Source organism: Cricetulus griseus, assembly GCF_003668045.3.
Source record: "Cricetulus griseus strain 17A/GY chromosome 1 unlocalized genomic scaffold, alternate assembly CriGri-PICRH-1.0 chr1_1, whole genome shotgun sequence".
Taxonomy (NCBI): domain Eukaryota; kingdom Metazoa; phylum Chordata; class Mammalia; order Rodentia; family Cricetidae; genus Cricetulus; species Cricetulus griseus.
In genome coordinates, this window is record NW_023276807.1 from 57779844 (window position 1) to 57923653 (window position 143810).

A 143810-nucleotide genomic window follows, 5' to 3' on the forward strand; every position below is an offset into this window, starting at 1 on the left:
TTATGTAATGGGTAGCAAAAGTCAAATATGCTTAATAATTTGCCTTATTTAGATTAAGAAATTCAAAATACCAAAAATATAAGAATAGGAAGACCTCTGGGTGTTTGTGGCACACACCTTTAATCCCGGCACTCAGGAGGCAGAGGCTGTTGGATCTCTGTGAGTTCGAGGCCAGCCTGATCTACAGAGCAAGTGCCAGGATAGGCTCCAAAGCTACACAGAGAAACCCTGTCTTGAAGAAAAAAAAAAAAAAAGGGTAGAAAGACATTTGTTTCCCTAAGGTTTTTTTGTTTGGTTTGTTGGGCTTTTTTTTTTACTTTTTCAGATAAGCTGGAAAACACCTAAGTATATTGAAGTTGGAGTTGTACTGACTATAGTCCCATGTATAAATCCTTGTTCTCAAGTCTTAAGTATTACTGACTGCCCTTTATGTTGTTGCCAGTTTCATATTTAACATAGTAGGCTAAAACCCACCTTGCATTCTAGCCATTCTAAAAGTATTATTGGTTATTTTCCCACTCTGGATGACTATTGAATTTTTATAGTAGCTTTATTCTTTGTCACTGTTATCCAGAAATGATGTCCACTGTAGGCGCTACATTTTCTCACCTCAACTCATTTTAACAAACTTACACACAATGGTGTTCTTCCTGTTTACCAAGTTTGGCAGTTATGTTGTCTTAAAACTGGCAAATTTTCCCACTGTTTTGCTGAGGTAAATGAAATATAGTTAGAGATGTCTCCTTCAGTTAAAATTTTTAACTCACATCACAACAACAAAGTTCTAAAAAAACATCAGAATGTAGGGGTTTTTGTTTATTTGTTTGATTTTTTAATCTTAATTTCCTCTTGGTTTATTTTGATTTATGACTGCCAACTTGTGGTATATATGAGTGTTTATATATGCATATAATATATGTATATGAAAAAAGTTAAGATTTGGTCAAACTATATTTTCCCATTCAAGTACAAAAAATGTTTTCAAGGCTGCAAAAAGTGTACAGTTGTTAAACAAGTTGTAAATAAAGACTTGTATAAAAATCCAGCTTAGATCTTGTTTTTCCTGCTCTTTTCTGTGACAGACTTTTATACTTGATTTTGCATTTGGTGTTGTTAGGTAGATTAGACAGACATTAATAGTCTTGGGAGGCATTGAGGATGGGCCTCCCTCAAAATCAGCCTTAGCCCACTCCCATTTCCAGGCAACACTGAAGAAAAGAGAAGCATCACAAGTAACACCTTTCTTAAGATTTTAAAAATGATAGGGGATAGAAGAGGTATCAGGGCTTAAGGAAAAACTATTTCCTCTTACTCAAAAGAATGAGCTCTGAGTTCTGCCCCTGCCCCTGGGTAGGGCATTCTGATTTGCCCCTAAAGTTGTGATTTTTCCCCTCCCTAAGGGTTAATTCAAGCCTAGAGTGGTGGTGCATGCCTTTAATTCCAGAACTTTGGAGGCAGAGGCAGGCAGATCTCTATGAGTTTAAGACCAGCCTGGTCTACAGAGTAATTCCAGGACAACCGGAGCTACATAGTGAGTCCCTGTCTCAAAAAACAAACAGAAAGTTAATCCAACAATCGTGTGTCCATGAGACCACTCAGCTTAGGTAAACTGATACACCTGAAAACATTAAAGCAATGGAAAGAGTAACATATCCTTAATTAAATAGTATACTTTAATTTCACCCCAGAGCACTGTCCTCACAACAGTTTCTTGCAGAGCTTCACTGCTAGGCCTGCCACCTGTTCTGTGTAAACTCAGAAGTTTTCCTTTTCCCAGTACACTTCCCCTGACACTAAACACTGTCACTTTCTCTGAAGACTTCCCACCCCTGTGTCTGCTTGCAACTGTCCACTGCTGAGCCCGCTTGCCTTCTGGACCCAGCCCAGAAGGCATGACTTCCTTCCTCTTAACCATTGCCTTCCTCCCAGTAACTGCTAAGATTTACAACTTGCCTGCCCCGTTGTTTTTCTGTCAGACTTTAAAAAATGCTCATCAACCTTCTGAGTCTCAAAATTATTTTATCAACAAAACTAAGAACTGGCAAAAGAGAACACATGTTCCCTGGTAAAACTTAACTTGTGCTGTCTGTCGAAAGAATGCAGATGAGGGAGCTGGAGAAGTGGCCCAGTGGTGAAGAGCATGGAATGCTTTTGCAGAGGACCTGAGTTCAGTTCCCATCACCCATGTCAGGCAGGTAATTACCACTTATAACTCCAGCTGCATGGAAATCCCATGCCTGTCACCTCTGCTGGCACCTGCACTCACATGCCTTAACCCATACACATACACAAATAATTAAATCTTTTTAATGCAGATGAGACATATAGAGCACAGTGTAGAAGACAGAGGGGTAGATAGGAGCAATGGCCAAAGGCGATATTGCAGAGAAAAACGGAGAGTAGTTAATGGCAGAGAACATAGACAATTGTGTAAACCAACATATTTAGGTGTATAGTAGTTTCTGAAGTCTGTAACAGCTTCTCATGTACATTAACCCTTAAGGGAAGGGATATGTCTAATCATCTAGGTAGTTTAGATTGTTGATTCTCAACCCAGGACCAGAGACAGAACTCAGATTTCATTCATTTGGCCGAAAATAATATATAACAGTTCTAGGGTGAGACCTCAGTCAATAAAGTGCTTGCCATACAGGCCTGAAGTTCTGAATTTAAAAAGCCCAGTGTGGTGACATACTTATAATGCCAGTAATGGGGTGGTAGAGACAGCCTACTCCAGCCTATCAGTGGGTTCCAAGCCAAACAGAGACCTTTTCAAAACAAAATGAGTGGCTCCTGAGGAACAGCCACCAAAGTTGTCCTTGGTCCTACACATGAGCTCACACATGTGAGAAGAAAGTCATGTAACAGAGTGGATTAAATGTTAAAAGTCTATAAAAGCGGGGATACCTTACCAGGAGAACATCCTTCCAACAGGCCTTGGGCAGGCAGGCAGCCTCTTTCCCTTCCATATGACATCTTAAATCATGGAGGGGCATCTGTGCCATGTGGTACTTCCAGCCCTGAGTGGGGGTGGAATTGCAGTATTTTACCCCTCCTTGAAATTTATGTGGTATGGAACACTGGAGGGAACCTGATTTTGGGGGGTCCATCTTCAATAAACATCAAACCTATTAATGTCTGAGTAGCTATATAATTCTGTCAGTTGTTTACTGTGACTCAATATCGTTTAGTTTTCCCACTGTGGTAGTTTGTGACTTAAGCTGTTACTATGTGTATGAGAGCCTCTCCCTTACTTTGAAGCAATATCACATTGTCTGCAGTTCATAACCCCTTAATAAACCACTCACCAGAAGGATGGCCTGTCTTAGTGTCTCACTCTTGAGTCCTGTATTCTCTTGATCCTTGTTCATTATTTAAGTGATATTTTTAAAACAAGTTGTGTGTTTTAAATCTACAGAATCCAGAAAGCATGGGATCCCATGAAACTGGAGCTGCCCTGCCCCTGTAGGAACCAAACTCGGGTCCTCTGGAAAGGCCAGTACATGATTTTAACCACTGAGGTATATATCCAGCCCCTGGCCAAAGTTCTTAAAAGTAAAGATTAAACATGACTTCTTCCTTCTTCGAGTTATGTTAGCATTGAAGCAGAATTGAAAGACAGGAAAAAAAAATATGGGGACATAGGAAGGGAAAAGGGCCACTCATGCCGAAGTCTTGTTTAAATGTTGACAGCTGTGAATCTAGAGTTCCAACGTGGGCTGAAGAGATGGCTCCAAAGTTAAGTGCACTAGCTGCTCTTGCAGAGAGCCTAAGTTTGATTTCCAGCATCCACTTGACAGCTCAAACCATCTGTAACTCAAATTCCAGGGTATACATGTTATGCACAGACATATGCAGGCAAAATATCCATATACATAATAAAGAATTCCAACACAAACAGCACTTGTGGTAAAGGTTGCCAACCAAAAGAAAACATTTTATATAGAGAGATTCCCAATAAGAATGTTAGAATGGGAAGAGTGCCTAGGGAAATGCTGGGAGAGGAGCAGGGCAGATTTTCCTGGAGCATCAGGAGGTAGCATTGGCAAGACCCCCGAGGTCCAGAATGCAGTAACCTATGATGATGAGCATATCATTTTCACCTGGGAAGAGTGGGCTTTGCTGGAACTTTCCCAGAAGAGTCTCTACAAAGATGTGATGCCAGAGACCTACAGGAACCTCATGCTACAGGGTACAATTGGGAAGAGCATAATATTAGAGAACATTGTCAAAGTTCTAGAAGACATAAAATATATATGTCACTCTGGATACAAGCCATGTGAGCATAGGGATATTGAAAGAAGCAACATGCCTTTCTTCAAAAGCAATTAGAAAATATGGAGTAGTCTCCACTTTGAGTAGACTTGGTGATTGTGATACAAGTTTACAATTAATTGACTTTCTCACTTCATTTGGATTACATCAATAAACTCACTTCAGGAAAAAAAAGGAATGTTAAAATAGTAACAAGATATGCTTCAAACCTAAATGTACATGGTTTTTCTCCTTTCCCAGCTATAAACCTGTGATTTTCACAACACCTAACCTGAAAACCCATGTACTATATAAAGACATGTCTTAACTCCCTTGTGCAAATTTAGTTTTTCCTGATTTTAACATATTATAGTCCCTTCAAAGGCACCTTCAGAGCCACCCTCTAATCTCACTTACCAAAGATGAGAAATTTGTGCTTGGCAACTCTTTGAAATGTCCCTGGAGAGCCACCAAAATGATAAATATGTTGTCTTACAGTGCTGTGATGAAACACCAGGGCCAAGGCAACTTATAAAAGGAAGTGTTTAACTGGAGCTTGCTTACAGTTTCAGAGCGTGAGTCCATGACCCTTATGGCAGGAAGCACAGTGGCTGGCAGGCATGGTGCTGTACTGGTAATTGAAAGTTCACATCTGATCATCTGATCCTTACATTGCTGTCTTAGTTAATGTCCTATTGCTATGAAGAGACAACATGACAAGCCCTGTAAAGGAAAGCATTTAATTGGGGCTGGCTTACCACTCAGAGGCACAGTCCATTATCATCATGGAGGAAGCATGGCAGCACAGCAGGCAGACATGGTGCTGGAGAGATAGCTGAGAGTTGTACATCTGGATCAGCAGGTGGCAGGAAGAGAGAGATACTGGGCCTGGCTTGAACACTTGAGGTCTCAAAGCCCACCCTCAATGACAGTACATGATTTTAACCACTGAGGTTCCTAATAGTGCCACTCTATGGGGACCATTTTCATTCAAACCACCACACTGGGCCTGGTGTGGGTTTTTTTGGTTTTTTTTTTTGAAACCTCAAAGCCCATCCCCAGTGACACAAGCCAACAAGCCACACCAACTTCAACAAGGCCAGACCTTCCTAATCTTTCCCAAACAGCTCCACTCACTAACTGGGGATCAAGCATTCAAACATTTGATCCTATGGGGGCCAGTCTCATCCACACCATAATGATCTGTGCAAGATAGTTATTGACAACTATGCTGATTAAGCCAATTTAAACTTTTAAGTACTTTTTATTGAAGGTCAGACCAAGAGCAGGCTTGTGCCTCTGCAGAGTCTCTTGATGCATAGTCTCAGGGATACAGAATTTTCTAAAGGCAAAACCACAAAGAACATAATTCACATCAATGTTAGATGAGAATCAGAGTCCCCTTGAAACAATTATTCCTCACAGAGCATAGTAATTATTTTAGATACAACATCAGTGTTTTTGACATAGGCTTTTCTAGTTGTTTTTGTTTACTAATTATTTTGGTTAATACATATAGACCATAGTAAGTAAAGGCCATGGAAATCTCAAACGTGTTGCCAAGGCAAACATGACCATTGGAGGGAGGAGGGTAGATGCCTGAGAACTGCCTAAGCAAACACAAAATGGAGTCAGAACAAGATAGTGTTACCTTAGTGATTTCAAAATCAACACATGTAACCATCAGAACAGAATAGCATTGTCTTAGTCATTTTGAAATCACCACTGCTGAGATACTTAAGTGCAACACTGTGAACCCAGAGATTGCATTATTGGAAAAACCTGTAGTGTGGCCCAGCCCTAGTACACTTCCTTAATCCAAGAGCTTTCTTTTTATTGTAAACAGGATTAAATAAAATTAATCATAGATCAAGAGGCAGAGCAACTAGTTGACAGGAAGTAGTCATAGAGAGTAAGAGGCAGTCAGGAAGATAGATGGAGAGACACACAGGAAGTAGTAAGAAGGGATTTGAATTGGGAGGTCCTTTTTGGTTTGGGACAATGAAAGAGCTCTTTTTCTGGGATGTCAGCGAAGGAGGAAGGTCAGCTGACTGCTTTCTCTGCCTCCCTGAGCTAGCAGGTTTTTCACCCCAGCATCTGGCTCCTGAGAATTTACTGGTAAAATAAGATAGAGACTTAGTTAAAACAACATTTGTCTCCCTACATAGAGGCAGCTGAGGTGGTAGCTATGGGATTCGAGCTTCAGTGAGGCAGCAGCTAAGGCAGCAATGGGGCCAGGTATAACAGAGTTAAGTCAACACAGCTCTCCTTGGAATCCTGTATGCTTCCTGGGTACTGTTAGATAAGGGATGAGAGGTGAGCTCCATTGATATAGACATGTGCTGAATTACATTTCAGATAAACAGAACTTCTATTTACCCTGGAAAACATGATGGGAACTCAATCCTAGATCCTAAACTATGGAAGGTCTTGAGGGAGAATCCAAAGAACTAAGGGAATCTCTTACAAGTTTCCCCAAGGGTGGGTGTGTGCTCTCGTCTGGCTTCGGAGGGCTCCTGCACAAAAGTGGTACACATAACTCAAATAATCACATGCACATAAAATAAGGAGTAAATAATGAATTATTTTTAATGTTAAGAATTGTATAGTGTAGATTTTTCCACTTTTTTGTTTGGTTATCTTGACAAAGTTGGGTGTGTAGATTAGTAATAGAATGGCAATGGTAGATACTAGCATTTCTAAGTCCTGTATTTGATCATTAGCACAGAAAAGAAAAAAGGAAGTTCTTTTTTTATAACTCAGTCCTTTGTCATATAGACAAAGGAGATGTGTCATAGAAATAGCACATCCAGTTTCTTCTCTCATGTGTATGTGTGTGTGTGGTGTGTGTTAATGTCCATATGTATGTGCATATGTTGAGGTCATATGAACAAGTGTGTAAAAGGACCAAGGTTGACTTTGGGAATCTTCCTTTATGGTAAATATTGGATCCCACTTATTGTGTATCCTCTGCCGATGCAATAAGCCAAGTCAAACTGAATTAATAAATCCAGATTTAATAAACAGAGCAAAGCAACACTTGGGTGACTCTTGAAAAGGCAGAAGAGAAATCACATGGCAGATCTATGGGCTAGGTCTTAAATACCCTTTAGGTGTGCATGGTCTTGAGCATCTGGGAGCGGGAGGAGCCACCCCTTGGTGGGCTTTCTCAGGAGTGAGGTCTGGAATGGAAGGAGTGGGGCCAGGTGGAGCTTCCACCTAAACACTTTATATTTCTCTGTGAGGTAGGTCTCTCTGTGGAGCCCAGAGCCCACTGATTTGACTGGTCTGATTATCCAGCTTGCTCTGGGGATTGCCCATCTCCCCCTTCCACACACAGGAATCATAGGCAGGCCACTGTGCCTACCCATAAATGGACAGTATCCAGGGATAAGCACTCTGATGCTCACACTTGCTGAGAGCATGGCAGGATCTTTAATCACAGAGCCTTCTTGGCCCATCAATTTTTTTAAACAATAAACTCTGCTGGGATTCTGGTTGGGGTTGACTGAATCTATAAATCTTTTATGGAGAATTTATGTTTTAGTATTGTGTGCTTTATTTACTCTTTCATTTCTGTGGCACTTTCTAGTTTTCAGTGTATGACAGAGTACAAGATGGAAATATTGGCTATCTATTGTTGCATAATGTTACCACCAAACTGGGCCACACATAACACAAAACACATTTCTTAGCTCACAGTTCTCTGGTTGGGGCATTTCTCAAGGCGGCCTTTCTGAGCTGGCCTGGAGATCTATTTCCAGGGTTACTCACATGGCTTCAGGCCCTTAGCACTGGATACATGAAGGCCTTGAGGATGTCTACTGCAGCTTGGAGAGCAAACCTGCTGACACCTGTCTGTCTGTCCTGGGCCATACATGTCATTCTATTCTCATTGATACAGAGTTCTTCTTTGTCATTGGTTTGTAGCTGTAGATTTCCACTTAACACCTTTTCTTCACATTTCTTTGAGTTCATTGAGATTCAAAGTTATAATTTTCTTCCATTTTAGAACAATGAAGCCATTATTGCTTCAAATTTTTTCCATACCTCTGTTTCTCTCTTCTTAAAGACTAGCTCTAATCAGATCACAGATGCTCTGTTCATCCCTTTTCAATCTTTTCTGTTTTATCCTGCATAGTCCTACTGTGTCCTGTTTGTTTGTTTGTTTGTTTGTTTGTTTGTTTTGGTTGTTGTTTCAAGACAGAGGTTCTCTGTGTAGTCCTGACTATCTTAGAACTTGCTCTGTAGACCAGGCTGGACTAGAACTCACAGAGATCCACCTGCCTCTGCCTCCCAAGTGCTGGGATTAAAGACATTCGCCACCACAACCCTACTGTGTTCTTTAAAGTCACTTTTCACTTAAGAATTTCTGCACTGTCAATAATAGAAATGAACATCAAGAGGTAACTCTTATATTGACATCTAGTTGCTTTTTTGACAAAAGTAGTAACCCCATGTGGAATATTCCTTTCTGTGTGACTATGTGTCACTGTGGTTGGTTTAATAAAGAAGCTGACTGGACAATAGCTGGACAGGTAGAGGTTAGGTGGGACTGGCAGACAAAAAGAGAGCATGAAGAAGGGGAGGAGTCTTGGGAGTCTTGAGGAGATGCAGAGGAAGCAGGAGATGCACTGAGAAGCAGGATGCTGTACTGAGAAAAGGCATCCAGCCATGGGGCAGAGCATAGATAAGAAATGTGGATTAATTTAAAATGTAAGAGTTTGACAAGCTTGCTATTGGCCAAGCATTTATAATTAATAATAAGTCTCTGTGTGGTTATTTGGGAACAGCTGGTGGGAAAACTTTTCTTAAAGTTAAGAAAGTTACTTAAGGTTAAAGTATGCCTATAACCCCATTCAGTGAGAAAGATTTTTTAATGGTGTTGGAAAGAATTAATACCAATATATAAACAAATAAAGTTGGACTCCAATCTTGTACCATATATAAAAATTAACTCCAAATAGACAACAGAACTGAATATAAGGAAGTCTATAAAAGTCTGGGGTAAACCTTCTCGGGTCCCCCAAAGATGGTCAACGCCCTGCACATCAGCAGGAAGCAGTCTTGAGAATTCGACGCCCTTATTCCTTAACCTGCCATGTCTAACACCCCACCTTTTTTTTTTTTTTTTTTTTTTTTTAATAATAAGCAGAGGTGGGAATGAAACGTGACTGGCTCTACCTCTTTAAGAGACAGACCCTGCCCCCTGACAAGTCAGGGCATGCGTAAGAAACCGTGCTACGCCATCACCACGTCACCCATGAGGACTCTGCTCTGAGCATGCATGGAACCTCAGTGCACATGCGCAGTCTTCCCTTTAAAGCTCTAACTCTGCTTTCATTCTCTTCTCCTGCTTCTTTTCTTTCCCCACTCTCTGTTTCTTTTCTTCTCTGTATGGCAACCGACCATGGCGGTCAGCCATTTACCCTGTTCCTTTCCTCTTCTTAGTCTCCCTACTATGCCGAGCCTTATAATAAACTTATAGTCAACATGTCTCATGTCTCAGCATTTCTCTTTTCTTCTTTTTAAACAAAAAAATAACAGTGGATGGATGAAAGACCTGAGCTAACATGGGGTTAGCTCGTTAAACAGCTATAATAAAGCCTCGTGCAGTTTGCATCAAAAAAAAAAAAAAAGTCTGGGGTAGGGAAATAGGTCAGCCTTTAAAATGTTTCCTAGTGTATTTAGTCAGAATTCACTAGAGGAACAGGGCTGGAACATGCACACAGACACACCATAAGAATCTTAGAAGAAATCAGACAGAAGTCTTTTTCATGGTTTGCTTTCAATTGCCGTAATTAAGACCATGACCAAAGAAACTCGGAGAGAAAAGGTTTTATTTCAGCTTGCAGATTTCAGTCCATTGTGAAGGGAAGACAGGGCAGGAACATAAGGCAGACACTTGGAAGCAGGAACCAAAGCAGAAGCCATGGAGGAGTGCTGCTTACTGGTTTACTCTCTAGATGCACAGTCAACTACCCTTTTTCATACAGGAACACTGCCCAGCGATGGCAACACCCACAGAGGGCTAGGCTCTTCCCTGTCAATCATTAATCAAGAAAATGCCTCATAGGAGCAAGAGAGATGGCTCAGCAATTTAGAACATGTGTTATTCTTGTAGAGTAGTCACATGGTGGCTCACAACTGGTTGTGACTCCAGTTCTAAGGGATCCAATGTCCTCTTCTGACCACTGTAGACATCAGGCACATACATGTAGGCAAAACACACACACACACACACACACACACACACACACACACACACACACATATATATATATATAATTACTTAAAAATTTTTTGCAAACTCTATGAGTTCTAGGCCTGTCTGGTCTACAGAGAGAGTTCCAGGACAGCCAGAGCTACACAAAGAAACCCCGTCTCGAAAACAAAACAAAATTTCTAAAAGAAAATGCCTCATAGACTTGGGTACAGGCAAATCTAATGGAGGCATTTAGGCATTTTTCTCAGTTCTCTCTCTCTCTCTCTCTCTCTCTCTCTCTCTCTCTCTCTCTCTCTCTCTGTGTGTGTGTGTGTGTGTGTGTGTGTGTGTGTGTGTGTGTGTCTCACACACACACACACATCAAATCTTAAATCCTCACCATGATACCTGCCGCTTCTTTTCCTACATTCACAGGATCCAATCATATTGCCACTCTCTGTGAATCAAGAATATCCTAAATCTCACTCTCTATGTTATAGATACTACCTTCCTTGTATAGTACACTCCAATATTACAATGTTATCACCAAATGGATGTCTTAAGACCTGGATCTTTGCATCTCTTAAGCTTCAGTATGGTTCCTTAGAAGGACCCTCCTCTGAGGCACCCTTACAGCTGCCCTTTCTACATCACATCCTTTGCCAGTAATGAAACAGTTAAAGTTGTCTGCAACCCCAAATCCCTAACAGCAGTCGGGTGACCTCTGAAAACACCCACCCAACTCATTTTTCTTTCTACTCGGGGCATTTCTTTTTTCAGGACTCAGAACCTACCCATCTAGACTGAGGGCCTTTTTGCATCGGTTAACCTGTCTCACTAGCTCTCAGAAAACCTTAAAGAATTTCAGATCAACTTAACATCCTTCAGGATCAACCCTGTTGTTTGGCTGCAACAGTGCTCCAAAATTAAAGAGGCCTAGATCTCCTGACTACTGCTAAGGGTGAGAAGTGTGCTCTCCTCTGGGAACAGTGATGCTTCCGTACTAACAAATCATCAAAAAATCCAAACTGATTCACAATGGAGAATAGTGGAGATGGAGACCAGATTTAAAAAAAAAAATCAATGAGAACCCTCCTCCTGTGGACAGAATTTTGGTTCCCTCCCGCTTGGGCTCCTCCCCCAATCACTCCTTTTATATTATCCTCACACTTACGTTTTTTACCCTGTCTTTTAAACATCTTACAGAAGAAATTCCTCCTGGATCAGGTTCACTGTCACCATTGGTCTACTTTAGGACAATGGTTGTCCTGGCTAGGTCCCCTACTGGGTCCCCTAATCTTCAGTATGGCCCCTTCCAGTCAACTGTTTTCAAAGGTTCCTCTAGGAGTGCATGACAGCAATTGATCCACCACAGTAGTAAAGGGACCAGCTCCCCATTTCGGCAGCCATAACAGCCGAACGTGTGCACTTGTCTGACCTTGTCTTAGTCACTAAGGTCAGATGCCCGCCTCGTGGCAAGGAACCAATCAGAAGTTAGCTGGTGGTGCTATGCTTTATGGCTCTGGGTGTGCTTTACAGACAAGCGCACAGCAATGATGCGCAGAGCATAACAACCACCCTGGGAGGGCCTATGGTCCATAACAACCAGTTGACCAATCAACAAAGGGCAAGCCCTCCAAGCCTGGAGGCACACCAATCCTGAGCCTGTGTGTACCCCTAGACCCTCCCCTTACACTGCCGTATAAGATCTCTATGCAGACAGTTCAAGCTGTCTTTTCTAGCCATCCGCCATGGCGGGTGGGTGAAAGACCCGAGCTAACATGGGGTTAGCTCGTTAAACAACTATAATAAAGCCTCGTGCAGTTTGCATCTAGCTTTTGAATCTGCCTGGTGATTGGGGTGACCTCGGTCCTGGGCTGAGATCCTGGAGACCTGAGCTTTCAGGGGGGGTATTACAGTAGAAGAGGCTAAAACTCTCCTGCTACATAAAATAACCGAATTTATGACCTCTTAGATCCTGGGGACACACAGGAAGCAGCCCATGAGAGAGTAACTCCCTCCCCCTTTAAAAAAAATCTATCCTTGATGTCTAGAGTGAAGGCCTAATAATACTGAGGCTGAGACCCTCAGGACAAGGAAGTTGATTGACTTTTAACACCTGAGAGCTGATGGGATCCAGAAACCCTCTGTTGGAATCCCATACCAACCTCTGTTGGGATCTACCACTCTGAGACGGGGGGGGGGGGGGGGGGGGGAGAGAACAGGCCTGCAGATGGAATCTTCAATCCCCATAGCTCCCTTTTCTGCTCTATAAAACCTCCCTTTTCTGCTCTGTAAAAACCCCCAAGGATCTACTGCCACCCTTCATTTTTCTAATTAAAGGACAATCTGCTTCTAAAGACGTCAGTCTCTTTTATTTCCATTTTGCCTCGATCAATCCTGATTAAAGAATCCTACCCAGAACATACTGTGACCAGGAACTTTGATTTTTGCACTGCTGCGAGTGAACATGATGTCTAGTTGGTAGTACTTATTTGTTAACTGAATGTGGCTATTCTCTGACATTTACAAAGGTGCTTCCCTTCCCTATAACATACTAACGTACATGAGTATTACTTGCACAGAACCCAAACTTAATTTCTAAAGACAACACTGCTGGGTTAGTAAAATTGTGCTTTATATAAACTTCTAGCATAGAAAAAAAAATAAGTGTAATGTGTGAAAGAATTTAAAGGCCTTTCAAGGTTAAAGTGGAACCCTAAAGGGAGGGGAGATGCCGGTTGTGGGCCTTACAAAGTTCCTAACACTCCTCAGATAGTCCAAAGGAAGGGGGCAGCTGGCGCTGGAAATGTAACTCGGTGGTAGAGCACATGCCTAGCATGTGCAAGTCTTGGGTTCCATCCCGAGTGTTGAAAAAGAAACAAAAGCTAATCAATAAAGAAAAGTTACCCGAAGAAGGAAATAGCAGCTAACTCTTAAGAGGCACACGAATGCCACTCTAAAGACCCACAGGGTCGGGAAAGAACCCTGGAGCCCGGGCAGCGAGTACAGTAGATAGACTGGCCAGGCCAGGCCTCCCGGCCGGGCCCTCTACCCCACGCCTCTATGGTAGGCCCCGAGGAAACGGAAGTAGGCCACGCCGGGGGCGGGGCGGGGCGGGCCGCGGAGGGGGCGGGGCCTCCACCACCACCTCGGCTGCGGACGGAGGCGAGATGGCGGCCACTGAGGGGGTCGGGGAATCTGCGCCAGGCGGCGAGGCCGGACAGGCAGAGCAGCCGCCGCCCCCGCCTCCCCCGCCGCCAGTGCAGCAGCCGCAGGAAGAAGAGATGGCGGCCGAGGTCGGGGAAGCGGCGGCGTCCCCTATGGACGACGGGTTTCTGAGCCTGGACTCTCCCACCTATGTCTTGTACAGGTAACGCCCTCCGGCGGGCCGCGGCGCTGGAGGCCCGGGCTGAGGTGCGCTCGACGCCGCAGCCGGGCGGACGGACGGGGGCGCCCTCCGGTCCCGCTCAGCCCCGGGTGCCGGCAGGCTGCGGCGGCTCTCTTCTGAAGCTAGGGTGCGGTGGGTGACACTGCCGTGCTCCCGCAGTGCTGTCCTGAGACGACAGCCGCCCATCTTCAGAAGCGTGCGCTCTTGATAGCTTGCTGCGGGATGATTTGAGTTAAAGGGCTCGATGGGCTCTTTAGAGACGCTGTCAAGGGCTTCCCATGGCTTCTGCTGAGAGAAGAGAGAACTTTCTTGCCTTTTCCTCATCTTTGCCACAGCCTGTGCTCATCGCCTGTTCTTTCCTGTCTGTGTTCCCTAGCTCCTTGTCAAAAAGTCCTTACTCCCCAGACCCCTCCAGATGACTCATCTGCCATGCTTTTATGAATGAGTTCAAGGCATTATGCAGAGGTTTCTGCAGTTTAGTTGTGGGGTTCCATAACTCTCAGAACTTTTCTGTGGTTTGTGACTTTAGGCAACTAGGTCTGGTTTCCGAAGGACTAAATGGTGTTTTCCATGCCCTCGGCAGGTTATAGGTTTCATATAGGAAATCATTCTTTCTCCTGTATTCTTACATAAGGAACACAACTTCAAGGTTAACTGTATGCCACAAATCTCTGCTGTCAGTAGCTATTTAGTATAAAGAAGAGAAAAAGATTATAAGTAAAGGATGGTCACACCGGGCAGTTCATGGAAACCTGCAAAGTGTTGGTTGTTACCATCATACTGTTGCTTTGAGACTATTCCTTGGATTGTCTAAAACAGTATCTATACGTGTTTTAAGTACTCGTTATCTGTTATTCATCCTCAAAATAGCCTTCTAAAGTTGACCAGTGATAGTACCTTCATTTTATTTACGAAGAAATGGACATCCGGGAAGATTAAATAAGTTTCTAATGCCACACAGGAAGTTGTAAAGCTATTATTGCAACTTAGGCAGTTGTCAGATTCCAGAGCCTTCACACACTTCGTGCGTGTTAGGCAGGCGTCTTCTCACATCTCAGGCCCTCACAACGATCACTGGAGTCACCCCTCTGGTATACAATAAATGGTGTGTGTGTGTGTGTGTGTGTGTGTGTGTGTGTGTGTGTGTGTGTGCAAAATTCAGGTTTTTAAAAATATTAACTCCAGAATCTTACTAAATGAATGAGTGAGACTGGTTTTTAAGTTAAAACTGGGATACTTTACCACATTTTACCACACCATACATTTGAAATTGTTGATTTATTAACTTTTTAAAAAATATGTATTTTATTTTATGTGTATGTCTGTGTGCCTGGGTCTGTGCTCATGTGCCTTCAAGAGCCCTTGGAGGTCAAAAAAGGGCATCAGATTTCCTGGAACTAGAATTATAATTTCAAGTCTTAATGTGGGTGCTTCGAGCTGAACTCTGGCACCCTCTGCAAAAGCAACCAGCGCTTTTTTTTTTTTTCCTGCCCACACACACACACACACACACACACACACACACACACACACACACAACCAGCGCTTTTTTTTTTTCCTGCACACACACACACACACACACACACACACACACACACACACACAGGGTTTCCCTGTGGCTTTGGAGACTGTCCTGGAACTAGCTCCTGTAGACCAGGCTGGCCTCAAACTCACAGAGATCCGCCTGCCTGTGTCTCCCAGTTGCTGGGATTAAATGTGTGCACCACCACTGCCCAGCCCATTTTACTTTTAAAAGTTTGATATGTAAAACAAAATGGCAGAGGTTGGCCTGGAAGAACACAATAATTACATGAAGATCTCAGTAAGTTACTAGTGTGAATGAGGGATTGTTGCCATTTAAAACAACAATATTAGAATTGTTTTTCTTTTAACATGTTTGAGTGTAATTATGGGGAACATGTCTGTTTTCAGGGACAGGGCAGAATGGGCTGATATAGACCCGGTACCACAGAATGATGGCCCTAATCCAGTGGTGCAGATCATCTACAGTGAAAAGTGTAAGTTCATGTTTACTAGGAAACTCTGTAAGTTAAACTTCTAACAAAGTTGAAACTTACAACCATGCAGCAAGAAAAGTTGGAGATTTTTCTTAAATGAGAATCTGAGTTACTTTTGGTGAGTCAATGTTATTTTCTTTGTTATTTGTCTTAATATTTTGTTCAAGGAATGGAGATATCCTAAGTAATGAATGTTACATTATAATACATAACAGCTATTTATGGTTGTGCTCTTAATTTGCATTTAGAGTATAACAAACGAGTTACTGTTTTATTTAGGATAAGCTTTAGTTGCTCAAGTACCAGCATTTTAAAATGTATTTGAGCTCTGTAGTGTTAGCCTCAGTTGAAATGTATGTACTGATATTTTCTTTGACAAAGTAGCCCTTTCTTACCATGAATCTGAACTGTTTTGTAAATGGGAGGTCATACAAATGCTGATTGTTCTTCTAGGAAAGAGTACATAGATGAAATGAAATGCTGTTTTTGGAATTTTGCATGTTTTTATGTTCACATATGTATATATATTTTTTTCTCTCAATTTATACTATTGTTTTCTAAGATCATTCCTTTTTGCAAAAGCATTTATTCATTTAGATCACTAAATTATGGTAAGAAATTTTGAAAAGGAAAAACAATGGTATGGGGGTTGCCTTACATCAAGTATGAAAATGTAGTACCAAACAATTAATGTGTCATACTGGTATAGAAATAAGGGATAAGGGCCTGGAGAGATGGCTCAGTAGCTGCTCTTCCAGAGGTCCTGAGTTCAATTCCCAGCAACTACATGGTAGCTCACAACCATCTGTAATGAGATCTAGTGTCCTCTTCTGGCCTGCAGGGATACATGCAGACAGAATACTGTATACATAATAAATAAATAAGTCTAAAAAAAAGAAGGAAAGAAAGAAAGGATGAGCACTGAAGGCAAGTCACAGTATATATGAGGTAGGCCTTACTGTATGATTAAAAACCATGTTTCATGCTTTTATCAATGGCTTGATTCTGTTGGTTATGTATTTAGACAAAAGCATAATTATATCACTATCTCATATCTTAATGAACATGAAAATGAATTAAAGACGAATTAATGGTCTGAAATAAAAATAAGCTGTATGCAAATCTAAGAGAGTAATCTTTGGGTAAAAATGTAGCTCTGGTAGAGCACTCACCTGGTATGTGCTGGATTTGATCCCCAGCAAAATAAGCAGATTACCTCTGAGACATTGTCAACCATCTGTAAACAGGATAAGAAAATAATATTTAGTTTATTGTGATGAAGGCATTAATGAGGTTAGATATAAAATACTCTTAAGGAAAATTTCAGAATATAACTATATGAGAATGTTTTCTGAAATATCTTCATATATTTTATTTTTAAAAGAAGTAGAAATATTTACATGGAAATCTTTACCTCACTAATGATAAAAAAAATGTAAACCACAACTTTTTCAGATTTGTAACGTTTCTTGGGGGCAGGAGGGAGACAGTCTCACTTTAGCTCTGGCTGACCTAGAACTCACTATGGCCTTGAATTCACAGAGATCCACCTGCCTCTGCCTCCTACGTGCTGGGTAGAGGTATTTTCTCAGTTGAAAATAAGAACTTTATGTAGACTTATAAATAAAGTGATGTCTAAAGTTGAAACTGTCTTAAGCTCCATCCATAATAATGACACAAGTTTTTTTTGTTTATTTGTTGTTTTTTTAGTTTTTGAGACAGGGCTTCTCCGTAGCTTTGGAGCCTGCCTTGGAACACACTCTGTAGACGAGGGCTGGTCTCAAACTCACAGAGATACACCTGTCTCTGCCTTCTGAGTGCTGGGATTAAAGGCTAGCTCCACTACCACCTGGCAGTGGCACATAGTTTTCAAATGGCTAGCTAGCATTTTTGGAAAGCAGCATGATACAGCTCGGGTCTTATAACTGAATGCTAAAGATTTTTTTTTTAAGACTTACTTTTATATAGATGACTGTTTTTATTGCATGTGTGTCTGTGTACCACAGGCGTGCATTGTCCAAGGAGGCCAGAAGATGGCATAGAAACCTCTGGAACTAGAGTTACAGAGGGTTGTGAGCTGTCGTGTGGATGCTGGGAGTGCCCTTAACTGCTGAGCCATGTCTAATACACGCTGTGATATGGTATAAGGGAGGTGCCAAAGAGATGGTGTGTAGACAAGAGCAAAGGCAGGACTTGAGTTCATTTTTCAGCAGCCACATGAGGCAGCTCATAACCACCTGTAACTCCAGCTCTAGGGGCTCTGGCACCCTCTTCTGGCCTCCATGGATACTTGAGTACACACAATTGCACTAAATGAAAATAAAAATAATTCTGTTCTTAAAAAGCTGGTGGCACACACCAACGCCTGGTGGCACACACATTAAATCCCAGCACTCAGGCAGCAGAGGCAGGTGGATCTCTGTGAGTTCAAGGCCAGCCTGGTCTACAGAGCGAGTTCCAGGACAGACTCCAAAACAATACAGAGAAACCTTGTCTCAAAAAACCAAAAAAAAGAATGCTGTGTGCTGAGGGTTAAGAGTCTGACCACCTGGCTTAAATTCTGGCATGTTCTTACTGGATTTCTATCCAAGACACATTACTTAACCTCTTTGTAGTCAGCACCCATGGAAAATGTAAATGAGGACAGGGAAAGCAACTGTTTTAGAGAGTGAGTGAATTTCTTGCATACACGCTAGTACAGTGTTTGGCTCATAGTCAGCACCAGGAATATCAGTTGTTAAAATATGCAGCCATTTTTGAAACAGCAAGATCAAGGAAACCACCTGTATATCTCAGAAGTAGATTAAAAATAAAATTTAGGAACTATATAACCATTAAGAAAATTTAGATCTGTTATAACATGAATTTTACATAAGGTACTTTGGGAGATTTAGTTTGGCATTAACCTATAATTCATGTGGTGAGCATGATTAGACTTATATAACTCATGGGTCTGTGACATCGAGTATTGTCTGAGTGGCACTCACAGTCATTTGCCTCTGCTGACATGGTACATTGCCATAACCTCAGCTCTTGGGAAGCAGGAAGATCAGAGTTCAAAGCCAGCCCCAGGCTGAATCCAGCCTGGAATATATGAGACACTATCTCAAAAAATTAATAATATAATAATAAAACGGCCCAACCAACCATTTGACTGCATTTACTTCCTACAGCTAATACATACATGTGAGTGTAATGGGGTTTTGAGCTGTGGTGCTAGTGTTAAACAGAGTGACCCTGATGTATTGTGTGTTCTGCCTCCAGTTAGAGATGTTTATGATTACTTCCGAGCTGTTCTGCAGCGTGATGAGAGAAGCGAACGAGCCTTTAAGCTCACCCGGGATGCTATTGAGTTAAACGCAGCCAACTATACAGTGTGGTAAGTAATAGAATCCATTAATAGTTACTGCTAGCAGGGCTCATGTTTGAGTCCAAGTGACGCCTTTTTTAACTGAATTTTAATTTTCATCAAAACAATTCACATATTTGTTTTAAAGTCTGTTGAATGAAAAATAACAGTGTCTGCCCCGTTCTTTTGTGCCACCAGAGTTCCATTTTCTTCAATTAACTTCTCTGTACCAGATAACACTGTGTTACTGTTTGTTTTGTTTTTTGTTTTTTGTTATTTTTTTTGCATTGTCGACATAATTCTTTCTGTGAAAGCTGCAGAGTTCACTGCGCTTTTTTTATAGAACAGATGAGTTATGCTTCGTGCTATCCATGTTTTGTAGTATAGTCCTTTAGTGGATTGCTGAAGTAGTGTTTTGTTTTAGTGTTTTTAGCATATTTATTTGTGTTTGTGTGTGCCCAATGCACATACACATCACAGTACCCTTTGAGAGTCAGTTCTTCCCACTGTGTGTGTCTTGGGGATTGAACTCAGGTCTTCAGTCTTGGTTACACCAGCCCTGTTTTTGTTTTTCAAGATAAGATCCATAATATAGACCAGGTTGGCCTTGAACTCAGTAGGTCGCTGAGGATGACTTGTGATGCTACTGTATCCATCTCTTGGGTGCTGAAATTCCAGCTGTTTGCCCCCATGCCCAGTTCCATATATGCTAGGCAAACATTCTACCTATTGAGGTGCATATCCAACTGAGATTTCTGTTTTTGTTTGGTTTAGTTTCCTATGTGCCAATAAGTAATTCCTCTCTTAGACTCTATGACATGTAAATATTTCTTCACTATTGAATATGTCATACTCCAGTATCTATTCAGACTGTATAAATCTTATGTCTTTTACTATTTTTTGTTTTTTAGTAAGAAAAGACAAAAAAAAAAAAATCTCAAGGTGTCATAATGTAGACCAAGCAGGTCATAAACACAGTAATCTGCCTGTCTCTGCACACATGTTAGGATTAAATGTTTAAACCACCACACCCAACTGTTTTTCTTGATTTAGTTTCTTATTTCATAGAGTACATCCTTGAGAAGAAGAAAACTTAGAAAAGATCTTGTGGATAAAAATGTTTGGCATGGGGCTGGAAAGATGGCTCCGTGGTTCAGAGCACTTTTTTGTTTGGTTTTGGTTTGGGGGTTTTGAAAACAGGGTTTCTCTATGTAGCCTGGCTGTCCTGGAACTCTATGGACCAGGCTGGCGGAAACTTGGAACTCTACCTGCCTGTGCTTTCCAGGTGCTAGCATTAAAGGCATGTGCCAGCATGCCCAGTAGAAAACTTACTTTATTTCTAAGTAGTGTTTTGGTGGTGGTTCTATAACTGCAATATCTTGATAATGTTTGTAATATAATTAGTATAGTGCAAACTATTCCTTAGAATTATAGAATTGTAGAATGCCAGAACCAGAGTATTACCTGAAAATAACATTTTAGTTACTTGTCTTCTCATCCCTTAAAGCTCATATCTCCTTTTTCTTTATTTTGTATTTGTTGTGTGCTTCTCTGTTTACACGTGAAATGCTTGATTCTTTCAGTTCTAGATGTATGAATTTGGACAATTGTAAGCTCTTAGATTGCTAAATTATTGGCTGTGTAAAATAAGTACCAAACTGTTGTCTGTGTATTGTATTATTGTCTTGTAACTTTATTTGATACTTTTGCTAGGCAGCTTGTGTGGAATAACAGTCTGAATGCTGTGTTTTGCTGTAGGCATTTTCGGAGGGTTCTCTTAAGGTCACTTCAAAAGGATCTGCAAGAGGAAATGAACTACATCACTGCAATAATTGAGGAACAGCCCAAAAACTATCAAGTTTGGTAAGAGGAAAACAGGGAAGGATATATGTCACTCTGAATAGATTTGATACTGGGAGCTGAGATTTCTTCATCATCTTAGTACTTTACGTTCAAACTGTTACCTGCCTTGTAGTATTGTAAAGTGTTTTAAGGTTTTTGTTTTGTTTTGTTTTTTTCGAGGCAGGGTTTTCTGTATAGCTTTGGAGTTTGTCCTGGCAGCATTGTAAGTTAACCTCAGGAGCAGCCAGCACTGCTAGAGTGGGAGAAATCTGAAAATTGTTGTCTAGTCAGTATAAAATGACTTTTTATATTTGATACTGTATTCTTTTAACTAAAAATGCTTATTATTAGTCTTGAGGATACAGAGAAACTAGAAATAGTCTAAAGGTGAGAGTGAATAACAAAACCAGTTAATTTTAGGAGGATTGTGATAAACAGGATGGTAGGGATTTTCATAGGATGCTTTTGTAGCAGTTCATCCCATGAGACATCATGGTTTGTAATGTAGGAATTTTTATGGTGGGGAGAGCAGAGAACAGAGGCAGAAAGGGAAAAGGGAACTCATGTCCAGACATCCCCTGCAAGGGCACTTTCCCAGTGACCTAACTTCTTTCACCAGGGAGCAGGGGCACTGACAACAAAGAGAAAGGACTGGCGTTTGGATAATACTCATCATAGAGACTGTACCTGAGTAGCAGACACCACTGCCACTCTTACTGTGTGCTGTGGTGGTGAGTGACGGGTAGGGGTAGTGAAAAAAAAGAGCCATGTGGATTTTTTTAAAGATCAGTTTTCAGTACATTTCACGCACATGCATATATACATAGTGTGTAAATCAGAGACCTTTCTAGACTATTCACAGGTGTGTGTTACCACAGTGATTCTGTTTTTTTCCTAATCATGTGGGGATGGAACCCAGAGTGTCACGCATACTAGGTAAATGCTCTAGCATTGAGCTAACATTGAGCCTCATGGTGCATTTTAGAATCTTAGGTGTGTTAAACTTTTTAGAGTAAGGAAAACTGAAAATGGAACCCAATATAAAACGTAAGTCTTTTTCTAACACAGAAATTGGTCTAGTGACAAAGTGTAACTTATCCTAGTTATATATTTTCTAGGTCAGAAGTAAGTTCTGCTACATACTAGTAGAATGAAAAGTCACTTATATGTGACATTTTGAACATAGTGATAACTGACTAGTTTTAAGTAGAGAATCATTAGACCGGGTGGACTGGTATTGCATCTCTCATTTATATGCAGTGCTTCAGAATTCCTGAACAAAAGTCCTAGTCTGTGAAAAGATTGGTGTACTTGCAAGTCTGACTTGAGAGAAGTCATCCTTGTGCCCTAGATAACCTGCTTATATACATGTGTCACTGTCTGAACCTCTCAACTCCCAGTGTGCTGGACTTCTCTGTCACTGTTAAACTCTTCCAGCAGTTTTGAGAATCTGTATGTGTTTAATGTCCTCTTGTATCACGTAGTACAGCACCTGTAGCCGATGTGTCAGTTCTGAGTTAACCCAAGCTTTCTCTCCCCTTTTTTCTTTGAACAGGCACCATAGGAGAGTATTAGTGGAATGGCTTAAAGATCCCTCTCAAGAGCTTGAGTTCATTGCTGATATTCTTAATCAGGATGCAAAGAATTATCATGCCTGGCAGCATCGACAGTGGGTCATTCAGGTATTACCTTTCTTAGAGTCTAAGTATGCGTCTGAACAGAGCCCATGTGGGTATTATGCACATATAATTAGACACCTGTTAAGATGCCTGAAACATGACATCCTTCATGTCAGTTACCTTTTATAATCCTTATGGATATGGTGGATAGTTTCATATTAAAGAAGAGTAATAGTAAATTTTAAAGAGATTTGAGATTAAATTTACATTGTATCTTTTTTGAGACAGGTCTCATTATGTAGCTCTGGCTATCCTGGAACTCACTAGACCAGGCTAGCCTCAAACTTAGCAGTCCACCTGCCTCTGTCTCCTAAGTGATGGAATTAAAGGCATATGTCCCCATGCCATCACAGTTTTTAAAAAATTTATTTAAATTTCTTCATATTCAATTGGAGGGGATACAACTTTCAGTATTTGCATTTTTTTTAAAAGTCATTTTTAGATAAAGAGTCTCATGTTGACCAGGCTATCTCATGTAGTATGATTTTTACTGATTTGTCAGAGGTTCCAAATGACAGGAGCCCAAGAGACACCGGTTATATTGTAGCTTTTAAATTCCTGTAACTAAGGTTTCTTCTATTTTTGCATCCCATATGTATAGTTTTATGTTTCTCCTATTTCTACATTCAATATGTATGGTTTCATGTTTCCAACCCAATTTTTAGAAGGCAAGATTATTTTCAACTATAATAAGAGACAAATGAATTCTGAAAACTGAAGAAAATCTTACATTTTTCATGCAAAATAAAATGGAAAGAGATACTGTGTCCTCTCAGGTGTGGTGGCACATGCCTGACACAGCACATGGGAAACAGGAGCAGGAGATTAAGAACTCAGGCCCAGCCTGGGCTACATAAGACCCTGTCTCAAGAAAAAAAGAAAGAAGATCGTGTCTTCAGTTTGAAAGTGAGACAATCACATCCTTAAAATCATGTGAGACTAAGCTGCAGAAAGACTAAATTTGGTTCCCAGCCCCCACATAGCAGCTTACAACTGTCTGTAACTCTAGTCCCAGGGGATCTGATGCCCTCTAGTGGCCTCCATGCACATGGTACACAGACATGCATGCAGGCAAAGCATTCGTGCACATAAGATTAAAAATGAAAGAAAAATTAAAAATAAATTATGTAAGCCAAGCTCAAGCAGTGGTGCTTGAGCATAGTTGGCAATATTTGGGAGTGCCTGCTGTTCTGGCCCATACAAATAGCACTTACCTTCATTCATAAGCACAGAATTTTTCACCAAAATGTTCTCTTAGTTTCTTATTTTCAATGTGACTTTTAAAATCGGAAAACTAGCTTACTGAAATTCTTACTCTTGCTAGTGTCAAGTAAGAGATAAAAATATATTAGCTTTGGGCTGGAGAGATGGCTCAGAGGTTAAGAGCACTGACTGCTCTTCCAGAGGTCTTGAGTTCAATTCCCAGCAACCACATGGTGGCTCACAACCATCTATAATGAGATCTGGTGCCCTCTTCTGGTGTGCAGAGATATATGGAAGCAGAATGTTGTATACATAATAAATAAATAAAATCTTTAAAAAAAAATTAGCTTTTATGAAATGCCCAAACCATAAAGTAAAACTTCAATACAATACAATTGTGTGGGCTTTTTTTTTGGGGGGGGGTTCCTCTATGCAGGGTTTCTCTGTATAGCTTTGGAGCCCATCCTGGCACTCAAACTCACAGAGATCCGCTTGTCATTGCCTCCCAAGTGCTGGGATTAAAGGCATGCGCCACCAACGCCCAGCTCAATTGTGTGTATTTTAAGGTAATTTTATTATGCATTTGCTTTTAAACTTCCGTATATTGTTTGGTTTTTTTTTTAATTTTTTTTTATTAGTTCAAGTTAAGGAACAAGCTTGTTTCACATGTAAGTCCCTTCTTCCTCTCCCTCCCCTCACCCCCATCCCTCCTCCCCCACCCCCATATTGTTTGTTTTGTTTCAATCTGTAGCCCAAGGTAGCCCTGAACTTCTGATCTTCCTGCCTCAGCCTCTTGAATGCTGGGATAATGGGCATTTGCTCCCCACTTCTGCCTACATACACATTTTGTAATGCTGTTGTTTATTTACTATTATGTATTCATTACATTAATTTGTGTGCTCGTAAAGTTATTTAGTCTTTTTTGGTTTTTCGAGTCAGGGTTTCTCTGTGGCTTTGGAGCCTGCCATGGAACTAGCTCTTGTAGACCAGGCTGGTCTTGAACTCACAGAGATCCGCCTGCCTCTGCCTCCCGAGGTGCTGGGATTAAAGGCTTGCACCACCACTGCCAGCAGTTATTTAGTCTTTTGCTAGTGAGTGTGGTTATTGTTGGTTTTTGTTTGTTTTCCCATGTAAATTTTCTTTGATGACTTCTGATTGTTTAGTTTGTGGGATCTATACTCAATTTTTTGTTTTGTTTTGTTTTGTTTTCGAGACAATGTCTTATATAGCCCAAGTTGGCCTTGAATTTACATAGCTGAGAATCAGCTGGAATTTCTAATCCTTCTGTCTCCACTCCCTGAATGCTAGGATCATAGACTGCTCTTCAAATATAACTCCCTTGTCATCAGTCCTGCTTTGTTAGCTTTGTTGACATTTGCTTATTTTTTGTTTGTTTTTGTTGTTGTTAAAAATAATAGAACATTTCTAACAGTTTTTTTTTAACCTTATAGGAATTTCGACTATGGGATAATGAGCTACAGTATGTAGACCAGCTTCTCAAAGAGGATGTGAGAAATAACTCTGTCTGGAACCAAAGACACTTTGTCATTTCCAATACCACTGGCTACAGTGATCGTGCCGTGCTGGAGAGAGAAGTCCAGTTAGTATCGTGCTTCACTCGGGCCTTCATTGCTAAAAATGCACATGCCTGTCACATCTCAGGCACTTAGATACTGCAAAGTCAAGACTTCCCCAGGCCCAGATACCGGGAAGCAACACATCAAGGATGAATTTGTGTGTAATACAGTACATTTCTGTGTTGCAGTCTCTTAATTTCTTGACTTGTTGTTTCTAGAGATTATGAAGGAATCCAGTTTCATGATGCTAGAAAGTTTCGTTCTAGATCTGTTTTCACTAAATTCTGTGAATTTTAAATAGTTGTTCCCAAAAAGCTGTGTTAGTCTCATGTCAGGTTTTTGGCTGGACAATTGTGAAGTAGCACTATTCATTGACTGACTATAGGTGTTGAGTGACACTCCTAGCTGTAAGCAAGGATGACTCCAGATATTTCCAAATGAATCTTTTGCAGCAAAATTACACATGCATGGGAGCAGATACTAAGAGATGCTGTACGTAAAGCTGTAGGAAGTAGAAGATCTTAAATTGGAAAGGATTTTATGTGGATAAACATTAATAGTCCCTCCCCTTATAACCTTATTTGTTGATTTTGTTTCAGTGTCTATTTCATACTTTCAGCGTGCATAGTTGGCTTTGTTTTCAAAATTTCCTGCCTCAGTTTCTTGAGTGATTCCAGGCAAGCAGTGCCACACTCAAGAGTCTGTTCTTTTTTCTTTTTTTTTTTTAAATTTATGTATTAGTTCTAGTTAGGGAACAAGCTTGTTTCACATGTAAGTCCCTTCTCCCTCTCCCTCCCCTCATCCCCATCCCTCCTCCCCCACCCCAGCCTACCCCCCACCCCATCCACCCACCACTCCCCAAGCAGGGTAGGGCCCTTAACGGGCTCTGCAAAGTCCACCAAATCTTCCTGTGCTGGTCCTGGGCCCTTTCCCATGTGTCCAGGGCCAGAGTGTATCCCTTCATGTGGGATGGGCTCTCAAAGTCCCCTCTTGCACCAGGGAAAAAATACTAATCCACCACCAGAGGCTCCCTGGAGTGCAGAGGCCTCCTTATTGACATCCATGTTCAGGGGTCTGGATCAGTCTTGTACTGGCCTCCCCGACAGCATCTGGGGTCCATGTGCTCTCCCTTGTTCAGGCCAACTGTTCCTGTGGGTTTCTCCAACCTGGTACAGATCCCTTCGCTCTTCATTCCTCCCTCTCTTCAACTAAATTGCCGATTTCAGCTCAGTGTATATCTGTGGATGTCTGTCTCTGCTTCCATCAGCCACTGGGTGAGGACTCTAGTTCCTGGGTCGGTCATCGGAAAAAGAAGAGTCTGTTCTTGACCCAAATAAATAGTGGACTTAGGAAGAGAAAATGTCTGTCTATTCATTAGGTTAGTTTTTAAAAGAACTAAAATGCTGAATATAAAGCATATGGAAAATACACACTTAGATCTCCTTGCCCTTCTGCTGTTACAGAGAAATTAGCAAGAATCTGAGTTTTTCCTAATTGAGGCAAATTCCGTAAATATGCAAAAAATTGTTTTTAAAATGTTAGTAATCAAGAATTTATAATGTATTAATTAAAATTAAAACTCTAAAGAATATAGGTAGATAAGTAGATCTGATAGTCTGTTTACTCTTTTCCCCCTTTTATTATAAAAGTAGTATAGCATATTTATGGGAGAAAATTGTACTGAGAGTTAGGTAAGTTTAAAGGGAATGTAGGTTAGTTGGTAAAGTGCTTGCCTAGCATTACAGAGCCGAGGATTTGATCTCCAGCCCTTCCCAAAACCAAATGTGGTGGGTGGTACACACCTGTAGCCTCTAAACTTAGGGGATGTAGGCAGAAGTTGAAGGTCATCTTTTGCTGTCTAACAAGTTCAAGGCCAACCTGGGCTAATTGAAACCCTTAAAAAAAATGTAAAAAGATTTTAATTCTCTCTAGAATGAGCTACAATTATGCATATCCTTTCAAGATTTGTAAATCCATTTGCAAACATTTATGCACAGTATTTTTCTATAGGTATTGTTTTTTGTATGTATGTAGGGGCTTGTTTGTGTTTTTAGTTCATGAAAAAAAGTTTCATTATCACACACTGACTTAGAACTCAATACATGGACTGGTAAGAGTTTTGAACTTCTAGTACTCCTTTCTCTACCTCTGTGTACTAGAATAGGCCTGTACCACCATGTTGATTTTCTTTTTTATTTACTATATCATAGCCATATTTCTGTGCAAGCAAAGTCTACTATTGTAGGTTAAGTATACTTTTACCTAAATTACTTGGGACCAGTCTTGCTTGAGATTTTGGAATAGTTGCATTGTGTTGTAAGTTACTATTAATCTTGTTTTAGACTATAGTATATACTTGTGACCATTTTTATCTGTAATTTCTATAGCTTTTGTTTTGTTTTCCTTTTTTGAGATAGGGTCTCTGTACCAGGCTTTTCCTTTTGGGCCACCAATCAGCTCCCAAATGATGACACAGAGACTTGATACTAGTTTTAAATGCTTATTAGCCTTATCTTTTTTTTTTTTTAATTGGATCTGTTTCTTGTTTGTTTTTCATTTTTTTTGTTTTTTTGTTTTTAAGATTTATTTATTACATATACAGTGTTCTGTCTGCATGTGTCCCTCCCTGCAGGCCAGAAGAGGGCACCCGATCTCATTACAGATGGTTGTGAGCCATCATGTGGTTGCTGGGAATTGAACTCAGGACCTCTGGTAAAGCAGCCAGTGCTCTTAACCTCTGAACCATCTCTCCAGCCCCTCGGCCTTATCTTATGCTTGTTTCTTGCTAGCTCTTGTCACTTAACCTGTTTCTGTTTCTGTTTCTTTTTTTCTTTTTCTTTTTTTTCTTTTTTTGTTTTTTTGTTTTTCGAGACAGGGTTTCTCTGTATAGCTTTGGAGCCTATCCTGGCACTCAGTCTGGAGACCAGGCTGGCCTCAAACTCACAGAGATCTGCCTGCCTCTGCTTCCCCAGTGCTGGAACTAAATGAATGTGCCACCACGCCCAGCTCCAGGCCATTTCTTTTAGCTCTTAAGATGTTTTTTCTTAGGTATAAGTTAACCTGTGATTCGCCATCCCAGGTTGCTGTGCCAATAAAAGACAAGTCTTCTTTTTAGCTAACATATACTTCAGAAGGAAAATCTTCAATTTTTTTTTCAAAAATTTATTTAGTGGTACTGAGGATCCAATCCAAAGTAAAATCTTTTAGGACTTATGTTTTTATTTGTGTGTTTGTGTGCCAATGTCTGCAGAGACCAAAGACTTCAGATCCCCTGAGGCTGGGATAACAGGTGTTTGTGAGCTGCCCAACATGGATGCTGGGAACCAAACTCAGGTTTTTAGGCAGAGTAGGAAGCATTCTGAACTACCAGGCCATCTCTCCAGCCCTCCCATAATTAAAAATTTTAAAAACAAACCCTTTTATTCTATGTATACACATGTTTTGTCTGCCTGTGTTTCATATACACGCAGTGCTTGGAGCAGACAAAGGACGGTCTTGGATCCCTAGGACTGAAGTTACAGATGGTTGTGATCTGTCTGCCATGTGGGTTCTGGGAATTTGGAAGAGCAGTTACTTTTAATTGCCAAGCTGTTTCTCCAACCCCATTCCTTTTTTGTAGGGAAGGGACAGTGTTGAGACAGGTTGACAACTGTATACTCCAGTTCTCTTAGCTAGTTGGAGCTCTAGTGGTACCAGTATCCATTGGCAGGATCCAAATGATTGCCTGACAGGAAGGAAACGGGAATGCACATGTTAGATTCCATCCCAGTGTTGCTAAAACTGTATCTACTTCTTGATCTGTTCTTTTATAATAATTTTTTTTTTCCATTCAGGTATACTCTGGAAATGATCAAATTAGTACCACATAATGAAAGTGCATGGAACTACTTGAAAGGGTAAGAGGCTATTTTTACTGGGTTTTTTTTGTTTGTTTGTTTGTTTTCATAAGAGAATCACCAGGCTGCTGCCATCAACATCATGGAATGTGCTCCATAACCTGGTTCTAAAAGAATGCTAAGGGATTCCCTGTGTTGGTATGTCTAATAGTAGAATCAAAGGATTGCCATGGTAATCCCCAGGCACAGTTGTGCCCTTTGTCTTTCCCTTCTCACCTCTAGGCACACATCACCAGTTTTTAGAAGAGTATACAGGAAATGACGGTGCATTTTAATAGTGTTTATAACTCCCCTAGTGATTTGCTTTCTAAGTGCTGAAGGCTCTAGAGTTTGTGTCAAAGAATGGAATACACGCTCATGTATACTCCTGTGGGCTCAGCACAGCAGGGCAGAGTAAACTTGACAAGTTACTCAGATGTGTGGCCAACCTTTCTACTGCCAATGTCCAGTGACAAGTCTTACTCTTAAAAAGGTTTCTAGGCCTGGCCCTTGACATGCCCAGAAAGCTTGACATGCCCAGAAAGCGTGACATGGAGCCCAGTCACACTTGGAGGTACACAAGTACCTATGATCCCCTAAGTAGCTGAAGGTTTGAAGAACCATCTCAAAAAGAAGCAGGGACATCACTCCTGTTCTTTCTTTCTTTTTAACTTTAAGAAAGGTTCTTGGGGCTGGAGAGATGGCTCAGTGGTTAAGAGCACTGACTGCTCTTCCAGGGGACCCGGGTTCCCTTCCCAGCACCCACATGGCAGCTCACAACTGTCTTTAACTCCAGGATCCTACACCCTCACACAGACATACATACAGACAAAACACCCACCAATAAAATAAAAATAAATTTAAAAAATTCTTTTAATTGTGTGTCAAGCAGTTTAAGTTATAAATGATTGTTTAAAAACTTTTTAAGGTGGCTGGGTGTCAGGTGGCACACGCTTTTAGTCCCAGCACTCAGGAGGCAGAGAGAGGCAGGAGGATCTCTGTGAGTACCAGACCAGCCTAGTCTACAAGAGCTAGTTCCAGGACAGCCTCCAAAGCCACAGAGAAACCCTGTCTTGGAAAAAACGAAAAAAAAAAAAAAAAACCTTTTTAAGGTGATCACATTTCTAGCAGACTGTTTTCAGACCATGAAGCTGAAGGTGACCTTGAACTTCTTATTCTCTACCCCACTTTCCAAATGCAGAGATTATAGGCATGCATCACCATGCCTTGTTTATGTGGTGATGGGGACTGAGCTCAGAGTTTGTGCATGCTAGGCAAGCACTCTGCCAACTGAGCTACATCCTCAGTCCAGCTTATTGTATTTTAAAGTAATTTCACTCCACTTTAAATCACCATTAATAAGACCCACATAACTTAAAATTCTTTCTTTTTTTCAACCTCATTTGTTCCTAACAAATCTTCCCTGCCTTTTGTCTGGGGGCTTTCTTTCTCCTTCCGTTTGCATGTGCTCTCTTAGAATGGAGTTTTGTTTTGTTTTAGGATTTTGCAGGATCGTGGTCTTTCCAGATACCCTAACCTATTAAATCAACTGCTCGATTTACAACCAAGTCACAGTTCCCCCTACCTAATTGCCTTTCTTGTGGATATCTATGAAGACATGCTAGAAAACCAATGTGACAACAAGGAGGACATTCTTAATAAAGCATTAGAGGTGAGTCCTGCGGAACAGTGTCTGAGAGTTGGCTCTGCCCATGGCCACTGCTATTGATGCATGCCACTTTTCACATAGTTTCTCAGGCTGTTTCTAGTTCATTTCGTTACTGTGTCCCTGATGTAACTGTTGTAAGATGTCTCATTTTCGTGCTACCTACGTTAAATTCCCATATGCCCTTGAAGTTGAACTAAACATTTACTTGAATACATTTTTATTTTTCCTTTTCAGTTATGTGAGATCCTAGCTAAAGAAAAGGACACTATAAGAAAGGAATATTGGAGATATATTGGAAGATCCCTTCAAAGTAAACACAGCAGAGAAAGTGACATACCAACGAGTGTATAGCAGTGAGAGCGTCTGGACGAAGTGGATGCCGCTTTCTTTCTAAGGGCCTCTAACGCAGGAGTATAAAACTAGAGTGACCATCCCTTGCCTGTGCGCTAAAGTTGTTGCCCAGGTGCTGTTTTTAACAAGAACTAAGTACGATACTCCTGTGTGCTGATGCTGTTCAGACTAGCTCTAAGAAATGAGTTCTTCTAAAGCAAGGTCATTGGAGGGGAGGGTGAAGGACTTCCCATAAAGGAACTGCTGCTTTTGTAGTCTTACCAACATTTAATCCAGTCCCGTAGAATCTACTCTTCTGGAAAGGTGTATGTGCAAGGCTTTGTGCTGGTAGTGACTGAAAGTAACTATGTTATTGATTTGCAGTAACTTAAATCTTGGTGCATTAAACAGGGACTGCAACTGTTGAATAGAGCTGCTGTGCCACACTCACGGTATCTTGCTATCACTGTAACCAACTAATGCCAAAAGAAAGGTTTTATAATAAAATCACATGTATCTATAAAAAACATCGTAGTCATTTGGTTTTTAATTCTAAACAAGGGGCCTAGTGCTTGGGAGACTGAGACAGGAGGATTGCTGCAAGTTTGAGGCTAGCCTGGACTACATAGAGAGGTCCAGGCCAGTTCAGAGTGTGACCTTCTTTTTAAAAAATGGGGGGAGGGGAGGCTGAGCAAGAAAATATCGCTCTAAAACTTGTGATTGTGGTGAGGGAAATGTGAACTTGTTAAAATGGAACTTGGGCCGGGCGTTGGTGGCGTACGCCTTTAATCCCAGCACTCGGGAGGCAGAGGCAGGCAGATCTCTGTGAGTTTGAGACCAGCCTGGTCTACAAGAGCTAGTTCCAGGACAGCCTCCAAAGCCACAGAGAAACCTTGTCTCGAAAAAAAAAAAAAAAAAAAAAAAAAAAACAATAAAAATAAAAAAATAAAATGGAACTTGGGTCAATTTTTACTATAAGCAACAAAGTCGACTCAAGATAATTTAAATAGTGAATTTATTCAACATGGATAGCTCACAGAGTCATCGCCTCATCTTCTAGAAGTATATCCCAAACTCATGCTATACCAGCAGTTGCTGCTGCCTGACCTGGAACTGGGAGACTGCTGTGGGAGGAACTGTAGTGCTGCTGCCATCTCCAGATCTATGCCACCATCTACAGAATCACACCTGCTATGTGGCAGCAAATCAGCGACTCTGTTCACTCTGTGAACTTGCATTATAGGTAGAAATGAACTTCCTCGACTTCTGTCGCTGCTGACTGCACCTGCTGGAAAGGTGAGAGTGGCTCAGACTAGGTTTGTAGCTCCAGCAGCAGTCCATAAATAAGGGACTTTAGGGTCAGCACACCAAACCACAGCTAATGAGATTACTGTGAAGCATTTTGTCCACGTACACTTGGGAAATAACTTTAAATACGGAAAATATATCACGGTGTTACAGTAATTTTTTCTTTATCAGTGTTTGTCACCTGTAGATCTCCCAAATCTCTAGTTTTGTATTTGAAATTCACTTAAAATACCTTCTCTGTATTTTTTCAGCAGCATCATAGTAAAAACAACAAAACAGACGGCAGCACTACAACATTAAATACGTATTTCTAAAGCATGGGATTGTTTCCCCACCCTTAGCCATTGTCTTAGTCACTTTCCTATCACTGTGATAAACACTGACAAAAGAAACTTAAGGGAAAACGGGTTTATTACTTTGGCTTACTCTCCCAGTGGGATACAGGTCATCATTTCAAGGAAGATCTAGAGGGATGATTGATACCCTGGACAGAAGTTTGGAGAGTGGAAGCTAGAACCAGATGCTAGGTGAAAGCGCCTGCGCGGCCGCGGACGTCGAGTACGCAGCGGGAAGCAGCCACCAGGGGGCAGTCTCGCGCTCTCCTCGCCCCGCTTCCGGCCGCGCAGGCGTCGTAGACTGTGAGCCGGGTTTGGTGGTCGCCAGGTAGGCTCCCGGGAGTGGTGGAGCAGGTCGGGGTTCTGTGGGGCCTTTCCGAGCCTGGACCTCCGACCCAGCCCTAGGGTGGGATGACGCGGCTCTCACGAGGTCCAGCTGGGCCTTGCCTTGGAGCAGGTGGTGGCAGCGGGCCCCTCCAGATGCTTACCTTAGTGTGCACCCCTCCTCCGGGTGATCACCGTGCACCCCCCGCTGTGGGTGCTTTCCGTACACACCCCCTCCCGGTGCTCTCCGTACACCTCCGGGTCTCTCCAAGCGCAGCTACTGAACAGTGTGAGCTGAGACTGTCTGCAGTACTCTTGCTTTCTCACTCTCTCCCTCAGCTCTTCTCCCTCTCCTTCCCTCCTCCTTCGTTAAAAAGCAACATTTAGACGTTTAGGAATTCTGACGTCCCCACCCTTTGCCTATACAAACTAAATAGCATCCAGAATATTTAAAATACTTAATCGGAAAGTGAGATTTAGTCTGAATTGTATTGGTGTAAAGCATTCTGCATATTGGCAGTTCATTTAGTTGCCTTATTTTCTTTGTCTAAGCAGTGAGCATACAGCAGTTGGCCCATTTTTTCACCATTATCAAACAGTCGTGGTGTTTTAAACAGTGCCAGAGAATATTCCTTTAAGCTCCAGACAGCCAGCCGCGGTGCCCGCCCCCACCCAATGACCACTGGGTTCAAGTCCGCCTAGCTCCTGAGCTTTGCTAGATACTGGAAGCGTGAGGATTTGAGGCAGCCCTTCCTCATACACGGGTGTAGTAGCTCTTGGATGGGTGCCTTCACCTTTGAGTCTGTTCCCTTCTCTGGGAAATGAGAGTAATGATTACATCTACCTCTCAGAATTGCATTTGATGTTGTGTGATACTGTGTGAACAGTTAGGCTTAGGGGTGATTGCTTTTTTCTGAGAGTCAGAATGTGAGGATTTAGCTACAATGCTTAAAATACAGTCCATAAGAAACAAATGCATTACTGGCTTGCCAAGTAATGAGGGTCAACAGAGACTTGAAAATACGAATTCTAGGGTCTGAGGAGATGGCTCACTGGTTTAGAGCACTGAGTGCCCTTCCAGATGACCTGGATTCAATTCCCAGCACTCACATGGTAGCTCACAAATGTCTGTTACTCCAGTTCCAGGGCACCCAACAGACACACATGTAGGTGTTTTACCAATGCACATAAAATTTAAAAAAATAAATTATTTAAAAATAAAAAGAAAATACGAATTCCAGATTCCAAAATTTGTACCTGATGTTGATAGCATTTGAGTGTGTTAGCTTTTGTTGCGATGATCAGCTTTTTTAAATGATTTATTTATTTTTGCTTGCATGTATGTCTGTGTGAGGGCCAGGTCTCCTAGAACTGCAATTAGAAACCCTTTTAAGCTGCCATGTGGGTGCTGGGAATTGAAACTGTGTCCTCTGGAAGAGCAGCCAGTGCTCTTAACTCCTGAGCTATCTCTTCAGCTCCACTATCATCAGCTTTTAGAAGAGAAAGGTTTACTTGGACTCAGTCTTGGGAGTTCATTCCATGATGGGTCTTTGTTTGGTGGCCTATCTCCTTCTAGGTCATGTTGTTACTGACCGAAGCTTCCTTTTAGTGGACTCTACGTTTTTAAGGTTCTGCCACTGTCTAGTAGCCCCAACAACTGGAGACCAAGTCTTTAATGACTGAACCTTTGGGGACACTTACCCACCATGAGAGTGAAAGTGACTATGAGGCTGAAGAGTGAGTAGTGGATGTGGACTTATAAGGAAGCCTCTCCTCACTCCCACAATCCCGTGAAAAACCCTGGAAAGGGGTGCAGTATAGCTTGGTGGAGGGTCACGTGCTATGCAAGACACTGGGTTGGATCCCCAATGTGCCACCTCTGTACTCCCCTAAAAAACATTTTTTTTGTTTGTTTGTTTGTTTGTTTTTAAATTGAGATATATTCAGGAAAAGTGTAAATTTACAAAAAAAAAAAACTGAATAGATGGTCATAATTTTATTTATTTTTTTCCTTTGGAACATTTTGTTAAAGAAGGAAGATCCTATCTACTCTGTGGAGAATGGATTGGAACAAAAAAAGACCATGCAGGAATCAACTGTAGAAGGCCAGGTAAGAGGGCTGGTGGCAGGTAAAGGGCAGAGTCAGGAAATGGTAGTATGTAGGGCTGGTCCAGGGAGGGAGGAATTGAGTGACCCAGGTTTGTGATATGAATGATGAGTAGGTTGTGTCCCCATGGTCGAGTGGGAGTCCCAGAGAAGGGATGCACTGGGGAAGGAGGGAGTCACCAAGGTCAGAAGTTGAGTCCACTGAGTGTTGGGAGAAAGATTTGGGGATTGTGAGCAGTTAGAGGGCTACCAGAGACACTGCATGAGGTGAGATTACCTTGGCCTGCAACATCCGAGGAGGAATATTATCATCTGATACCAGGTTTGGTCAGCTACAATCCGCTGCCTGGTTTTTTTTTGTTTTGTTTTGTTTTTTTAAATAGCCCTGAACTAAGCAAGTCCTTTACCAGTGAGCTGTAGATGTCGGGTAAGAGATATTTTGTAAGAAAGCACACTTTTGTACTCTGTAGGGGTGGCTGTTCTCACATACACTGGCAACAGAGTTGAGTGACAGAAACAGAGACGGTGCATGGTGTCATACCACTCTCTGCACCTCACATCAGTGATGAGATTATCACTTGATTCTGACATTGACCCCTAGGGGGGAAAAAAAGTTGCAAAATCCTTTGATCTAAGGTCTAAGTTGAGACACACCTCTGGAGAGATGGCTCAGTGGGTAACGGTGCTTGTCACGAAAGCCTGTTGCATCCCCAGAGCCCACTTAAAGAGAGAAGAATCAACTCCACATGCACACTGTAACACGTGCTCGCCAACACCCACACATGGTACACACAACAATAATTACAAAGGTTTGGGGTTTTTTGTTGTTGTTGTTTTGTTTTTTTTTCCAAGACAGGGTTTCTCTGTAGCTTTGGAGCCTATCCTGGCACTCACTCTGGAGACCAGGCTGGCCTCAAACTCACAGAGATCCGCCTGCCTCTGCCTCCCTGCATGCTGGGATTAAAGGCATGCACCACCAACGCCTGGCTTAACAAAGGTTTTTTTGTTTTTTTGTTTTTTTGATTTTTTTTATTAGTTCAAATTAGGAACAAGCTTGTTTCACATATCAATCCCTTCTCCCCTTCTCCTTCTCCCTCCCTTCACTCCCTCCCTCCTCCCCCCCCCATCCACCCTCCACTCCCCAGGCACAGTAGGGCCCTCAACTGAGGCTCCTCAAAGTCCACCACATCATCCTAGGCCCGGCCTAGGCCCTACCCCATGTGTCCAGGCCAAGAGTGCATCCCTTCACGTGGGATGGGCTCTCAAAGTCCCTTCTTACACCAGGGAAAAATACTAATCCACTACTAGGGGCCCCCTAGAGTGCAGAGGCCTCCTCATTGACATCCGTCAGTCCTTACTGGCCTCCCAGACAGCAGTCTGGGTTCGATGTGCTCCCGCTTGTTCAGGCCAGCTGTTTCTGTGAGTTTCACAAGCCTGGTACCGACCCCTTCATTCCTCTCTCTGCAACTAAGTTCCAGAGTTCACTTCAGTGTATATCTGTGGATGTCTGCCTCTGCTTCCATCAACCACTGGATGAGGGCTCATGTTTGTCTTTTTGTGACTGGGTTACCTCACTCAGGATGGTTTCTTCTAGTTCCATCCATTTCCCTGCGAATTTCAAGATTCCATTGTTTTTTTCTGCTGAGTAGTACTCCATTGTATAAATGTACCACATTTTCTCAATCCATTCTTCAGTTGAGGGGCATCTAGGTTGCTCCCAGGTTCTGGCTATTACAAACAATGCTGCTATGAACATGGTTGAACATATGTCCTTGTATGAATGTGCATTATTCCAAGAGAGGAATTGCTGGATCTTGAGGTAGACTGATTCCCATTTTTCTGAGCAACTGCCATACTGATTTCCAAAGTGGTCTTACAAGTTCGCACTCCCACCAGCAGTGGAGGAGTGTTCCTTTTTCTCCACATCTTCTCCAGCATAGATTGTCATTGGTGGTTTTGATTTTAGCCATTCTGACAGGTGTGAGGTGGTATCTCAGAGTTGTTTTGAGTTGCATTTCTCATATGGCCAAGGATTTTGAGCACTTTCTTAAGTGTCTTTCAGCCACTTCAGATTCCTCTGTTGAGAATTCTCTATTTAGTTCTGCACCCCACTTTTAATTTCATTGGTGTTTTGGTGGCTAGCTTCTTGAGTTCATTGTATATTTTGGAGATCAGCCCTCTGTCAGATGTGGGGTTGGTGAAGATCTTTTCCCATTCTGTGGGCTGTTGTTTTGTCTTACTGACTGTGTCCTTTGCCTCTAAGAAGCAGTGTGAAAGAGAAATGGCAGCAGCCTGGGTGGGAACAGTTGCCATTGCTTTTGTTAAGTCTCTGAAGCTGATCCGAGGGCGAGGCCTGGAGGTTAAGATGAGGGCCTCCAGTCCCTGTGGAAAGAGTGACAAGTGACCTGACTCTGCATCCTGCTGGAGCTAGCTGGAGAGACCCCAGACAGTGGGGTGAATGGGCAAGATGACCTCCGCATGGCCTCTGAATGAAACCAAGGTGAAGGCAGAGTCAGGGCTTCCTGAGCAAGTCCTGATGACAGCAGGAATAAACACCAGCATTTTATTCTATTGTCTAAGTGAAGCTACCGAACTGTCCATTCTAACATTTTGGGATTAGAAGGAGTCCTGTCACTGTGAACAAAACTTCACCTGTGTCCTCACTGGCTTAGAAACAGGAAGGGGAGGTTCTTTATTTACTGACAGGAATGGTGTAAATGTAATAGATTTGGGGGACAAGACTTGAAGCTGAGTTTGGGAGATGTTTTTATTTATTTATTTATTTTTATTTCCTGCCTGTGGGGATTTTGCCTGCATGTATGTCTGTGCACTGCATGAATGCAGGATTTCCACAGGCCAGAAGACACCATCAGATCTTCTGGGATGGAATTACAGAGCTGCCATGTGGAAACAAGCACGACACTGAGAGGGACCCACGCATGTGAATGGAGACCCAGCTGGGAGAAGGAAGAGATCCTGAAGGGAACACTGTCAATATTGATTCGGTCCCCATGCCTCCCAGTCTAACGGTCACCTTGGAACATCTCTGTCCATCACTTTGAGGGGCAAGCATCCTTTGCTCGAGTGTCTATCTCAGGTCTGTCCCCTTCTGGGTCCCTCCACCATGGCCCTGGATTGTTTGGGTCACTACTGCCAGTGTTTCCTAAGTCATCTCTCCAGAAAACCTTGTCACCGTTATTCTCACTCACAAGTTTGTCCACTCTTACTCCAGATTATCTCCAGGGCCTCCTAGCTAATTTCTCCACCAAGCCATCTGTGCACCCACTGAAAAGTTACCTTTGCTTCTTCATTGGGCCGTCACTCAAGGCTAGTGTGCTCAGCTAGCTTAACCGAGGCCCTGCGTTCAATCTCCCTAGCCACAAAAAAAGAAGGCCTAGATATTTTGTTGTTGCTATGTTTTTTTTTTGTTTGTTTGTTTTTTTGTTTTGTTTTGTTTTGTTTTCATCTGCAATAAGTTTAAGTACAAATTCAAAGAGAATGCAACCATGACGTTCTCTGTATGTGTAATAATATGTATAATTTGTAAGAAATTATGGCTCTTTGGGAAAACAGAAATATTACATTCTCTCCTGAGGTCCATGACTTCACTAGCACAGAGAAATAGGCTAGTATTCCAGTAACAAGCATGCTTTACTTCTTGAGTCAACTTTATGTCCACATGGACATATGATTGCCAATCAGCTGACCTTAATAAACACCATGAAATGCAGATCATTGACCAAGTCCATGGATCAAGCCCAAGGTTTTTCACATGCTGGAAGCCCCCTGAGATGTATCACCAGCTTGTTCTTGAGCTGAATCACCAGCTTGTTCTGGAGCTTTTGGATACCTTCCAAGGAGCACCCTCACTTCTCAGCTGCAGGAGTCCCTTGCCTGTTTACTATGCTAGCTAAGCCTCTTTGTCCATCTTCTATCCCAGGCCCAAATATACACATTTACACTTAGGCTATCAACTTAGCATAAGCTCCTGTGTGCGAAAACTCCCAGACATTTGAGCTTGTGATGAAGAATGTCAGAGCAGCTCACATTGCAGTTGTCGTAAGCCTTCACGTGACACCGATGCTGACAGAACCCACAAGTGGGGGGTGACTGCCCTCAGCCCACTAGTGGCATCAGAATACCTCCATGGCAATTGACAGACAATGGTGCTACTCCCTGTCTCATGCTCTGTTGTAGGAACTGACATGGGACAACAACATGGAAACAGGAAAGGTCTCAGCCACAGAGAAATCCCCCGGGGCATTGGGCTGCTCCTTGCCATGGCCCTTATGAATGTGCTTCTTTACCTCTGCCTCAACCAGTTTTTCATTTCCCCTCGTTCTACTGAGGATGCTAGGCGCTGCCCTCATGGTTACTTCAGAATGGGACAGATGAGAAACTGCTCACGCTGGTTATCCTGTGAGGAGCTGAGGAAGGAAGTCAGACAGCTGAGGCGCATTGGGGAAGGAGCCGTGAAGAGAGTAAGTGTTCATGTCTGTGCTGTCGTCACTGTCATCTCTGGGAAAGCAATTTGTTTGGCACCAGGTGCCATGTGCTTGCTGTAGCTGGGAGTCTAAGGCAAGAAGATTTGAGGCTGGGTAGTGGTAGTGCACACCTTTAACTACAGCACTTGGGAGGCAGAGGAAGGCTAATCTCTGAGTTTGAATCTCTGTTCTACAAAGTGAGTTCAGGACATCCAGAACTACACAGAGAAACCCTGTCTTGAAAAGCCAAACAAAAAATAGAAGATTGCTTGGGGTATGGACTTTGAGACCAACAAGGAGAACATCGTGGGATACTGACTTAAAAACAAAAGAAGAAAGAGCCACAAAGGCCCCATTGTTGTAATTTAAGAAAGCGCTATGTGAGCGGAAGGTGTCGGGATCCAAGCAGAGGATTTTTTTATTAGGGAAAGAGATCATAAAAAGGGGAAAGGGAAGTGGGGAGACCAGCCTCTGGAGACAGGAGCAGCAGGAGAGAGAGAAGAAAGGAAAGAGGGAGAAAAAGAGAGAGAGAAAAGGATGTGAGGTGGGCAGGGCCCTTTTAAAAGGGAACATAGTGAATATGCACAGGTGGTGCTCTTAGTGGCTGCAGCTGACGGCATATCCTGTCAGAACCCCAAGGACAGGCCAGCACAAATGCCTGAATACTAACACCTGTGTTTCTGTCCTTGAGCCCAGGAGTCTCAGGTCTGGATCTCTGATATAGTGAAACCATCTGGAGAAAGGGAGACAGGTGTCTGAAAGAGTACTGTAGGATAGGAGATGGGAACACCTTCAGAAGATGGGCTGGGGATGTAGCTCGATTAGAAGAGTGCTTGCTTCAAGGACATCCTTGACTGTGTGGGGAATTCAAAGCCAGCCTGTGCTATATGAAGCCTTGTCTCAAAAAGAAAAAATAAATAAACACACATGTTTTTAGAAGCTTAGTTAATTGTGTAGCCATTAGGTGTAGATAGGAACTCTAATTAGTATCAGGAAAAGTAGAAGTAAAAAAGAAAATTGTGTTACCCAGTTGTAGAGAATATTGTTTTCAATTGCAAAGTTACATAGTTATGTAAGAAAATACAAACATGATAGGCAGTTATAGAGTTAAAGAGAGCTCTGAGCTTTCAGCACAGCACAGCACAGCAGACCTTAGTGTGCCATTCCTGCTCTGAGACAAACATTTCTTCAAATACGCATTGTCTTAGCTAGTGGTCTTATTTTATGAGTTAAGAAGACAGAAGGCTCCACAAACAGCGTCCTCCCCACACGCATCACCCTGACTCCCACGACTTTGCTTACAGAATGGTCCCCCTTCCAGGATCACCAGTCTTTCCCATCCATCCTTCATTCCTGTCTGTGTAAAAACAAGCACACTTTTCCAGATAGAAACTCCATTCTATCAATTGCCAGGTCCTCTGTAGCCGCCGCTCTTTCTCCATTTCTCCGATGAGAGAGCTCGTTCACCACCTCCACCTCCCCTGCTCTCTGTCATTTTCATCCGCTCCCAGTGCGGCCTCCAGCTAACTGCAAGTTGAATATTGCTTTCCTCTTAGTCCCTTCATCAACCGTGAACTCAGTGCTTTTTGCCCTCAGACTCTGGTTTTCTAGGATAGCATGCCTCTCATCTTCCTCGACCCTCACTCCTGCTTAACTCCTTTACCTTCTCTTTCCTCGTCCCACCAGGTGATGACTGCAGTTTGGAAGTAGACAGCAGTGCATACAGACACTTGTGGTTGTCGATACTGGAGGGGGGAGCTGTTTCTGGCACTCGGTTGGGTGGAGGCTGGGGACACTGCCAGGCGTCCTGTGCCACACAGGGAAGGCCTGTCCCTTAATAGACAGCTGTCTGGACTGAACGTAGCAGTGCTGAGGCTGAGGAAATGTCTCTAGATGTAGTCTAGTTTCTAGACCTAGTCTAATTCTATTGCTTTTATATATTTAATAAACTCCCAGATGGTTCTCTCTAGTCCTGTCTCTCCCTGAGTCCTAGAGCCATACAATCAACTGCTTATTTGACACCTCTACTTGGAGTTCTCTGAACATGTCAGTATGCCCTCTGTGGAACTCTTGTTTGTTTGTTTTTCCTTTTGAAGAAGAGTCTTAACTGTATGGTCTTCTAACTTGTATGTGTCACTATATCTGGCTTGGTGTGGAATGCTTGATAATCTCCTCCGTGGGGCCTGCTGTTCCCCCTCTTAGTAGATTGTATCACTTTCCACCCAGCTTCTTGAGAATCATCTGGGAATCATCGTTGAGTCCTCCTACCACTTCTGGCAACCCTGTGCTCTTTTACAGTGAGGTACTCACAGCTCTGAGGTTCTGTGTAGACTTTAGAAGAGTCTGTGGTGTCCTCCTTGAGCCTGCTCTTCCTTCCTTCTCCATCTCAGGTAGCTGCTCACCTTGCTGGGTCACAGCTCTGGGATGTTAGGGACTGGACTGTATCTGGTTCATTTCCATGCCCTCTGCACCATGCCTGCCTCCTAGGAGGTGTTTGTTTCTCAGCATGCCTTTGTTGCAACTCCGGTCTGACATTCTCTGTGGCCCTGTTTCAGGTCTTTCTGTCTGAGTGGAATGAACACAAAGTCGCTCTCTCCCGGCTCACTGGGCTGGAGATGAAGGATGACTTCCTTCACGGGCTGCAGATGCTCAAGTCTCTCCAGAGCGAGCACGTGGTCACGCTGGTTGGCTACTGCGAGGAAGATGGCACCATTCTTACCGAATATCACCCCTTAGGTTCCTTGAGCAACCTGGAAGCAACACTAAACCTTCCAAAGTACCAAGATGTGAACACCTGGCAACACAGGCTGCAGCTGGCCGCCGAGTATGTGGGCATTATTAACTACCTCCACAACAGCCCGCTGGGCACGAGGGTCATGTGTGACTCTAATGACCTGCCCAAAACATTGTCCCAGTATCTGCTGACAAGTAACTTCAGCATTGTGGCAAACGACCTGGACGCCCTGCCCCTGGTGGACCACGACTCTAGGGTACTTGTGAAGTGTGGCCACAGGGAGCTCCAAGGAGATTTTGTGGCCCCAGAGCAGCTGTGGCCTTATGGAGGAGAAAGGCCCTTCCAAGATGACATCATGCCCTCCTATGATGAGAAGGTTGACATCTGGAAGATTCCAGATGTCTCCAGTTTCCTTTTGGGGCACGTGGAAGGGAGTGACATGGTTCGATTCCATTTGTTTGATATCCATAAGGCATGTAAGAGCCAGATCCCTGCAGAAAGACCCACGGCTCAGCATGTTCTAGACACTTACCGGAAGGTTTTACATTCACTCAGAGACACTGTGATGTCTCAGACAAAAGAGATGCTGTGAAGAGAGATCATTGATGCTGAACGGCATCCCCACTGTTCTACTCTTGGTGATGGACGCGCTTTCATGAACCTTGCGTTTTGTTGACTTTGGCTGTTCAGCCACGCAGGCTCTCCCCTACATCTGCCTGCACGTTTGTTTGAGTGTGCTCTGCTCTCCTGGCAACCTGGATAGAAGTTTCCAAGAGGGAAAACCTTGCTTGGATGCAGTTCCTAGTGAAGACACAGAGAATTTGTGGATTTATAGAGTATTTAAAGGAAGTAATAAAACGGTAATCATGAGGACACATTGCCTACTTGGGTAACCATGTTTATAGACTGGTAGGATGTGGAATTTTTTTTTTTTTTTTGAGACAGGGTTTCTCTGTAGCTTTGGAGCCTGTCTGGGAAATAGCGGAACTCACAGAGATCCGCCTGCCCCTGCCTCCTGAGTGCTGGGATTAAAGGTGTGCACTACACCCCCATGGAAATGGAAATCTTTAAATGACCACCTGTGAACAAACACACACTAGTTCTTCGGAGAACATTTTCTCCTAATTTAAGAAGTCCTGTTAGAAGCTGGGGGTACATAGCTCAGTGGTCAGGCACTTGCTTGGTTCTCTGCAAAGCCCTGGATCTGACACGTAACATGTGCACTCATTTTGGCTGTCCAAAGTGCAACCCTTGTCAGTGAGGTCATTGTCACTTTGGATATGACTTTCTGTGAAGCTTCCATGCTGTCTCCTCAACTGAGGCACTGTGCTGTGGCAGCATGCTCTTGAGATTGTGAATGGCTAGGAATGTTGGGAGCAAGCTGAGGGAACTTTCTTACCGTGTAGATGGTGCTGACCTGGGATTTCTGTGTGAGCATTTCATATCCTGTGTCCCTCTTTACCAGAAAGTGTTTAGCCTCCCCTGGGTTTGCACAACTGAACACTTAAAACAAGACAAAAACAAAAAACAAACAAGAATGATAGTGTACACTGTAATTCTAGCATTTGGGAGACAGAGTGGAAGAACTAGGAGTTCAGGGCTATTGTGGGCTATATACCACAACCCTGTCCATCCATACCACTCCTCCCCCAGTAAAAAAAAAAAAAAAAAAAAAAAAAAAAAAAGGTCTCTCCTGCGGTGCTGGCATCCTTATCTTGGGCAACATGAGAGATTTAGTGTGTGATTATGGTCATTCAGGAGGTGCTTCTGTCTTTCCCTGAACTTGAGCAGGAGACAGAGCCACCTGGAGTCACAGATCAGGGCCTACCTCAGAGTTTCTGGCTTCACAAGTCTAGAGTGAAGTCCAAGAGTTTTCATTTGTGACTGGTTCCTGTGCTGCTACTGCTGACGCCACTGCTTGAGATGAGTTGCTCCACAGGCCAAGAAGTAGGCAGCATCAGTACTGTGTTGTCTTCTGTAGCCTGTGGCTGACTAGGGGGTGAGCTTGCCCAGGGTATCTGAACTGTCACTGTGAAGCACACCGAGTACTCCATTTGCTTTGGGATTGTTGTCTTATAAAAACTCCATTTCACCCACTGGCTAGGAGGTAGAGTAATTGGAACCCTTACTATGTTGCTAGTGGGAGCCTAACAAAGCAAAAGCATGTTGGAAAAACATTCAGGCAGTTAGTTCCTCAGAAAGTTTAAAGAAAATTATCACATGACCCATCAATTCTTCCAAGTATGTACACAGGAGGGTTGAAATAATGACAACATGTTTACATTATTCATGAGCGTTGATGGTGCAATTATTGATAATAGGCCAAAGGGGGGAAAATGACTCAAATGTTGGTCAGTAATAAAGTTTACACACACACACACACACACACACACACACACACACATACATATGTGTCCATATAGTGGAATATTATTCAGCATTAAAGAATAACATTCTTTTGTATGCTACAGTGAGTAAGCCTTGAAAACATACTGCATGGAAGAAGCTGCTCATAGAAGATGACGTGTTACATAATTATATCTGGATCATCCAGGTCTAAAACCATGGAAACAGGAGGATCGGTGTGTGTGAAGGACGGGTAGCAGGGCACACTGGAAGGACAGGAAGTGATGGAGATCACACAGTGGGAGATGTTTACACAACTCCAACAGCACTCACCACTCAGTTGTATTCAAAGGGGAAAACGTAAAAAGAGACCACAAGGCTCAGTGTTTCTGGTCCTTTCCCTCCACGAGGGCAGAAGGGCAATCATAGTTAACCTCAAGGGCATTTGCAACGGAATGATCCAGAACTGCAAAGTCTAGCAAGGACACTGAATACAAATGAGGATGTGAAACACAAAATCCTAATGCTTTGTCCTCCTTCAGAGGCACCATGCTCACTTACAGTCCTCTCCACGCCCTAACGAGGGAATGTCACTTGGCACGAATTCGAAAAAGAGACATCCGGAGAGAAGTGAAATGTGACTGGTGGTGTTGCTCTAGCTGGTGAAGTGTGTGCTCTGCTGTGTGTCTTCGGATGCTTCTGTGGATGGGCTTTAAATGCTCCAAAAGTCTTGGCATGACTTTTTAAAATTCCCACAAAAAATCTATTTTTATAATTGTTTCAGGTATAGAAGGGAGAAGCCAAAAGTCTTAAAAAATAAACAAACACACATGACTGTATAGATGACATTTGTAGGATTTCCCAAAACTGGAGTTACAGATGGTTGTGAGCCACCTGATTTGGGTGCTGGGAACTGGATCTTCTGCAAGAGTGGTAAGTGTTTTTCTAGCATCATGAATTATGTTCTTTTCTGTTTTTTATTTATTTTATGCGTATGGATATTCTGCCTGCATGTATGTCTGTGTACCACTTGTGTACGGTACCTATGGAGGCAAGAGGAGGGTGTTGGATCCCCCTGGACCTGGGGTTACAGATGATTGTGAGCTACCATGTAGATCCTGGGATTCACACTCATGTCCTCTGTAAGAGTAGCCAGTGCTCTTAACCGTGGAGCCATCTCTCCAGCCCCCATGACTGATGTTCTTAAGAGCTCCATGGAGCCCCATGGACAGTGATTCAGAAGTGTGTGGGGGTTCTATGGCAGCCCTTTGAGTCACTTTGCTGCAGAACTCCACTGGCACCCCGTGTCAGTTCCTGTCTTTTCTGGGTTGACGTCAGAGGCAAGAGTTAGCCCCTTGAGACCATCTTCATCGTCTTGATGAACGTGACACCCAGGGCTCTCTTGGGTGTTCAATCAGTGATGGCTTCAGTGATCGTGTGAATGGACTGCGGGGACCAGTGGAACCCTCAGGTCTGCACCCCATCTGGTCTTGTTGAGATTTGGGAACCCCAACTACATCTGGTAACTTCTCTTCCAGGAGATACACATTTTTCATGGCCATTCTTAAGACATCTGTCAGTTTCCTCCTATTCACTGCCCAAAGACCTACATCTTTTTCTTTCTTTCTTTCTTTCTTTCTTTCTTTCTTTCTTTCTTTTTTTTTTTTTTGGTGGGGGGTGGTGTTTTCAAGACAGGGTTTCTCTGTGGCTTTGGAGCCTGTCCTGGAACTAGCCCTTATAGAGCAGGCTGGTCTCCAGCTCACAGAGATCCACCTGCCTCTGCCTCCCCAGTGCTGGGATTAAAGGCAAGCACCACCAACACTGCCCGGCCACATATTATTTTTTTCATTGCCACGTAAATTATTGTACCCATCATTATGTTTGAAACATGAAATATAAACTTTGATAACAGCCAGGTGGTGGTGGTGCACGCCTTTAATCCCAGCACTCCAGAGGCAGAGGCAGGCAGGTCTCTGTGAGTTCGAGACCAGCCTGGTCTACAGAGTGAGTTCCAGTACAACCTCCAAAGCCACAGAGAAATCCTGTCTCGAAAAAAACCAAAAAAGAAAAAAAAAACTTTGATAACAATATTATGCAAATCATATGAGGTTTAAGGACTGTGGAGAGAGATTCTGAAGGAGAACATTCCAATGTTTTATTAATCCAACCTTGCATATAGCCTGTGTTTTTCATGTGCCCAGTTAAGGCTCCAAAGATTCAGGATGGAGGCTAGATTCTAGTTATTTCACTGAATCTCCATGTAAAACCATTAAATATATCTGTTTTCTGCTGCAGAATATTTGTATACCGTGAAGATGTGTTGCTGTGATTGGTATAATAAAAAGCTGAACCAACAATAGCTAGGCAGGAGAGGATAGGTGGGATATCCGAGGAGAGAAAGGAAGAGGAGAAAGGATTAAGTTGAGACAAAGCCTAAGCTAAAGACCAAGCTTTTATAATTAGTAGTAAGTCTCCATGTCATTATTTGCAAGCTGGTAGTCCCCCCCCCCAAAAAAAAGTACTACAGCAAATGGTATCCAGTGTGAGGCACCATACGTAGTTGGATTTTCCGTTGGTCTGCCAGCTCACAAATAACAACAGGAAGACTTATTAATTATGAATGCTTGGCCATTTGCTTAGTCTTCTCTCACTAGCTCTTATTACTTATTAACCCATTTTTCTATTAATCTACACTGTATAGCATGTCTTTTACCTCTCTCCCATCCTGTATGTCTCACTCGTTTTGTGTCTCCATGGCATCGCCTGTGTGCCTCAATTATCTCCTCTTCCTGACTCTGCCCAGAAGTCCTGCCTCTCTCCCCTGCCTGGCTATTGGCCATTCAGCTTTTTACTACATCAGTCACAGAAATACATCTTCACACAGTGTGCAAGTATTCTGCAACAGTTTTCTTCACTCATTACCACAGAGTTTTAGACCCTTTCAAAAATATACAATGTGATTTTGTTTTTAAAAATGCAGATTACAAGAATAGGTGAAACATTACAAAGACAGAAACAGAGTCATTCTCTGTTTCCATATAGCAAGGCAAAAGTGTGAGCTTTATGTGCATATACTTTAACCCAATTACAAGTTTTCTAAGATAAGTTTTTTATTTTTCTCTGATACCAATTTTTTTTATTTGAATTAGAAACAAGGTTGTTTTACCTGACAATCCCAGTTCCCTTCTCCCTCCCGTCCTCCCCTACAACCCCCCCCAACTAAAATCCTACTTATCACATGTCCTTTCTGCTCCCCCTGGATGGTGAGGCCTTCCATAGGGTTTCATCATAGTCTATCATATCCTTTGGGATAGGGCCTAGGCCCACCCCTGTGTGTCTTGGCTCAGGGAGTATTCCTCTATGTGGAATGGGCTCCCAAGTCCACACCTATGCTAGGGATAAAGTACTGAACTACTACTGCAGGTCTTGTAGATTTCCAAGGTTTCCTCATTGAAACCCATGTTCCTGGGGTCTGGATCATTCCCATGCTGGTATCCCAGCTATCAGTCTGGGGAGTAACAGTTCCCCGATGTTCAGGTCAGCTGATTCTGTAGGTTTCGCCAGCCTGTTCTGGACCCCTTTACTCTTCAGTCGTCCTCTGCATCTGGATTCCAGTTCAGTTCAGTGATTAGTTGTGGGTGTCAGCTTCTACTTCCACCAGCTGCTGGATGAGGGCTATCGGGTAACAACTAAGTCAGTCATCAATCTCATTATCAGGGGAGGGCATTTAAGGTAGCCTCTCCTCTGTTGCTTAGATTGTTAGCTGGTGTCATCTTTGTAGATCTCCAGACATTTCCATAGTGTCTGATTTCTCTGTAAACCTAAAATGTTTCCCTCTATTATTGTATCTCCATTCTTGTTATCTTCTATTCTTCACCTGACTCAACCTTTCTGCTCCCTCATGTCCTCTGCATCCCTCCTCTTCTCCCCTTCTCATTTTCCTAGCTCCCTCTCCCCTCTTCCCATGCTCCCAATTTGCTCAGGGGATCTTGGCCCTTTCCCCTTCTCCAGGGGACCATGTATGTCTCTCTTAGAGTCCTCTTTGTTTCTTAACTTCTCTGGTGGTGTGGATTGTAGGCTGGTAATCCTTTGCTCTATGTCTAAAATCCATATATGAGTGAGTGCATACCATGTTTGTCTTTTTGTGACTGGATTACTTCGCTCAGAATGGTTTCTTCTAGTTCCATCCGTTTTCCTGCAAATTTCAAGATTCCATTTGTTCCCCCTCCCCCATCTGAGTAGTATTCTATTGTGTAAATGTACCACATTTTCACTATCCATTCTTTGGTTCAGGGGCATCTAGGCTGCTTCCAGTTTCTGGCTATTACAAATAGTGCTGCTATGAACATCGTTGAACAGATGTCCTTGTTATATGAATGTGCTTCTTTTGGGTATATGCCTAAGAGTGGAATTTCTGGATCTTGTGGTAGACTGATTCCCATTTTCTTGAGGAGTCACTATACTGATTTCCAAAGTGGCTGTACAAGTTGGCACTCCCACCAGCAATGGAGGAGTGTTCCCCTTTTTCCACATCCTCTCCAGCATAAACTGTCATTGGTGCTTTTGATTTTGTCCTTTCTGACAGGAGTAAGATGGTATCTCAGAGTTGTTTTGATTTGCATTTTCCTGATGGCTAAGGATGTTGAGCACTTTCTCAAGTGTCTTTCAGCCATTATAGATTCCTCTGTTGAGAATTGTTTATTTAGTTCTGTACCCCACTTTTTAATTGGATTGGTTGGTGTTTTGGAGACTAGGTTCTTGAGTTCTTTGTATATTTTGGAGATCAGCCGTCAGTCAGATGTGGGATTGGTGAATATTTTTTCCCAGTCTGTGGGCTGCCGTTTTGTCTTGCTGACTGTGTACTTTGCCTTACAGAAGCTTCTCAATTTCAGGAGGTCCCATTTATCAATTGTTGATCTCCGTGTTTGTGCTACTGGTGTTATGTTCAAGAAGCAGTCTCCTGTACCAATTTATTCAAGGGTATTTCCCACTTTGTCTTCTAATAGGTTCAGTGTGGTTGGGTTTATGTTGAGGTCTTTGATCCTTTTTGACTTAAGTTTTGTGCATGGCAATATGCTTGGGTCTATCTACAGTCTTGTACATGTCTGCATCCAGCACCATTTGTTGAAGATGTTCTCTTTGTTCCATCGTATAAATTTTGATTGTTTGTCAAAAATCAGGTGTTCGTAGGTGTGTGGGTTAATATCAGGGTTTTTAACTCTATTCCATTGGTCTACCTGTCTATTTTTGTGCCAATACCAAGCTGTTTTCAGGACTATAACTCTGTAATAGAGCTTGAAATCAGGGATGGTGATGCCTCCAGAAGTTCCTTCATTGTACAGGGTAGTTTTGGCTATCCTGGATCTTTTGTTTCTCCATATAAAGTTGAGAATTGTTCTTTCAAGGTCTGTGAAGAATTGTATTGGGATTTTGATGGGGATTGCATTGAATCTGTAGATTGCTTTTGGAAAGATTGCCATTTTTACTATGTTGATCCTACCTATCCAAGAGCATGGGAGATCTTTCCATTTTCTAGTATCTTCTTTAATTTCTTTCTTTAGAGACCTAAAATTCTTACGGTACAGGTCTTTCACTTTTTTGGTGAGTGTTACCCCAAGGTATTTTATGTTGTTTGTGGCAATTGTAAAGGGTGATTTTCTTTGATTTCTTTCTCCACCAGTGTGTCATCTGTTTATAGTAGGGCTACAGATTTTTTGAGTTAATCTTGTATCCTGCCACTTTGCTGAAGGTGTTTATCAGCTATAGGAGTTCCCTGGTAGAGTTTTTTGAGTCATGTAGACTATCATATTATCTGCAAATAGTGAGAGTTTGACTTCTTCCTTTCCGATTTGTATTCTCTTGATCTCCTTTTGTTGTCTTATTGCTCTAGCTAGAACTTCAAGGACAATATTGAATAGGTATGGAGAGAGTGGACAGCCTTGTCTTGTTCCTGATTTTAGAGGAATTGTATTGAGTTTCTCTCCATTTAATTTGATGTTGGCTGTTGGCTTGCTGTATATTGCTTTTATTATGTTGAGATATGTTCCTGTTATCCCTGATTTCTCCAAGACCTTTATCATGAAGGGGTGTTGGATTTTGTCAAAGGCTTTTTCAGCATTAGCTGTTACTTGAATTTCTGGTAGAATTCTGCACTGAAACCATCGGGTCCTGGGCTTTTTTTGGGTTGGGAGACTTCTGATAACTGCTTGTATTTCATTAGGGGTTGTAGGTCTATTTAAGTTGCTTATCTGTTCTTGATTTAATTTTGGTAAGTGAAATCTGTCCAGAAAATTTTCCATTTCCTTTAGATTTTTTAATTTTGAGGAATATAGGTTTTCAAAGTATGACCTGATGATTCTCTGGATTTCCTCTGTGTCTCTTGTTATGTCCCCCTTTTCATTCCTGATTTTATTAATTTGCATAGTCTCTCTCTGCTATTTGATAAGTTTGGATAAAGGTTTGTCTATCTTGTTGATTTTCTCAAAGAACCAACTCTTAGTTATATTGATTCTTTGTATTGTTCTCCTAGTTTCCATTTTATTGATTTCAGCCCTCAATATGATTATTTCCTGGCGTCTGCTCCTCCCGGGTGTATTGGCTTCTTTGTGTTCTAAAGCTTTCAGTTGTTTTGTTAATTCTCTAGTATGATTATTCTCCTTTTTCTTCATGTAGGCACTTAGTGCTATGAACTTTCCTTTTAGTACTGCTTTCAAAGTGTCCCATAGGTTTGAGTATGTTGTGTTTGCATTCTCATTGAATTCTAGGAAATCTTTAATTTCTTTTTTTATTTCTTCCTCGACGCAGGAATTGTACAATTGGGTGTTACTTAATTTCCATGAGTTTGTAGGTTTTCTGTAATTCATGTTGTTGTTGAATTCTAACTTTAAAGCATGGTGGTCTGATAAGACACCGGGGGTTATTTCAATTTTTTTGTAACTGTTGAGGTTTGCTATGTTGCCAAGTATGTGGTCGATTTTAGAGAATGTTCTATGTGGCGCTGAGAAGAAGGTAAATTGTTTTGTATTTGGATAGAATGGACTTAAGATTTGCTTTGGTTGATGAGTCTATTTCTCCTAGCGTATCTTCAACTCCTGAGATTCTCTCTTCCATTTCTTGTATTCTGTTGGTTATGCTTGTGTCTGTAGTTCCTGATCATTTACTCAGCTTTTCTATTTCCAGCATTCCCTCAGATTGTGCTTTCTTTATTGTCTCTATTTCAGTTTCTAGGTCTTGAACTGTTTCCTTGAGAGATTTGTTGGTATCTTGTATTTTTTGGTTTGTTTTTTCTTCCATTTCTTTAAGGGATTTTCTCATGTTCTCTTTGAGGTCCTCTATCATTTTCATGAAGATGTTTTTAAGGTCATTCTCTTCTGCTTCATCTGCATTGTGATGTTCAGGGCTTGCTGGTGTATGGTTCCTAGTCTCCGGTGGTGTCATATTGGGTTTTCTGTTGTTGTATGTGTTTTTACATTGACCTCTTCTCATCCTTTCTTCTGGTGAGTGTAGCAGGAGTCTCTTCCTTTCCTGGTGGGTATGGGACCAAGGTTCCCTTCTGGTAGATGCAAACAGTTCCAATACTCTGATGCCTGTCCTCTTGTCATGGATGGAGGTGGCACTGCTACCGGAGCCTTGGCAGTGTCTGGGTGTGTTGGATCCTGCCGCCAAGTTTGGATCCCGTGAGCAGACCCCTGACATCAGATGCCTCTGAGCAGGGTCGCTTAACTGGAACCAGAAACAGCCCCTGGCCCATCCGGGCCGGTAGATGGAGGCAAAACTGCCACTGGGGCCTTGCCAGTGTCCGGGTGTGTTGGATCCCGCTGAACCAGAACCGGAGACAGCCCCTGGCCTACCTGGGCCAGTGGATGGAGGCGGAACTGCCACCGGTGCCTCGGCAGTGTCCAGGTGTGCTAGATCCTGCTGCGGAGCTCAGATCCAGTGTGCCTCTGATACCTATTTTTTTCACATAGGTTTTATTGACGATGTCTAGCCATTCCTACTATATTAAGATAGTAATCACTAATTCCATGGATTTGCCAAAATTCCTTAGAGATTTTGTTTTTTTTTCTTTTCAATATTTTAAATTTTTTGATTTATGAGTGCTTAATTACACTTAAGTGTGTAATGCCTGCAGTGACCAGGGGTGGGTGTATATGTATACGGTGATCAGGAGTGTATATGTATGCAGTGACCAGGAGTGTACAATGCATTCAGTGACCAGGAGTGCGCATGTATATAATGACCAGGAAGGTCAGAAAAGGGAATCTGGTCCCTGGACTGGAGTTCCAGCAGTTCTGATCTGCCATGTGAAGGCTTCCTACAGTCCCTAACGGAACCGCCGACTGAACTCTGTGCAACTCACCTTCCATCACTTTCTTCAACACTAATAGAGCTCGAGGAGGGTACACAAGGGGAGCTCTGCAAGGGCTATCACCTCACCGTTAATTCTCCTCAGTGGTTGGCATATCAAGGAGCAGCAGGGGGCAGCCGTAAGCAGTTGTGTCTTCCTCTGTTAGAGCCCTCAGGTAGCAGCACCGATCCCTGTAAGTAGTCCAGTATTGGGGTCTGGAGCTCTTGGCCTTGAAAACCTGAATACTCTCTTGGATATTTCTGGTGTCCAGGGCCTGCTTCTCTGACTCCTTAAAACTTTGATGTTGTCTGTGTAACAGCCCCGCCCATCCTGGAACTCAGACTGCAGACCAGGCTGGCCTCGAACTCACAGAGACCCACCTGCCTCTGCCTCCCAAATGCTGGGATTAAAGGTGTGCGCCACCCAGCCAGACAAGAATGAGATTCTTTTAATGCGGTTGCTCGTTTGTTTTTTGCATAATTGGATTTGTAAATGAGCCTATCTAAGAAATTACATAAATGTAATTACAAAGCCAAGTGCAGCCTGTTTTCCTTCATCTTATTCAAGACTTTCGCATTTGGATATATGAAGGTCTGAGCATTTCCCCTGCTGCATAGCGTGACGCTATCCCAGCGCCGGCCATCTGGATTGCTCACGCGATTTTGCAATTAGAAACAATTTTGTTACAAATTGTGCCTGTCCTCTTTCAAATGTGATGGTTTCTGTGGGAATACAGACCGCAGCGTGGATCTGCAGGGTCCTCATCCCTGAACACCTTTAACTTCCACAGAAGATTGGCAGTAGCCTCTTCGCGGTGCCAGAAACAGGAGACCTTTTAGGGGGTGTGTCTTTCTCTCTAGGTAGCGAACACCCAGAGTTTGTGCATGTGAAGGGGAAGCGCTGCAGTCTTGTTTATTACCCAAGAATCTCCTAGAAAGTGGGTAGAGGCCGGAAACACCCAAATGCACGTTGAGAGGCTAGGACGCAAGAATTTAGAATGTTATTCGGGAAATTGGTGAGAGTGAATGAGTGGGGAAGCAAAGCCACTTTTCTAGATGTTTCTCCCCACAGTCCGGAAACACCGTGCAACAAAACAGCCAGTCCTGAATCCATGGTGCCAGGGACTGCACTAGCTAGGCACACTTTCCCACTGAGAGGGGCGGGGCTTAGGAAGGCTGTGGGCGGGGTCTGTGGAGGCGAGGCCCCGCCCTTCCTTGCGGGACAGCGGCGGTGACGACACTGGAGCGGCCGATGACGGGCGGGCCGAGCTCGCGCAGGCGCCGGGCTAAGGAGCGCGGCTCGGCAGCGGGGACAGAGCAGCGCAGCTCCCCGAGGGAGGCGGCAGGCGGCATGGGCGCGGGCCCGGCGCTGGCCGCGCTGTTGCTGGCAGGGTCGGTGCTGAGCGCCACGCTGTTGGCCCCCAGCCGCCGGGCGGAGCCAGGTGAGCGGCCGCGCGGGCTCGGGGCAGCGGGGACCGTGAGTGGGCCTGACGGGGACGTCCCCACGACCCCCGGGGCACAGGACTTGAGCGAGGCGCCGGGTCCGCTCTGAGGTGGACCGCAGGGCTGGCGTCGCGGGAGCTGCCACCCGGGAGCCCGGACCGGCCTGGCTTCCCAGGCTCAGTTGCAGGCGCCCGGGTTGGGTGCTCAGTCCGTTTCCGACAGGGTAAGGGTGGGGGGAAAAAAAAGGAATTCTGGGACTTCTTTCGACCCGAAGGTCCTCAAGGTCCTGCAACACCGCCTCCCAAACTCCTGTCGGGAGGCTTGTTTTACTGGAAAACTGAGGGCTAGTGGACAACCCCCTTTGCGCATTGTTTGGGATAGGGCCTATCACCTGGCGAGGTGTGTCGCCTGCCTCTTCCCCACCCCCTTTTCCACCAGAGAACTTAGATGTTCTGTGTGAAACACACCCTCCACCTTCTGAACTTTGAAAATATATTAAAAGAATACAAAGAAGTACAAAGGAAGGCGTAAGAATTCAGGACTTTAGGAGTCTTGTGGTTGGGAGGAGCGATTTTAAAAAAATCATGCTGAGTTTGGAGTCTGGTCAGGCTGTTTGAACTTTTTGTTGCTGTTCAAAAAGCTTCCCAGGCAATTCTGATGTCCAGCTAGGCCTGAGGGACTCTTGTATAGTCCTAAATAACAGTAGTAATGACAAGAGCTTTCCGAGTCTAGAACCCACAAGGGAAATCAAAGCATAAAACTTCGACTAAAGATGAAGAAATAGAAGTACAGTCATTCTGACCACGAAGGGATGCTGAAGTATAGAGAAAACATGAACAGGTGCACAGGGAGTCACACTAAACTCGAAAAGGAAGACCATCAAAAATGAACGATAGACTAGAGAGATGTCTATAGGTTAAGTGTACTGGCTGCTCTTGTAGACAACCCGGCTTCAATTCCCAGCACCTATATGGCAGCTTACAACCATATTGACTCAAGTTCTGTTGCTGTCTTCTGGCCTCTTCAGGCACCAGGCACTTATGTGGTATATATACATGAATGCAGGCAAAGCACCCAAACACACTTTAGAAAATTAACCAGAAGAAATGAAAAAGAAAATTATGACAAAGATAAACAGTTAGGAGTACTGGGTTTAGGAAAGGGATTAAAATAGCATCCAATAACTTGCAGGATAGGGAAATAGTCATGCTGAACATTTGGAGGATGTGTTCAAAGCTCTGTTTTCTATTTATAAGCTGAAAAGTGAGGGAGAAATCCAAAGGCTGATGGAGAACAGTCTATTGAGCAGATATGCTTCCTTCTGGAGTGTGGTGACCTAGATGTTAGCTACAGCTTACTGACCTCCACTTAGACCTATTTGCTAGCAAGTGTGACCTTAAGCACGTGGGTTGATTCTCAGGGTTTCACAGTGATGCCTGCCTAGAGCCCCAGCTATTTGGGAGACTGAGGCAGAAGGATACCTTTAACCCAACAGTTCAAGGTCAATCACTGCAATGCAGAGAAACCCAACTGGAAAAATAAAAGGACGCGCGCGCGCGTGCGCGCGCGCGCGCGCGCACACACACACACACACACACACACACACACACACACACACACACACACACACACACACGTGGCACTTAGTAAGAAAGCTATTGCCAGCCCCACTGAATAGGACTGGAATTTCATAGTACTTTTGAGGTTGTATTAAAATCTTTGAAAAGACTATTTTAGAGGGAAAACTTCACTCATGAAAGTTCATTATCTGGGTTCTTTATAAAAATAAAAATAAATAATATACAAGGCTGACAAAATGTCTCAGCACTAAAGTATGTTGTTAAGCCAGATTGCTTGAGTTCAGTCCCTGATGTCTACATGGTGAGAGGGGAAGCCACCTCAGGCCCCAAAATGATTATCATCTTTGCACCACCCTAATGATATCATCCAGCAAGCTGTGACCTGGACCTCTTGATTGAAAGCTAAAGCAGAGAGTTTCTGCCCTCCAGTCTTCTCACACACTTCTTACCTCTTTCAAATCTGCCAGTAAAGCTAGAAGAAGATTCAGAATCCCCCACCAGAATAATGAGGTGCCAGAGGTCTCAAAATATTACCAGGCAGAATGGCCCAGGAGTCTTGCCCACCTGCATGTGTGAGTTGGGAGGGAGGGCTATAGTCTGCATTTGTGTTTTTCTTTTACTGCTCTAGTCAGTGTAAGTGGGACTTCAATACATTATTAGGGTCCCAAGATTATAGGCCTGGCAGCTGCCCTTGCCTTTCCTTGGCTTTGGATTGGAGGCTGTTGGAGTGGCTACAGCACACAACTGGGGCTGATCATCTCATATCAGCTGTGATTCTGGGAGAGCTGGATGACACTTCCATGTAGGTGCAGCAGTAGGGGCAGGCTGGACTGTTTCTGGGTGGTGTAACCCAAGAGAGCGTGGCCATGCTTCCACTGCTGGTTGCTCTATATCAAGTGCTGGTGGTCAGGTTGTGCGTCCTGATTGGAACTTGGCCTTGATATTCTTAATGATGTCACTGGGGTGGACTTTGAAGGTGATGGTGTTGCCTGTCAGGGTTTTCATACACATATGTATCTTGGTGTCCTCATTTGATGTTTATATATATGGGTGTTGTCTGCATGTCTGTCTCTGCACCATGTGCATGTCTGGTGCCAGAGAGGATGTCATATCTCCTGGAACTGGAACTAGTGTCTTCTGGAAGAACATCTAGTACACTTTTTTTTAAATTTATTTATTTATTTGTTATGTATACAGTGTTTTGCCTGCATGTATGCCTGCAGGCCAGAAGAGGGCACCAGATCTCATTATAGATGGTTGTGAGCCACCATGTGGTTGCTGGGAATTGAACTCAGGACCTCTGGAAGAGCAGCCACTGCTCTTAGCCTCTGAGCTATTTCTCCAGCCCACATCTAGTACTCTTAATGACTGAGCCATCTCTCCAGCCTTTGACATCTCTTTGTTGCCTCCTTGGAGAGATAGAGCTGCAGTCTGCATTTGTAACAAGTTGTTGAGCTCATAACTAAAGTGGTAAAGTCTAGACGTGAGAATAATAGACTCTTGGTTCAGATCAGTGACTTCATTGAATAGCTGTGGCTGTGGGCATGGGCAAAAGCTGAGAGTTTTGTTTTTCTGCAAAACAGAAAATAACCTTATTACGTGGGGACTACTCAGTTCCGTGTGGGTTACCTCCTCATACACTGGATGAGTGAGGCTGAAGGGACCTCAGACCTCAGGGCGTTGCACACGTGAGGCATTGTGCTGGATTCCATCATGTTCTAGCCTGTAGGTATTTGGGAAGCGCTGATACTGTGCTGTTTTGTCTATTACCCTCAGGTGCTTTTTTTTTTTTTTTTTTTTTTTTTTTTTTTTTTGTAACTTTTCTTTCTGATCCTTTTCAGATGTAGATGAAAAGAAGAATGTGGAGCTGAAGATGGATCAGGCTTTGCTTCTCATCCACAATGAACTGTTGGGAACAAGCCTTACTGTATACTGGAAATCTGAATACTGCTACCAAGTATGTATTATATGCATCCTCACCATTTGCTTTGGGCCTTTCTGGATGTGCTCTTCTAATGTTCTCAGACCCAAGCCCCTTTCTTGTTCCCCTCTGATTTACAGGTAAGGAAACAGTATATAATAAAGAACTAGATGGAATATGATAGAGAGGGAGAATAATTGGCACTAATTGGTATCTCTTCCTTATCCTTTCTTTAAAAAAAAAGTCTTATTGAGTACTGCTAGGCCACATGTAGCAGGGATTCTTACTAAAATTAAGATGATTTTTGTTTTGTTTTGTTTTGTTTCTCAATGTAGCCCTGGTTGTCCTGGAACTCTCTCTGTAGACCAGGTGGCCTCAAACTCAGAGAGATCCACCTGCCTCTGCCTCTTCAGTTCTGGAATTAAAGTTATGCTCCACCAACTAAGATGATTATTCTTCTCCAATAATTTCGCTTTTGGAAATTTACATTAAGGAAAGAATTTAAGAGTAAGAACCTCATGTGCAGATATTTTTAAACAATATGTTATATGACAAAAATGTAAAACTACAGTAGAAAAGCTTTGAAGACATAAATACCCATAGTTATTGTAGTTGGTGATACATGTACATTAAATAGAAACATGTAACATAGGATCCTGTAAATTTAATTGTTAAATAATATTCATTAAAATAATAGAATGCAAGATTTAATATAGGCTGCATTTATTAACTTATGAAAAGCTTACCTATGAATAAAGATTGTTCAATTCCATCCTGGAAGTCATTATTTTAATATAAAATGGGTAAATTTTATCTGAATTACTGCAGCTTAAGTTTTTTAAAGTACAAGGAAGAGTTAGGATTTTTCTCTTGGATATTGTGTCCCCTAAACACTAAAGAGACTTTCAAGACCCATAACAGGACGAGCTGTGTAGTTTATGGTAAAGCACCTGCCTAACAGTACAAGGCCATGGCTTTGATCCCCAGAACTGCCAAGTGACAATAGCAGTCACTCTGACACTGTGTCTATTGGCTTTTGTCTCCACAGTGCATCTTCCAGCCTCTGGCAAATGTCTCTCACAGCGGCAAATCTGCAAAGCCAAACGTTGCAGCCGTCTCTGTCAACACCCATCACGGGATCATCCTACAAGTTAATTATACCTGGGGAGAGACAGCAGCTTGTAGGTCTGTGCCTGTTCATCATGGTCTAACTTGAGTCTGCTTTTTTTTTTTTTTTTTCTACATGGTTTTTGTTTTTCCTCTCTTTATAACATTTTTCTTAATCTTCCCAATCTTTATATAAAAATTCATATAATTTCTTGTTAATGGTGTTAGCAGAGTAGTTCTCAACCTTCCTAATGTTGTGATCCTTTAATACAGTTCCTCTTGTTGTGGTGACCCCAAAGCATAACATTATTTTGTTGCTACTTTGTAACTGTAATTTTGCTGCTGTTATGAACTGTAGTGTAAATATCTGATATGTAGGGTAACTGATAATCCACTCCATGGGGTCATGATCCACAGGGTTGGAAACCACTGGTCTAGCCCCTTATTTACTAATGTAACCATTGGCTTTTATTTTACCTTCTCTTTTTAGGCTGGAATACAAATTTGGAGAATTTGGAAACTATTCCCTTTTGGTACAGCATGCCTCCACTGGAACCAGTGAAATTGCCTGTGACCTAGTTGTCAATGAGAATCCAGTTGACAGCAACCTTCGTATGTATATGTTTCTTTGGTAGTCTGTTTTCAAAGTTCTCAGTCTTATATCTAACACTTCATGATGTGTTCATTAATTTAAAACATGGGTTGCATATTATCTCTACCATTTATTTATGGGACAGCTATAGTTTCTTTTTGATGACAGAGATTAAAATCAGGACCCTACTAAAGTGTGTGCTCTGCCATTGGCCTATACCTAATCCCAGTTTGATGTTTTTACTGTGTCATAGATGTATACTAAGAAAATTATGTGACACATCACCGTATTTTGATATTGCTGGGTTTAAGCACATGTTTTTACAAAGCACACGTTTTAAAAAGTCAATACAGTGGAAAGAAACTAGAAATAGGGCAATTCACTTTCATTTTGGGGGTTTAGGGCATAATGTTTCCTGGGAGTCTTGACACTGACAGCTCCTGAGGTCCGCTCACAGAAAGGGACATAATTTATATTCTTATAACTCCACTGCAGAACATCTGTCACCTTGAGTCCTCTCTAGATATTTCTGTGTGATGCTCGTTAAGGGATGGCAAGGAATCTTTGTGTCATTAGTAAGTTCTATTCACAGAGAGCTAAGAGTGATGTCATTTAAAAGAATGTACAGCTATTACCAAAGGGGCAATGTGGGCAGCTTAAGCAGTTAAAATGAGGCCCAACAAGATAACTCAGCAGGTAAAAGCACTTGCCAAAAGCCTGAGGATCCAAGTTCAGTCCCCTGAGTCTCACATTGTAGGAGAGACTAGACTGTTACAAGTTGTCTTCTGACCTCCACACATGCACAGTGCAGCATTCATACATAAACATACCAAGAAAAATAAATATAAAAACAGTTAAAAAGTAATGAATGTCACTGATGAAAAAATAACATAAAAAGAGCCAGGCGTTGGTGGTGCACGCCTTTAATTCCAGCACTTGGGAGGCAGAGGCAGGCAGATCTCTGTGAGTTCAAGGCCAACTTGGTCTCCAGAGCGAGTGCCAGGATAGGCTCCAAAGCTACACAGAGAAACCCTGTCTTGGAAAAAAAAGAAAAAGAAAAGAAAAAAATAACGTAAAAAGTATTAAAGCTGCAGGGTTATTAATGAAACAAAGAAGACAAAAATAAAAACAATACTTAAGCTGCCTTTGGAGTAACAGGGGCACTTAATATGGTAATTAAAAATTGTCAGCTTAAGGACCAGTGAGATTGCTCAGCAGGAAAGGTGCTCGTGGCTAAGCCTGACACTGGAACCCACTCTTTGCTGTGACACCAAATACACAGGCTTTTGCCATTAAATTCATGTCATGTGGTCAGCAGGAGGTGCCTCCTCAATGTGTACATGTCTCACGTGTACCTCCTCAGTATGAAAGATTATTAGTAACATTGAATGACACTGCTTGTGAAAAAGTTTCAGGTTTAAAGAAATGTTACAAAAGTTTTCTGAATACCCTTTTTCGTAAATAAGGAAGATCCTAAAAGAGACAAACTTTGTCCCTTGGAGAAGGGGAAAGGGTCACCATCCCCTGAACAAATTTAGAACATGGGAAGAGGGGGGAGGAAGCTACAAGAGTGAGAAGGGAAGAAAAGGAAGGATGCAGAGGTCATGAGGAAGCAGAAATTTTGAATCAGGTATAGATTAGAAGAAAGGACATATGACAGGTAGGATTTTAGTTGGGGGGGGTGGTAGAGGAGGAAGGGAGGGAGAAGGGAACTGGGATGGTCATGTAATTCAATCTTGTTTGTAATTCAAATATAAAAAAATAAATTATTTTTACTTAAAAAAAAAGAATACCCTTTATCTAGCTCTGTGTATGTCCTTAAACTATATAATCATACTATAATTATACTGTATATAATTATTGGGACCAGGAACTTAACATTTACATAGTACCAATCTGTAGACATTTAAACTTCCCAAGTTGTCTTTTTTTTCCATTTTTTTATTTGAATTAGAAACAAGATTGTTTTACATGTCAATCCCAGTTCCCTCTCCCTCCCCTCATCCCCTAGTACTCCCCCAACTAAAACCCTACCTATCACATATCCTTTCTGTCCCCCCCCCCAAGTTGTCTTTTTTTTAACATACATTTGGTTTATTTATTGTGTCGGGGGTGCTACAGTCTGAATGTTGTAGAGTCAAAGGACAACTTTGGGGCTTTTGTTCTCTTCTTCTACCATGGGGTTTCTGGGGTTGGAACTCAGGTTTTCAGGCTTGGTGGCAAGGGCATTTATTGCTGAGCCATTTTCCTTAGTGTTATTTCTCTCATTCAGGATTTAATCTAGGATCCTAGATCTAATCTAGTTGCATTTAGTTGTCAAAGCTGCTTTGTCCCCTTTGCCTTCCTTTGTCTTTCATGACCTTGATGGTTTTGAAGAGAACTGACTGTTTAGTAGACTGACCCTGTTGGACGTTTTCTCATGAATAGGTAGAGGTTTTCCATCTGGGGGTAGAAAACATCTCAAGGAAGAGAGTTGTATTCTCCTCTATGTGGTATGACAGGAGACATATGAGGTCACAGACCCTCTGCAGGATCTATGTATGTTATGAACACACTGAAGGACATAGGGATGAAATGACACAATGTCTGGGGTTTAAAATATGTTAGCAAAACAAGGAGAAGGGACTTAATAGGGGGAACTTAGCAATACCATTTTTGTTTTGCAGAAGATAGAACCCAAGTCCTTGAAAATGCAGCGTCAGTGTTGCACTGCTGAGCCGAGTCCCCAGCTCAAAGGGAGACAGGCTTTTGATAACAGTAATAAATCATTCAGGAGCTGAGTGGTGGGTGTGTTGGGAGTATATCATGCAATGCCCCTGCATGCTCCATTCTTAATTGTTTATATAGCATTTAACACGAGAATGTGAGCTTTGCTCATATTTGCTCCAGCTGTCACTGCGAGGGTCATATGATCCCCAACAGCTTTGATACTTATGATAGCATTTTGAGGATAATGTTTTGTTTTTTTTCTTTACAGCTGTAAGTATTGCATTCCTTGTTGGTCTAGCAATCATCATCGCAATATCTTTCCTGAGGCTCTTACTGAGGTAAGTTGTTGAGGAGAGTATGACTGGGAAACATAGGCCCAGAAATAATGTAAGAAAGGGTCATTTGGCCCTCAAGGGACCGTTATGTCATCTCAGGACAGTCACCAAAAGCAAACACACATAGATGACCATTATTCTTTGTTTGGCGAATGTTTGTGCATCTGCCGTGTCTATTCCAGTCATGGGCAACGGAGCAGACTCTAAGGTAGTCTCTGGCCACAGGCCATGCTCGTGAAGATGCAAATGGGTTTTTGCCTTCCATTCTCACAACATGGCTGAAGACAAAGATGCTTTAGAAACATTTAGTTCCTAAAGAATCTCCTGGATTGTTTTAGTTAGTAGAGGCGGTTTATAATACCTTTAGGAGAAGGCTGCCACACTGGGTTCTCCTCCACTTCTCTCCTTCTGAGTCTTTTTTTTTTTTTTTAAGATTTATTATGTATAATCTTCTGTCTGCATGTCAGCCTACATGTCAGAAGAGGGCACCAGATCTCATTATAGATGGTTGTGAGCCACCATGTGGATGCTGGGACTTGAACTCAGGACCTCTGGAAGAGCAGCCACTGCTCTTAACCTCTGAGCCATCTCTCCAGCCCATCCTTGTGAGTCTTGATGACCCCTCCACTCCAGCTTTCTCTGCTCCCTGTTAGGAGTCTGGGGGCCAAAGAGCCACACAAGGGCAGCATGTAGCCCAGGACCTTAGCATGGACTGGCTTTCCTGTGGGTAGAAGCTTCTGTTTGAGAGGGCATTTGCCTTTCCCTGACTGCCTAACAGTGATTCTGGTGGGTGAACCAGTAGACAAGACAAGAAAAATAGAGCAAACTAGATCTAGGCTAGTTTAATCAATGGAAGATTTAATTAATTTATTCTTAAAAAGTAGTGTGTATGTATTTGTGTCTGTCTCTCTGTGGGTTTGTCTTTGTGTGTGTGTGTGTGTGTGTCTGTGTCTGTGTGTGTGTGTCTGTGTCTCTGTCTGTGTGTCCTCACAGAGGCCAGAGGCATTGGATCCCCTGGAGCTGGAGTTAAGGTAGTTGTGAGTCACCCAAGGTGGGTGCTGGGACCCAAACTCGGGTCTTCTTTAAGAACAGTATACATTCTTAACTGCCCTTTAATCAGCTTTAAAGGAAAGTTCTTTCATGTTTTAAAGGGAAGAAGGATGGTCATTGTCACATACACGCATGTGGCCCCAACAGTTGGGAGGTAGAGGAAGAAGGATCTGGAGTTTGAGTTCAGAGCCAGCCTTGGCTCCATAGTGAAACTGGTCTTAGAAAGGAAGGAAGGATGGGAGGAGAGAGAGACTGCGTTTTCACATGTTCATCCGTTAGGGTCTTGGGTCTCCTGAAGGACCACAGACTTCATTAGTAATCTGTGTTCTGTAACAAGTTTCTCTGGCTCACCAGCCAACTCCCAAATAATGACACAGAGACTTCTTAGTAATTATGAAAGCTTGGCCTATAGTTTAGACTTGTTCCTAACTAGCTTTTTGTTTGTTTGTTTTTCTTTTTGTTTTTTGAGACAGGGTTTTTCTGTGGCTTTGGAGGCTGTTCTGGAACTAGCTCTTGTAGACCAGGCTGGTCTTGAACTCACAGAGATCCTCCTGCCTCTGCCTGCTGAGTGCTGGGATTAAAGGCGTGAGCCACTACTCGGATCCTAACTAGCTCTTACAATTTAAATTAGTTCATTTGTATTAATCTGTGTTCTATCACGTGGTACTATCTCTTTTCCATCTTACACCTCCTGTTTCCTCTTTGTGCCTCCTGGTGTCTCCTGTCCCTCAATTCTTCCTCCTCCTCTTTTCTCTCCTTGGAAATCCCACCTATACCTCCTGCCTAGCTATTGGCCATTCAGTTCTTTATTGAACCAGTTGTCCCGACCTGCAGGACATCAACATGGGACAAGAGAGTCAGGGATAGGGAATGGGGACAAGAGACGCAGAAAGAACAACCACAAGACAGGATTCTGATCAAGTGGCAAACTTTACTTTTCTCAGGCTAGCTTATATAGTCAGCAGAGCAGGATATGTGGAGGGGCAGAATGGGTTGTTTGTACACCAGGTGTTAGTATAGGCAGGATATTAGGAAGCCACAAAGAGGATGTTTGGCAGGGTAAAGAGTTCATGAGTAAGAGGTCCAGGAAGGGTTGCCTAGGTGACTGAGCCAGTGGGTGGAGGACTGGGTCAAGTTGTTTCTTTTCTTGAGCTGAGGTTCTAAGGAGCTGCTATGTAAAGGTTAACTATGTGGCATGCCAAGCATGGCCTAGGATCTCATGCCAAGCCCTAAGATTTGGCTTCTAACAACCAACCACAGCAATATATCTTCACACAGTATACAAATATCCCACAACAGTGTTTAAGTTGGAAGAGTGAAAATATAACTTTAGTTTGGCTGCCTCGAGGGAGCTTATGTAATCCAACCTTCTAGCTTTGTGGGTGTTTGAAATTGCTTCATCCCATGTCTAAGAAACATGACCATATATTAGTAAAAGGGTCACTTGCTGCTTGGGCATGAACATTTGACTCAACAACTTCCCAGGAAGAAAGTAGAAGTCTCGCTGTTTGGTTTCTTTGGAGTCAGGTGTTAGCTTGTCAATCTTGTTATGCTGGACTTGCTGTTATAATATAGCAGTGTGCTTTCTCTTGGTGCTTTTTGTGTGAATGGTTCTGCCCTTTCTCTCCATAGTAAAATAACTGGAATGAGCTATTTGCAAGGAGGAGCATTCATCTTGTCCTCTTTCCCTCTATGTAATTGAACTAATCTTGCCTCAACTAGGTGGCTAGACTGAATGCTCTGGCAGGAGGGGAGCTGAAGGCCATCCCTTGCCCTATTGTTTCCCAACATACCTGTGTAAGTTAAAGGACATTTCATAGGCCAAAGATGTCCCCATCCACTTGGAGAAGAAACAGTCAAAGTTAAGTGTTTATTTTTAAGCATTTCAACTTCTCCATTTGGTGCTTCCTTGAATGTGTCTATTTTAATGTCTACACGTGATGGTGACATGAGCAGTGCTGTGTCGACCAGAAATGGTCCTGGTTTGTAAGAGGGACTACAAGTATTAGCTGTGTGGGAAGTATTAGCTGTGTGAATTGTATGTGGGGCTGATTTGAACAAGTGTGAAGAACATCTATAAGCTGGCAGTGTGAAGAAAGCAAGGAATATTGCTGTCATTTGAAATGCAGTAATAGGAAAGGCTATTATTGGTGGTACTTGCCACCAAGCCTGATGATCTGACCAACCCCAGTTCCACATGGAAGGGGGGAACAAACTCCAGCAATTGTCCTCTGACCTCCACACCGTGGCATGTGCCCGTCTCCCCACATAATATATAAACTTAAAGAAATAAATGTGAAATATAATAATGTCATGATTATGTTTAGAAATGAAACAGTTCTTCCCTTTTACAGATACCTCAATGTTTATGGGTTTCTGTAAGATACTAAAAGATAGTGAGTCAAGAGGAGGAAGTTGGATAAAGTAAGATTGCCCATGTGTGGATATTTGAAGCTTAGTGACTCATTGTGTTTACCAAGACATATGGGTGACTTTGTTTTAAAGCAAGCTGAGATGTAAATCTTTGGGTGGTTTTGTTTGTTTGTTTTGTTTATTTTTTTTTTCAAGACAGGGTTTCTCCATATAGTTCTGGCTGTCCAGGAAGTTGCTCTGTAGATCAGACTGGCCTCAAACTCAGAGATCCAACCTCCTCTGCCTCCTAAGTGCTGGGATTAAAGGTATTCTGTTTTGTTTTTAAAAAAGATGTGTGTGTGTGTGTGTGTGTGTGTGTGTGTGTGTGTGTGTGTGTGTGTGTGCGCGCGCGCGCGTGTGTGCTTATATGTGTGTAGCAGGGGCATGTACATGTGTGGAAGTCAGAGGACACCTCTTGGGAGTCAGTTTTCTCCTACCACATGGGTTCCTGAGATCAAACTCGGGTTGTTAGGCTTAATGGCAAACATCTTTACTTAGTGAGCTGTCTTGTGGGCTGGAGATCTCTTAAAAAGAAAAAAATCAGTGATTGGATTTACCCTTTTGTCAACCATGTAAGTGAAGTTAATTTTCAGTTAGGTCAGCGATACAAATAGAATTGTATCATTGCCAACGAATACTCTCTCCTGCTTGCTCAGTGTGCACATGCGTGTTTGTAGTTGCAATCACAGAGGGTGCCTTTTGCTTTTTATATGTAATCATTTATTTCTTGTGTGTTCTGTTGAGACATTCCTAGGTTGAGTGGTCATAGTTGTTGTCATGTGCCCGTACTTTGAATTTTAATGGCAATAAGAACCCTGGTGACATAGAACACTGTCATGAGATTTTCATGGCTCTTGGAGTCTCCACCATTGTTCTTATTAACTGATGAGGTGACTGAAAACTCTTAATTTGCCATTTCTAAAAATCTTTCATAATGTTTATGGACCTTAACTAAATTTTATTCCAGTAGCTAGTCATTTTGAAAATATTACCATTCAAGAATGAAAACTAATGGAGGCTTTTTTTTTTTAACAGTTTGGATGACTTCAGTAATTGGATTTCTAAGACAATAACCTCTCGAGAAACTGACCGCCTCATCAATTCTGTGAGTTATTCAACTTTACATGTGTTATCTGGGTTTGAATTTATAATTTCCCTTTTAATGAGCATTATTGTCTAGCTTAATACATTTTAATTATATTGTGGAAAGTCAGACAGTATGTCCTGAATGTTTTTCCTGTGCTGATTTTCTGACCCAGGGCCTGTGCATGCTACGCAGACTCTACATGCAGCAACATTCCTCAACAGAACCTGTATTCTTCCTGTCTGATGATCCCAAATGCTGGGATTATCAGTGTAAACCAGCATTGCCTACATGCTTGCTTGCTTATATACTTCCTTTCTTCTCCCTCCCTCCCTCCCTCCTCTGTCCTCTCCCCTCTCCTTTCTCTCTTTCTCCTCTCTTTCTCTCTCTTGGAGACAGGGTCACATGTAGCTTAGGTTGACCTCTAACTTACTATGTAGTATATAGCTAAGGGTACCCTTGAACTTGTGACCCTCCTCTTGTCCAGATTATAGGCATATGTCATCTTGTTTGGTTATGTGGTATGAGGAGTCAAACCCAAGGCCTCAAATATGCTAGGCAGGCACCTTTCCAGCTGTCCCAGGCCCCTCACATCTATTACTTTATTACTTATTTATTAATGTATGTGTGTGAGAGAGACATGCGGGTGTAGGTGTGCATGCATGTGCCTTGGCCTGCATGTAGAGCTCATAAGAAAGACACCCTTTGGGGGTAGATTTTCTCCTTTTGCTGTGAGTTCTGTTGTGAGGCCTGTGCAGCAGGCACTTTAGGGATGGCCATCTTTCTAGCCCCCAACTTGTGTCCCAAATAAAGAGCAGCCTTGTCCTCAGCTTCTATGGAGGTCCCACACCCCTCTTTCTCAGTGAGGGTGGAAGTCTGAGTGCCTTAAGATGTACAGTTTTCACTCAGTAGCCAGCCCCGTTTGAAAGTAAATGAGCCCCAGAACACCCATATTAACCATCTAATTGTTGATGGCCATTATAATGACTAGATAAACTGTTACATTTGGACTAATAAATTCTCAGCAGTGCATGTGTTTCCATGCCGGTTCTGGACTACCTAAACCAGTTCACACCTTGTTTTTCTGGTTCAGGGAGCTGAACTCGTGGCCTTTCACACAATAGACAAGCATCCTACCACTGAATTACACCTCAGCCCCAGGCCCATGTCTTTGTGTCACTATCAACATGACTACCAGCAAACCCAGCAAAGGGCATAAAAGTGCAAATAGAGTGGAAAATGAAACCTCTGAATGGGATCTTTACAAAACCAAATCATTGTTCAAAAATTATCCTTACTTTCCCACTCTAATTTCTTTGCTAAAATACCAGATAATGAAACCTGTTCCTTAGCCTTATTAAGTACCCTCTCTCTCCCTTTGGAAGGAGCTAGGATCCCCAAGCAGAGCAGACCCCCTCAGTGGTGACTGTCAACCAGAAACACGACACACATCTGCCTTGCCATACCGTCTCCGATGCGTGGACACATTCAGGGGGTAAGTGGGCCTCAATGGCAGGGAGGGGTCCATGTCAGGTAAAGTAGGCCGGGTATTGGTGGTACACACCTTTAATCCCAGCACTCGGGAGGCAGAGGCAGGCGGATCTCTCTGAGTTCGAGGCCAGCCTGGTCTCCAGAGCGAGTGCCAGGACAGGCTCCAAAACTACACAGAGAAACCCTATCTTGGAAAAAAAAAAAAAAGTAAATGTAGTGTTTGCAGCCTCTTTCCTTGTCATGATAAGGGGCCTGCCAGAGTGTGGGCAGACCACTTATTTAGCTTGCACAGAGCTCTGAGGTCATTCCCCAGCACCACAAAAAGCAAACAAAAAAGTGAAACAAAAGGCAAGGTCATCATGAGATTGGGAGAGAAGAGGAGGAACACAGCCAGAACCAGTTTCCACTAGTGTATTTGGTGGTCTGGACAAGTGTATGCGTTCAGGCCACTCTGTCTTACTATGTCCAGTAACAAGCAGCAGTTTGGAAGGTATACCAGCCCACAGCTGCATCTCACCTTCGCCACTAGAATGACTTGGATAACAAGTTCTCTGATGGCAGATCCACCATCATGTGTCATACTCGTCATGCTGTACTTGTGGTAGAAGGGCCAAGGCCAAACTCTGATAAAGTAGATAACAGTAAAGCCAAAAATAAAATACACACTGTCAGTTCTTCCATTTCTCCCATCTGAGAATAACTGACTTCTACTGATAGCCTTGCATTTCCTTCCCAGCCTCCAGAGTCCCAAGGACCCTGTTAGATATATGGGAGCTGGGTCCTGTGTTTGGATAAGCTGCCCCCATCCAGAATGCTTGGAGCCAGAGGTGTTTCAGAGTTTGAATATTGACACTGAGAAATCTTGTGGCTGGGACCCAGGTCTAAGCACAAGTTTAGTTTTCTTTCCTGTACCTCACATGCATGACCTGAGAGTGATTTTAGACAGGACTTTTACTGTGCCTATGGGTTAGTTGTTTGATTTTGTTTTTCGTCTTTTCTTTTGGAGGGTGGAGTGAGACATTCTAGGATTTATGGCAGCCTCCACTCGGGGACAGACAGTGCTTCACCACCAGCCAGCACCTGCATTTTTACCATGAGCTGACATGACAACAGTGTGGTGTTTTCCACCTGTGACATCATGGACACATTTGGTATTTTAGCTTATTTCAGGTTTCAGAGAAAACAATCCCAGTATATAAAATTGATAACAACCATATAGCTCTCTGGGCCATTGAAGCTCTTAACTCATCTTGTTTGAACTCTTTAATAATACTACGAAATGTGCTTGCCACAGGTGTGTGTCACAGATGGAGAAATAGACTACTGAGTTAAATAACTTTCTTAGCCACTGAGTTGCTAAGTTAGGCTTGTGTCATAGACAGTTGGGTCACAAGGCGCAGGAAGGTTAGTCTCTCAGCCTACCAGAGTGTCTCTTCTCAGGGCAGCATCAAAGGACAGCCTGTCTAGAGTCCATTTGAGTATATTCCTTTTCTTTCTGTCTGTCATCATTGACAGTTCAGATAGATAGAAACTAGCATTTAGTGACTAGGATGTGCCCAAGAAGAAAGCAAGACTCAAATTGTGGACCCTTAGTTTTCTGAATCCCAGGCTTCTATGTCTTCTATGATGATACACCTGAGATACCCAAAATAATTTTTTAAAAGTTGCATTACTGAATACATATGACTTTGTTTTCAGTTCACAAAATCCAGTAGCATAAACAGGGTGTGGTAGCACAGCCTTTGGTCTCAGCACTCAGGAGGCAGAGGCAGGAGAATCTCTGTGAGCTCAAGGCCAGCGTGGTCTACAGAGTGAGTTCCAGGACACCCAGGGCTACACACAGAGAAACCCTGTCTCAAAAAATTTACATATATATATATATATATTATATATATATATATATATTGGGCTGGAGGGATGACTCAGAGGTTAAGAGCTCTGGCTGCTCTTCCAGAGGTCTTGAGGTTAATTCCCAGCAACCACATGATGGCTCACAACCATCCATAATGAGATCAGGTGCCCTCTTTTGGCCTGCAGGGATACATGGGAACAAAATACTGTATACACAATAAATAAATTTTAAAAATTACGTGTGTGTGTGTGTGTGTGTGTGTGTGTGTGTGTGTGTGTGTGTGTGTGCACGTGCACGCGTGCGTGTTGGGGATTCCTGGTCATGGTGCCCCCATGGAGGTGAGAGGATGGCTCGCAGGACTGAATTCTCCCTTTGTACCTTGTAGAGCTGTGGTCTTTAGGCATGTAGTAAGTGTCTTTACCAGCTAAGCCGTCTTGCCAGCCCAAGTATAATTTTTTCTTGATATATTGTTAGAAATATTGGTTGCAGAGCACCATCATGGTCCCTCATAGTGAGCACCAGATAACCCTATCTTGAACTTTCTACCCTTGTCATAAACTGCTCTGTTGAGCCACATTATAATATGACGAGCCTTGTCTGAAAGAGTGTCTGTACTTGAGGGTTTGTTCTCACACTGCCCTCCCTTTGTCTGCCTTACAGGATAGCTCTCATCCTCATGGTTTTCGTTAACTATGGAGGAGGAAAATACTGGTACTTCAAACATTCAAGTTGGAATGGTGAGCTACTAGTTCTCCAGCCTGACCCCAGAGAACTTGGATAGGAGAATGACCCAGCATTCCCTGTGGGCACCCTACCAGGGCCCTCCCAGCCTGTGTAGAACCACCCTGGCTTACATGGGGGCCCTTTGGTTTTGTTCTTCCATGGATCTAGAGTGATTCTCTGTAATGACACAGAGATTGGATTTTTCTGCTGTGAGACTTTGGGTCTCCACAAGAGATGTAAAAGAATTGGTTCTACTGGATCATTGTTACAGTCTAGATGGTAGAGCTACCATATTCTTGGGGACTTTGCGTCTTTCTTGGGGTGCCACCTACAAAGACTAGTCTGAGTGGCACTCGATAGCAGCTATAAATCTGGGTGGGTAGTTGCTGGACAATGGGTATTTTAGAACCAGAAAAATGACATGGAATACCTGATCATTACAGACACGAACTTTTGGGAACTTTTAGTTGTCTTTATTCTGGCCAGACAGAATAGTTTTCTTTGGTAAAAATAAACATTTTTTTACAATATGATTCTACAATATAATCACAGAATATTTTTCATTCTGTAAAAGTCCCCGAAAGCCTTTAGAAGAGAGTACATTGTATTTGACCACCGGCACCCAGATTCCATGTATGGATGATGGAGTCTGCAGCTGATGCAGCTCAATACTCAGACCTAGAGTCCAGACACTTGTAGGACTTGAATTGTGTTTAAGTATTTAAAACAAGTTATCGCTTCTTGGCCCCTTGACTGCAGTCAAGTGTAAGACAAGATTCCAGTGCTTGCAAAATAGCTCAGCAGGTAAAGTTTCTGGCTGCCAACTTGAGTTCAATCCCCAAGACCCATATTGTGAAAGTGACTCCTCTAAGTTGTCCTCTGATCTATACATGCCTCCCCATCCACAAATAAAGCCAACAGAAGAATTTACAACAGTCCTAACTCCCACTCATACCTAAACACCAGCTTCTCTTTTGTGTGACCAAACAGTTTTGGTTATGTTCCTTGTTGGGCATTCTGCTGGAAGACATGGAGTGTCTGGCAGCGGGAGAGAATAGGTTTTGACTAGTACTGCTGCAAGGTCACAAACTCATCCACAGACTTATAGTGTGAATGGTTTATGATCAGGGAACCCTCCACAGCCCCCAGGCCCAGTGGCTGTATGTGGCTCCTGTCTGTGTTGTTCTTTCTGTGTGAATACGCAGTGCAATTTATACATTTTGGAATTGGGAAATATTTATATCCTAGAATACTCTTTCTTACTGATGTTTTCAAATCATCTTACAGGACTGACTGTGGCTGACCTCGTCTTCCCATGGTGAGCTGACAATTGCTATGTTGTGGGGTTATACACATTAGTGATTAACTCCTGTCACCAGCAATGCATTGGTAATAAGAACAGAAAGAGGAAAGCATATCCCCTAGGAGTCCTTTAACCACATGGGAGTCCAGACTTAAAATCTCTACCTCCTGCTCCATTGCCTCCTATCTCCTTGTCTGCCTGTTGCTTGTGTCTGAATCTGTGCCTGATGGAAGGCTGTGTTGGCCCCTGTGTCTGACTGTTGAATGACTGTATATTCTGTATGTGGGTGCTGTATGTCTCCCTAACAGAGGGCTTCACTCTGCATTTGTTGAACAGCACAGAGAGCACCCATGGGGAAAGGATGGTACACTACAGAAATCTTCAGTAGAGTTCTACAAGGAATTAAGTCACTGCCTCCATGGATCCCAAATGACCCAGACAATGAACAACAACATTGTTTATCAATCAATATCCATAACTGGTTGCTTTCAACCTTTAAGGTAGATTTTAGGAAGTTGCTTTCAACTTCTGTATTTGCTGCTTTTGGCAAATGAGATGCATACATTATCTGGGCCAGAGGCATGGAAGATTACATAATTTAAGATTAAAACCATGCTTTAGCTTGGGTTGTAAGGGTGATTCTATGGGAAATCCAAAGCAAGCAGGGTTGACCGTCATATTATTCTCTTAAAGGTAGGTTACCCAGACAGGCTGAGTGTGCAGTAGGACAGCAGTCTTTAATGACCTCAAGGTATATTATTAACTCAACTGTGAGGGATAGCAGGAGTTCCAGTCTCTTAGGATGTGAGAGATATTTCATAATATTGCATGGACACTGTGGCCATTGGCTCTTCCACAGATCATCTCCCATCCTTTGTCTTTAAAAGGCTGGAGCCTCTCTCTGACCAGTTTTGATCATGAGCCTGCACTTACTGTTGTGAAGTCATGCCATAAGTTATATGACTGGGTAGTTTGTATACTTGACATCACGTTTTTGCATGTGTACATAAAAGATGTCTGACATTCTCGTGTCCGCATGGGGCTATAGATTGACACTAAGACCTTGTGTGCACTAAGCATGTACTCTGCCACCATGCCATACATAGTCTCAGCTCCAGAGATGAATGGTCTCGTATGAAACATCTTGTTAGAACAGATGCTGAAATCATACCATTAACCCCGAATTTATAGTCAAGTTCCACTAATTTCCTAAATATGTGTAAATCATATTTCTTAAAAATTGGTACGGTAAACCGGTATCTGTGAGTATGGATAAATACCTAGCAGGAAATGATAGTTGTAAATTAAAATCTAATATGGTAGTAGAGTAAAAACATCTCCTCCCTAGTGGATGCTTGATCTTGTCATGGCATTTTTCCCATATGATGCACCACTTGTGTTTACCCGGATGCTTGGAGCCACCTGAGTGCTCCATCCCTGGAGATGGTTCCAGGAGAATATTTCCTATGTTGGGACGCTGGCATTGTATACCATAGACTCAAGGTTTGGGGAGAAGTGTTTGTTGTTTTGAGAGGATTTGGACAGGGCAAATATTGTTTGAGATCTGGTAATGACTTCAGCACATGGTCTGTGCTCCTCTATTACTGCTCTATGAGACAGCTAAATCCTGAAAGGGAAGCCAGGGGAATCTGGGAGGCAGCCAGAGCAAGCCATGTTTCCCTAACACTGAGCCAATAACTAGGAAAAATATACTGTGGTTTTGTATTGGTTGCTTTTCTCCTCAAAGGGACAAAATACCTCACAAGAGCAACTTAGAGAAGTTACTTTAGCTCAGGGTTGCGTGCAGTGGGAGCAGGAGGCAGCTTGCTCACACTTGGCAGCAAAACAGGAAACCAAGTCTCATGGCAGGAATGGGCTGCTCCAGTCCTCTAACCGCACCCTGCAGCACTGTGCTGGCCAAGTAGTCTTGGTGTTTAGAAGGCCCTGAGATCTCCAAAACACCACCAAATAGGAACCGACTGAACACATGAGCCTGTGGACAGCTCACATGAGCCTGTGGACAGCTCACATTCAACGTTTTTTTTTGTTTTTAAGGGAGACTGTGCTTAAGAAAGGAAAAGGAAATATGTAACATGTGATTCCTACCAAATGGAGAGAGAGGAGAGAGAGAGAAAGAGAGAGAGAGAGAGCCTTTTTTTCTTTCAGAAGGAATGAGTTTCTAAAAGATTTGAATGTTTTGTTTCTGAAGGACTTGGACAGCGTGTTAACTCAAGCCCCTTGGGTCCAAGTGTCCATTGCTTTTCTCTCTGATAAATGCTTGTAGGGTTATCCATGGAAATCCCACTTACTATTAGTCAGTTTTCCTCCTACAACAGGACTTGAAGATGTTCTGTCAAAATTCCCACCAGCAGGGCTGTGTTAGTGCCCCTCCCGTATTCTGAGACTGACACTGTTTCAGTAACTGACTCCTATGGATAGACAGCATGTCACTTTTCTCCTGTAAGATATCAAGGGTACATGTATAAAACTGGGAATGGCCACCTACCCATAGCCTTTCTTTTTAGGTTTGTATTTATTATGGGATCTTCAGTTTTCTTATCAATGACTTCTGCCCTACATCGAGGATGTTCAAAGTTCAGACTGCTGGGGAAAATTACATGGAGAAGTTTCCTGTTAATCTGCATAGGAATTATCGTTGTCAACCCCAATTACTGCCTTGGTCCATGTAAGTGTTTCTGTCCTTTTTTTATATAGAGTTGGGTTGAACTATGGAAAAGACTTGGTTGGTTGGTTGGTTGGTTGGTTGGTTGGTTGGTTGGTTGGTTTTTCGAGACAGGGTTTCTCTGTGGCTTTGGAGGCTGTCCTGATACTAGCTCTTGTAGACCAGGCTGGTCTCGAACTCACAGAGATCTGCTTTCTCTGTCTCCCGACGCTGGTATTAAAGGCGTGCGCCACCAATATATATTCAGTGTTTGTGATCAAACCCAGGCCCTTACACATGCCAGACAAGCTTTTTGCCACTGAGCCTCACGTGTTATAATCTAATGTAATTCTTCCATCCTGGATCCCTCCCAAAGGACAAATTATTAGAAGAGTATGTATACTGCTTGAATACCATTGGATACTGTTATACTTAGCTTGGAAATTTAGTAATGGGAGGCACCTCTATGACTGTGATATAAAAGAAAAATCAGACTGAGTGAGGTTGAAGTGTTGTTTCTGGGTCATGTCCATGTGTTAATGGACAGAGGAGAAAATGATCAGGTCACTTTGTTCTTGTACTCTGTCTCTTTTGGGTCCATGAACTGTTAGTGTTGGCTGTAAGTTTAAGAATCTGTCCTCACCTGTGTGCCAGCTGTGCTCCTGGAAAGGGGATTGTTGTCATTGCTTCTGTCCTCTTCAGTGACACCAGATGGTGAAGACAGGATGTGAGCCCCTTGTTTGGTACCCGATGCTGACAGGGAAGGCAGCAGTTACTGTCCTGGGGCCTTGCTTTGTCTCTGTCAAAGGAGAACAGATATGCACCATCAAATCCAGCCCTCGGGCAGTACGTGCCTTTTTATTGGAAGCCTAAGAGCTTAGACCAGTGGTTCTCAACTTTCCTAATGCTGCAACCCTTTAATACACACAGTATCTCAGTGGTGAACCCTGACCATAAAATTATTTCATTGCTTCTTCATAACTAATTCTGCTACTGTTGTGAATCGTAATGTTAATATCTATTTTCCAGTGGTCTTAGGCGACCCCTGTGAAAGGGTTGATCAGCCCCAAGGTTGGGAACCCCTGGTTTAGGAGAGAGAATTTTGGTGGACTCCACATGAAGTGCTCAATGTTCTTCCAAACCTCAGGGGAAGCCACTACAGGGTTTGCTATAGGTTCTCTCCCCGGGATACAGTCTGTAACCTGTTGTATGTGGTGAATAGTGGTTTGGTCTGGTCTGCATGTTTCTGGTGACATGAGGGTTACATCCATATCTCTAGTAGGTAAGGGATAGTAGCTGGATTCTGTGCCACAGGGAGTCCTTGCTTTATCCCCCAATTGAGTGAAGTTGGCCAGGCACTTGTTTACAGAGAGTGCCGTGTCCCCAGCCCATGTGTATCCATGAGCTATGATGATTTACTTATGAGTAATACAGGAGACAGCACTGTCTTGGGGTAAGATGCATCCTGCTGGCTTAGCCTTCGGTGACTTGTGTCTTTGGCAGTGTCTTGGGATAAGGTGCGGATCCCTGGTGTCCTGCAGCGGTTGGGAGTGACATACTTTGTGGTCGCTGTGTTGGAACTCATCTTCTCGAAGCCTGTCCCTGACAGATGTGCCTTGGTGAGAATCTTATGTGTGTGTATAGGGAGGGGGGCAGACTTGGAAGTCATTTGAGTCAGAGTCTCTCACTGCCTGGACCTAATCAGTTACACTACACTACACTAGAATTACAGGACCACACCACACATCAGTCCTCTTGTGTTTGTTCTGGGCTTGGACTTGGATTGAGGTCCTCATGCTACCAACTGAACCATCTTCCCAGCCAGATAATTTTTTTTATTCTACTATAAAGGCCAAGAACCAATCACTGGCTTTATTCAGGTTCACTGTTTCCTCACGTGCACTGTTCTTGCCTCTCATCAGGAAAGAAGCTACCTTTCTCTTCGAGACATCACTTGCAGCTGGCCCCAATGGCTCGTCGTTCTGATACTGGAAAGCATTTGGCTGGCTTTGACATTCTTTTTACCTGTCCCTGGGTGCCCTACGTAAGTGACCCCTTGCCAGGTAATCTGTGTGTGTGTGTGTGTGTGTGTGTGTGTGTGTGTGTGTGTGTGTGTGTGTGTTTGTGTATGTGTGCTCCTGTCTGTGTGTGTGTGTGTGGGGGGTGCATGTGTGTGCATCTGCATCTAAAGGCTGAAGCACTGGTGTTATTCCTCAGTTGTCGATCCTTTCTCTTTTTTTGCAACATAGAGTTTGCCAAGTAGGCTGACCAATGAGTCCCAAGACTCCACCTGTCTCCACCTCTCCAGGGCTGGTATTACAAGTGTGTGTCACCATGCATGGCCTTTTTTTTTTTTTAATAAAAGTTTTATGTGTATGAGTGTTTTGCTTGCATATGTGTCTGCATACCATGTGCACACAGTGATTGACGAGGCATTGGATCCCTGGAATTGGACCACCATGTGGGTTCTGGGAATCAAACCCAGGTCTTCTGGAAGAGCAGCTTGTGCTGTTAACCACTGATGAGCTCTCTTTCCAGCCCCAATGCATGACTTGGCTGGTTGGCTTTCTTTTTCTTTATTTCTCCCTCTCTTTTCATTCTGTGTATTCTGGGCATCGAACTTGGGCCCTCAGGCTTGCAAGGCAAACACTTTACTGACTGAGCTATCACCCCAGCCGTGGTAGTGCCTTTCTGCCTATCCCTTTCTGCTGAGTTAGAGGTGAGGTTCTATAGCATTGAAATTTCTCTAGTCAGAGGAATTCTCTTTCATACTTTCTCCTCATTGAAGCTCTCTTTACACAGAGAAGAGGGTTGAATTGTCTCAGCATCACCCTGAGTAGAAAGTGGACCTGCCTTCCAGTGATGGGGGCTGTTGTCCAGGGTTGTGGCCCGTTTATATGTGAGGCTCTTTGAACCTGTCCTCCATGAAAAGCCACCTTTCAGCACTATCCCTTCCTCAGTCCTGTCAATTAAGCATGTTTTTCACTTCCTTAGTGGCTACCTTGGCCCTGGTGGTATTGGCGACATGGGGAAGTACCCTCATTGTACTGGAGGAGCCTCTGGCTACATTGACCACCTACTTCTGGGAGACAATCATCTGTACCAGCACCCATCCTCCACCGTGCGTGAGCCTTGCCTTTTCTTGGGTAGGAAGATTGATCCAGTTTGACACTGTTTAAGGACAGTGTGGTGGGAACCATTGTTATTTGGAAAACTGGCTGCATTCATGCTGCAGGTGTTCACTGTGTTGGTAGGGAAAAGTATTTTTGATTGTGGAGAGAGAATGAATCATATAAAACAAGTGGTATTTTATTTAAATCTTTAGGTTTCCAGCCCCAGACTCTGAAACAGGGACTAGAAGGCAGGATATGTTTGGGGCGTCTCCATTGTGTTAGTCCCTGTGAGGAGTGCAGCTGAGGGAGTTGAACTGCACCTGTCTCCTCAGGGCTCTGGTTAATCTGTGAGCTGAGGTGGCATTTGAGAGCTCTTCTGAACTGGGTGAGGGTGCGTCCCTTGTGTTTCTTGCTGGATGTGGACTGTCCCCAGCACAGGAGTGGTTTGGGAAGGTAGACAAATTCCCACACTTTCTTTTTTCTTGTTTTAAATTGATGGGCTCCAGCTCAGGGCCCAGTGAGCTATACCCCACCCTGCAGCTGTCTTTAGTCAAGAACCTGGACGAGGTTCTTGACTGAGACCTTTTGGCAGCTGATGTTTCTAATAGCTAGGGATGAATCTCTCAGGCTTTATAATGGTTGAGGATACACTATACATTTCCAAGTTCTAAAGTCTCACTTTTATATTAAAAATACAAATGTTTTAATTGATGAATTTTTTGGAATGTTAGACATTAAAGCATGGGCCTTCTAAATGCTGAGCATATGCTTGGCCCCTGGGCCACTCCCCCTTCCCAAATGTATTATTAAATGTTAGGTGCCTGAAAAAAGGTTAGGAGCTGTTGAAGCTCAGTGGGGTGGACTAAAACAGAATGAGCTTGTAATTTCCGTCCTGTTTGGCATTTGCATGTTGTTAACAAGGTCCAGCACTCTTTGCCAGGCTTGCTAAGGTGGCTGAGCAGGATCATGGTTTACTTTGCCTATGATGCCTATAAATTGCCCCTGAATTTCTGCTGTAAAAGCAAAAGAGGAAGAAAGGGAGGGAGGGAGGGAAGGAGGAAGGAAGGAAAGAAGGAAGGAAGGAAGGAAGGAAGCTAAAAGCATCAATGATTGAAGTGTCTTCAAGTTTGCATTCCATCTGAGAGTTGTGTGCATTTTTGTGTTGTGTGACTGACTGCCACCCTCTTGTTCTGTTTTGTTAAGGTCCTTTATCACACCCAGGTGGCCTACGACCCAGAAGGGATCTTAGGGACTATCAACTCCATTGTGATGGCATTTTTAGGAGTTCAGGTATTTGTTCCTGTCATGGGGCTGCCCTTTTCTGACATTTTGTGACAACTGCTAACAGCGTAACTAGAAGTCACCTCACTGTAATGAGGTAGTTGAAGGAGGCCCTCTCTGGTTTGCCACAGCTCTGTAAGTTCTGTTTAAGATCAAGATGGAATAAACTAGGGTGGGATAACTCAGCAATTCAGTTGACTGGCTGAATCCTTACACTCTGGGACCTAAATTCTTACTAGTTGTGTGTTTATTTTAGCCCAGAAGTTTGTGGATAATGAGTTCCATTAGTGGCCACATTTATTTGTTTGTTTGTTTGTTTTGGTTTCTCTGTGTAACCCTTGCTGCCCTAGCTAGCCTCTAACCTAACTCCTCAAGGATCGGTGTGCCTCTGCCTCCCCAGTGCTGGGAGGCCACCAGTGCCCAGCAATGGCCACATTTCTAATCCCTGTACTTGGAAGATTGAGGCAGGAGGACCCAAGTTTGAAAACAGACTAGGCTACCTAGTAAGATCCTGACACAAATGAAAACGGACACTATGAAAGCTTTCTGTCTGGAGCTGTCAGAGTGTTTAGATATTGGTAACATGGAGAGGTAGGTCACCACATCACTTGTCCTGTATACTTGTCTTCATCGGTTTATGTTGCTGCAACAAAACACCTGAGACTGGCTAACTCACAAACAGCAGGTGATCGTTTCTCAGGCCCAGGTCCAAAGTGCTGACAGGTTCCTTCCTTTTCTGGCAATGGTCTGTCTCTCCCAGAGTGCATCCTCTGGAGGGGATGAGCACGGTGCCCACACATGTTGCTTAGAAGGCTGCAAGTGCTAGACTTGCTGTCTCAAGCCCTTTGTAAGATCCTACCATACATTCCTAAGGGCAAAGATCAGCACTGGTGAGAAGGGCCACCTTCCCATCCCATCACCCTGCATTGACAACTTTGGAAAAACACAGGCTTCTGTCCACAGCCAGCTGTGTGAGCGGCTTTAGAGCATATGAGTCTTATGTGCTAGTATTTAGGCATCTGTACTAGCCTGCCTTTGGAGTTCTAGCATGTCCCCAGCTGCTGCCACTAAGAGCACCATCTGTGCATATTCACTATGTTCCCTTTTAAAAGGGGCCTGCCCACCTCCCATCCTTCTCTCTTTCTCTCCCTCACTGTTCCTCTCCCTCCTCCCTCCCCCTTTCTCTCTCTTTCTCATTCTCTGTGCCTCTCTTTCCTCTCTCCTACTTCTCCTGTCCCTGGAGGCCAGTCTCCCCTTCTCCTCCTTTCCCCCTTTGCCATCCTTTTCCCTAATAAAAAACCCTCTACTTGAACTTGTCATGTGTTTCTCTCTCTCTCTCTCTCACCAATTCTTTAAAACTACAACATTATGCCCAAGTCAACTCTGCTTCCTCTTGGCATATGCACTTTTGTTATCATTCAGAGCAGTCTAGATTTCTCAACCCAAAGTTCTCTTTTCCGGCATTTGAATATATTCTTTGAGGGGAACAAACTGGAGATCGGAAAGGCTTGTACAGCAGGCCCAAGGGAATGTAGTGTGATGAAGAGAGTTTCCCTCAGCATCGGGGTTGCCACTGGAAAGGTCTTCAGAGTACAGAATGTAGCTTTTGTACGAACCTCAGTTTTTAATTTTACTTGTTTTAAAATGTAAATGATCACATATAGTGGTAGTCTTATTAAATGGAACAGATCTAAAGTATATACAGTTTGAGGATTTAGTAATTTTACATGAATGGGTTGAAACTCTTATCTCTGTGGTACTTTGAGTCTCTGTTTTTACATACATGCACCTACTCTCTACACATGCTCCCAGCAAACTCCAGCCTGCTAGAGCAGTCAGTGTAGTGTGGGAAAAGTTTAAGGTACAGACCTGGAGTTGCACTACCTGGGTTTGACCCTGGCTCTCACACTTACAGGCTGGGTATGTCACAAGTACCTACATCATAGGGGTCCAAGAACTTGCACATTGGCAACACTTGTACATTTTTAGCTATTTTTACAAATTATTCACACTGTCTCCTTTGATACTTTCAAGGTTTGACTCTAGTTTCAGAGAGAGTTCAGGCAATGTCCCGTCTGAGGTTTTATGTTTTCCTGGCATCCAGTTCCCTTTTGCTTGGGTAATGCCACCAGACCAGACAATGTAGGCAGTCTGAGCTGGTCTCCTATCACCTTGATGGCCTTTAGTTTTAGTTTCCTTTCTGTTAATGTGATAAAAACACTGTCCAGAAGCCATTTAGGGAGAAAAGGGCTTATTTCACTTACTGGTCATATTCCATCATTGAGGGACATCAGGGTAGGGACTCAGGCAGGGACTTAAAGCAAAAAAAGTCATGGAGGAATGCTACCTGCTGCCTTACCTGCAGGCTCATGCTTAGCTAGCTTTCTTAAACATCCAGGCCCACCTGCCTAAGGATGATGCCACCCACAATGGGCCAAGACCTTCTGTGTCAACTAGCTGTGACGACAATCCCCACAGACATGTCTACAGGCCAGTGTGATCTAAACATATCTACAGGCCAGTGTGATCTAAGCAGTTTGTCAGTTAAGGTTCCCCTTTTCCCAGGTGGTTTTTGGTGTGTCAAGTTGATAATAAAAACTAACACAAGGGGTGACTTTCCTGGCTTCCCCATCACCTCTGGAAGAAACCCTTGATCTAAATGAGACCTGCTGGGCCACCTGCCTGTCCTGTTACTGCACTCTCAACCTCCCAGCACACAGAAAGCTGTGTTGTTTTGGTGCTTTAACACGTTTCTGTGTGTACTGTCCCTTTGGCTCTGAATGTCCTGTCTGCTCCAACCCACTTGTAGCCTCAACACTACCTATATGATGTCGGCCTCTATCTCATTGGTCCCGTTGGTTGCATTCCTTCTTATATCTCCAGTGTCTAGAACCTGTACCTGGCAAATTAACACCATGTGCTGGATAGTTGATGAATGAAAAAGAAACAAGAGTGTATCTCAGGTGACTCTCTTGGTCATTCTATTTTCTTCTCCAGGCAGGAAAAATACTACTGTATTATAAGGATCAGACAAAAGCCATCCTGATGAGATTCACTGCCTGGTGCTGCATCCTTGTAAGTGTCCAGCCTTCCTCACTCCCATTGTGTTCATAAGACTGATATTAAGAAGAAATGAAATGTTGAGCAGCTGCTGGCTCAGCACGATGGATGTTTCACTTGAATAACAGGATTCACAAAATAACATTTTTAAAAGAAAATCATTCTTATTGTTTTACTGAGCATGGAACCCAAGGCCTGGTGCATGCCCGGTACACACTCCACCACTGAGGTGCAGTCCTAGTGCCAAGGAGGAAGACATCTTTGTATCTAAATTCTCAGACTTATTTTCCTAGAAAACTGTATATATAAATAAATATGAGTATCTGCCATTAAACACTCTAGTGAAGTCTGCTGGAGGAAGCGTGTAAGTGATGCTCTATGTGGGAAGCCTTATCAGAAAGAAGACTAGGCAGGGATGGGAGCTACAACATGCGTGATGCCCTGGGTCCCATCCCCAGAACCTCTAAGACTGGGTAGATGGCACAGGTCTGCAATCCAGCATGAGAAGGCAGAGGACCCAAGATCACCCTTGGCTACATACTGAGTTTGAGGCCGGTCTGGGATACGTGAGATCCTGCCTCAAAAACAAAATTGTAAAAAGGGATGGAGGGATGGCTCAGTGGTTAAAACCACTGGCTGCTCTTCCAAAGGACCCGGTTTCAATTCCCAGCACCCATATGGCAGCTCACAACTGTCTGTAATCCCAGTTTCAGGGTCCAACACCCTTACACAGACATATGTGGTAATACCTTGCTTGTACAAATAAAGCCTGTCTGAAGGTCAGAGAATGGAGTGTGCCAATAGCTAACCATAGAGATCTGGAGGTATGTACAGACAGACAGGAAGTGGGGTAGCTGGGCAGAAACAGGATATAAGCAGGGAAAAACAGAAACTCTCTTGTCTGCTGAGACGCTAAGGAGGTGAGGTGTACTGTGGCTTGCTCCTTCTCTCTGATCTCTCAGGATTTTTCTCTATATCTGACTCTAGCTTTTTATTATTTAGACCAATTAAGAACTCCATTTACAGACATATATGCCAGGCAAAACACCAATGTACATAAAATAAAAAAATTAAGAAAAAGAAAAAGAATGGATATTTAGCCAGGCAGTGGTGGTGCACATCTTTCATCCCAGCACTTGGGAGGCAGAGTCAGGTGGGTCGCTGAGTTCAAGTCCAGCCTGATTTACAGAGTGAGTTCCAGGACAGCCAGGGCTACACAGAGAAACCCTGTCTCAAAAAGCTTAGAGAGGGAGAAAACATAGTGGAAACAACCAGACAAGCATTAGTTTTAAAGGCAGGAACATCCCAGTTAAGAGGTGTGCCTGGCTGGCTGTTCTTTTGCCCAGCCTGCAGGGTCACATTCTCTTAGGCGTAGGTGTGATTCATCACTTACCTTCTCTGACTCAGAGAACACTGGAAGATGGTTTTGGATAATATTTTAGTTACACATCTTATAGTAACTTTCCAGTTAAAAGAGCAAGCTAAAAGGTGTGATTTTTGGTCCTCACTACCAGTAACTATTGTCTCCAGTGCAGTATGTTTTGAGACTGTAGTACTGATCTTTAACATCTTTTCTTTATAGGGGCTTATTTCTATTGCTTTGACAAAGATGTCTGCAGATGAAGGCTTTATTCCAATAAACAAAAACCTCTGGTAAGCATGTTAGAGGGTACAACGTTACTGTTATTTTCACGTTGAAACCGGGTGTTCCTGGGAGTGCAACAGCCTTCCTTCACTCATCCCCCTGTAGGTCCATTTCGTATGTCAGCACACTGAGCTGCTTTGCCTTCTTCATCCTGCTCATCCTGTACCCGGTTGTGGACGTAAAAGGGCTGTGGACAGGAACCCCCTTCTTTTACCCAGGTAAGTCAGCTGTAATACATTCAGAGCAGGTAGGAGACACCAGGCAGACTGGCTCAATGGGGCCCTGAGCTTCCTTAAAGCTGAAGCCGATGTCCTGGGGACATGTGTCCAGGAAGCAAGCTGAAGAAGAAACCAGCAGGGGCTGTGCTGCCCCAGCTCACAGGTCCCAAAGCACTGCACCCCATTTTTTACACATTTGGTTTCTAGAGTTAGCAAATAAACTTCTCTTATTTTCAGGCAGTATAAAATAGCAAAGTACTGCTGGGCGTTGGTGGCACACGCCTTTAATCCCAGCACTCGGGAGGCAGAAGCAGGCGGATCTCTGTGAGTTTGAGGCCAGTCTGGTCTCCAGAGTGAGAGCCAGGATAGGCTCCAAAGCTACACAGGGAAACCCTGTCTCGAAAAACCAAAAAAAAAAAAAAAAAAAAAACAAAAGCAAAGTACTGGATACAACTCGGGACATGCTGTTTTGGTTTGGTTTTTTGTTTGTTTGGGTTTTGTTTTTTGAGACAGCAGGGTTTCTCTAGCTTTGGCTGTCCTGAAACTCACTCTGTAGAATAGGCTGGCCTCGAACTCAGATATCCACCTGCGTCTGTGTCCTGAGTGCTGGGATTAAAGGTGAGCACCACCACTGCCTGGCTGACAAGCTGTTTTACATAAGAAATAGTGTGTGTGTGTGTGGTGTGTGTATGTATACATACCCACAAACGTGCACACTCACAGGTGTATATGTACCAGATTTCAGTTTGCAGGGTTCAGGTCTCTTCACCTGAGGGTTCCCAGGATAGAACTGAGGTCATCAGGCTTGGTGGCAAATGTCTGTACTTGCTGAGCCAGCTCAATGCCCCTGATGCTCCTGATTCCTAAGGGTGTAGAAGCACACTTCACACTTAAATAGCTAAGCTACGCATCACTTATTTGGGGCTGTGGGTGATAATGCCATTGTGTGCTTTACGTTTTTTATTGAGTTCATTTAGAGAACTCTATGAATGATCTGGAAACAAACATGTCTGATCTCTCTTAAGGGATGAATTCCATTCTGGTGTATGTTGGTCACGAGGTGTTTGAGGACTACTTCCCCTTCCGGTGGAAGCTGGAGGATGACCAGTCACACAAAGAGCACCTAATTCAGAACATAGTTGCCACTGGTCTCTGGGTACTCATCGCCTACATTCTTTATAAGAAGAAGATTTTTTGGAAAATCTGACCACATTCACTGACATGTATTGCTGGAGGAGTCCAGCAGCCCTGGGAGCAGGATGTAAACAGCCTTTTAAAGGGAATCCTCCTTCACAGAAGGGACATACTGTGTCCACGCTGATTTGCTTAGAGGTCGGAAAGCTGCCTGTATGTTTTTTTTTTTACTTATATATTTGCAGATTTAAAATGTTGATGCTCTCCCTTTTCTTCATTTTCTATGAAATTTCTGTGTTGGGACATATATGGAAATCTTGAACTTCCCGGAGGGGATTTACTATGGACATTTTGCCTCTACAGTGGAGGCCAAGATTGGTGGGCTAGTTTGACTCAGAGATAGAATGCTTTCCTAGCTTGGACTATTCAATCCCTGGCATGACAATCAAGCCAACAACAACCATAACACAAGAAAACCCCAAATAATTGAAGGATGGATTCTAATCTCCTGAAAACTGCCTTCCTGTGTCTGTGCATGTCAACAAAAATACCGTGGTTTCTGTTGTGAGACCTACATAAAGCTTTTTGAATGGACTGTGTCATAATGTTGTCTGACTTTTTTTTTTTATAAAATGTACTTTAATGTTTCTAGAAAGCCAAAGTAGTTTTTCTTTCTGATTTTCAGGGCTTTGATGGGCCCACAAAATGCATTATCCAGAGCTACAGGCTTCTTTCCCCACCTGGAAAAAAACTGAAGTATAGATTTATTATTGTCAGCTACTCTTTTTGCGGCTGTACCTGTCCTCCCACCTTACTATTTTCTGCTGTCTGTCTGCCTGCCTGCCTGTCTGTACTGGCATGTCTCTGGATGGTACCTAGCCATCTGTAGGCACCAGAGATGTAGTTGTGGAAGGAAGAGCATCTGCTCGCTGTGAGTCCTCCTAAGCGGCTTCCTGTGTAAGGGGTGTGGCAGTTCCCTGGCCTGTCAGAGCTTTGGTTCCCTCATTTGTGGAAGAAAAGATGGGGTGCTCCATCAGGTCTCCCCAGTGTTTAGATTTGATAAGGTGGGGGTCCATCAGCAGCTTCTCTGAAATCTTCACTGTAATCTTAAAGACAGAACACCCTGGAAAAGGAATAGTAGCAAAACCGTTTACAACTTCATCAGAACAAATCCAATGGTCATGCACAGTTTCCTAGAGGTGCAGGTGATAGATGAGAAGACACCCCTTGTGTGCTGTGCTTGTAATTCCCTTCTGGGAATTATGTGTTGCATATTTATGTGTTGCATATTTATGGAGAATTGTGATGGAGCTGTACATTAGGCTGCTCTTCTGTCATGACCTGAGGACATTTCAGTTACTGCCCATTCATGTATGGCTTTTGAGTCCACCCCTCTACTTATATGTTCCCATTTTTAAAATACATATTTAATCATTGCTAGGTCTCAGTTCTGTCTCCATCTCCCACCTCTGCCTGCTTCATTCTCCCTGTAACGACCACTGTTGTAGTCTAGATGCTTGCCTCTGTCTGTGACTAGTCCACTGCCGCCAGATTCCACTTGATAAAGCAGGATTTGGATCATACTACCACCTTGTCCCATCGATTGTGCCTGGGACATCTCTGCCTGGTATAACTCTCTTTCTTCATTTGATCCCAGCAGACTCTGGTGTTTTCCCACCTCCTGCACAGCCTTGCTTGTTGTCACACAGCTGCAGCACCCCCTCCCTCCTGATTTTCATCTTCTCTTCATTTCTCCCTACCTGGATTTGATCTGTCATTTAAAATCCCCATTGTGGAAGCACCACCTCTAATTCCGTTCTCTTCCAGTGCTGGTATCTTCTTTGGGTTCTCAAATATTGATATTCATCTCGTGGCATTTATTGCTTCTGCCTCATGTGATGGCTATTTTCCTTGTTATTGTGATATTGATGGCAAGAATTACACATTCTTCTGCATCTTCATGGTGCCAAATGCACAGCCTTGTACTTAGCAAGTGCTAAATAAACTTTATTAAAAGAAAACAATGTGGTTTGGGTTTTTTTAAGACTTTAATTTTTAATTATATGTGTATAGGGGTTGTGCACGTGAGTGCGGCTAGAAGAGGGCATTGGATCTACCTGGAGTTGGAGTTGCAGGCAGTTGTGAGTCATCCATTGTGGATGCTGGGAACCAAACTCTAGTCCCCTGCCAGGACTGTGAACACTAAACTAACTCCTGAGCCATCTCTCCAGCCCACTTTTGTTTTTGAATGGTTTGACTGCTAGTTAAGTTGCCTGATGGAGAGTCTCCTGCGAATGCTGATGTATCTGTTAAAGGGAACAGGAGGCTTTGCGGGCTCCTGTTGCTAGCATTATAGCCACAGCTGTGCGGGAGACTGTCCTATAGAAATGTGTTTTTCCTTATTTGCCTGTGTTTCTCAACCAGCTGTTCTTGTAGTTTTCATGTTTGTGGTCACGTCCTCACTGCTGTACCTGTTTTTTTCTTGTACTTGTCTGGTGACCTGGTTCCTGTGACACTGGTGCCCAGGCAGAGCTTGGGGAAAAGGTAGTTTTGCTACCAAAGCAAATCACAGGCGATGCTTTTCCACATCATAGTCAGCAATGATGGACACTGATACGACCCAAGCAAGGAAGAGAGTCTTGTGGACGCCACAGTGAGGGCAAAAAGAAGCCACATTCTTTGTCAAAATACCACAAGAAAGGTCTCTAGGCCACTTATTCTTCCCCTCTGAAACTTCTTGAGTTCAGCCCCCACTATCCAAATTGCCCTTAGCACTGTCTTCCATGCTCCTACTAGGATGGCCCATTAAGCACCTAAAATGTTCAATGGCTTTCCTCTCCAAGTCCCAAAGTCTACCATGTTCCTCCAATGAACAGCATAGTCAGGTCTGTCACAACAATTCCCTTGCCCCTAGTACCAACTTCTGTCTTAGTCACTGTTCTATTGCTGTGAAGAGACATCATGACCAAGGCAACTTACAAAAGGAAGCATTTAATTGGGGCTTACTGTCTTAGTTTGGGTTACTATTGCTGTGATGAAACACCATGAAGAGGAAAGAGTTAATTCAGTTTATGCTCCTGCATCATCAAAGAAAGGGCAGGAGCCTGGAGGCAGGAGCTGATGCAGAGACCATGGAGGGTACTGCTTACTGGCTTGTTTACCATGGATTGCTTAGCCTGCCTTCTTACAGAATCCAGGACCCACAATGGGCTGGGCCTTCCCCATCAATCACTAATTTAAAAAATGCCCTACAGGCTTGCTTGCCTATAACCCAGTCTTATGGAGGCATTTTCTCAGTTGACTCCTCTCAGATGATTCTAGCTTGTGTCAAGTTGACATAAAATTTGCTAGCACACTTACAGTTTCAAGAGGGTTAGTCTATTATCACCATGGCAGAGAGCATGGTGGCAGGCAGGCAAGTCCAGGAGCAGTAACTGAGAGCTACATCCTGATGGAGGGAGGGGAGAGAGAGAGGAGAGAAAGGAGAGAGAGAGAGAGAGAGAGAGAGAGAGAGGAGAGAGAGAGAGAGAGAGAGAGAGAGAGAGAGAGAGAGAGAGAACAAACATAGAGGCCTGGCATGGGCTATTAAAATCTCAAAGCCTCCTGATCCTCCTGATCCTTTCAAATACTGTCACTCAGGTGTCTTAAGTGTTCAAATATATGATCCTATGGGAACCACTCTTATTCAAACCACCACACTGAAGTTTGTTGTTATGTTTTTTTTTGTTGTTTTTTTTTTTTAGTTGTCAGACATTATTTCCTTAATTATTTCCACAGCCACCTTACATTGCTATTCCTTTTGTCTGAGCCATTTAACTCCTTCCTAATTCCTATACTCATTAAGTCAACTTATTAATCAAGGGCATAATCTAATTATCTTATGTTCAAATGATCATTCAAATAAAGATGTTTTATTTTCCAATTTTGTTTTTAAACATTATTCATTTTATACACTTTTTATACTTTAATGTTCTTTTGTTCACCTTTTATTTTATATCCCATTAAAAAATAGCATAGCCTTTCAGAACAGAATGCTATATTAAAGGACCATTAATCTTCAGGAAGTAACTCGTCTTTGAAGCTGCAAATGTATCCTAAACAAGCAGCCTGCAACCTGATAGGGGAATCACTAGTACACTGTGTCAAGAATTGAATGCTGTACTGAAGCTGCGAAATGTCACTGGCTGAAATATAAAATTCCCTGAACAGAAGCACTGGAATAATTATGAAAATGTGAGTAGTCCTTTGCAAAAAGCAATTGAGCAGGAGACCCCTTCTGTATTATGCATGTTTTGTTCCATAGTCAAACAACTAAAATGTTGTTAGACACAAATGCTGTCATTCTCCCCAGAAAGCAGTTGTCCTCCCACAGAGAGGCTGTGTGACTAAGGAATTTGAAAATGTGGTTATAACAAACATTTTTTTAAAGATAAAGTCTGTCACTATATAGCCCTGGCTGTCCTAGAATCCACTCTGTAAATCAGACTGGCCTCAAACTTAGAGATCCTATAGCCTCTGCCTTCCATGTGCTGGGATTAGAGGGCATACATTGCTCCACCTGACCATAATAAACAATTCTGTCAAGCAAACAAGAAACAAACAGGCAAAAAGAATGTCATTTTGTGCATCCCACCACACCCTGAGTCTCAATACCTCTCTGCTTTTGAAGAAGTGATTCTGTTAAAGGCTTTTTCTGCATCTATTGAGATGATCATGTAAATTTTTTCTATAAATTCACATATGTGGCTTATTACATTTATTGACTTGTGTATGTTGAACGATCCCTGATTTTCAGAGATAAAGCCAAGTTGGTCACTGTGTATGTTTGTCTATATTCTGTTTGCAGGTGTTGACTATTTTTGAGTCTATGTTCATTAGAGTTTTGGTTTTTTTGTGTGTGTCTTTATGTGGTTTGTGTATGAGAGTGGTCCTGGCTTTGTAGAAGGATTTGGGAGTGCTCCTTCTGTTTCCCTTTTTTCTTTTTTGAGTCGTTTAAGAAGAGTTGGCTGTAGATCTTGGAATGCTGGGTAGAATTCTGCTGTCATTCCATCTGTCTGTGAACACTTCTTTTAGCTAAAGACTTTTTATTACTGTCTCAGTCTCCTCATTTGTATGAGTCTGTTTTGATTGTTGGTCTCTTCTTATTTTAATTTTGACTGAAACTAGAAAACCTCCATTTCTTTTAGACTTTCCAGCTTCATGGAGTACAGGCTTCAAAAATATTCCCTTATAATAGTCTGAATTACTTTGGTGTCTGTTGCTGTTTCACTGTTCTCATTTCTGATTCTGTTAATTTTGGCAATCTCTTTCTTTCCTTCGTCTAGTTATGCCAAGAGTCTATCCATCTTATCTTCTCAAAGGACTAGCTCTTAGATTAGTGATTCCTAGCATTGTTTTGTTGTTGTTGTTCATTTCATTGATTTTTAATATATTTTATTTAAATTAGAAACAGTTTTACTTTACATATCAATCCCAGTTCCTTCTCCCTCCCAACCTCCTAAACCCTCCACCAACCACCTCCCCCATCCACTCCTCAGGGAGGGTGAGGCCTTCCATGAGGGATCATCAAAATCTGTTAAATCATTTGGGGCAGGGCCTAGGCCTTCCCCTGTGTACCTAGCTAAGAGAGTATTGATGGGGGAAAGTCCTGTGTATATGTCTCTCTTATTAGTTAATGAATAAAACACTGTTGGCCAATGGGGAAGCAAGATAGGTGGGACTAGGGGGAGCAGGAGGATTCTGGGAAATGTGGTAAAGAGGGGAGTCACTGTGTGATCCCAGGAAGAGAGGATGCATAAGGCCGGTGTCCTTGGTAAGATAAGTCCTTATAAAAATATATAAATTAGTAGTTATGGTTGATAATCAAGACTGAGCTAGCAAATAAGAAATCCTAGTCATTGGCCAGCAGCATTTTAACTAAGACTCTGTGTGTTATTTGGGGGCCCTAAAAGCAGCAGCAGAACCCAGGCAGCTGATGAAAGAGTTATCGTTACAGAGTATCCCTCCTTGGGGAAGGGGCTCCCGAAGTCCATTCATACACTAGGAATACATCCTGGTTCCACTATGAGAGGCCCCATAGACTGCCTAGTCCTCCTAGTTAACACCCATGTTCAGGGGGCCTGGTTTGGTCTTATGTTGGTTCACCAGCTGTCAGACTGTGGTCCATGAGTTCCCACTTGCTCAGGTCAGCTGTTTCTGTGGGTTTTCCCAGCATGGTCTTGACCCCTTTGTTCATCACTCCTCCCTCTCTACAATTGGATTCCAGGAGTTTGGCTCAGTACTTAGCTGTGGGTCTCTGCTTCTGCTTCCATCAACTACTGGATGAAGGCTCTAGGATGGCATTTAAGGTAGTCATCATTCTCATTTAAGGTAGCCTCTACACTATTGCTTAGAATCCTAGTTGGGGTCATCCTTGTGGTTCTCTGTAAAATTCCCTAGTGTCAGATTTCTCTTTAAACCTATAATGGCTCCCTCTATTGATGTGTCTCTTTTCTTGCTCTCCTCTATTCATCTCCCGACTCAATCTTCCTGATCCCTCATGTTCTCCTCCCCATCTCTTCTCCCCTTCTCTTTCTCCTACCTACATCCCCCCTCCCTCCATGCTCCCAATTTGTTCAGGAGCTCTTGGCCCTTTCCCCTTCAACATGGAACTATGTATGTCTCTCTTAACAGTCCTCCTTGTTTCCTAGCTTCTTTGGAGGTATGTAGTGTAGTCTGGTAATCCTTTGCTCTATGTCTAGTATCCATATATTAGTGAGTACATACCATGTTTGTCTATCTGTGACTGGGTTACCTCACTCAGGATAGTTTCTTCTAGTTCCATCCATTTGCCTGCAAATTTCAAGATTTCATTGTTTTTCCCCCCACTGAGTAGTACTCCATTGTATAAATGTACCACATTTTCTTTATCCATTCTTTAGTTGAGGGGCATCTAGGTTGTTTCTAGGTTCTGGCTATTACAAATAATGCTGCTATGAACAAAGTTGAATATATATATCCTTGTTGTATGACTGTGCATCCTTGGATATATGCCTAAGAGTTGAATTGCTGGATCTTGAGATAGACTGATTCCCATTTTCCGGAGAAACCTTCACACTGATTTCCAAAGTGGCTGTACAAGTTGGCACTCCCACCAGCAGTGGAGGAGTGTCCCCCTTTCTCCACATCCTCCCCAACATAAACTGTCGTTGGTGTTTTTGATTTTAGCCATTCTGACTGGTGTAAGATGGTATCTCAGAGTTGTTTTTATTTGCATTTCTCTGATGGCTAAGGATGTTGAGCAATTTCTTAAGTGTCTTTCAGCCATTTTAGATTCCTCTATTGAGAATTCTCTGTTTAGTTCTGTACCCCACTTTTTAATTGTAGAAGATTGCAGATAGATTCATGTCTATTGCCATGTACAAAATATAAGTCCAATAGATCAAAGACCTCAATATAAATCCAGCCACACTAAACCCCTTAGAAGAGAAAGTGGGAGATATCCTTCAGTGAATTGGCACAGGAGACCACTTCCTGAACATAACTCCAGTAGCACACACACTGAAATTGACAATTAATAAATGGGACCTCCTGAAACTGAGAAACTTCTGTAAGGCAAAAGACACAGTCAACAAGACAAAGCGGCAGCCCACAGATTGGGAAAAGATCTTCACCAACCCCACATCTGACAGAGGGCTGATTTCCAAAATATACAAAGAACTCAAGAAGCTAGTCACCAAAACATTTCATTGATTTCTGATTTTTATTATTTCTCAGCATTCCCTCGGTTTGTTTTCAGTTTCTTGTTTTTTTTCCAACTTTTTAAGTTGCATTATGAATCTATTTATTTATTCATGCCCTGATTTTTTAATGTAGGCACATAGAGCTATAAATTTTCCTCACAGGACTGATATTAGTGTGTTCCAAAAGTTTTGTGTGTTGTTTTCATTTTCATTTAACTCTAGGATTATTTTTTATTTTTCTTGATTTCCTCTCTGACCCATTCATCATTTAGTAATGAGTTGTCTCATCTCCATGAGTACGTATATTTACTAGAAGTTTGTTTGTTGTAAATTTTAAGTTGTATTGCATTGTGGTCAGATTGGATAGAAGGAGTGATTTCAGTCTTTTTGAATTTGTAAGATTTGTTTTGTGTCTCATATTATTTTAGAAAAGTTGCCATGTGCTGCTGAGTAGAATGTGTATTCTTTTTTGCATTTGGATAGAATATTCTGGCAATCTCTCTTTAAGTACAACTGATGTATACCACCACCAGGAGGACCAGTCTCCAGCAGTGCAGGCCTCAAAGGGGAGTTTGTCTACTCAAGTAAGACCTCTTTATTTGAGGGAGTAATGGAAAAGACACTCACACTCTCTTGATGGTTTCCTCCTGAACTTTTCTTTATTCTTCTTCTGTATTCTGCTCTATATTTTTCCTCTACAGCTTATATGCCCTCAACAAAATCTGTCAGGCAGTATAAAAATTACAATGTGGTTACATTCTATTTTTCAAGTGAATGATTATAATGATTATAAGTTTTAAAAAACCAAGTTTTTCATTTCCCTTACATGATTAAAATAAAGTTATTCCAAGAACCCACATACATTTACATCTAAGTAACTTGTTATAGATTAACAGGATGTGAGCAAGCAAGGCATTTTTCTTGGTCAGTTATTTTATCAGCAGGCTGTATATAGTGGTTACAAAGAATCATCACTTTATTACTTACCTTGAAAGGTAATCTTATAAGGAATCTCAAAAGAATCACAAACCTATACTTTTATAAACAGCTCTATTTTAAATCCTCAGGGTATATACCTACTCATCAATAATTTCTTATATCAGAAAGTTGAGGGCAGAAATGGGCACAAGGAATTCATTATCATCTTTGATCACCAACCAATCCTGGCAAGAAAAACACGTCAGCTAATAATTGGGCTGCTTTGTTTTTGTTCTCTGACCTTAATGTGTCCCTCACTTAGCTATGTGCCTTTTTAAAACTTTAGATTGTCTTCTTGGGCTTTTCACCTTAAAGCTATTTGACAAAAACATCTTAGTCTAACCTTACTTTCAGAGCTTTGTTTCAGCTATGATGCACTCTGAAACCTGTAACCAAGCTCCCAACAGGAAGAATTCAAGCTCCCTGTGCTACTGAGTCTCAATTGTTTTTCCTAATCATTAACCTAAGCCATAGTCAATAGAAACTCATGTGTTCTAGCTGTGTGACACTTCCTTTTTTATTTTTTATTCTCTGCAGCCTCTGCTTTATCAGAGGCAGGGGCAACATTTTATCCTACCTTACCCTATGCTAATTTTTCATAAAACTAACCTCTGTCATAGTTCCTTACTATACTTATTAAAAACCCCCAATCATCAAAATCCTATTTTAACCAACACTACTGTTATATAAAATCATTGCTTCAGTTAATCGGTACGTGTTAGGAGGAAATTATCTTCATAATAATACACAGGTAAAAATGCCCAATAGAATGGGCTATTTCCAAGAGATGGTCATACTGCATTAAGAACAGTGGGGATCTCCCCACACTCATTCACACTATGCCAGATACCAGAGAAAAATGGCAGTGGCAAACATGCAAAGACACAGCAGTAGCAAGAAACACTCTGAAGCTGAGGCTTTCAGGGCCTTGCCCATCCTAGATTCACCCATCAGGGTTTTGTTTCCTAGTGGGCCAATCCCCTGAAGTCAATTGCTATCTGCTGCTCTTCTGACATGGCCACCAGTAAGATGTGTGGTGTCAATTAATCCTGGTGTTTCTCTGTTTATTTGTTGTCCAGGTGACCTGCCTATTGAAGAAAGTAGTGTACTGAAGTCACTACTACTAATGGATTGATGTTAATCTGTGCCTTTGATTTCAGTAGTAGATTTGTTATGAATTGGGTGCCCCCAAGTTTGGTGCAGATTTATTTGAGATAGCAACGCTGGGACTAGAGAGGTTGCTTAGCAGTTAAGAGCACTTGTTGCTCTTACAAAGGTCCTGGATTATGTTCCCAGCTACCACGTGGTGGATCACAAACCTCTGTATTCCAGTTCCATGGGATCTCTAGACCTCTTCTGGCCTTAGAGGGCACTAGGCACATACATGGTACACATACATGCATGCAGGCAAACACTCACATACATAAAGAAACTCTAAAATTAAAAGTTAAAAAATTAAAAAGGTAGTTATGTCTTCTTGGTTAACTGTCCACTTGATTAGAATGAAGTGTCCCTCTTTATCTCTTCTTATTCATTTTATTAAGTCTATTTTGTCTGGTATTAGGAGAGAGACATCTGCTTACTTCTTGGACCCATTTGATTGGAGTACTTTTGTCTATCGTTTTACTCTAAGGTATTCCTGATCTCTAAAACTGAGATATGTTTATTGTAAACAGTGGATAGGTTGGTTTTGTTTCTTGCTCCAGTCAGTCAGTCTGTGTCTTTTGATTGAAGAATTGAGGCTATTGATACTTAAAGTTATTATTGAAATGTTAGTTGTGATCATCATGCTGTTGACTTTTGGTATTCTCAGTGGTACTTTGTGTTTTATAATTAAGCTTCATATTTCTTTGCATGGTCTCTTTCCTATGTTAACTCTTCTCTTCATCCAGAAATAATGCTTTCTGTTTTTTCCTTAGGTTTGGTTTGTTGGATATAATTTTTTTAGGCTGTTTATATCATAGAAAGTTTTTCATTCTCCTTCAAACATTTCAGATAGTTTTGCTGGGTATATTATTCTGTGTTGGCTGTCATAGTTTGTGTGTTTCTTGTACATGTATGTGTACATGTTTCTTGTACATGTATACATACATGTGTGTGTATAGCTTTTCTTTCCTTCTTATTCCATATCTGGCTGTGTGGCTGGCCCCTTCTTTTCTTTTCTTTCCTTTTCTTTTCCTTTCTTTCTTTCTTTTCTTTTTTTGGGGGGTTTTCGAGACAGGGTTTCTCTGTATAGCTTTGGAGCCTATCCTGGCACTCACTCTGGAGACCAGGCTGGCCTCGAACTCACAGAGATCCACCTGCCTCTGCCTCCCAAGTGCTGGGATTAAAGGCGTGCACCACCAACGCCCGGTGATCCCTTCTTTTCTTGCTCCTTCACTTCCTCTCCCAGATTTCTCCTATTTATTCTCTCTGCCTACCTATCCATTTTCCTGCCCTGCTATTGACCATTCAGCTCTTTATTAGGCCAATCAGGTGTTTTAGGCAGGCAAAGTAACACAGCTTCACAGAGTTAAACAAATGCAGCATGAAAGAATGCAACAAATAAGCCAGGCATTGATGGCGCTCGCCTTTAATCCCAGCACTTGGGAGGCAGAAGCAGGTGGATCTCTGTGAGTTTGAGGCCAGGCTGGTCTCCAGAGCGAGTGCCAGGATAGGCTCCAAAGCTACACAGAGAACCCCTGTCTTGAAAAACCAAAAAAAAAAAAAAAAAAAAAAAAAAAGAATGCAACACATCTTTGCATCGTTAAACAAATGTTAAACATCATAAACAAATGTAACACATCTTAAAATAATATTCCACAATGGATGTGTCTTTCCTTGGTTTGGGGAAGTTTTCTACTATGATCTTGTTGAAGATCTGGTCTATGCCATTAACTTAGGGTTCTTTTATCTATGACTGAAATTTGAAGACTCTTCTTCCTTCCTTCCTTCCTTCCTTCCCTTCCTTCTCTTCTTTTCTTTCCTTCCTTTCTTTCCTCCCTTTCTTCCCTTCCTTCCTTCCTTCCTTTCCTTTCCTTTTTTCCCTTCCTTTTCCTTCCTTCCTTCCTTCCTTTCCTTCCTTTCCTTCCTTCCCTTCCTTCCTTCCCTTCCTTCCTTTCTTTCCTTCTCTTCCTTTCTTTCCTTCCTTCCCTTCCTTCCTTTCCTTCCTTCCTTCCCTTCCTTCTTTTCCTTCCTTCCCTTCCTTCCTTCCTTCTTTTCCTTTCTTCCTTCCTTTCTTACTATCTTTCCTTCCTTTCTTACTTTCCTTCCTTTCTTTCTTACTTTCCTTCCTTCCTTCTTTACTATCTTCCCTTCTTTCTTTATTTCCTTCTTTCTGGATGTCCCACATCTCCTGTGTGTTTCCTTTTGTGATTTTTTTTCATGTTCCTTGTTTATTTGGTCTAGATCTCCACTTTTATTTTGAGACCTGATATCTATCTTCTGCTTAATTCATTATACTTGTAAGTCTTTCCTTTGAGTTTTCTATTGGGTTTTTCAATCCCATCTTCATTTCAGCTTGAGTCATCTCCAGTGTTTCTACCTCTTTGTTGAATTCCATTTTCATGTACTGGATTGTCTTTGCCATTTTTATCAGTCTTATGTTTGTGTTTTCTTGGGCATCACTTAGGCATTTATTCTCCTTTAGCTCTTTGTTCTTATTTCACTGAGCTTTTACTTGTGACTTCTTTACATTCTTTTGACTTGAGGACTTTTATAATTGTTCTTTTAATTTCTGTGTCCTGGAGGTCAATTCTGATTGGCAAGCATTTCTACAGGAATGGCTGTTAGGTTTTAGAGAGAAGATGCTGGCTTGATCTTGAGATGCTGGCTTGTTATTTCTGCAACGAGATCTGAGCCTGTGAAATTTCTTTGTTAGTTCTGAGTTTGTAATCAATGGAGCAGGAAAGGGGAGACGAGAGGATGTCGGGGTGTGTTAGGTCTAGAGGTTGGAAATGGCTTAGGTGAAATGAAGTCAGGTGGGCAAAGGGCACTTGGGTGGTATACGGGACATGCTTTCTGTTCTAAGCTAGGAATGTGGGTCCAGATATAAGTGGAGACAAGGAAGGCCAGACCTTGGATATGACATGGGGGATGGCAGGTGGCAGGGAGGATACTGGCTCACTGTGGTGTTTGAAAGAAAATGGTCCCCAAAGGGAGTGACACTATTAGGGGGTGTGGCTTGTTGAAGTAGGTGTGCCCTTGTTGGAGGAAGTGTGTCACTGTGGGGTTGGGCTTTGAGATCTCCTGTGCTCAAGATACTGCCCAGTGTGACAGACCACTTCCTGTTGTCTGTGAATCAAGATGTAAGAACTGTCAGCTCCTTCTCTGGCACCATGGCTGCTTGCATGCTGCCTTGCTTCCCACCATGATGATAATGGACTAAGCCTCTGAAACTGTAAGTGAGCCACCACAACTAAATGTTTTTATTTACAAGAGCTGCTGTGGTCATGGTGTCTCTTCACAGTAATAGAAACCTAACTAAGATACCCACCCTAGAGCTCACCTAAAGAGAAGACAAGGAAGGCCAGACCAGGTTGAAGAACTGGTTGTAGGACTCAGGCTAAATCTGGTAGATTTCAGAATATACCTGGATGAAGAAGTCAGGGGTGCTCCAGGGCTAGACCCAGGAGGAGGATGTGGGATGTCTGGTGGTTATGGAGTGGGGTGGAGGAAATGACTCAAAGGATCCTGTAGGTGGATGCAGGTACTGCAGATTCCCTGCTTCAGCATGGTCCCAAAATACCCCTAATACTTGTTTTAATAAACAGATGCCTTCTCCCAGGCACGTACCTAGATCTTATTCATAGACAAAATAGTTCTGGTTCCTATCACCATGGGGAGGACTTCTTAATCCAGCTCAAAGGAACCCATGTCTTGCTCAAGGGAGAGAGAGCAGTGGACTTTGCTTTATTACCGTTTGACATGTGCATCTTTATTCATCACACCAGATCCAGTGTGATAAAACGGTCTGTTCCACAGCAGTGTGGGATTTCCTACTCGTCAACCACTCAGCAATGGGCACAAAAACAGCACACTTCTGTTCTTATCTTCCTTGATTAAAATCACTGGCAGCAAATGGCTCTAAAGGATAGACTCGGGAGTTAGAGTGCAGAGATGTTTTCTCTACCCCTGCGCTGACTTTGGAAAGATGCTGTGTGCTTGGATGCTTCTCTGGGGCCACTGACGTTTCATTGGTAATGCAATCGAGAATCTGGGTTGAAGAAACATTTTCTGTTTTATAACAGGTGGTGTTAAACGGAATGGCGCAAAACACGAGATCTGAAGGCAGTAAGTGGCACTCATTAGCTGGTCTGGTAATTACAAACCTGTAAGGAGAGTCAAAGATAAATTCTGAAACTGCCATTTGGACAGTGTGGCTACAAGCATTGCCCCAAAGAAAGATGGCTTTTTTTCCCCCCATTTCCATCATTGGCACACAGGAACAGGAGGGTCCTAGAAATTGATGTTCACTTCTCTACAACACACCCACTTAGGCATGGCATTCCATGCTCTCTGGCAGTAGCTGTTTTCATTATTTTAATGAGAGAGACGGTGTCTGGGAGAGCTCACCTCTACTGGCTTATCTGGCTCTAGGTTTATTTGTTTATAATATACACAGACTAATACCTTCAGTTAGCACAGTTCTAAGCACTGAAGCGAACTGGGACATAAGCCAGGAAGACAGGTTAATGCTGGACACTTGCCCTGGGTTCCACCCCTAGAACTGTATATACACAAGTTTGCTTGCTACAACATGCCAGGGTCCCAGATAGTTCCATATAGATTTATATCTATCTTAACCTGATGTGTCGGTCAAAAAGTTTTACACAGAATGCAGCCCGACCAAAGAATAAATGAATTTAACACCTAAATTTCTATTAAAAATAAATCTGAAAGAACACTCACAGCCTAGGGCTCCATGAGAAGACTTTTTAGGGAAGAAGACACCTCAACAAGATGTCAAGTTCAGAGCAAACCTCAACAGGTATGAGTTAATACCCAGGCAGGATTCATGACTAAAATATAGGCAGGCTGACCTTGTGTGACTTTCATCTGCCCTTCTTTACTGCTGGCCCCAAAGGTCCCCTCTTTTTAAATATGAAGGCTCGACCCACCTTCAGCCAATAATCTACTCATCATCATTTCCCATGGGTCCTCTGTGGCCTGGATTGGTTCTAATTAACATTTGGCACAATCACACGCATTCCTTTTAAAGCAAAGATACCATTTCCTTCCTTGAGGACCTAATAATATACACTGTGCATTCTTCCAAAACCCATATTCTACAGGTTTTCCAGACCTGTGGGTACAGGGTATAGAGCTGAGAGAGACTGGGGCAGGGGAACATGTTTTTATGTAGAAATCATTCTAGTTTCTGGTGCTGAACTCAGAGCCCTGCTCCTCCCTACTGTCCTAAAGGTGGGTGTTTTAAAGCCACTTAGCCCTCCCTATTAATCCATCAGTGTCACCTATAGACCTCCATGTTCATTTAGGTCTTCAGCACTTGGGCAGCATTTCTTCCTACCTCAGGCTCCATCACCACTGTTCATTGCTACAGTGTTTCTGTGCTCTACAGCTGTGTCACCTAGGCTCACTTCTCTGACACCTGCTACCCAAAGATTCTCCATCTCCAAACCACTTTCCAGGAACATCCTGAGTGTGTTACCACTTCCTATGTCCCATGTCAGAAATCTTAAGCTTCAGTAAATGAGTCTCTACACACAACCTCCCACCATCCTCTCTCTCCTGCTCTCTTACTCTGGGTACATCTCCTCTCTATTCATCAGGATTTCCAGTCCTCATCCTTTGACTCTACAGTCTACCATTGTTCCCTGTATCCATGACAACCCTGCTTTCACACCACACAGAAGCTCATCTGAATTTTACCTTTTCTCAACTCTACATCACTCTCCCATCTCCTCTGTGTACTGTATGACTCCTCCCCTCTCCTCTCTGCACTATATGACTCTTCCCCTCTCCTCTCTGCACTGTATGACTCCTCCCCTCTCCACTCTGCACTGGCTATATATGCACTAAGAAATGTTCATGCTAAGAATCCCCCCCACAGCTACCCTTACCTTATATTGTTCATTTACCATTTCTTTTCTTAATATTATATTATTCCTTCTCTCATTTCCTTCTCTCCTCCCTCTCTTTCTCCTTCTCACTTGAACCCACTATTTGAGTAATTTTATTTGTCCCCTGACTGGAATGAGTTCCACCAATCTATTTCTACTCTTGCATTTTTTTTTTTTCATTTCTCCCTGGATACTAACTGCTTTCATTCCCATGATGACAGTCCTGGCTTGGAACTGCATGATTGTGCTGTTCTAGATTGCATCCTTTCTTTTCCCCTTTCCACTTTGATCCAGATAGATTTTCTCTGTTTCCCACAGCTGGCAGAATGATCTCCTTTTAATGAGTCTGAACACAGTACACTGATGGTTTAAGAATGCAAACCACCGTGACTAGAAGGAAGCATCCATTAATCATTTCGAAGTGAATCCAGCAGGCAGCCAGGGCATCTCTCTTATGTAGCATCCTTATGGATGGAGGTAGGCCATACAAGAACTCCCGTTCAAAGCTCATGCTTTAGTTTCCAATAGGGGCAGAATCTCTATTCTCATTACAATGTCAATGTTCGTGGGATTCTGATAACATGCTTCCTGTTGTTTGGACCCAGTCTTTCATATTCTTTTTTTTTTTGTCTTCCATATTCTTACATCATTATCTAGCCCCCCTCATCCTGCTATGCACTAGCTGGTCTGGAGTTCTGGACTTGGCCTTGGTTCTCACACTTAAAAGGTGGCTAGCACTTTTCAAATCAGCATACTTCCCTTCTGTGTTCTGGGTTGTGTTCCTCCTCATCCATCATACGGTATAAGCCAACACATAGGATCCCATAATTATCTAATGAGCCACAGAAGAGTTGTCCAAAGGTTTCTCTTGGCTGGGAAGAGAGCAGAACAACGGGGCTTTGTAAGCACTTTAATCAAACAGTTGTTAAGAACTTACTTGAGTGTTGTTTGCCAGCTTTTTGCTGCAGATACTAGAAGACCTAGCAGCCCCTCATTTGCTTGTGATGGCAGTGTATAGTGGGCAGTCACAGAAGTTGGTGATTAGTTATCCCTTTGTGATTCTGGTTTCCTCAAGAGCCACTGGTGGGAGTAGTGTGGCACATGCTCTTGCATGTTCTTTTACTGTGCTAGTTTGGACCACCATTAAGATGAGCAACAGGTTCAAAATTAATCATGAGCAGCAGGTTCAAAAATTCAGTTTTAGGGTAAACTTCAGGGGATCTCAAGCATTCTTGCTCTAAAGCTATGGTCAGCAAAGTCACAGTTCAAAGGCATTGGCAGATAGGTTAGAAGCATCTGGAAAGGCGAGGTCAACAGCTGCTCAGTTCTGTGCTTCCTTAGGGAAAGATCGAACTGGGTCAGAAATGCAGGACAACCTGCTTTTGCCTCAGAGATCCACAGGAGGTGCTGGCAGCAGCTTTCCGGGCTTATCCCTCACTAGGCAACTGCAGGTGAGGGCCCCGGAACCACATACATGCAGATGGTATTTGCGCTTGGAATTCACAGGCACAGAACACACAGGTCACACTCACTTGGGCAGTACGTGTTGAGCCATGTGCAGCACAGAGGCCTACAGAGCACATGCCTTTGAAGGGCCCTACTGATATCCACTGACTTTACAAAGATGTCTCCTTGTCCACATGCATCCTCACCATAACACTGAACAGGGGGATGCAGTGTCAATCAAAATAAAAACAAAGCACGGCACTGAGAAGTGGATGCCTTGTGACCAGGCTGCACTCTACTCCAGCTCCTAAGGAATGATGCCCCACTGGAAACTGCCCATGGTGTTATCTTGTTATCTTGTCTGCCTTTTCCTGCTCTCTGGGCCAAGCAAGTGTCAACATATTCAGTGACATTCTTAGACCCAGATCCAGAGTTCTGCCTGACTGCAGGTGGCCTGACCAGAATTCTCTAGCATTTCAGGTACTGAGGCAATAGTCAGAACCTGGAACCCACTTCCTTAGCTTGTCCACTGCTGTGATATGGTTGAAACCGTAATAGCCTCAGGTGAGCATCAGTTCCTTGATCTGTTAAATGGGTTTAGTCACTTAACTCATGTCATCCCTGGATAGATTAAACACAAAAGATACAGAGGAGATCTAGGGCTTCTTGGAAGGTTGAGGTCAAGGGGACTACAAATGACAACAACCTTACTGCTGCATCATCTCATGGAAAGGTGAAAGGGCAATATAGGCCACGTGTAAGAGAGAGGAGAGGAGACCAAGCTCATACTTCTATTGATACCCTGTTTCTGCTAGTGACATTTAGTTCATTATACCCCATCAATCTTTTAATGGCTCACCCTTCACCACCATTGCATTAGGGACTGAATTTCCAATACAAGATCTATAGGGGACACGTTCAGATACAGTGTTGGGCCTCTCTGATGTTGCTTGCAGATTTAGCTGGAGGATGGAGAAAACAATTTCTCTACCTCTTGAGATTTTCGCAAAGAATAAACACAACCAATGAAAATGTACTGTGCAGAGACACTGCATCTATAAGAGTGTATTGTATTAAATTTTTACTAGTTATTATTTCTGTGTTAAGGCATTTAGGATCTGAGGCATCCTAGACCATTGAAAATCAGAGAGTTAAGGAAGTAGGAAATGTATTATAGTAACAGTAGACTCACCTCAATGTCTGATAAAATGGTTTGGTCTAAAGAGAGAAGCCCCAGCTTACACCGTGCCCTCCCAGACACAACTGTGGCACAGCCTTCATGTATCCCATAGTACTTCTCCTTAGCCAAACACTGTTCCATCTGAGCGCTGATACCTCCTGTTACTAGCATGTGAAGTAATTCCAGGACATGACAGTTGTAGAAGGCCTGGAAAGCAAAGGCAAGCCAGGTATGAGATCAGAAGGGCCAGCGCATGAATTGTAGAGGTTTTGGGACTCGGAGATGAAGTAGGCATCACCATGTGAAATGGGCCTCTGGTGCTGGTTTTTATTGCCACTATCAGATTGAGTGCAAGTTGGCACTTTGGGTAGAGTTAGTCAAAGCAAGGGGAGAGAAAAAAAAAAAAAAAAAAAACAGTGAGAGAGATCTTGTTCCTATAGTGCAGACACTGAAAAGTAAATAATGGTGCTGATTATCCCAGAGCCCTCTCCCTCCATAAGTGACCAGAGTAGTGTGTCAAGCCACAATACCGTAAGCATCATCAATGTACATTTTAAAAATGTACATATAACTAATGAGACAGATTTTTCCTTGAGGTCACACTGACATTTTTGTCATCTATTCTTGAGTTTGGGAGATGTGAATTTACTTAGAATCCTTTGAATAATGGCCTATTTAAAGCCACACAGTGATGTCACTCAAACGCACGGGGCTTCCATCGTTCTTTTCACTACAGTAACAGTTATAGGTATCAGATAAATAAGGAGAGTTTTAGAATCCTTGGTGTCTTAGTTGCTGCTCTGTTGCTGTGAAGAGACACCATGACCAAGGCAACTCTTATAAAAGAAAGCATTTAATTGTGGGCTTGCTGACAGTTTCAGAGGTTAGTTCATTGTCATCATGGTGTGGAGGATGGCAGACATGGTGCTGGAGAAGTTGCTGAGAGGTCCGTATCCTAATCCATAGGCAGAGAGAGACCCTGGGCTTAGCAGGGTCTAAGGATTTGAATCCTCAAAGCCTACCCCACCCCCTGAGCCCCGTAACACACTTCCTGCAACAAGGCTACACCTACTAATCCTTTTAATCTTTTCAAATAGCACCACTCCTGGTGACTAAACATTCCAATATTTGAGAGTATGAGGGCCATTCTTATTCAAGCCAAACATTTGGCATCCAGAGGAAATGGAGACAAGTGCTCACACCAAAACAATCTGAGGTGTCTCCATAAACTCCCTCTCCAGAGCTACTGTCACAATCTTATATCCTATGCAGTAGGTTTTCTCGAGCTGACAGAATATATATTTTCTAAGAGTTTTATTTATTTTATTTTTTAGGTTGACATAACAAAGTAATGGGTTTTGTGACGGCATCTGCATATGTGTGTTTCTTTGTATTTTCTTCTCATTTCTCCCATCTCTACCATTCTCCCCCGTGCTCTTCTGCCATCCAGCTGTTCCCTTTATTCCCCCACTTAGTCCCTACTTTTCTATTACATATATTCTCTTGCCTTATATGTTCCCTACTTCCCTTAAATATCACACTCCCCTCTCATGATCTCCTTCTTTCATGACTTAAATACACACACATAAATGCACATGTACACACAAATATACACACACATACATGTGTATAAAACTTTAGATTCTGCACATGAAAGAAGCATGATGTTTGTCTTTCTGCATGTGCCTTATCCCATAAATTCTGCATGTGCCTTATCCCACTTAACGTAATGATTTGTGGGTGAATACCTTTTCCTGTGAATGTCCTGGCTTCATTTTTTCAATGGCTGCAAAACAATGCTTTTGTGCTCATATGCCACATTTTATTCATTATTTGTATGTTGATGGATACTTGACGGGTTGTGTTTCTCAACTCTTGTGAACAGTGCACCTATAAATATAAATGTCTAAGTACTTCTGTAGTATGATAGCTTGAAGCCCTTTGAATAGATGCCTAGGAGTTGGATCATATAATAGTTCTATTTTAATTTCCTTTTTCTTTTCTTTCTTTCTTTTCTTTTTTTTGTTTTTTGTTTGTTTGTTTGTTTGTTTGTTTTTTCGAGACAGGGTTTCTCTGTGACTTTGGAGTCTGTCCTAGAACTAGCTCTAGTAGACCAGTCTGGCCTGGAACTCACAGAGATCCACCTGCCTCTGCCTCCCAAGTGCTGGGATTAAAGGCACGCACCACCAACACCCAGCATATTTTAATTTTCTTACTTAAAAAATATCAATTTTAGAAGAGGGTCACTGGGTGGTAGTGACATGCCTTTGATCCCAGCACTCAGGAGGCAGAGGCAGCACTCTGTGAGTTCAAGGTCAGCCTGTTCTACATAGTGAGTTCCAGGACAACCAAGGATATACAGAGAAACACTGTCTTGGAAGAAAAAAAAAAAGAAAGGAAGGAAAAGAAAAGAAAAGAAAAGAAAAGAGGGTCAATTAAAAAAATATTTACCACTTTTTTTCTTAAAAATTGACTAAAAAAAAAAAAAAAAAGAAGAATGCCAATTCTAACTGCATGTAAATTCCATAAGTTGTATATAGTCTTTGGGTCTGGAAATTGGTGTGTGATGTTTTTATTTGCAAGGTTTTTTTAATGTTTTTTTTCTCTTTTTTTGGCAAGGTTTTTTAAAATAAGAAAGTTCATTATTTTTTTTTCTGTATGTACATATGTGTAAAAGGTGCATGCACTCATGGGTGCTGGCCCGTGCTCCTGTGTGAGAATGTGAAGGCTAAAGGGAAAAACTGGGTGCATGCCTGCTTCACTCGACTTTATTCCTTTAGAGGCAGGGTCTCTCATTGCCCCTGGAGCTTACATTACTTTAGCTAGGCTGGCAGTCAGCTAAACCTAGCAACTCTGTCTCCATCACCATCAGTTGTGCACAGGTCCACACTCAGCCTGTTCTGTAGGTGCTACAATCTAAGCTATGGCCCCATAGTTGCACAACAAGTACTCGTAACCACTGAGTCATGACCCAGCCAGAGTTTTAGATTTGGGGGAGTTTCCACCCAGTGTGTCCACTGTGTCTGCAGAAACTTACTTTCATACCAGCTGTGGATAAGGTCCTTAATTCCCTGTGTCCTGGTCAGCCTTTGCTGTCATGTCTTTGGTGGCCATTCTGCCTGGGATGAGAGACTCTCAAAGCAGTTTAATCCTCATTTCCCTGATGCCTGGGGATTTTAGAATTCAGTTGTACTTTTTTCTTTTCTTCTCTTCTTTCTTTTTTTTGTTTTTTGTTTTTTTGTTGTTTTGTTTTGTTTTTCGAGACAGGGTTTCTCTGTGTAGCTTTGGAGCCTGTCCTGAAACTTACTCTGTATACCAGGCTGGCCTCAAAGTCACAGAGATCCACCTGTCTCTGCTGGGATTAAAGGTGAGTGCTACCACCGCACAGCCCTGATTTTTTTTTTTCACTTCCCACATTTCTATTTGGTTTTTCTTCCAAAGTGTAACTTTTCTTATTATGTTTCCTTTCATCTGGCTGACGTTTGGTCCATCTTTCTGACTCTTGTCCACCCCACTGGCTCTAGTCCCAATGCTGCTTCCCTCTTGAGAGCCTGGGATTGGATTCATCTGTTCTTTGTGTCCTCCTTCCGGTCACTGACCTGGTCCTCACCTGGAGTGCTGGAGTTCAGCAGTCGATGAACTCTGATATTTTAGAGGCTTCATGCTGCCTTGTTCTCCTTTGTTGTGTTGCAATTTGCACCTGTTTTGGTTCCGATGCCTTTCCTATCTGTGTGGCTCTTCTCACCGAACAGCCTACTCTGGAAAGCTCAACTCCAGCACAATATTAAGAGTCACCTCAGAAATGTAACCTACTTGATTCCCTTCGATGTAAACATCTCTGGCTTGACAAGGGGTTAATGTTGCTTACACTTCAGGAACATGATGGCCTGTCAGCATCTTTATCAGTGTTCTAGTGCCAAGGTAGAGCTATTTATAGTCTGAGAGCTCAGTAGGGTTTATGAGGTATTCACCTTGGCTAAGAGCAGCAGAGCCATGTTATTCCCTCAGCACTAGGGAGCACTGACACCATGAAGAGTCTGCACCTGGCCCAGCCATGCTCTGCTAATGTGCAGACTGTCTTTGAGGCAACCACGCCGCAGTTCAGGAACGATTCCTCCTCTACATGGAATTACAGAAAGCAGGGTGTTTACCAAGCTCTCCTCAGAGCCTCGTGCATTTGGATTTGCACATTGATATTTGGTCCTTTTGCAACCTTCTCTTAAGAAACCCTCAGTGGGAGGAGTCTGTGAGGCAGTGGATTGCATGATTTCCTTTCAGGGGTTCCTACAGTCATTCACAAATGGCTGCACACAGATTCTCTGGGTCTTAGACAGGTTCAAATTCCTCAGATACCTTATTCCTGCCTGGGACATTCTTCCTAAAGGCTCTCAGTAACATCCACTCCCTTCCAGGTAATGACTTGCAAACATCCCCTCAGAATCCCTTCCCCTGGTCATAACTGAAACCCCTTCCTCCAAGCTCCATATTCTCCCGTCTCCCCTGACCTTTGCCTTGTATGTATTCTTTCTGTTGCTAGTTATCAATGTTTAAGTCAGTCTCTGCTGTACCCCGCTGGTACAGTGCCCAGCACAGTGTAGGTGTTCACTGTTTAAGAGTGGATTCTGCTCATGGGATTCCTGTGATGAGTGCCAGGGGTCTGCTTACAGCCAAAACTTAAAATGGATCCCAAGAGAGAAGCAATACAGAAGGAGATTTGGCTTTGATCCGAACAAACCACAGGCTCCTCACAAGACCAGGCCTTTCCTCTTGAAAGTCCTGGATCCCCTTATGGTGATGTCTACATGAACTATTGGGATGATCTATAGAGCTCTGACACTTGGTCTGCCCAGCTGAATGCAAAGATCCAAGTTTGGCACCCATCCCCTTAGGCATTTGGGATCCCCTTGCTGGTGTAATCTTGAAAATGTAAAAATTTGAAAACATGAAATAATGTCTGTGAAGTTGCCATTTTAGAAAATTAAAAAGAAGTCAAAACAGGGAGCAGTGGTCTCTCTGGGGGACACAGGCTCATCTGCACCTACCGTGGCCAGAAGAGAATCCAAGAAGTTGCCTGAAAAGACAGCACCCGTGGAGAAGGAAGTGCTGAGATGCAGGCTCGTTCCTTTGACTGTCCCATCCAGTCCACCAAGCTGCTCTATAAAGTGGATGTTGGAGGGGTTCTCTGTAAGACAAGATGAAAAGGCAAGGCCAGCACACTTGGGAAAATGGGAGACTGCTGCCTATATTCCTAAACTCAATCCTCTCTGGCACAACAGAGCTCTACCAGAGAGAGTGCCCCGTGGACTTTGTGTCACTCCATGTAGCTCAGCCAGTAAAGTGCTTGCCACACATGCAGGAAGAGCCATTTGAGCCTAGAATTTTTGTTTTTTTTTAAAAAAAAAAAACCATGGGGCTGAAAAGATGGCTCAGCAGTTAAGAGCACTGGCTGCTCTTCCAGAGGACCTGGGTTCATAACTAGATCTATTGTTCCATGAGGACTGTAAGACACTTAGAAGCCTGTTTTGTTTCTTTTTGCTTTTTTGTTTTGTTTTGTTTTTTGAGACAGGGTTTCCCTGTATAGCTTTGTAGACCAGCCTGGCCTTGAACTCACAGAGATCTACCTGCCTCTGCCTCCCAAGTGCTGGGATCAAAGGTGTAAGCCACCACCACTTGGTTATTTTGTTTTTTTACTCAGACTAACATAAGAAAACAACAAATTCTCCCCAGTCTAAGACAAGCTACATACATTTAGCTGATTTATAACCTTGAAATAATTTCAGACTAGACTGAATGATCTATAAATGGATCATACGTTAAAAACTTTGCACATATGCACAACGACAGTTACAGGTGTCTAAACCAAGGTTATTAGCACAAAGCAACCTAAAATACTATGTGAGTTTCTCTTGCCAAGTCTGACTGATAAAGACCTACTCCCTGTGCAAATTCCTCAGCAGCTTGTCTCACTGGGCACTATGCCCCCCACCTCCAGTTACAGCCTGTACACCAAGAACCTTGAAGCCAGGCATTTCCATGTTGCTCTCTCCCCTCAGATGTAGCTTTTGTAAACTGTTTTATTGAAAGAAGTTTGGGGTGTGTGTGTGTGTGTGTGTGTGTGTGTGTGTAAAAGCTAGGTGTGAACAAAGGAGCTAGAGAGAATTGGAATGAGAGAATTAGAGCTAGAGAATTCAAACTGGAGAACAAAAGTTGGAAATAGAGCATGACCCTCAGATTGTGTATGTGAGACTTTTTCTTTGGATAGATAGGAAATTTTCCTTAGTCCCCACTGCTCTGATGGCATTCTTTTCTGCAACCCTTTGTGCAGTTCTGGCAACTGGACTCCCAGGCTGTGGTAAAGAGCAAAGACTGAGGGTCTGGTAGGTGCCTTGTTAGTTCATGTGACAGTGGGTGTCTGTTTCCAAAAGGTCTTTAGCTGAACAAAGCCTGAAGTCCACGCCGAGTGGTAGAATATACCTTATCTCCTCCCACCACTTTAATTTACCATTTCTTCTAATTATATACGTAATCTTAGGAGTCAGAGATGGTTAAAGGGGAAGAAACAGTAAAGGTATCCATTAAACTTGCAGTCATCTAAGACTCAAGCTGGTTGCAAGTAGACTGACAGGTGCTGGTTCAGATGCTTGGAACAGGCTTCAATGGATGATGTCTCCATTTGGGGAGAGGCCCCAAATAGCACCAAAAGGTTTCTGGGACCTATTCTGTTTCCTTAGTCCTCTGACTGTGGATTCTAGAAAGAACTGGAGGCATCAACTATGCACCATAAAAATCTCTCCCTTGAATATTCCACTTACAAGGCAACTTACTCAGTTCAGTGAGAATGGGGATCCTCTCGTAACTGCTTCCCTCATATTTATCAAAAGTAAATGCAGTCTTTGTGTCTACAGACAGTAAAGAGATGACAAGAACAAATAAGCAGCTCATAAAACTTGGCTGGAAATACAGTAACATTACATGACCCAATGTTTTAGCTCAACAAAGTTACTTTCCTGTCCATAACTCAAATTCATTTCTGTATTTAGAAAAATCTCTTATACTTGTCCCTTGCTTGATATTTATGGGGAGCAGAGTCCCTGTAAGTTCCAATCCTGGAAAGCTCAAGCCCTTTCTGGGAAAATGCTAGTTATTTGTGTATCACTGATGCACATTATCTCAAACACCTTACCTCAGATGGCTGATAATACCTAATATAATGTAAAAGACTATAATAATGTTTACAAAACAACAATAAGGTCTGTAAATGTTTAGCTGTTTAGTATAGATGCATTTCCCCTGAATACCTTCTGTCTGTGGTTGGGAATGAATCCACAGATGCAGAACCCACAGTACAGAGGGTTGACTGAATTTAGTCTTTACTCTTCTTGAAAGGGACAGTAAATGATTCGTGTTTGTGCACGTGTGCGCATGTGTGCATGTGCGTGCGTGCGTGCGTGCGTGCGTGCGTGCGTGCGTGCGTGCGTGTGTGTGTGTGTGTGTGTGTGTGTGTGTGTGTGTGTGTGTGTGTACATGTGCATGTGTCACAAAAGTCTCCAAGTAGTAAGGTGTTAGTTAGTGTTTTGAGTAATATCTGAGCCACATTAATATACTTATAGCACTTCTAGGAAACTCCTAATGAGTCGCTGCTGCTTCATGAGTACTTCTGGAGACCCTGCAATGGCCTTCTGGCCCCTCATACTATCTGCCACTTCAAGGTCCTCCAGAGGGTATGTATCTTCTTTCTGCTCCTAAGAACCGAGCGGCACCCCCACTCTGAGAACCCTGCCTCTACTGGGAATACCTTGGGAGTCTGTAAAGAACAGTCTTTGATGTGGAGAAGGTAACAATCAGAGGCCTACGCAGTCTAGGTTTGCCGAGCTGTTCACCTTGCAGCGTGGCCAGGTAGTGATCAGCATGACTGGAAACCCTCCACACTTCCCATACACATACATGACCAGGAGGTGCTCTTATGGATCCTTAGGCAAGTCCTCAGTCTCGGTACTGCTGACCTTTTAGTGTGGGGCTGCCCTGTGGACTGAAAGCTGTTTAACAGACAGCTTGTGTGACCTTACCAAGAGATGGCAGCATCTCTCCAGTGACCAAAACTGTCACTACTGACCTAGGGAAATAAAAGAAGACTGTACGCCATCAATTGGTGCATCGTGGGACAACCTTCAGCCCTGATATAGAATCTAATACAGCAGAGAAAACTGGAATATTTTTGCTGAATTAATAAAATGTGGAAAATCATTAGCTATAAAAAACAAAAACAAGGCTGGGCATTGGTGGCGCACGCCTTTAATCCCAGCACTTGGGAGGCAGAGGCAGGCGGATCTCTGTGAGTTAGAGGCCAGCCTGGTCTCCAGAGCGAGTGCCAGGATAGGCTCCAAAGCTACACAGAGAAACCCTGTCTCAAAAAACCAAAAATAAAAAAAAACCCAAAAAACAAAAAACAAAACAACATTTGGCTAAGTGTGATGGACGCACCTTTAACCTCAGCACTCAGGAGGCAGTGTCAGGTAGCTCTCTGGGAGTTCAAAGCCACCCTAGTCTACATAGTGTGTTCAAGGACACAATGAGACCCTGTCTCAAAAGAAAAATAGAACCAATTTTTAAAGTCTTCCTATCCTGTAAAGAAAGCTAAGGTTTTAAAACACTAACTGAATAACAACCATTAGAGTCAATGAGAATTGATTATTATCTCTTGTCATAACATTGTAGTTGCTATGCTTTCCAATATTAGAAGCAAAATAATGCCTCTTATATTTCAGTGCTTTTTTTCCTTAAAATGGGAAACCAGTGTATATGAATTCTACCTTGAAGATGAGTATAGGTTTTCATATGACTTAGAATTCCAGAGGAAATAACTGGGTTATTCCTACCATAATATTGTCAGAGCCGGAAAAACTGTGACATCTGTCCCAATCCTTCCTCTTCACAGAAAAGTTTCTCAAGGATGATTTAATTAACTATCTTACCCCACCCTCCCTAGGCTCGTCCCCTCAGGAGTTGTTCTGACCTGGCACTGAAGTCGTCTGGGTAGGGTAGCTGACCCGAAGGGATTGGATGTTGAGGGTGGCCATGATAGTCTCAGTATCCACCAGAATCTGGCTGCTCAGTGGCTTAGATGGGGAGGCTAAGATAGCACACATAGAGCACCTCTCTATGTTGACTGCATGCAGATCTCCAGTGTAGAGTGCAGATCCCTGAGGAGAGAATTCCACATTGTGAAGGGATCCTCAGATGGGCCGGTCTGAGATCATGATTTCTGGTGGCCAGTCTTTGTTGGTGAGGCAGGTTTTTAGCTAAAGCCTCTACTGACTTGACTAAAACTTTGTTATCAGTTGTCTGATATGCTGTCCTGACCCCTCTCAGAGAACAAGTTTGGATGAGACAAAGGGGAATGATGGGGAACAAAAATCTATTTTGACAACTTAAGCGAAAAGAAATCAGGTGACCATGGTGATGAAAAAGTCAGAGTTTAAAGGAGGCATCATTGAGCTAGAGGTTAATTCTACATCTCTCACCCTTGCTAGTAGGCCGTCTATCCCACTTGTATTCTCCAAATAGCTGGTAATGTAGCCTCGCCTTTGGGGAGCTTGGGGTTTGTCCTAGTTGGCATTTCTATTGCTGTGATGGAGCACTATGACCAAAAGCAACTTGGGGAGTAAAGGGTTTAGGTCAGCTTATACTTAGATGTCATAGTTCATCATAGAAGGAAGTCAAGGTAGGAACTCAAGTAAAGCAGAAACCCAGAGGAAGGAACTGAAGCAGAGGCCATGAAGGAGTGCTTCTTACTGACTTACTCCTCAGGGCTTGCACAACCTGCTGTTTTTTTTTTCTAGTACCCAGGACCATCAACCCAGAGGTGGTACCACCCACAGTGACTTGGGCCCTGCCTTATCAATTATTAACCAAAAAAATGTGCCACAGACCAATCTGGTGGGGATATTTTCTCAATTTGGGAAGAGGTCCTCTCTTCCCAAATGACTCTAGCTTGTGTCAAATTGACATAAAACTAGCCAGCACAAGTGATCTCTTGTCAATTTGACACACAGACTCATTTTTTAAATCCATAATCTTTCCCTTCTTGTTAATACTCACAATCTCAATATTAATATCAGAACATAAAACACTTTTTAAAGTCCCACAGTCTTTAAAAATTTAGTCTCTTTTTAAAACATCTATAGTTTCCATCAATGTTCAAAGCCTCTTCAAAATATACAAAGTCTTTCTATCTAAATTATCCTATGATATAAAAAAATCATTTAAATACTTTCTTACTCCAAAAAGAATCAGGACATAGAATCAAATCAGAGTAAAACAAAGTCCAACAGTATACCGTTCATTCAATCACAATCTTCTAGGCTCCAAAGTGCTTGCAAGAGTACACATAACTCATCTCAGGCTCAGGCCAGCTCCACTCCACAGCTGCTCTTTATTCCGTAACTATCCCAGGTAATGGAATCTGCACTCTGGGACCTCCTGCAGCAACTGGGCTGCACTTCCGCCAAGAGCCTCTCACAGGCTCAACTTTCTCTCTGACCCATTCAGTCCTGCGACTTCTGCTTCAAACGAGGCTTCACCTTCACTAATGGCCTCTCACGATGTCAAGTCTCACCTGCTTTCCATAACTCCTTGACGCCTCCAAACCAGTGCCATGAAGGAGACTCTTACACATTACCAAATTCAGCTGCCAGCATAAGGCACAGTCTTGTCCTCCCAGGGACCACAGCTTCTATGTGCTGAGCCTAAGGAAGTCCTCCCAGACTTAGGATCCTCAATGATGCTGGTCTCTTCTTAACCACCACTTATTTTCTTATCTCCAGCAAATCAGCATCAATTGTTCTAATAAAGCAAAGGTCTCACCTTAGTGGTTCTAGTCTCCTAACCACAGCCGATTCTTCAGCCCCGCCTGACCAGAACCACAGATTCTTAAAGCTTCAAGTATTGAACAGTGCTCACTGAGTCTTTAATGGACTCTCCACATTCCTTCTGAAACTCCACAAGCCTCCATTGTCTGCACTGTTCTCAGCATTATCTTCCAAGTTCAAACAACAATTCATTAAGCTCTCAACACTCACTGGCTTCTCCAGCCCAAAGCTCCAAGGCCCTTCCACAATCCTATCCAAAACTTGGTCAGGTCTGTCACAGAAATACCCTATGAAAGGGTTTAACACTGAGCACTCCCAACGCCAGCTAAGGTTAGGGACTTCTGAGCATCTTCTCTCCTGCCACATAGAGTGAAGCAGGCAGGATGAGGCACAGAGGACTACGTAGTGGCTTTTTTAAAAACAGCAAATTCAATTTGCTTTTTAGAGATTCAATAGATCTTATACACGGACAGTATTGTTTCATTAAATATTCAAATGCTTTGGTACAGTTCACAGTGCATATAATGGACTTCTCATCCAGGGAAATGGTGGCATAGCTCAGAGTATAAACCTGTGAAAGTTAAATGTAAATAAGACATCAGCTAGAATGCAACACACTCACACTGTGTTCTGTCTTAGCCTGTTCTGAGTCTGTAACAGAATGCCACAGACTGGGTAATTTATGAAGAAAAGAAATTCATTTCCCATAATTTTGCAGTCTAGGAAATCCAAGAGGGAAGGGCCATATCTATGAAGGTCTTCCTACTGCATCTTAGTGTGGTGGGGGATGGGGACCTGGCAAGTATGCACACACAGGACAGAGCATGAGGCCAATTTCTCCTTTCAGTAGGAACCACTCCCGAGAGGCTAGCCCCGTTCTCAAGGTAACAGCATTAACACATTCACAGGGGCAGAGTCCTCATGCCTGATCACTTCCTCTAGGTCCCACCTCTCAGCACAGTGGAAAAGTGACATTCCAACCACAGGTCCATTTCTACAGGGTAAATGGAGCCCCTCCTCTCCATATCCTCCCTGTGAGGACCCACATGTGGCTGTGTGTTCCATGGAAGATGTGACCAGAAAAGACAAGAAAGTCAGAGCCCAAAGGCCCAGCCATCACCAGCTTAGGTTTAACCAGTAAGGGAGAAGCAGACTGGCAAACACAGAAAAATTCTTATTTGTACACAGCCCATAAAACATGCAGGTCTGAACACAAACTCAGGAGCCTTAATGTCTGGATTAAAATTTTACCCTTAGCCAGGCATTGGTGGCACACGCCTTTAATCCCAGCACTCGGGAGGCAAAGGCAGGTGGATCTCTGTGAGTTCGAGACCAGCCTGGTCTACAAGAGCTAGTTCTAGGACAGCCTCCAAAGCCACAGAGAAACCCTGTCTCGAAAAACCAAAAAAAAAAAAAAAAAAAAAAAACTTACTCTTTACACTCACTTGTTCTGTGATCTTAGACAAGCTACCTATTTGGAAACCTATTGAGCCCACACCTAAGGCTCGGCATTTTTATAGTCTACCCCATATGAGTATTTAGAGGAGTAAATTAAATAATACAGGCAAACTGTTTAGTTGATCTTTGTCAGCAGGTGCCGTGTAACTGGAAACATACATATCATTACTATTATTACGAATCTAGTACTACATTATTATCCTCGTGTAATGCTTACAGGCATGATATATATCTGGGGAAAGTTCCGGAGAAATCGCCATTCTCTCTGTAAATATTCCAGAGCCCCGATAAACACAATGTCCTTCAGCTCCCGCCGGGTATAATTGCTGGCTCTCAGAGGCATCACAAAATTCCGAAGCCCCACCAGGGCTGAGTGGGCATCTCCAAATACACATGCTACAATGTGGTTCTGAAACTCATGTTTTGGCTTGTCAGTTCGTTTCTAAGGAGACACATGCCAGACTCAGGTCAATTTCACAAATAGCTAAGAGTTCTAAGATGAGCCCCACCTCCTTCCTCTCCTGACTCTCTAGGTATCTCCAGAGCAGTACTTTTATAGGCTAATACAATCTTTCAACTGCTTATACAAAAATGGAACCTATATATAGCTGGTGCAGTTATGGCATGGAGAGAGACAGAGACAGACAGACAGACAGACAGACAGTCAGAGAGAGAGAGAGAGAGTGTGTGTTTTGAGATAGGATCTCATGGTGATCCTTGGCTGACCTAGAATCATTATATAGACCAAGCTGGCCTCCAATTCACAGAGACCCACCTGTCAGTCCTCTAAGTGCTGGGGTTAAAGGTGTGCACCACAACACCCTACCCAAAGCCTTGAGAATTCTAAAGGAGGACACTGGAATGCTGGTGGAGACTGTTACATGTAATTAAATTTCACATGAGGGAGCTCTACAGCCTGTATACACAAGAATTAGAATATTTCAAACGGACATATTGAAAGATTCAGGCTTTAATGCTGATCATCTCTACCTCTTTAAGAGACAGACCCCGCCCCCTGACAACAATCAGGGCATGCACAGGAAAATATGCTACATCATCACGTCACCAGCCACACATTACGGCCTGCATGAGGACTCTGGGCATGCATAGAACCTCAGTGCGCATGCAGTCTTTCCTTTAAAAGTTCCAACTTCCCTACTGCTCTCTCTCTACTCTCTGCTCACTCCTGCTCTGCTCTTCTCTTCTCTCACCTACACGCTTTCTCTGCCTCTCTATGGCGACCAGCCATGGTGGTCAGCCATTACCCCTGTTCCTCTTCTCTCTTAGTCTCCCTACTCTGCCGGGCCTTATAATAAACTAGTCAATATGTCTCATCTGCCTCTTTTCCTCTTTTTCTTCAAAAACATAACACATATGTAATAATAAGAATTAACACCTGACATATCTGCTTATTTGATGAAATCCCCAGGGAAGACTCTCTGCAGGGATTGCCTTCTGTGAGATAGAAAACTACTTTTCTCCAGCTGTCTAGAGACTCACACACATGCTAACTAAATCATTAAATGCTTGTCTGTTTAATCTGGTCAGTTTTTACTTGAAGCCTCTAAGTAAATCTCATGCAATATCCCTAAAGTCTAATAGTTGCTCTGCTGAGATGAACTGAACACTTAGAAACTTCTAATACCCATGGCAGACTGCATCTGTGAACATAGGTAGGGAAGCCATTTCCTCCAACTAACTCTGGTAAAACCTGTCTCTCAGTTAAGAGAAATGGTGGCTTGACAGAGTGCCCTTTGTTCAAAGTACAACAAAGTGAGCATCCTTCCGCAAGCAGAACCAGGTTCAAAGGCTCTGAGTTTCTGAAATCTGGACTTTTCATTCCTAGAGACAAAATTTCAAAACCCTAAGCATTATAAAAACCAGAGCACCTCTAAACCCAACAAGTGACTCAGTGCACAGTCTGAGCTACATACATTCTACAACTAGTATTTTAAGGGAAGTACGAAAACTTGTTTGCATACTTAGCTAACACAATCTAACAAACCCCTCTCTCCCGATGCCCTCCCTGCCTCTCTTGAGTTTATCAGTCTGGGTCCAGCTGTTCGTAAGACCTGCTTCCTGCTGAAAACACACATGATTTCCTGCTCAGTGGATATTTACCTGGCATGGGTAGAAATCCTGAAACAGTTGTTTATAAGCTGATATGTCTCCTAGCTGATATGCCAGCTCTAAGAAATTAATGATGCTGATCAAAAGAATAGTTGTGTTTTATAAACATTGGAACATGTTCTGTCAGGATACTGGCATTGAACTACAAAGGTGGGGCATAGAAGGAATGGTATGTTTACTAAAATGCTTTTGAAAAACAAGAAAATATTTATAATTATTAAGTGGTCATATAGATGGGGAAATTTTCAGCTTGAGAATACAGAGAGGGACAGAACTATAATGTCTACAAGGCTTGGTTAACAGATACCTTGTTTGGTTAATGTGTTAAATATAAGCATAGGAAAGTAAATTTTAACCAATAAATTAGGGACATTTTTATTTGAAAACAAAAGAAAGCAGAGTTCTTGTAGATCGTTTATCTGGCAGTTTTAGGTTTGCTAGGTCTCTGGAAAGTGTTGTTGAGAAGAATTATTCAGATAAGCTGCTCAGAGGAGGAGCCCATAGGTGATGTTGAAGGGACCAGCTCCACATTTCAGCAGCCATAACAGCCTAGCAAGTGCTTGCCTGACCTTGCCTTAGTCACTAGGAGGTCAGATGCCTGCCCATTCCGTCAGCCATGACAGTAACACATGTTTGCCTGACCTTGCCTTGGTCACTAAGAGGTCAGATGCCTGCCCCGTGGCAAGGAACCAATCAGAAGTTAGCTGGTGGCGCTATGCTTTATGGCTCTGGGTGTGCTTTACAGACAAGTGCACAGTAATGACGTGTAGAACATAGCAATTGCCCTGGGAGGGCCTATGGGCCATAACAACCAGTTGACCAATCAACACATGGCAAGCCTGGAGGCACACCAATCCTGAGCCTGTGCATACCCCTAGACACTCCCCTTATGCTGCCCTATAAGATCTCTATGCAGTGGCTTCGCAGCATCTTTCCTAGTCATCCACCTTAGTAGATGGATGAAAGGCCCGAGCTAACATGGGGTTAGTTCGTTAAACAACTTTAATAAAGCCTCGTGCTGTTTGCATCAAGCTTTCACCTCCACATGGTGATTGGGGTGGCCGAGGTCCTGGACCGAAATCCTGGAGGCCTGAGCCTCCAGGGGGTCTTACAATGTCACCTGCATTTTAAACCCCACGTTGCCCACAGTCTTTGTTACATGCCACATGACTCATGGCCTGAGACGTGTGTGGCTAATGTATCTTTCGTTACAAATTCATGGATTACAGAGGAGCTGATGCTTCTTGTGACTCACAGGTCATTCCTCACCCTGGTGTGGTCACCTACCAGATTCACCTTGTCCAAGGGCATTGATTTGCACCAGTGAAACAAGCCACTGCTGTCCAGCTGCTCAGAGTCATTCACTGTGTCACTTATTGTATTCCTGTGCAGAGAGAATAGAGAGTCAGTCTGAGAAAGTTCAGGCTAGTATAATAACACCAAGTCATTTGTTTTCACAGCCACATCAAAGAATGGGGAAAGCTAGTGAAATAGAGTGGCTAAAACTACACTTAGGGGTTTTTTGTGGCTCTGGCTTGCCCATAGCAAGACAACCCTTTATCCTAGAGAGAACCTGGGAAAGAATCCATGAAGACCCAGCCATGGCTGCATCTCATTATGCATCACCACATGTGTGGTCTCTCACGTGGAAATCATGCTTCCTAGGAACCTTCTAGCGGGACTGTAACCAGGATGCATGCAGTCATACACATGCATGCATAATACCAAAAGCCAAGAATGTGCTCTTGAGAGAACAGGGACCACATTTCCCCTGGTCTTGTCCATATCACCCTTTTCCTACCTCTCCAAACCCCTCCTCTCCCATGAGGCTTTCTGGAGGAAGAGGTGCGGTGTCACCTCTTCCTGTGACGTTTCTGCTGGACCCTTCAGTGAGCACCTGAAGAGATGCTTCCTCACTTGGCCTTTGATTTATTCCTTCATCTTGTTTATCCAATGGGGTTGCTTATAGTGTGCTTCCTATATCCAGACAGGATGCCAGAGAGTTCTCTACAAACACCTGTTTACCAGCTATTCTTAAAGAGTAAAATACCCACATCCCAATGGTATTCTGTAGCTGTTTTGGTTGTTGGAAACAGTGATGCCAAACCTGAATGCCTGAAATGTCCCAGTACCTTTCCATCATCTAATCCTTGGTCCTTCCTCACTGATTATGTCATCTGGTTTCAGAAAAATCCTAGACTAGAAGGCAAGAAAGTTCCCACTGCCTTGCATTTCTCTTAGAAGATGGCATCCTTTGGCATCTGAGACATATGAAATCAGCCCCACCTTATTATTCATTCTCGTATTTTCCTAAGTATAAAACTAATTACTACACCAGGCCTGATGACACAAGCCAGTAATCGCAGATACTTGGGAGTCTAAGGCATTAGGAAGGCAAGTCCAACACCAGCCGGGAGAACTTATCGAGGCACTGTCTCAAATGTGTTTCTTTAAAAAGAGCCAGGAATATAGTGGTGGAGTACACAATACCCTGAGTTCCGGGCTGGAGAGATGGCTCAGCGGTTAAGAGCACTGACTGTTCTTCCAGAGGTCCTGAGTTCAATTCCCGGCAACCACATGGTGGCTCACAACCACCTTGAATGAGATCTGGTGCCTCTGCTGGCATGCGGGCAGAAGACTGTATACATAATAAATAAATAAAATTTAAAAAAAAAAAGACCCTGAGTTCCACCCCTGGTACCACAAAGGAAAAAATATATTATAACATGTCTTCTATTGCTACAACAAAATACCATGACCAAAAAGCAGACTGGGGAGGAAAGGTTTATTTGGTTTACACTTCAACATTGCTGTTCATCACTGAAGAAAGTCAGGACAACTCAAAAAAAGGCAGGATCCTAGAGGAAGGAGCTGATGCAGAGATCATGTGGGGAGCTGCTTACTGGCTTGCTTCCCATGGCTTGCTCAACCCACCTTCTTATAGTACCCAGGACCACCAGCCCAGGGATAGAACCACCCACCAGGGCTTGGTCCTCCCCCACTGATCACTAAAGAAAATGTCTTACAGCTGGGTCTCAAGCAGGCATTTCCTCAGCTGAGGTTCCTTCCTCTGATGACTCTAGCTTGTGTAGAGTTGACACACAAAACCACCAAGTACACAACACTAAGGAATTGAGAATTGTACTTGTGTGTTGTTTTCTTGTTTCTGTTGTACACTTGGCCAGCACCTCCTTATCTGCCATAGCCCAATGGCTGGCAAACACCTTCCGGTTTCCCATAAGATCTGCTTTAGGTTTGATGTGTACGTGAGCATTCGTTGCTCTGCCCTTGACTTCCTGCACACCATACCTCCTTGAGGTGCCTCCATCCCCCCCAGGCAAAGGGCAGGATTGCCTTCTTTATAAAATGTGGAGCTCCCTGGGTGCGCTGGCACACACCTTTAATTGCAGCACTTGGGGGGTGGGCAGAGGCAAGCAGATCTCTGTGAGTTCAGGGCCACTCTGGTCTACATACTGAGTTCCAGGAGAGTCAAAGCTACATAGAGAAACCCTGTCTCAAAAAACAAAAGCCAAAACCAGCCAAACAAAAAAACAACAAAAATGTATGAATCTGTTCTAGTGTGGATGTATAAAGATATATATCACATTTTCTTTGTCTTTTCATCTTTTACCACAGGCCCCACAGCTTGCCTGTTGTGATGAAAGCTGCAACCAAAGGGCAAGTTTATGAATCCTTTTAAGATACTAATTTCATTCCCTTAGCTAAATATTCAGAAACTGAATTATTGGATCACATGTTTGGTGATTTGAAAGAAAATGGCCCCCTAAAGGGAGTGGCACTGTTTAGAGGTGTGGCCTTGTTGGTGTAGGTGTGGTCTTGTTGGCAAACTGTGTCACTGTGGGGGAAAGCTTTGAGATCTCAGTCAACTTTCTGCTGCCTTCTGGTCCTACATGCTGTCGTGCTCTCTGTCATGATGATAATGGACTGAACCTCTGAAATTGTAAGTTAAATGTTTTCTTTGTAAGAGTTACCATAGTTATGTTGTCTATTCACAGCAATAAAAAAAACCCTAAGACACATGTATATTTTATTTTTTTGAGAAACTTTCATACAGTTTTATATGAAGGTTATAAGAGTGAAGTTCTTGTATAGTTAATGTCATTCAGTCATTAAAAAAGCCTCCATGGGGGGCTGGAGAGATGGCTCAGTGGTTAGGAGCACTGGCTGCTCTTCCAGAGGTCCTGAGTTCAATTCCCAGCAACCACATGGTGGTTCACAACCATCCATAATGAGATCTGGTGCCCTCTTCTGGCCTGCAGAAAGACATGTACACAGAACACTGTACACATAATAAATACCTAAATCTTAAAAAAAAAGTCTGCCATGTTGGTCATATTATATAATGTCATCATAATAGTTTGTGTTCCATTGATAATATATTTACCTTTAGGTAATCACAATTTTCAATCTTCCTAGATTATTATTCTTACTAAATTGAAAGATTGCCTACATATTACATAGATGTTTTCACTAAAATTAAGAATGATAAATATTTTAGATTGACCTGATTTTTTAGAATTAATTAAGAAAGTCATTCTCTATCTTGCTTTCTGGGTAGTTATTTATTTTTTTATTTTATTTTATTTTATTTTGTTCTTGAGACTGGGTCTCATGTAGTCAGGTTGGCTTTAATCACACTTGTTGTATAGGCAAGTACTAGGATTACAAGTGAATGCCAAGTGGTCTAGTTTTATGTGGTGCTAGAAACCAAGCGCAGGTTTTTGTGCATGCTAGCGCAATCTACCAGCTCAGCTGCATCTTCAACTCCAGGAAGTAATTATAATATACTGAAGAGCTGGAGAGGAAAAGAACTGGAGAGGGAGAATTCTTTGGTCTCATTTTGCAGATTTAAACAGTTAGGCAATCTCATCTGGGTGTAGTGGCACACGTCTTTAACCACAGCACTCGAGAGGCAGAGGCAGGTGGATCTTTAGAGTTTTAGGCCAGCCTGATCTGCAGAGCAAGTTCCAGGATAACCAAGGCTACATAGTGAGACTCTGTCTCAAAAAGACAAAACAACAACAAACCAAAAAAAAAAGTCAATCTCATCAATTTTTAATAACGAAAAGCTATTTGGGGTTAGCTAAAAAATTAGCTCCTTTATTTATAGAGTACCTGAAAGGTGACCTGAAAGAAAATTGGGTGCTCAGCATTATCAGTGGCACAGAGATCTGAGCAATGGCGGGAAAGAGTACGGGCTATGGGGCCAAAGTAGGGATGAATGTATTTAGTAAACAGTGATTCTGTTGGTCTACAGAGGTGCCAATAAACCAAATGTTTTTAATCTAAGTCAAGTTTTTAAAGCTGAGTGACGTTTAAGATACTGCCATTCTGTGGTTCTTACCTATTCTTAAGAATTGCGATGGTGAGCGAGCTCTCCCGTTCTCCTGAAATAAGATCCTGATTTTCTGAACTGCTGGTGGTTTTACTGCTGCTTTTCATCACCACGATGTCTGGTGCTGCAAGTGTACAGCAACCTCAGTGAGTCACATACCATCTGTCACCTCCTTACCAGGGTCTTTTTTTACCATTTCCATTGACCGAGTCATTCCCAGGCTCCTGCCTAGGAAGAGTCTGAGAATCCTTAGCTACTGCTACTCTGGAAAGAAGGATTACAGCAGTCTTTGGTTTCTATCTAGATCAGTGCTTCTCAACCTTCATAATACTCATATTTCATAATACCACCTCGTGTCATGGTGACCCCCAACCATAAAATTATTTTTGTTACTGCTTCGTAACTGTAATTTTGCTGCTGTTACAAATCATAAATATCTAATATGCAGGATATCTGATATGCAACTCCCAAGGGGGTCATGAGCAAAGGTTGAGGACTGCTGCCCTGGAGGATCAGAGTACACAGGCTGCAAATCTACTGTGAGAGTACATATCTCTGAGGCACTCCTGCACCTTCTCATGTCTTCCAAGGGGCAGAGGCTGAGTTACCTTAGGACCTGGAAACCCCGTCTTTCCTGCACACACCGGTCAGGCTCCAATTCACTGTAGTCAGAAGTCACTGGTTTATATGGTCTTCCCTTTGGGGGTACTATTATTACTAATCTAGACTTTTAAAAATCTTGATCTTCCAAGGGTATGTCTCAAACCTCTTGGGAATTTCTCCATATTGAAATAACATAGAAACTAATAATTTTCTCTTCTGCAAAAATGAGAATGAACACACCATGACTTTTAAAGATGTTCATAAGAACAAATGCAAGAATATTCGAAATCAGTAGATATTGAGCAATATTGAGATGCTGTAAGATGGGGAAAAATGATACATGAGACATGATTTCTTCCTGCACATACATACTGTTACTCAGTCATGCCAATCTCCTCCTGAAAATTCAGTTCAACTTCATTAATTTATGTTACTTGTCTTTCTGTCCATCTATCTGTCTATCTGCCTTTCTATGCTGATAGTGTACAAGTAATAATTTTCTCACATTTTTAGGACAGAAATGGTAAAATGGCTTCATGCATTTTTTTAAAAAAAGATTTATTTGTTATGCAATGGTTGCTGGGAATTGAACCTCAGGACTTCTGGAAAAACAGACAGTGCTCTTAACCCCTGAGCCATCTCTCCAGCCCATGGTTTCATTTTTTTCAAGGCAAACCATTAATATCATGACTGTTTAGTAGATTTTTCCAGTGGGTACCTTAAGGAAGATTTCTGTATAAACAATTGTGGTGGTTTCATTAAGAACAGCCCCCATAAATTCATAAATTTGAATGCTTGATCACCAGGGAGTAGCACTGTTAGGAGATGTGGCATTGTTGGATTAGTTGTGACTGTTTTGGAGGAAGTGTGTCACTGGGGGTGGGCTTTGAGGTTTCAAACGCTGAAGACAGACCCAGTGTTACTCTCTCTTCCTGCTGCCTGAAAATTCAGGTATAGAACTCTCAGTTACTTCTCCAGCACCATCTCTGCCTGTGTGCCACCATGCTTCCAACCATGATAATAGACTAAACCTCTAAACTATAAGCCAGCTCCAGTTAAAAGGGTTTTTGTTTGTTTGGTTTGGTTTGTTTGTTTGTTTGTTTTGTGTGTGTGTGTAGGAGTTGTTGTGGCTATGGTGTCTCTTCACAGCAACAAAACCCTAAGACATCAATTAAACTTCAAAAAACAAAAAACAAAAAACAAAACAAAAGATAAATAGATCCTAGACCTGTGAATACTGAAAGAAATTAAAGTCCCACCATTCATGACCAACATTTTAGTATCTTTCTTTTCTTCATTGAGAAATAGCTTTATAAGAGTTTCAAAAGAGAAAAATTGACTTTCCTAAAATACACGCATAATGGTTAATATTTCAATAGAACCTAGAATCGCCTAAGAAACATGGCTGCAGACATACCTGTGGGAATTCTATAGATTAAGTTAACTGAGATGGCAAGACCCACCTTAACTATGGGTGGCCCCAATCCATGGGCTGGGGTTGTAGACTAATTAAAAAGGAGAAAGCAAGCTGAATGGAAGCATCTATCACCTATTTCCTCACTATAAACATATAGTCAGCTCCCTCACCAGTCCCGCAGCCAAGACTTCCCCACCATGACGAACTGTATCCTTGAATGGTGACCCCAAATAAGCCCACCCTTCCTCCCTTCTTCCTCCCTCCTTCCTTCTTTCCCTCTCTCCCCACCCTCCTTCCTTCTGTTGCTTTTGTCATAGCAATGGGTTACTAACAGAAAACTGGTACCAAGAAGTTGAGTCATTGTTGGGATAAATCTGATCATGTGTGGTTTAGGCCTTTGGAATGAGTTTTTGGGAAGAATGTGGAAGATATTTTTAACTTTGGACTAGAAAAGCCCTTGAATACTGTAAGTATAGCTTAATGGGAACTTCTGGTGGGTAACTAGAAGACAAGAATACAGAGAAATATGGACAGTGCAGGCCAGATCATGTTTCAGAAGGAACACAGGCTCTAGAAGGGACTAGAACAAGGGCCACTCATGTGATATTTTGGCAAATAATCCAGCTACATTGGCTGCCTGTGTCCTGAAAACTTGAGAGAAGCAGAATAGGAAGTAAGGGACTAATTTGTTTGGTGGAAGAAATGTCAGGAGACTTGAGCATTCGGGCTATGTGATAGTTAGTGCTCACTGATCTCATGTAGGTCTACAACCAGAGAGGAGACACAATCAGAGAGAACAGACGTAGAACAGAGTGATGTTAAAGATGAGCACTTTGCCGAGGGAAAGAGCTCCAGAAATTTAAAGCTGCAGCCAGGCCGTGTGCCAGAAAGGCAGCAGCTGCTCTGCACTGAGATAATAGGAAAGCCTTGGAGATAAGACCCTACTCATCAAAGGCTCCAATGTATAAAAATGCTAATTCCTTTGAAAGGCCAGAGGGTCTCAACTGAGAATGCTACCAAGGGGATGCCCTGATCCTGGAGAACAGCTAGGAAAGTGTTTTCCCCGGGTCAGCATACAGAAGCTGATGCAACTGTGGTCCTGCATACGGTACTGGTTTTGTAGGCTGGAAAGATGCAAGATTGAGGGAGTTGTGGAGTCTTGTACTGTGGTTGCAGAGAGCTACTGAGGCCAGGCAAGGTGTAGCTCAGAGTCCCTGAAAGCATGCCCTGAAAGCCACTGTGTGTTTGGGGCTGCCCAAAATACCCACTCCTGTCACAATTGCTTGGGAATCTCACATGGAGATTTCCTTGAATCCTGTTACATGTTCTTTGAGGTTTTTTGTAGTTGTTGTTAAATGCTCTTAAATTATTTTCATGTAAGTATTTATCTCTCCTTTCATCTACTGGCCAGCTGGTAAATATATTCATGACAATTTTTAAATATAATTGCTTCATGTATTGTTTTACATCCTAAGACAGATCTAAATGACAAAACTCATAGCCCTTTCATTTATACATCTTCTAAAACTTATTGATCATTGCTGTTAACATGTGCCTAATTTTAAGATATGTGTGTGTGTGTGTGTATAGATAGACATGTATATATAAATATTTTAGGATGAATTTTGACTGCTAAATATGAGGGTATTTTTTCAAGGTTTTTATCTTGTTAAGCTGAGATAAAATAGAATACAAAAATTGGGGACTGAGATGATCGTTGGGGGAAAAGAGATGAGGAGTCTGGAGAGACAGAAGGCCCAGTGGTAAGAGTTTATGCTGCTCTTCAGGGGATCCAAGTTTGGTTCCCAGCACCCACATTAGGTAGCTCACAACTACCTGTAATGCCAGCTCCCAGGGCATCTGATGCTGTCCTCTGGCCTTCCACAGGCCCCTGCACACACATGGCATATACTCATACAGACACAGACCCATGCACATAAATAAGTTAAAATACATCTAAAAATATCAACTTGTTTAAAGATATACAAAGATATCTTATGATTTACAGGTGAGCCTAGTTTGCTTCATTACATTATAAATACAACTTCTCTTGCATAATATTTTTGGGACCACACCCTTTCTCTGTGTTTTCAGGTTTAGCATGTGTAACTCATTACTGGGCACTACCTTCTATGTGCTAGGCCCTCCCACGTCAATCAATAATTGAGACAATGCTCCACAGACCTGTCTACAGGCCAGTCTTATGGAGGTATTTCTCATTAATGATAATTCTAGTTTGGTCAAGTTGACATGAAACTAGCCAGCACATGCTGTTTCACTTCATATATATTTGTTTTGTTGAGAAAAAGGTGTCTCAAGAATTGTGTAGGCAAATAAAATGAAGGGAAAACATCAGATTGGAAAAAAAAAAGAGATTAGAAGTTTAATCTATAAAATGTATTTTGCCAGTCACATTTGGAATTGATCAAGTTTCTGTTTTAAAATACTGGAATTTTATCCAAAGACTATGGAAGTATCTAGAAAAGACTAACTTTTAAAGTAGAAGGGACAAACTTATCATGGACATTTAGGGTTAGTTTTTCTTTTCCTGCGTTAAAGTAGTAAGAGTTGCTAGTGAGGCATTGAGTTCAACTAGACAAAAGAGTATTGCATTCTCCTATCACTGTGTCAGAATGAGCTCCCCACTGTCCACAAGGGGAAAATATGCTCAAAGACTAGGCAGAAGGTAATAATTTTAAGGACAGTCTATCAGTTCATATGGGGTGGATTTCCAGGCTGAAATTGGGGAAATTGGCGTGCTGTAGGGAAAGCACAGTGGCTGGAAGTTGGCATGAATGTGATGGAGGTTAAAGATGCCATTTATTGGCTGTGTCACTAATTACTAAATCTCTTTGGAGTTCATTTTCCTGGCCTGGAAGGGAGTTGAACTGGGCAACCACAAAGGTGTTGTTGTTGTTTTACAGCTTTAAAAGATCAGTAATCAGGTCTCGGATCCCCAGTGGGAAGCACATGCCTTACTTTGGCCACGTTTAAATGGTCTTTATCTTCTTGGTGATGGAAACCTTTTTCCCCTCTTTGACCAGACCCCCAGAAAATAGGCTAATGGCAGAGATGATATGTAATTACCTGTGAGTTGTTCCTGGCTCCTGTTTTTGCAGACACACTGTTCGATTAGCTCAGGGCTGTGCACATCATAGTGACAGGTGGAACAATAAAAGAAAGCCCTAGACCAGGAGAGTAAATCCAAGAATGACTTAAGTGACAGTTAATACCAGGGAGACCTGATGCTGATGCCGGTTTACTCCTATTAGTTTCTACTTGGTCCGTAAATGAATTGCAAAGCAAATTACCTTTTGACAACTTTTGAGGATTCGGCAATAAAGAACCCGAGGGTATCCTTATTCAGCTTCACGTGCGCTGAGGGGTTTAGCAAAAGACTACTGGAAATGAAAGGATAAAGACAGTAAGTTCTCTGCTGATATCTGTAGCAACATTTGGTATATTGTGCTGCCATTAACAAGGGATTCTCTAAGTTGATGTATTAATAGAATTAAATCTATTTTATTTACTGCTAAACACAGTGGTTAAAGTGAATTTGCATACATTTAATCTGTTGTGTGATTGCTACTAAATAGCACCCAGGGAGGCAGTGTTATTTAGTAGCACTACTGAGCAGAGAGGAAACTCCTACTTTGGAATAGTCATGAATCTGAGATGGATTGACAAATCCAAGAGCTTGATGCCTTGTTGCCTTAGGCAACCATACAGAGGGGGCACGACCAAACAGTGGGCAGCCTTATGGAAATGGTGCCCATCCCTGAACCACCTGTCTTTAAAATGAACTACATCTAATAGGTCTGGAAAGTAGCTCAGTGGAGTAGCACTGGCCCTGCATACTCTGGGCCCAGGGTTGGGTCTTCGGAAAATAAAATGTTCTAGAACATTCTCTGATAGGAATGTAGGCCAGTGCCAGTCTGCTTGAGCAGCTGCGTCTCTGGAACCACAACCTCCTGGGTGCTTAGGTGGCAAGTCAATGCTACCATATTCAATTATAAATTCATAACTTACAAGCTCTTGAGAAATGCCAGTGGTCTGATAGTGTCCCCCTTGCTCTTTCATCTACTCTACCAACAAAGTCAAACTCCCCTCAACAACAGAAACCACAAACACCCCTGAAGCAATGAAAAGCTTTATCAGTACCAACAATTGTGGAAGAGGGACTTGTGCTGGATGGCGATCAGCATGAGATGCATCTTCACAAAGCAAAGCCTGGGGAGGAAACAAGGCGTTACCACGAGGAGAGACAAGCAGGAGGCCGGAGGCCGGGCCACGTGAACAGAACCCACCCTTGATGCTCCGTGCAGGGAAGAAAAGCAACTACTCAACAGAGAAAGCAACTCCTAAATATAGATTTCCACTTGGAATTGAATCCGCCTGACATAAATTTTAGCAAAAGTGCCCACTGGGATAGAGGTGGAACTGTCCCACATGTGCTATAAAGTGCTAGGATCTAGAGCAGCAGTTCTCGTCCTGTGGGTAATGACCCCTTTTGGGGGGTCGAATATCAGATATTCCGCATATCAGATTTCTACACTACGAATCATAAAAGTAGCAAAATTACAGTTATGAAGTAACAACAAAAAGAATTTTATGGTTGGTGGTGACCACAAGAGGAGGGACTGTGTTAAAGGTCACGGTGTAAGCCAAGTTGAGAACCACTGATCTAGAGGCTCTGACTAACTGTGCTCTTCCATCTCCAGAGTTTGTACTGGAGCCTGCCTACAGCGAGCCCTCCATCAGCAGTATGGGATGAGAGCATTGCAAGAAGAATGGGGAGAAGGCTTCACTTAACCTACCGGGAGACCTCAGGAAATGTCATCCCAACGAAGTCATCAGAGAGGTGCTGTGTCACAATTTTGTTCTTCAAGCTATTCAAGAAATATTTTTGCCAGGGATGTTTAGGAAAAACCTATAAAAATATTATACCATTTATAGAGTTACATCTATATAGGTACTTACACATACATACATGGACATACATTAATATGTACAGCATATTAATAAGAGAAACTGATGCCATGACATAGGTTGCATAGACTGCTAAGTACCAAATCAATTCCCACTGCATGTGTATCACAGAGAGGAGATACAGCCTAGTGTTCTTGTGGAACAACCTTAAAGGAGGATCTGAAACTCATCTGTTTTCAATGGAGTCCTGTAGGGGAAGCTGTAGCCACGCCTAGTTAGGGGCTGGCTACAGAGTCCAGGCTGATGTGGTCACCTGGCCACTCATCTTCTTCCCGGAAAGCATTGTGAAGGAGAATTCCTGCAAAGAAGCTGTGTCTGCAAAGGCTGGCTGACTAATGAAAATGTCATTGCCTGTGGAGAGTTTGGAAGATTGCAGGTCCAGAGCCTAATTACAATTTATCACAATCCCCCTAAAGAGTTATGCCTTACCTACCTCTGTCTGACCTAACTTCCTGATAAAAAAGTAAGAACCTTTGGAATGTACTAACTTAATAAAGCCCTATTCTCCACCAATCAAAGGGCTCAAAATGCCATCAGATAGTAGCCGAGGCCTGTGCCTGAGATTTCTCTGCCTGTCTGTAACTGTCTCTCATATGTATCTACCGATGTGCTTTTAAAACATCTTGACTCATGACTTTCTTTCTTTTTTGTTTTTGATGTATTTATTTATTATGTATACAGTGGTCTGTCTGCATGTTGTCTGCAGGCCGGAGGAGAGCACCAGATCTCATTACAGATGGTTGTGGTCCACCATGTAGTTGCTGGGAATTGAACTCAGGACCTTTGGAAGAACAAGCAGTACTCTTAACCACTGAGCCATTTCTCCAGCCCCGACTCGTGACTTTCTTTGTTCTGGTACTATGAATATTCATACTCCATAAAACTGCTTCCATATGGGGACAAGGGATTTGGGGTAACCTAAATCTGTGTTGCCAAGCACTAGTTATTCAAATTTGATTCCAGAATGAACTATTTTATTTCCTTTGAAGTAAGAGCATTTTTTAAGTTAACAACATCCAAGTTTCCTTGTCAGAATTAGAAGTATTTTCTCTGGCCTACTGCTAACCTTAGCACAGTAGCCTTACTGTTTTATGAGACCCAGTAACATGGGAGGGACAATGTGGAATCTAAGTTGTCATTCTCTGGATACGATGGCTTAGGATTGACATTGAGCAATATTACTTTCAACTGAAAAATTGCATACCACAAAGCATATCTGTGGCTTCTACCACAGGTTTATAGAAATCCAAGATGATGTTGGTCAGGACTGATAGTAATGCAAAACCCAAGGCCAGCAGTAGGTCTTTAGAGAAATGAGAGATGAAAGGTGGCTTTTCTGTGGTGCTACAATGGAAGCCAGGACCTTGAATGTGCAACACCCTGCTTCTAAGCATCCTGAGCTCTAGAATAAACATTCTTAGCAAGGCTGAATGCCACCTAGGGGAGGTCACTGGAAACATCTCTGGGATTTTTTGTCTAAGGCAGCTCCTCATCTCCTCACATGCTTCCATGAGAGCCCTACAATGTCACATCCACAGAGTAGGACATAAGACAGAACATAGATGAAGATGGGAATTTCTAGATTGTCTAGAGCAACCCCTGCTATGGAGATAAGTGACCCCAGACACTCTCCTCAAACCATTCTTGGTTTGAAAATTGTCCTGTTAAAACCAGTCACCTATTCCTGATAATTTGGCACCCTTTCTTATTCCTTTCCTCCACACCGAGATCAAATGAATCTCTTGTCCTTTCTCAGTCTCTCAGCACTTGTCACAAGGAGGGCTCCTCCCTGCAGGATCTTCAGTAAAGGACAGCAGAGCCTGCCACCTAGACCCAGGAACATCTCATGGAAAACACACTTGATGGCTACCAGTAGGATTATAAAACAGCAGTCCTCTTTGTCCCTTATTTTGTCCCACACAAAGGATCTGTGTTCTAAGGTGGGAAGTGGTGGGTGGGTACCCAGCATCAGAAACATAAAGACTCTGGCTCCTGGTGAGCACCAGCTTACTATATAGACAACCTGGTTTGTTAGCACTTCCACCCCCACTGGGTACTTCCTGGAAACACCACTGAGAGGCAGCATGTGACTACTATTACATTTATGACCATTATTCCTGTTCCTGGTGGACCTTCCCTAAAGTCATCTAGAAATTAATTAGATTTTAGTTAGTATTTGTATCATTTCTATTTGGTTAATATAATTATTATTTTATTTACATTTAAATACTTCCCTGTTAAGAGCTAAGCTGTTTACATTTCTACACTTAATAACTTAAAGTACTTCTGAATTTATGAAAATATTTACATTTACAGTATCCTGCGGTATAGACAGAAAACAGAATTACAGCCTCCATTTTGCAGATTGATGCTGCAAATGTTTTAACCATGGCTTCTTCAAGGCCTGGGAAACACCTGGAGCTTGAATCCAAATCTTTCCATCCTTCCCTGCCAAGAGGCAAATCATATTTCTTGGAGACTTCTTGCATTCTTTGATATTTTTCCCATTGTGTGGGACATAGCCAAGACTCAATATCACTGTACAAAGTTACCTTTTGGTTTTGTTCAATAAACAGAGTCGTAAGAAAGGTGCACAGGCCTGGCACCGCACAGCCTTGGGCCATAAATCCAAGCTTTAGTTCTGCAAAGCAGATGATATTGTCTCCAGCACTCCAGTTCCAGGTGGGGATTTTTGACAGGAAAACCTATTTCATGGTAGAAAGTAAGTCAGGCATTAAGAATGCAGATACCACAAGAAACCTCTGGTGGGTGCACATTTCCGTCAAATCATTTTCTCTTCACTATGGAGAATAAAGGTAGCAGTGAAAGGACCAGCTCCCCGTTTTGGCAGCCATGACAGTCTAACACATGCTTGCATGACCTTACCTTGGTCACTAGGAGGTCAGATGCCTGCCTCCATGGCAAGGAATCAATCAGAAGTTAGCTGGTGGTGCTATGCTTTACGGCTCTGGGTGTGCTTTACAGACAAGTGCACAGCAATGATATGTAGAGCATAGCAATCGCCTTGGGAGGGCCTATGGGCCATAACAACCAGTTGACTAATCAATACAGGGCAAGTCCTTCAAACTTGGAGGCACACCAATCCTGAGCCTGTGTATACCTCTAGACACTGTCCTTATGCTACCCTATAAGATCTCTGTCCCATGGTTTCTCGGGGTCTTTTCCCCAGCCATCTGCCATGATGGATGGATGAAAGGCCTGAGCTAATGGAGTTAGCTCGTTAAACAACTGCAATAAAAGACTCATTGCTTTTGCATCAAAATGGGCCTCTTGGTGATTTAGGGGTACAGAATTTGGGCACAACAGCAGCAAGTCAATGGGCATGACTAGAGCACAGTGTGCATCTGAAAGTGTCAGTCTGCCTCCCATGCTGCCACTTTCCAAATGAGCAAACAAAAAAGCTGAAGTTGTAAAAATCAGGTCAAATGGCTGAACTCATTAATTCTCTCCCTTGTTTGGTCCCTAAGTGATCCAACATTTTAAAGAGACTCCAAATTTCATTTATTGCTGTTTTTTTTTTTAATTTGTAGATCTATAAGGAGACCTAAAGATGAGAAAACCCAATGCACTCAACTACCATGATACCTTGTTGTGGGACTGAAGGATCTGAATGATGACTCTGACCTGGGAATTGTAATTCTTGATAGAAAGCACCCTGAAAAAAAATCACAATATGCTCAAAAGTCATACTGGCTTTGTAATATAATCAATTCAGAATTATTTGTGAATAAGTGTGGGAGGGACTCAGCACATTACAAAATTCATTGTTAGCCTGTTTCTACATTCTGTGTTAATAGTTATTTTTTTCTTTTTTAAGATTTATTTATTTTTATTTTATGTATATGAGTGTTCCCTCAAAGGTATGTGGATGTACCACAAGGCCAGAAAAAGGTGTCTTTGTCCCTGGAACAGGAGTTGCAGGAACTGAACCTGACTGAGCCCTTCGAAAGTATAGTGAGTGCTCCTAACTGCTGAGCCACCTCTGGCGTCACTACATTGCTTTCTGAAAAGTATTTACAATGACATGGCCAGTGAAGCAACCTGCTTAAGTGACCAAGTAATCAAATCTACAGAAAGGCCAGGTTTTAGTATTTGAAAATGAATCCACTGACAAGGAAGAAATAAACCGTTTCACATATCTTAGCCTTGCACCTGATAGCTTGAAGTGGCTAATAGAATGTCTCATTTTCTAGGTTAAGAGCCTAAAATATATCTTCTGCTCAATGTAACATATATGATGTAACTCCTCAACTATTTCTTGCTCTGCATAGAGTCATCTTCAACCACACATATTTATTTTGCTCTGGGAACAGAGCCACCAAAATCATATTTTGAGTTTCTGTCACTACAAGCAAAGTTTCTGCTCACAGATACCTAATAGTTAAAGTTGGGAACACTAACTCCTTTCACCTTGAGAACACTTGCCAGGGTGCACAGACACATCAGACTCAACCATGTGTACTCTTTTCCTAGATCTACCAAAGAGAAATTCCAATAAATAAAGAAAATAAATAGGATTTGTGGAATATTCCTATACAGTGTGTGAATATATGTCACTATGACTGGGTTGATAAAGAAGCTGACTGGCCAATGGCTGGTCAAGTAGAGGTTAGGTGGGACTTGTAGACAAAAAAGAAAGCATGAAGAGGAAGAGGAGGAGTATCAGAATCACAAGGAGATACAGAGAAAAGGGGATGAACTTGCTGTACTGAGAAAAAGTACCAAGCCACATGGCAGAGCATAGATAAGAAATATGGATTAATTTAAAATGTAAGTGTTAGCTACTAACAAGCCTGAGCTATTGGCCGAGCATTTACATTTACAAGTACAGAGATGTGCTTATTTGGGAACTGGCTGGCAGGAAAGGAAAGTCTTACTACAAGGATTCTCAAAGGCCATCTTAGTTTTTGAACAGAGGAGGATCTTGCTCACCTTGAGATATAAATACCAACCTGGAGTTACAGCTGGGAATGTAGCTTGGTTGGTAGAGTTAACACATGATGTCCTGGGTTTGATCCTTACCACCATAAAAAGGGGGAGAGGGTGCTCGTATGCTTGCTTTTAAAATGTATAGAGCTCTTATCTATAGGAAACTGGGGGTAAATATGGAGAAAGTCATACATAATTAAGATGTCCTATTTCACTTCCCTTTGCATTCACTGTTTTGGGGTGCATGTGAGAAAAAAAACAGGCAGAAACCTGGCATATGATGAACCTAGTGAATTAGAGATGACATCTCTCCTCATTTAGTCTTATGTGATAAGCTTTGTTTTAGTGTATAAAGAAGAATACCATCAATGGAGTGTACAAGAACAAAACAGAGTAACACCAGCTTCTCACCTCATGATGTTTGAGTTGTCTTCAGCATGCAAGTCACTGCACAAAGGGTTGGCTAGAATCAGGCAAGCTTCTGCAGACTCCACCTATTCTTCAGATTAAACAGTGGCCGTCAGGTTAATGACAAGGGAAATACTCTAGTGCTCCCTCTTTGAGGATTTCTTATGATTTCATAAAACTATCACCAACAAGAAGCACATGTAAAAAGGAGTCATGGACCAGACGTCTCCATATCAAGACCACAGTACTGCAAATGCTGCCAGGGCTCTGAGGGCTGCAGCTGATGGACTATGGCACAGGGTTTCTTATAGAAACCAAAAGTTGCTTTGCAATGGGTACAGTTTCAAGTTGTACTTTCCTGTATTGTATATCACCATTACTTATGTCTGCCGAAGAACAATAAGACCTTTCCAGCAACTTCCAGTGCATTTATTCACTGTAAGGACACCAAACAATGGGAGAATTGGGAATATACTTGTCTACAGTAAAGAGTCACTTGATATTGGGGTTCTGAATCTTAAAGTGCCAGAAAACTGTAACTCCTACAGTAACAAATTATAGGGCAGACAAAGATTATGCTGAGTCTGCCATTTTCTGCTTGAGAGTCTACATTATCTCTATACACCAGTGGTTCTCAGTTCTTCCTACTGCTGCAACCCTTTAATACAGTTCATGTTGTATTGGAACTGGAGACCTTACTGAACCTCATACTATAGAATTATTCTCATTGCTATTTCATAACTGTAATTTTGCTGCTGTTATGAATCACAATGTAAATATCTGTGTTTTCCAATGGTCTTAGGCAACCCTTGTGAAAGGGTCATTTGATCCCCCCAAAGTAGTTGCAACCCACAGGTGGAGAACCACTACTATAGACTTTTGCATTAAACTAAAATATTCAGGTTTGTTACTTAGATACCAGGAAGCCAGTTTTTATCGAACACCAAACTTTACTATTCACTTGGCTATTGTTTATTATTTTTAGCCTTGGCCTAGCTGGTATTTCTACTATTTTTCTTAATGTTTATATTGTCAAAGGCATACCAATATTTAAGAAGGGAAGTTGATGAGAACCAGTGAACCCATGGTTAAGACCATGTTCAGCTATGCAGCCTCATGGGGGAGAAAAGTCATCAATGGAAGTCTTACCCAGCTGTGAACCTTGCAAGCTACAATAATAACTACCCTAGCAAATTATGTCCATAGATATAATAATGGCACAAATGCTATAGGATGAACCAACTCTGGTTGGATTTAGGGTCTGGGCATAGAAAGAAACTCGGGCCTGGTACTGTAAACCCAAACCCATTGCTGGGAAACTCATGGGGAGAATCTACTAATATTACTTTGATAAATGGACATACTTTCAAACCACCTTCTAAATACATTGTTTCTACATCCATAGATAAGTGTAGCTTCTCACTAGAGAAGCTTCTTTACATAGTGGACAGCAGTCAAAACAGAGAATAACAATTAATCAAAGTGCAGAAATTTGGTGTCTGTTAAGTGATTACCCACAAAGTGGACATTTGTATCACATCCCTTCCCTCCAAGGTTCAGAGAACATAGCCAAATTGTGCAGTAGAAAGATTCTTAGAAAGTTTGGGGACAAAACAGTGTACTCTGGACATGACAGGACTGTTGTACCTATGAACTCACAGAAGCCTTGCTTCCCTGTGTTAAGACCTGTACAAGATCAAGCCAGTCAACATTCCCAATGGACTGGGGAGGGGCATACAAGCCAATAGTTGAGGAGCTGCTGACAGTTAATGACTACTAGTGGAGGGAGTTAGTTTTTCTCAGAAGTGTGGTTCCTCGTAGGTTGACCATGCTCCAATAAGGAGTCTCATGCCCATGACCCACATGTATATGGGCATCACTAATCAAACTCAGTGGGTTAAAAAAAATAAAACAAGAGCCAGAAAACAAGACAGACAGATGGAGAAATACTAAGTTGGGTGGGGGTCATGGGGGGATCCAGAAGGAGTTGGATGGGGAGAGGAGTGAGTATAAGTAAAACAAGTGGTATGAATATACAAAATTCTCAAGGAAAAAATAAAGGATGGGGGAAGATTTCATCATAAACCGTGAAAATAAAAGTTTTTGAATTAAAAAGAATACACACTTTTATTATCTATAACTTTTTCCAAACCTCTTAAGTAGTATAATAAAATCTCAGAGAATTTGATGGAAGAAAAAGTTTAAAATAATATAGATCAACATTGAAGTCAACTTGCCATGAGTCAAGGATTTGAAAGCCAGTTATTATACTATATTTCTGATCAATGTTTAAAATTATGGAAGTTGTGTTTTTCTCCAGTCAAAGGACATGGACTAGCTTCTGATACAGCAACACAACCTGTTGTTTTCACTCCTGGTTTATGGAAGGAACAAACAGAGAAAGAGTTAGATCTTACTGCAACTCGCTTCAGATCCTCGAACTTCAGTGCAGAGCCACATACAAACGTTGTACAGGACAAGTAGCACTTCAGTAAAGTCTCCAGTTCCAAGGATGGGGGAGCCCTAGATGAAAGAGTTTGGTGGCAAAGACAGAAAACCAAAGCTTGGTTCTGCTTTGTAGTTGTTAGCTGACCTACTGCATTTACTAAATCCCTAATTCCATCAAAAACCATCTGTATTCTGCTATATATCTATATAGCTAGAGGATGTTGGCACAACTAACCTAATCCACAAATGGGTCTGTAGGTCAGGCCTGACCAATCTTAGTGACACAAAACCAAAACAATACAGAAACCACGAATCAAATAATGCCATGCAAAAATCAATCACTATGTAATGAAAACATTTCAATCACTCAGAGAGATACAGCATTTCAGGGCTGGAAAGATGGCACAGTAGAGTTAAGAGCATTGATTGCTCTTAGGGAGGACTAGATTTCAGTGCCTAGGACCTACATGAGGTGGCTCACAGCCACCTTCGAATTCCAGCTCCAGGTGAGCCAATGCCTTCCTCTGGCTTCAACAGGCACCTACACTCAAGTGCACATAACCACAAACATATAAACATAATTTAAAATATAATCTTAAGTATAAAAAGATATAGCATTTACAGGCATGATTTAACAAAATGGCTTCTAAATATATAAAGTGAATATAGACAGAGTGTGAGAATTGATCCTGTCACTGGCCTGAGCAATTTCAACACACCTGTAAATGATAATCAGCAAGTATTTTAAACATGGATTTAGTACTCATTAATTATTTAGTCAACATTTAGAAAACCTAATTTCTTTGAAGAGGGTAAAAATATTTAGTAAAATAGTACTTTACCACTCAAAAAAACTCATATTGCAAAAAGTAGGTACAGTGCTAGGAACAAAGGCATGCCCCACCATGCCTATCTCAAGGCATTAACTTTAAGTCTCTTAGTGAAAAAAGTGGGGAGGGGGGTTAAATCCAACTTGACTACAAAACTCAACTGCATTCTGAAAGAAGAACTCTAATCCTTCAAGAATTATTCAGAAAATAGAAAATTGGTTTCCAAATTTATTTTATGAAGCAAGTATTACACTGATAGCAAAATCACATAAAGACACAACAAAAAAGCTATCTCCCTGGTGAAAAGAGAAAGAAAAATTCTCAATAAAATACTTGCAAACCTAATTCAAGAACACATCAAAAAAGATCACTCACCATAATCAAGTTGACTTCATTGCAGGGATGTAGGAATCCTTCAACATATGTAAATCAATTTGCTTACTTCAGTACATCAATGGACTCAATTGCAGAAATCATATAATTTGACAAAACCCAATATCCTTTCATGATAGAAGTCCTGGGGAGATTAGGGATTGGGCCATGTCTCAACATAACAAAAGCTAGATATGATACGACTATAGCCAACATCACGCTAACACAACAAACCTACAGCCAGCATCATGTTAATTACAGAAATGGCCAGAGCATCACCACTAAAATCAGACGATGTCTACTCTTCCACTCCTACCTAAAGTCTCAGCTAGACCAAGAAGACAGAAGAGGAACTAAAAGGAATACAATCAGGAGAAGAAGTCAAAGAATCCCAGTTTGCAGGTGATATTATGGTGTATTTAAGAGTCCCTAAAGACCCCACCAGAAAACCTCAAACTGGTGAACCCTTTCAGCAATGTGGCAGGGCACAAAATTCACACACACACACACACACACACACACACACACACACACACACACACACACACACAGTAGCCTTTCTATATGTCAATGACAAATACACTAAACAAGAAATCAGGGACACAACCCCATTTCACAATATCCTCCAAAACAAACAAACAAACAAAAAAGGTTGGCATAAACCTGACCAAGGTCAGCAAAGATTACTACAAGGACAATTTTAAAGCACTGAAGAAGAAAATTGAGGAAAAAACTAAATCCATGTTCATGGGTGTGAAGAATTAAGATTTCCAAAATGACTATCTTAGGCCAGGCATGGTAGTGCACACCTTTCTTTAGTCCTAGCACTTTGGAGACAGTGGCAGGCAGATCTCTGAGATAAAGGCCAGCCTGGACTACAGTGAGTTCCAGGACAGTGAGGGCTCCATAGTGAAGCCCATCTCAACAAATATAAACAATTAAATAAAATGGCTATCCCACCAAAGGCAATTTACAGATTCAGTATTATCTCCATCAAACTTATTATCTCCATCAAACTTCCAGCACCATTCTCCACAGGAGGAAAAGAAAGGAATCTTAGATTTCTTATCAAAACACAAAGATTCTAGATTGCCAAAGCAATCTTGAACAAAAATAATAATGAAGTTTCACTATGTGTGATTTCAAGTTATACTATAGAGTTATAGCAATAAAAACACTGATACACAGGTGTGGACTACCTCTCTTTAAGACATTGATCAAAAGGATCCCATAGACTTCCAAAAGTATACAGACAAATGCCATTGTTCTTGGTTACTCACTAGAACTGAAGGTAAGACCCTATTGCTGAAGACACCACACACCTGAGTCATGAGACATGGACAAATCAAGCCAGTCCTGAATTGGAAGCTTCATCCCTACTGCTACCTTTCATAGTACGTAAGTGTCCAGTAACTAAGTCACATGAATAATGTCAGCAGATATGCACAAAAGCATCTGGAAAGATAGATTCCAAAATTTTTGCACTGGTTAGGTCTGAACATGAAGTTGCTTTTCTTTTTCTACACTTGATCTTAAAGTAATTCCTTTTCTATTTTGTTTACTGTTGTTTCCCAAAATTTCTATAAATGTTACAAGTGTAATTTTCTTCCTTTAAAAACTAAATGAATATTTTAAGTATTCATTTGGAACCCATTGAGCCATATTGATGTGCTTACTCTCCGAGGAACACAACCTCCGTGTTGATTACTCCTGACTTATGGCGGAGAAAGTTCCTCAGAAAGGCAGTCACACTGTCAACCGTGATGTTTCCACAGACCACAATGAACCTAGGCAGCAAGACAGGGGAAGAGGCACATCTGAGGAACAAAGGAACTGCTCTCCCATGGTATCTGAGGAAATGGACCTCACCCCCCACAAATAATCAAAACCTACAGATACTCAATGTCCTTATTCAAAATGGCATGAACTTGTGTGTGCCTACACACATCCCCAGCCTACTTTAAGTCATCTCAAGGTTACTTGTAAAATGTAATACAATGTAAATGTAATGTGAGTGGTTGTCACAGTGTTGTTCATGGAATAATGACAAGGAAAACAGTCTATACAAGTTCAATAATGATGCAAATTGTTTTTAATATTTTCTATCTGAAGCTGGTTGAACTCCCAGAATCCGATACCTCTGACTATATCTTCCTGTCAAACTTACAGAAGGGCAATTAGCTCAAACTTGTTTTCAGTAACTTTTGTCTAGGAATCCTTTGTTTAGATTTTAGCAATATAAAAATGAAGAGTTCAAAGCGCAAAGGGAGCATCCAGTTCTGTAGTCTTTTGCCTCATCTCAAAACATGCATGTCTCCTAACAGTTGCACTATACTAAGATTTCTAAGCTAACATTATTGTTACAATTGACATAGTGATTTTCTACCCCCTATGCTTGCAAAACTCTAGTATTCACAAGTGTTGTTATTTGGGGGACTATCTCTCCTCTCTCTTATTTAGTTGACCTAAGTTGACTAAATACTCCTACGGATAGATCTATATGATAATTTGTATCAAGTAGCTAAAATCCTGTTTATATGGCATTCATTCTAACACTGTTCTCTTCCGTGAATGAAAAACTTTGGCAATGTGTTCCCTCAAGTCTGTAATTATGGCATGCAGTGTGTGTCTAGAACAAGGTATGTTGCCAACAGAATGTCAACTATAGGAATTATATGGAAAAGCTAATTACTTCTTTCCTTTGACTGCTTCATAGGGCTTGGTATACTTCTTCTTGTTATTAAGAAGCTCCACCATTTCTGGGATGTAGTTTGCAAATAGTATCTAAAATAATAAGTAAAAAGAAAAATTCCTCAGGGCTCATTGCTCATAGCCTAAATTACAAGGCTATACAGAAAAAGACAAGTACACATAAATGTCTATTATCTAGCACAGTGGTTTTCAACCTTCCTACTCCTTCGACCCTTTAACACAGTTCCTCATGTTGTGGTGACCCCAAACCATAACATTAATTTTGTTAACTAACCATTGGGCCAAGCTCCTGGAGTACAATCGAAGTGAGGGAGGATCAATAATATAAACAAAGGAGTCAAGACCATGATGGGGAAACCCACAGAATCAGCTGACCTGAGCTAGTGAGAGATCACTGACTCCAGATGGGGAACCTGCATAAGACCAAACTAGACTCTCTCAATATAGGTGACAGTGGTGCAACTGGGACAATGTATGAGGCCGCTGGCAGTGTGGGTCCAAGATCTAGCTCTATATGGAGAGATACCTTGCTGAGCCTAGACACAGGGGGTAGGAAGTAGGGAGATGCCTTTGTCCTGCCTAATGAGATGATGGGACAGACTTAGTAGACTTACTATGGAAGGTCTTACCCTCTCCAAGGAGCAGATGGGAGGTGGGATGGGGGAAAAGTAAGGGGAGTGGGAGGAGAGGAGTGAGGGGGAGCTGGAATTGGAATGTAAAAAATAAATGAATAAAAAATTATTTTTTGTTGTCACTTCATAACTGTAATTTTGCTACTGTTATGAATTGTAAT

General features: G+C 42.5%; 4 protein-coding genes and 1 pseudogene across 7 annotated transcripts in view; 4 read left to right on the top strand and 1 right to left on the bottom strand.

Annotated features, from left to right (window-relative positions):
• The first annotated feature begins 209 nt into the window (after positions 1-209).
• On the top strand, positions 210-5063 carry LOC113833459 (annotated as a pseudogene).
• Positions 5064-13598: 8535 nt separating this feature from the next.
• Fnta (farnesyltransferase, CAAX box, alpha) lies at positions 13599-31921 on the top strand. Its single transcript, XM_027395372.2, has 9 exons — positions 13599-13832; positions 15783-15868; positions 19133-19247; positions 20976-21080; positions 22615-22741; positions 25393-25541; positions 29352-29414; positions 30894-31065; positions 31297-31921. Exons 1-9 carry the CDS (start codon positions 13633-13635, stop codon positions 31411-31413), a joined length of 1134 nt encoding a protein of 377 aa, XP_027251173.1. The 5' UTR covers positions 13599-13632; the 3' UTR covers positions 31414-31921.
• A 1368-nt stretch (positions 31922-33289) lies between these two features.
• On the top strand, positions 33290-43567 carry Pomk (protein O-mannose kinase). Of its 3 annotated transcripts, none has more exons than XM_027395369.2 (5): positions 33290-33363; positions 35392-35469; positions 38310-38562; positions 39663-39946; positions 42505-43567. In XM_027395369.2, exons 4-5 carry the CDS (start codon positions 39671-39673, stop codon positions 43273-43275), a joined length of 1047 nt encoding a protein of 348 aa, XP_027251170.1. In that variant the 5' UTR covers positions 33290-33363; positions 35392-35469; positions 38310-38562; positions 39663-39670; the 3' UTR covers positions 43276-43567. The 3 variants fall into 3 exon arrangements, with proteins under 3 accessions (XP_027251170.1, XP_027251172.1, XP_027251171.1); XM_027395371.2 differs by having other exon boundaries at positions 39788-39946; XM_027395370.2 differs by having other exon boundaries at positions 38321-38562.
• An 11028-nt stretch (positions 43568-54595) lies between these two features.
• Positions 54596-86692, top strand: Hgsnat (heparan-alpha-glucosaminide N-acetyltransferase). 2 transcript variants are annotated; one of them, XM_027395367.2, is made up of 18 exons: positions 54596-54817; positions 58240-58355; positions 59368-59504; positions 59917-60038; positions 62996-63065; positions 67560-67629; positions 68994-69103; positions 71612-71688; positions 72962-72992; positions 75503-75663; positions 77143-77258; positions 77562-77683; positions 78634-78760; positions 79956-80042; positions 83031-83108; positions 84676-84746; positions 84844-84956; positions 85982-86692. In XM_027395367.2, the coding sequence occupies exons 1-18, from the start codon at positions 54628-54630 to the stop codon at positions 86161-86163; spliced, it is 1980 nt and encodes a 659-aa protein (XP_027251168.1). In that variant the 5' UTR covers positions 54596-54627; the 3' UTR covers positions 86164-86692. The 2 variants fall into 2 exon arrangements, 1 of the variants encoding a protein (XP_027251168.1); XR_004772281.1 differs by lacking the exon at positions 85982-86692 and having other exon boundaries at positions 78634-78785; positions 84844-84912.
• Positions 86693-99395: 12703 nt separating this feature from the next.
• Kcnu1 (potassium calcium-activated channel subfamily U member 1) overlaps positions 99396-143810 on the bottom strand; it is a 60437-nt gene continuing 16022 nt past the window's right edge. Inside the window, 19 exon segments of the mRNA XM_035453194.1 lie at positions 99396-100098; positions 102589-102722; positions 104489-104683; positions 109519-109658; positions 111301-111375; positions 113490-113676; positions 117020-117244; positions 120220-120316; positions 124298-124412; positions 129396-129493; positions 129620-129709; positions 130470-130538; positions 131126-131238; positions 133850-134002; positions 134904-134973; positions 136659-136741; positions 139073-139178; positions 141982-142092; positions 142998-143089. Coding sequence (XP_035309085.1) covers positions 99816-100098; positions 102589-102722; positions 104489-104683; positions 109519-109658; positions 111301-111375; positions 113490-113676; positions 117020-117244; positions 120220-120316; positions 124298-124412; positions 129396-129493; positions 129620-129709; positions 130470-130538; positions 131126-131238; positions 133850-134002; positions 134904-134973; positions 136659-136741; positions 139073-139178; positions 141982-142092; positions 142998-143089 — 2436 coding nt within the window. The 3' untranslated portion in view covers positions 99396-99815.

Excerpts from the sequence above, each read along its gene's own strand:
- Fnta (XM_027395372.2), top strand. The coding sequence starts at position 13,633 with ATGGCGGCCACTGAGGGGGTCGGGGAATCTGCGCCAGGCGGCGAGGCC. Across the intron at positions 15,869-19,132 it reads GATCATCTACAGTGAAAAGT|TTAGAGATGTTTATGATTAC; the intron begins GTAAGTTCATGT and ends TTCTGCCTCCAG. Across the intron at positions 31,066-31,296 it reads TTCTTAATAAAGCATTAGAG|TTATGTGAGATCCTAGCTAA; the intron begins GTGAGTCCTGCG and ends TTTCCTTTTCAG.
- Pomk (XM_027395369.2), top strand. The coding sequence starts at position 39,671 with ATGGGACAACAACATGGAAACAGGAAAGGTCTCAGCCACAGAGAAATC. Across the intron at positions 39,947-42,504 it reads GGGAAGGAGCCGTGAAGAGA|GTCTTTCTGTCTGAGTGGAA; the intron begins GTAAGTGTTCAT and ends GCCCTGTTTCAG.
- Hgsnat (XM_027395367.2), top strand. The coding sequence starts at position 54,628 with ATGACGGGCGGGCCGAGCTCGCGCAGGCGCCGGGCTAAGGAGCGCGGC. Across the intron at positions 67,630-68,993 it reads CTGACCGCCTCATCAATTCT|GAGCTAGGATCCCCAAGCAG; the intron begins GTGAGTTATTCA and ends TCCCTTTGGAAG. Across the intron at positions 71,689-72,961 it reads CAAACATTCAAGTTGGAATG|GACTGACTGTGGCTGACCTC; the intron begins GTGAGCTACTAG and ends ATCATCTTACAG.